The sequence below is a fragment of the Zosterops lateralis genome, assembly GCF_965231275.1.
Source record: "Zosterops lateralis genome assembly, chromosome: 3".
NCBI lineage: Eukaryota > Metazoa > Chordata > Aves > Passeriformes > Zosteropidae > Zosterops > Zosterops lateralis.
In genome coordinates this window covers 10,827,806-10,971,514 of record NC_139764.1, presented here as the reverse complement: position 1 = coordinate 10,971,514, position 143,709 = coordinate 10,827,806, and the positions used below count along the sequence as shown (strand labels likewise).

General features: G+C 42.0%; 3 protein-coding genes across 7 annotated transcripts; 1 reads left to right on the top strand and 2 right to left on the bottom strand.

Annotated features, from left to right (window-relative positions):
* Nucleotides 1-65,361: 65,361 nt before the first annotated feature.
* On the top strand, nucleotides 65,362-85,760 carry MRPS5 (mitochondrial ribosomal protein S5). The gene is made up of 11 exons (XM_083856826.1): nucleotides 65,362-65,445; nucleotides 66,669-66,806; nucleotides 72,854-72,979; nucleotides 73,355-73,588; nucleotides 75,933-75,967; nucleotides 80,954-81,044; nucleotides 81,699-81,745; nucleotides 82,089-82,146; nucleotides 82,891-82,953; nucleotides 84,088-84,224; nucleotides 85,206-85,760. The coding sequence occupies exons 1-11, from the start codon at nucleotides 65,379-65,381 to the stop codon at nucleotides 85,428-85,430; spliced, it is 1,221 nt and encodes a 406-aa protein (XP_083712952.1). The 5' UTR covers nucleotides 65,362-65,378; the 3' UTR covers nucleotides 85,431-85,760.
* Nucleotides 85,761-88,962: 3,202 nt separating this feature from the next.
* MAL (mal, T cell differentiation protein (MAL blood group)) lies at nucleotides 88,963-94,790 on the bottom strand. Its single transcript, XM_083856348.1, has 4 exons — nucleotides 94,462-94,790; nucleotides 90,644-90,811; nucleotides 89,978-90,109; nucleotides 88,963-89,755 (listed from the first exon to the last, which is right to left on the bottom strand). Exons 1-4 carry the CDS (start codon nucleotides 94,546-94,548, stop codon nucleotides 89,681-89,683), a joined length of 462 nt encoding a protein of 153 aa, XP_083712474.1. The 5' UTR covers nucleotides 94,549-94,790; the 3' UTR covers nucleotides 88,963-89,680.
* Nucleotides 94,791-99,201: 4,411 nt separating this feature from the next.
* On the bottom strand, nucleotides 99,202-141,423 carry GPCPD1 (glycerophosphocholine phosphodiesterase 1). 5 transcript variants are annotated; one of them, XM_083856227.1, is made up of 21 exons: nucleotides 134,069-134,091; nucleotides 132,755-132,840; nucleotides 129,365-129,449; nucleotides 128,367-128,460; nucleotides 122,050-122,125; nucleotides 120,204-120,245; nucleotides 118,941-119,064; nucleotides 116,399-116,642; nucleotides 115,205-115,367; nucleotides 114,981-115,113; nucleotides 114,710-114,764; nucleotides 113,012-113,104; nucleotides 111,875-111,952; nucleotides 110,986-111,025; nucleotides 110,152-110,213; nucleotides 109,230-109,295; nucleotides 108,167-108,303; nucleotides 107,265-107,400; nucleotides 106,831-106,991; nucleotides 104,018-104,118; nucleotides 100,632-100,741 (listed from the first exon to the last, which is right to left on the bottom strand). In XM_083856227.1, exons 1-20 carry the CDS (start codon nucleotides 134,071-134,073, stop codon nucleotides 104,064-104,066), a joined length of 1,935 nt encoding a protein of 644 aa, XP_083712353.1. In that variant the 5' UTR covers nucleotides 134,074-134,091; the 3' UTR covers nucleotides 100,632-100,741; nucleotides 104,018-104,063. The 5 variants fall into 5 exon arrangements, with proteins under 5 accessions (XP_083712352.1, XP_083712350.1, XP_083712351.1 ...); XM_083856226.1 differs by lacking the exons at nucleotides 104,018-104,118; nucleotides 134,069-134,091 and adding an exon at nucleotides 141,333-141,423 and having other exon boundaries at nucleotides 99,202-100,741; XM_083856224.1 differs by lacking the exons at nucleotides 104,018-104,118; nucleotides 134,069-134,091 and adding an exon at nucleotides 140,706-140,797 and having other exon boundaries at nucleotides 99,202-100,741.
* Between the last annotated feature and the right edge of the window lie 2,286 nt (nucleotides 141,424-143,709).

The following is a 143,709-nucleotide window of genomic DNA, read 5'->3' as shown; positions in this document are numbered from 1 at the left end:
TTATAATATAATATAGAATGTATTATATATATTATCATTGCGTTATATCATATTATATCATATAGAAATATCATATTATTATATCATATAGGAATAATAATATATCATATCTTAATAAAATATTGTACACAATAATATAAATATTATAAATAATACTTTATTGTATATTTATAATTCTATAAATATATAATTCTATAAATATATTGTATTATATTATATTATATTATATTATATTATATTATATTGCTTCTCCAGTACAAGCTTAGTTCACCTAAACTTACCCTCTTAAATCATTATTCACCTCTAAGCAATCCCTGTTCTTTACCAATGTGCCTCAAACCTATTTTCAACAGGTAATAAACTACAGATATATTAAAATGCTGTTTCACAGCCAGGAAAGCTGGACTGAGGGACCTTTTGTGTCCTCAGGTGCCCTTGGCCACCCCAGTTTCCAGCTCCTGTAGCTTGTCCAGGGTGGGGTCACAGATTCTCCAGCCCCTCCAAGGCCAGCTTCTACCTGCAGAACTAGGAGGTGGCAGAGTTATTTTGGGCTGGGACTGAATTCTGAGGTTCTGCCAAATGCCAGCAGCTGAGGAACAAGGCCTGGATGTGGGGAAACACCATTTTCCCTCACCCCTGACCCTGGCCATTCCAGAAGAGCCACTTGAAACTCTGAGAAATTAAAATATGCTAAATACTCTTTTGGCAGATAGAAATCTCTCTCCCAAGCAGAGATTACCTAAAGAGGGAGCTGCTCCAGGCAAATTAACATCATAGAAATAATAAACCAAGCTTAAACCTGTTTCTATTCATCTGGCAAGTGCTTTCACAATAATAATGGAAAGGGCAGCAGTATTATGTAGTAATGGCCTCCTTTCCATTGTTCTGTGCAACTGCACTTCATTAAAAGGCAACCTTTCTCCTGTCCCTAAATAGTAAACTGTGGCAGTAACTATATAAAAGCACTTCAATATTTTATAACAGCTAAGGCTGCCTGCTATCTATAATTACAGTCAATACTTAGACTGAAGAGAAATGACTTCATTTTCTTAATGTTTCATACATGGAAAAACAATCAGGCTTTTCCTGTATTTCTAATTGCATTGACTGGCTCCAGATGAGTGTTCTTTTCCAAATTATTACCAGGCCCTGGAAAAAGTAGCACTGAGGTAAAAGCTTCTCACACAACTAAAGGCTGGTCCTCGTTAGAGCAAGCCTTGATCCCAAGTCCCATTTAGTCTGGGGACTCCTGGTTCCAAATTCATAAACATTAAACCTTGATTGAACTCTGCCTGGAAATCAATGAACCTGGGATCTCCCTGTGGCCTGGTGCCAGCTGAGTGTTGTGCTGCTGGAGTTTTGGTACTGGAAAGAAAAGTAAGTGAGGGATGGAGAGAATTTTCTGGTGGATGCTGCTTGGATGAGGGGAGTTGGAACAAAGGCACTGTGAGCTCCAGCTGTAACACTTCCTTTAGTTCTGTCCCCAAAAGCCCTACCAGAAATCTAGAAAAAATATCATCATCCTCAGGCCCTTGGCAAGCAAGCCTAGTGCTTTGTTTTCCTGAAGATTCACAACCTACTAAAAGCAGCACTTGTTTTGTCACCAACTGGATGCTTTTGGCTGTGTGCTGCAGGGAAACGACATCTGCAGATGACTGTCTGCTGCTGGTGTCCCTCTCATCCCTCTCCTGAAGGCAGACAGGTACATGTCTCTGTACTTATGGTTGATTCCTTCCAGCTGATGCAGCCACATTTTGGGCTGTGGAATCCAAGGGAGTGAGGTCTGGATGTGTGTCTTTATCTTCTTTTTTTCTGTTAGAGGTGGGATTAAATGCATGAGAGACGTTTCGTGTTCAGACTCAGATGTTTATTAATTCTTACCTATAGCACAGTCTCACTATGAGGTTGTGAGTTCTAACTAACAAAGTAGAAAATGGCTCTATCTCTTTCCAAGGTCTTTTCAGCACTAATTTTCCAATTATGAAATGACACCTCAATTATTTTGACTTTTAACCCAAGAACCAACCGCCCATGGCCTATAACGTGGATTTTTCTATCCAATTACAAAACACCACCCAGACCCATGGAGAAGAAAGTGAAAAAGAAGGACTCAGCCTCTGCCCTAAATCCTCCATCTTGCTTTATATATATTACTATATTCTAAACCCTTAAACTCTAAGTTTTGCACCATGTGATATCACACACTTCTATTCAAACTCCACACCCACAATCCCAGTGCTGTCACTCAATTTTGGAAGCCTTTTCCACGGGCTCAGGTGCAATGCAGTGTTTGCTTGGGGGTCAGTGCCTGTCAGCACAGACAGTCTGAAATTCTCAGTGCCCAGGGCTCTGGAGCAAGAACTCACAGTTTGTGAAACTGTAACAGACATAAGAATTTAAAAAAATCTGAGTCCAAACACGAACTGCACCTCCCAAGCATTTAATCCCAGCTCTAACAGAAAAAAAACAAGATAAAGTACCCACAGTTGATGCCCTGACAGAGGTGGCTCTTGATCTGTGTGGGCTGTCAGGACTGCTGTGCCAACCACAGCAGCTGGGGCAGGAAACGATACCAGTGCAGAAGCTGCCTCAAAGTCACTGTGATTTGCAGAATTTCAGGTTTCATCCTGAAAGTCTTCCCACTTCCCACCTCCTCATTACACTTACTGAGTCAAAGAATCGGTTATCTGAAAAAACTCTGCGTTTCCTTTGTGGTTTGGCTTGTTGTTGCATCCAGGTTCCCTTTTTCATTCCTTACTTCTTGTAAAATGTCAAGCAAAAGTTAATTTTATCTCCATACAAGTAAGTTTCTAGGAGCCCCTTCCAGAGAAAAAGCCACGTCTGTGACTAAAATCAGCCCTTCTTCAAAATCATTACGAAATTTTGAGAAGGGGATCCAAGCAGTATTTTGAAATAGAAAAAACCTAGAATTTTCTTTCAGTTTCTTGAGAAAAAAAAAGGAAAAACAACACTTTGAGCAAGTGTTCCTTTAGTAATTTTTTTCCTTGTTCTTGGAAGTGTTTTTATACAAATGTGAAAATTAATTAGGATGCAGAATGTAGGATCTTGTTTATGTGAACATATTTGTTGAAAGGTTACGAGGGCTGAATATTGCAGTAATTGATGTGTGCTTGTATTTCAGCTTCTAGTGGATGCCATCTGCTCCTGTTAAGTTGCTCTGTTGTTTTATATCTTGTGTTGTGCTGGTTTATTTTTCTTTCTGATGGTTTTGTGATTACTGTTGTTGGGAGGGGGAGGGAGTGGGAGAGAAGGAAGCATAGAGAAGCTGGAGGAAGGATGAAATATCTGTGAAAGCACAAGCACAGGATCACTTTTGATTAATTCAGCTTGTATATGTGCTTTACATTAGGGAGCATGTGACGAGAAGGATGGATGCACCTCACCAGATTTTCAAACGTAGTTGGCTAATGCTAACAGTGACAGAGAACATCTGCTGAGCTCTTAGTGAAAAACAGGCATCTTTTTAATCCCCTGCAAAAATGGACAACATTTTCATGGCTGCAAACAGCCCAGTATGGTGTGTTAATTTAATTTTTTCCTGAGAAGGCCATGTCTGGACAGTGCCACTGCTCTGCTGGGTGTGCTGCCTGCTCGTGCTCCCCATCCCTCAGCAAGCTCTGTGTTAGTGGGTTTTCCTTTCCTCTAGGAAAAGGAAAGTTGTCTCCTTTTTTCCTTTCCTTTTCTCCCACCTAAAAAGGGGTGAAAGGAGGAGTAACCACCTGCCTGGAAGCCAGACCAAGGAGCTCCAGATCTCCCATGCCTTGGGTGTTACCTTCCCATCCTGAGGGCTCAGCTCCGTTTCTGCTCTCAAGGAATTCTTTCCTCCCAAGGCTGACCTTGTCTAGCCCAGCAGTGACCAGGCTGCCTTTGCACATGATGATCTGGATCCCATTTCCACGCTCCTCCTCTGCTGACTGATTTTAAATCCCTCCTTCCCCACCTCCCAGCCCAGCACTTTGCTGTCTGAGTGGGTTTTTCATCTCTTGGATCTCACGGATTTCCCCCTCCAGCCCTCAGGTCTTCACCAGTGAGCATTAACCCTGATTTTGGGCCATCTGCTCTGGTCTCACTGTGCCTGGGCAGCAGCAGATCTCTTGCAAAAAGTGGATTTTTGTTCCAAAGACATGAACTTCCCTCCCCGTAGGGGCCTTGGGGACAGCCAGGGCTGCTCCAGGGCTGGCCATGTGCTGAATGTGGTGCTGATCCTCTCCAAGGGGAGAGGGTGCTGTTGGGATGGTTATGATCTATTAAATGATATTACAGTAAATTTAGAAGGTTTTTTTAAAATTATGATTGTATGTTGTTTTTTGTAATTTTTAATATATTTTTATTATAGTCATATGTTGGGTTTTTAAATAAATTTTTTATATTTTTTAAGTTATGGTTGTATGTTGGTTTTTATATAATTTTTAAATTTTTTTATTATGGTTGTATGTTGGTTTTTTATAAATTTCTATAATTTTTTATTATGGTTGTATGGGGTTTTTAAATAAATTTTGAGGGTAATTTTTAGTTGGTTAATAGGGGGTTTTTGTTGATTATTTTATTGGTTGGTAAAAGATATTTTGTTTATTAAATTTATTTATTTATTGGATTGTTTATATTTTTAATGTTTTATTGGGGTTTGTGGGTTTTTTGTTATTATATTTATCATTATTATTATTTATTTTTAGAACATATTGTTGTGTTAAAGGAATTTTTTTTTATTTTTAAAATAGTTTTATGTGGGAACTTACAGATTCCTTGTTAGCTGTACTTAGAAGAAATGACAGGTTGGCTTTTTACCCTATTCCTACAAGAGGAGATATTTTCTTTTCAGATGAGAAGAAAAAAGGTTCTCAATCAAGACATTAAAATGCCATAAACGCTTGTGTACATAACAGAGCAAAACCCTACATTTTAGAGGGCTGTATATTGCTTTGGAGAGGCAGAAATTATTTGGTAGAGCTTCAAATCTCTCTCCTTTTTTATGACACTCTCTGGATATTAGAGCCCTTTTACTGCCCACACATTTGTATATTAAGAAGGTTTTTTGACTAGAAATGGGCAAAGCTTTGATAGAAAACTCAGGTGGAAAAAAATATAAATTCTACTCTCAGCAGAGCTGGTTGGGAATGTTTCAGCCTTCCTTGAGGGGTGGAAACTGCAATCAATTTTAAAAGCCAGTATTTCCCACATGATATTTCTGCTTTTCCAAAAAAACCAAAATCAAAGATAGAAAATAAGAATAAATCAATAATAACATTATTTTCTCTGGGCTTATTCACCAAACAGGATGTGCCATGATGCCTTTTCTCTGGTTAGAAGGATGTGATCTACCCTGGACAACTTCTTGGACTTCAAGAATAGAGGTTCTTTTTTTGGTTTGGTTTGGTTAAGTTTGGTTTCCTCTGGTTTTTTTTTTCCCCAAAACAGAGGAGCTGGAGGAAATGACTGAAGAGAGAAGCAACACTCCTGCCATAATTGATGCTGAGTCATTTCTCTGTTGGATGATGAGGCAGAAACTCAATTATGGCAGAAGACAGACTGTGATGAGGTTCATCTGGCAACAGAACTCTCATACTTGGAAAGCCAAGGCCCAAGCACAGATTGGGCTGGGAAATGGATTTTAAATCAGCCCTTCCCATCCCAGGTGTTCCTTGTGTCTCATTTAGAAGATTCATGTGGTAATTTACCCATGTTCCGCTCGGGGTGAAACAAAACAAATTCTCCTTCTCTGCTCCAACCCTTGGCTGGGTTGGCTCCAAAGTGTCCTGCCAAATGTGGTGTGTGCTCAGCTGCCCAGACAGCACCAGGCTGGGGGAAGATGCATTAAAATATTTAGGAATCTGTGAAAGCAGGTTGTCTCAGAAACAGAAGGAACAGAAGAATTTAGGATTAGCTGCAACTGTAAAGTTTGGAAGTAGAGATAGTTACAATGGTACAGCAAGTGAGGGCGTAAAACAATGATCTGAATATTAGGTTTGGCTAGGATAGATCTTATGGCTGCAAGAAAATATGCTTGGCAAGATACTAGAAAGTTTTAAGCTTAATGGAATATTGTTTATTTTTATTATTTTTAATTTTTTATTTTATTATTTATTTGTTTGTTTATTGGTTTTAATAATTTTAAAATATTTTTTATTGTTAACAGAAAGCCTACAAGCAAGCACTATTTGAAGCAGTGTATGTGTGCTTTTAATGGTTGGCTAGAACAATTGTCAGTGACTTGAACAGTGCTGTCTTCAGTGTTAAATTGTCCCTGTATCAGCTGGAACCACCCCTCCTGTGTCCTACAACAACTAAGGGAAAGGCTCTTGTAATTTCTTCTTGTGTTTGTTAAATAAATGGTCTTCCCAAGAGTGTTCTGGGCAGCATTTATCATACATATATATATTTTAAAAATTAAAAATATTGTCCTGCACTTAGCCCTGCCTGCTAAACGAGAAACTGATCTCCATATTTCAGCTTTCTGAAATGTTTCTTCTAGTCCTTGGGAAAAAAAATATTTAAAAAAATCAAACATTTCGATCAATGTGCAGAGTTTTAGGATTTACTTTGTGTGAGGGTTTCATTGGGCTTCAACTATGATTTCTCTGCTCAGCTTTTGCCAAATGCTCAAGCTCTTTGTTTAGTTGCTTTGACAAAAAAAAAAAAAAAAAAAAAAAAAAAAAAAAAAGTAAATGTGTATGTAATTGCTTTGCTGAATCAATACTCTGATGGCTTTAATCTTCCTTAGAGTGATCATTTTCTGTATTCCTGACCCTCAGGATACCTGAAGTACACAGGTGATGACTGCTCTACCTCATCCAAAATGCTTTTCTGGTGGAGGTGTCCCTGAGACAGGGTGGGAATAAATTCACATCTGTCCTCACGGCAGAGGGCTGGGACACACAGGAATGATGGATCAGAGCTCTTGGACGCTAACAAAACAACAAGGCCAATTTATTTAGAGTACAAATGCAGACCCAAAAAGAGCTGTACAGGAGTTCTGTCAGCTTTAGGGCGTTCACTTCTTTCTCAGATATTTATCACTCTCTCAGCAAGGAGGTAGAGATTGCACTGGATTGAAGGATTGCACTGGTTTTAAAACAAAATAACTGAAGAGTGAAACACACTGATTTTTTACTTTATCTGGGTGAGTTGGGAAAGGAAGCAGGGAAAATGCACATCTCTGAGGGTGAGTGGATGGGAGCTGTGGGGTCAACTCAATCCTTGGAGTGGGTGAAGACAGTGTGTGACGTCTGGAAAACTCCTCATCCCATGCCCTGTTGCTGACAGCTCACTCTACACAGGAGGCCTCAGGAGTGGGAGGAAATGGCAAATCTTCTAGTGGAAAGCTCCTCCTCACTCCCAGAACAGATTGAACTCATTTTGGCAACACCTGCCACAGCCAAATAAAACCCACTGGAGTAACACTACCACCAGTAGACCACGTGCCATGGCCCAGCTCTTGGGAAGCAGCCACTGTCCAGAGAAAAGGAGCTCTGTGTCCTGCAGACTTTGCTTCCTGAAGGGGCTGGCACAGCCAAAGGTGCTCCCAGGATTTAAATGTGCCTGGATGGAGGAGCTCATTCTGCTCAGCACTTGTGAAACACCCCCCCCTGGAATCTGCCCCCTCTGCAAAGCATCGTGTGCTGCCTCCCCACTCTGTCTGCCCTGCAATTAGGAGGGCTCACACCTTTACTCTGAGGGATTTTCTAGCTCTTAAAATCTCTATTGTCTGCACAAAATAAACTGTGGAGTTTGATTTCTTAAAAAAAAAAAAAAAAATTATTCGTCTAGAAATCTCCACCACTTAACTTTTTTTTTTCGTCTTGTAACTATTGGAAACACTGACATGGCCATGCTGCAATCAGCTGATTATTTCCTTTGCTTTTGAGAGAAATTATGAGCCAATTAAGCAGCCTCCCTTTTGGTCATGACATTACTGTTTTACAGCATGAGCCTCTTCCTGGTACTCAGGGTACGCTGTTTCTGGTGAAATACATTAAACTCAGAGCACATTTTTCTATCAGGCAATCTTCTAATTAGTAAAATAATTGGACAGGTGTGCTCAGTTTTCAACAGCAAAACATCCTGGTCTGAGTCACCAAGAAACAGAGATGCTACAAAAAGACATTTAGGACTTTGTGTGTTCTTTTCTTGTAACAATGATATGTGACTTTTTTTGACCTTCAAAATTCTTCTCTTCTCTCGCTTGTTTCTCCCCCAATATATCTTTTCAAAAGTCTAGCTACCACTAAAGAATTTATTTTTTTTTTAATATTTCCTTCAAAGAAAACCAAGGAAGATTTCCAGAGATATCATATTGAATTGCAATCATGTATTAATTCTCAGAGAGAAGACTTTTCTGCAAAAAATCTCTGTTGTCCGTTATTCACAATGTTTTGCGTTCCCACCTCTTGGACTGATTATCCTTTTGGCTATTCTGTGAAAAATTGAGGAAGAATTCCCTTGGACACATTGACATGCATCCCAAGCTCCAGTAGATTTATCTGTTTGGGCTTCTCTCACTTCCAGCCTGTTTAGGACATAGTTGCTTTCAGCATCTTTGAGTCTTGTTTGAAAATTAGGTTGGGTGTTGAGAGAAGCTACAGCACACTTGGTGAGGTGCTGGGTTCTCAGGTCCAGGGAGGTTTCAAGGTCTGGATTGTCAGGTCCACAAAGGTTTCAAGGTCTGGGTTATCAGGTTCAGAAAGGGTTCAAGATCTGTTTAGACAGATCCATGGCAGAGCTAATCCAGTGTTGGCAATGGTCCTGCTCCAAGGGCAAGGCAAGGCTGGAACATCAGGCCTCCTGATGTCCCTTCCAACCCAGACAAAGGGAAAAATGCTCTGTGGGAAGCTAAAGATGTATGTCAGCATCAGCCTGGTTGCTTGTTCCCTGCCCTTATCAGGAAAACAGGCTGGAAAGGGTTGGTCTTTGCCACCCTCAACATGTACAGCCCGAAAAGGTGTTTGACAACAGCTACAGGCCCAAATGCTAACTCTACCATAGACAGGTTATCAAACCTGTTTTATTTTGGAAACTATCATTCAACAGTGAATCAAAATGGTAAAAAATTCGATTTTTAGCGGGGGGTTGACAGCAGTGAAGGGTTTCTGGGTGAGACAGTTTTCCTTTTGGGTTAGGCTGAGCTCTTTTCCCTACTGTTCATCCCCAGGCTGTCCAAGCTGCACCTTCTGAGCTGTGGCTCACACAACAACATAGGCTCTGCAGCAGCCAGGAGAGACAAGGGCTGGGTGAAATCCATGGCAGTTCTGGCCAGATAAGCTTTACACATCACACATTGCTGCAATTAGGAAACAAACACAAAAACTGAACCCTGCTGAAGGAAAAGGTGCCAGAACACACACTGGTATTTTTGCCTTGCAGCTTCTCAGACTTTGTCACTAGGAGAATCACTTCTCCTTATTTTTTTTTTCTTTTTTTTTCTCCCCGATGGATTTTTTTTTCCTTTTTTTTTTTTTTTTCTAGTTGTTTGCTTGAATGGGTGGAAATCTCCGTGAAGGCTTATTTTAGATATACGTTTAGTCTCCCTGGGATACTCTTTCTATAACTCACAGATCAGCTGTAGGGCACAGGTGTGTGTGTGGGAGAATTGACAGCAGGGAAGCTCAAATCTGTAACCTCTTTTCTGACATCTTTTTTTTTTTCCCTACAGTTTATGATTGGGCATCAAGAATATTTTAAAATGTCTTAAAATAATAATATAGCCTAAGCGAGAACTGAGTAGGTGGGGATTCAATTTTTCCAATGCCAGTTACTAAAATAAAACAGATTAAGGATTTGTCAGAAAAACGTCAGCTTTTCTATGTTTCCCTCTTAGTGCATTAAAAAAAAAAATTAATGTGGATAGCAAGATTCTCTATTCAGAAACTTTAGGGAGTTGAACTAAAGCAAATGTCAAATCCTGCAGCTTGAACCCAACCACCAGCAGGACAGGCTGGGGCAAACAGAGTAGAAATAAAGGAGGTAGTTGGATGTTCTTCTGAAATGCATAAATCAGATTTTTGTCCAGTCACACATCCAACACATCTTGCAGAGTCTCCTGAAGAGCATTAACCATGTTCTCTCCTCTCACATGAGCAGGAATGCTTTGCCAGTCCAATATCCAGGTGAACAAAGGATATTTCTGCTCGTTGTCCTTTGGTCTGTCCCTGAGATCGGTTGGGTTCAGGATTGAAGCTGCCCAGGTAAATTGTGTGTGATATTAGTCCTCAGTAGGATGTGATGAGTCCTGAGGGGCCTGGTGTTATTAAAACCCCTCCATGCACCTGACTTCTGGCACTAAAAAAATTTGGGGGATTTGAATGAGCTCTATTTCAATCAGTGTAAATTAGAGAAAAACCCTATTTCTGATTTCTGAACAGTAGAAGAGGAGTGAGAATAGCAATTAATACTTTAATATCTGATGTTTGCAGAGCAGTAACATCCCTGCCACATTTTTATGCTTCATAAATTTTGTAAAGGTAGAGGGATGCCAGTATTCAGCTCCAACCTCCTGGCAAACAGAGAAAAAGTTGAAAAGCAAACCCTGCAGCTCCAGCCAGTTTTACAAAATTACAAATAAAAGCTTTCTGTAATATTAATATCTGCTGCTTCATGCCAGGAACTCAGAGGAGTTGGATCCTGGCTTGGACCAGGATGGAAAGGTAGATTTTAAGGATTATCCTTGTGTGGGGAGACACAAATGGCTGGATATCAGAGCTGGGCAAGGAAGTCAGCTCACATTCCCTGGGGGTTTGCAGGTGTACAGGACAGGACAGCCTTCCTGCAAATCAGCCGATGGCTGGAAACTCACATTGCTGCCAAGACCTGACTGTAGAGCCAGCCCTGGGAGTGTGAGTTCAAGGAAAACCCATCTGTGGGTACCAGGAGAGGTGGGGCTGTGGCAGCACCTGCTGTGCCCTACAGCTCCTGCCTCTCCCCACACTTCATACTGTCTTCAAGAAGTGGTAATAAAAAATGTTACCAAAATAGAAAACAAAACTCCTGTTTTGCCACTTTAAAGCAGAAGGAAATAATATTACTGCACCAAAGGTTGGACATTCATTTTCATACAAGCAAATACGTGTGTTGGCTGTGACACTGGATAATTCAACAGCAATAACAGATTCTTTTTTTGTGGAGAATTGATTCTCTAGGACTATTTCTGAGCAGCTGATCAGGAGCTCTGCAGCTCTATGCATAACTGGCAAGGCACAGGACTGTATGACTTCCCTGCAGGAGTTTTGTTCAGTCTGTTGCTTTTAGGAAATGCAAGAAGATCAAAAAGTGTATTTTGTCAGGGAGTTTCTGTGAGTACTTTAACACCTCCATGAGTCCAGGATTTCCATGGATTTTTTAAAATCTCTTTACCCTTTTGGGTATTATTATCATCATCATCATCATCAAATTAGCATTTCTTTTACCTTCCCTCTGTCCTTCCCTTCCAGTTTCTTTTCCATTTTCTCTCCCCCTCTGCACTAGTAAAAGGAAGAGACTAGAACACCCCTGCCTTGTGAATTCCCATCCAAAAAGTCTCCCAGTCACTATGGTTTAGCCTGATGGTTTTCCACTATCTCTATCCTGCCTTTATTTCTTATTACATGGTAAATATTTGTTGTGAGTCATTTGAGGCAGTGCAGCCAAGGGTTTCAAAAGTGACAGGTCCTACTCTGTGGTTTAGTAAGACACAAAACACATTCAGGGGCTGGGAATCTGAGACTCAGGGCCAGTAAGAGAATTCCCTTTGCATAGAGAGTTGAAAACACCATATGTTACCTCACTGTATTTGTCATCATGTTTGTTTCTCTGCTTGGGTTTTATTTTTTCCAGCAGCCAAAAAAGCTTTTAGAGGAAGGATTTAGATTAGATGATGGGGAGAAGCTCTTTGCTCAAAGGGTGGTGAGGCACTGGCACAGGTTGCCCTGAAAAGCTTTGGATTCCCTTTCCTTGGAATTGCCCAAGGCCAGGCTGGATGGGGCTTTGAGCAACCTGATGTAGTGGAATCATGGCAGGGAGTTGGAACTGGATGATCTTTAAGGTCCAACCCAGGCCATTCTCTGGCTCTATGATTCTCTGATTCTCTGGTTCTCTGGGTCTATGATTCTCTGATTCTCTGGTTCTCTGGCTCTATGATTGTCTGGTTCTCTCATTCTCTGATTCCCTGATTCCATGATTCTCTGGTTCTCTGATTCTCTGGCTTTATGATTCTATGATTCTCTGATTCTCTGGTTCTATGACTCTATAATTTCCAAGTAACTGAATTAAAAGAAAATTGTGAGCTTGTTTATATATCCATTTCAGCAAAGCATATCCCACTGCACGTGGTTTCTGTGATAAAGAAAAGCAGGGAAAACACAGCAAAGAGCAGCAGCACCAATGCACAAACCTGCATTCTGTCAGGAATGCAGGTCCAAGGTGGAGAGCTGACATTTGGAAGGGGCTTAATGGAAAAAAACTCCAGCCAGTCTGTAACCCCTGGAGCAAGTTTTATTTGCAATGGAAACAGCCTCTCCTGGCCACATTGCTGAGGGAAAACCCTCTTTGCTATGCATGACACAAAAGGGGAGCAACTGTAAAAGGGCAGGGAAAAGGGGGAAGAAAAGCAGGTGACCTGAATATCTGCTGGGAACTGAACAAAATCACAAAGAAGTTCAGCAAACCCGAGCACCACTCTCATTTTCATCAGATCCCAGTCCCTGCAAAGCATCGATGGTGCCATTAAAACTTTTACAAATCAGCCAGTTTTAAACTGTGAGGAAAGAGCCTTGTCTTTCCCAGGGTCTGCAGGTTTGCTTTTCCTTCGAAGATGAAGGGAAAGGGGCAGCTTGGTTCAAGAATTCCTCTTCCCCAAAAGGTGTAAGATTTTGGTGGGCAAATTGTCCTTAACAGCACAGTTTGCCTGCCCAGCCTCTCCCCCAGGACAGGTTTCCAGCTGATGTCTGCCTTGATTATTTCCACAGACAAAGGGATGCACATCCCTTTACTTCTGCAAACGTGTGAATGGGGGATCCTGCACCAGCAGCTGAGAAATGCCCTTAAATACTCAACATTACTCACTGTAATGAGTGAGGGGGGAAGTGTGACAGCAGGGATGAGGTGTCTTAGGTCCTTGTGCTCTCTGAGCCCAGCTTAGCAGCCCTCAGACCTCAGAGACTGGCATGCTGAGGGGTTTTATCCACCCAAACATCTCTGCTGGCAAAGTTCTCCTCTCAAACCTCTGGCAGAGATTATTTGTGAGATGGGATAATTAGAAGAGAATACTTATTTATTAATGTGACTCCGCTGGGCTTGGTCTGAACTTCTGGATGAACCAGCTGCTTCAGTGCCAGTTTTTGCACTAGAATTAATGGAAACTTAGCCCCTCTCAGCACTGGCTCCTTGCAGCCTCCAAAGGCTGAGACTCCTCTTATCCAGCTCACTGCAGGCTCATGGAAAAGGGGAAAGGTTCCAGGAGGAAGAGGGGAAAAAGGTGGGGGAAAAATCATAAGGGGATGCAACAGCTGGGAGGTTTCTTGCTCAAGGAATTACTGAGTCAAGGGTGGCTCTGCCAGGCCAGTCCATCCCCTTGGGCAATGCTGGCCAGGTTTTGGCTTCCAGCCTCCTGCTCTTCCTTGGATGCTCCAGAGATGGCTGCTACAGGCTCTATTTGCTCCTGGCTTTGTTTCTGGCAGCACAGGTGCAGTAAAAACAGGCAGAGCAATCCTATCTTCCCCTTTCTAATGAAGAGGTTCTTCTGTAGTTACCTCAGAGCTAGCTGGTTTTGGTACCAGAGGCTGTAGACTCCACCTTCTAAAATGTGAATTATTAAATAATTACCCCAAAAGAAGTTTGGTGTTGAACTGAGTGTTGCTCTTTCAATCTTGCTTTTGAAAGTTATCTCCATCATGTTGAATGTTAGAAGATGGATTATTCAGGGGCGGGATTTTTTCTTTTATTCCTCTCTCTCTGCAAGCTTTTACAAGATCTTTAACTTAAAAAAAAAAAAAATAATAGAGATCAGAAGAAAAAGGACTTTAGTTGCTTTCTGCCTCTGACCACGAAGATAGTGAATGAATAAAACTCCAAAATCTTCAGACCTAGAGGAATGGGAAAGCAACCAAATTTTTTGTAGTCCCTTAAACAAGTTCATTAGTCCTGAGCAATAAAAATGAAGAAAATCATGATTCATATTTTGTAATTGGAGAGAAAATCTTCATTGTGGGCCACGGGTGGTTGGTTATTGGGTTAAAAGTAAAAATAATTTAGGTGTCATTTCTTAATTGGACAGTTTATCCTTAAAAGGCCTTGTAGAGAGAGAGACAGAGCCATTTTTTGATTTGTTATCCAGAAGTCCTGTAGAACTCACAGCTTGTGAGATTGAACTATAGATGTGAATTAATGAACATCTGAGTCCCTCTCGAGCATTTAATCCCGACCCTGGCAAAAAAAGAAGACAAAACACAACACAGGACCATGCAGAGTGTTTTGCAGCCATGGAAACACAGCTGTTGATGGCAGAATTGTTGTATTTTGACAGCTGCTCGTGCTTTTCCCAGTTTGCCCCCAGTCTATGGCAAAGAACAGGGAGGTGCCAACTTTGGGATGTGCAATGTGGGGTGAAGTACCACCCACACCACTCAAGCAGGGCACTGAGGTTGTCACCCTCTGTCCTGTCCTAACTGAGGGCAGCAGATGAAGGAAGCTGCAAAATTTGGGCTGTCTGAAGCCCAGAGGACAAGTGGGAGCAGCTGAAGTTAAAAAAGCCCAGCTTTTCTACAAATGACCCAAGGAAGTCCAACCAGAGCAGCATTATCCATTCAAAACAACCCCGAATCTAGCTGCTGTCTGGGAGTTATTTCCACTTGCTAACATCCTTGATGGGTAGCAGGAAAATTAGCATTTCACAAGGTTAATGGTGTCTGCTGCTCCCCGAGCTGTCAATGAGTTTGCTCACTAAAAACATCTTTGGCTGCATTGCAGCAAGGTGTGTGAAGTGAACCTTAGATCTTTCTTGGACACGGGTCTGAGAGGGACAAACTAGGACAAAGCCTGACCCTAGTTCCTTCTGCAATGGCAGAAATGCCTGCTGCCCATCCCAGAGAAATCCAGCCCCACTCACTGCATGGGCCTCAGAGCAGTTTGAGGTCACAGATGGGGCCACCAAGGCCCCACATTCCCTGCTTTGTGTTCTCAAACCCACTCAGAGCAAGTAGGGAAGGAAGAGGAAATTCAGGAGCTCAAGCATCTCTTTGTCTTTATCCATCCACAGACATCTTTTGCCCAGGGTTTAAAGGAATAAAACTCAGTGAGATCTTCCTGATCACCTGGCTGCTGGGTGAGGGTTTAAAGGAATAAAACTCAGTGAGATCTTCCTGATGACACGGCTGCTGGGTGAGGCTGCAGGGTTGTAGGGGCAGCCATGGGCTGATGTTTGCAAAGAGGGGTTCCTTTTCCCTGCCACACTGAGGGATTTTGGGGCAGCAGTGCCCCAAATTTCAAAACCCATTAAGCACACAACTTTTTGCCCTCTACCTAGGGTGGGTACTGTGACCAGCCAAAGGCAAATAACATTTTACTCTGCTTTAACAAGGAGAGCAGACTAAAGTACAAAGGCCAAGCTGATGGCCAAGGCTAAGCCTGAAATTTCAAGCAGCTTGCAGATACTGCAAGTAAATACCCAAATGTTCTCCCATTGCTCATCCTTCTGTGCAATCCTGGTCATGTTTTCATCTTGCCTGGTTTCCAGAATGATGACAACATGTGGGACATTAAAGCTGAGCTTGAAAGTGGTGCACTTCAGAGGACTTTCTGGGATTTGCATAACATGAGGGGAAATCTTTGAAATGGAATTTTGCTTATTTCCATATTACAGGAGCTGTTTTCCCCAGCCTTTTAAGTGAAATTGCAGGATTTTGGTGCAAACTGTTTAATAACTTGTTGAAAGAAAAAAAAGAAGTCACCTCTTTCCTAACAGGATTTACAACAGCGTGGAGGGACGTCTTCCAAAATGTGTCATTTAGGGAAATTGGGAATCTACCCCCACCCCCTGCCACCCTCTTTTGCTTTGTTTCTGAAAAACTTCAGCACCGTGCCCACAAGGGAGTTTTGGGAGTTTTACTCTTCTCTCTGACCCTGACATTTTATTGAGATTGTGTTCACCACAAGGTGCCCTCTTCCTGACACCAAAACTGATGCAAGGTGTCCTTGTGGGTTTTTGGACACTTGAGGGAGATCACCTGAAGCTCTTGAGGCTTGAAAGTAACATTGGCAAATGAAAAAAACACTCTGGGCTTATGTAAGCCAAGAGGGTTTCTTTCTGGTTTCCTCAGGCCCAGATTTAAATTTGTATTTTAAAAGAAAAAAAAAAAAAAAAAAAAAAGAGAAGAGATTTGTGGCTTGGTGTAATTTGCAATTAATTGGATCTTCTCAAATGCCAAGTGGAGGAACAAAGGGTCAGAAAAAAGAGCTTTGTTTCATGTGTAATGACAAGAACAGTTGTGGGATAACACAGCCCTGTCCTGCTCCAAATTATTACTTACTCCTCCTTCAGCATAAATCTTCTGCAGCCTCCACCAGCAATTAATTTGGCACACTTTTAATTATACCAACTGACACATAATTAATTAGAAGAGTGTAGCTGACCCCAGCTATTGTGGGTCACAAGTTTTGGGTGTTCCTTCTGTGCACAAGGCTTGTCTGGATGGCTGGCAGCTTCTTGGTCATGCCTTTTGGTGGGAAGGCAGCACAGAGGTGCCTCACAGAGCTGGAAATGCTGCCAGGGATCACTCCAGAAAGGATGAAGGTGAATAATCAAAGGGGACATAAGAGACATTTATCTCTCTGGGCTCATAAAACACAGGAAGGAGATGAGGTGTTCTCAAAAAGGTTTTTAAATTGACCAGAAATCCGAATTTTGACTAATTACTGCTGAATTCAATGTGTAATATTCCACACACTGTATGTCTTGGGTAGTTTCCTCTGTCTGTGAAATACAAATTTCACAGCATTCCTTGTTTTGTCTCTGCTGACACAATAAAGAAGCAGGAGCATATTTATTAATTACTTTTCTATGCTTCTGGTCCTTGGTTTATGGGTCCACTACTCACTGGAGGGATTAAAAGTCTCCAGTGGGGCTTCTCTGGAAGGAAGCAGTTGAATTGATGGTAGCCTGTTTCCCAAATTATTGTCATTGTTGTTGCTTTAGTTAAAATGGAAATATTTCATGGGAAAATGTGATAGTGTTCCATCTGGCCCTGGGACTGCTGGAAAGCCAGTCACAGATTTTTGTCTGAGAAACGAGGTATTCAGAATTTTAGATATACACATGAGAGATGATTCAGCTATAGGACTCTCTCTGTGTGCTTTTAAAAACTGACATCAGTTTTTAAAAACAATTACAGATCTAGTTAATTATAAGTTAGTGATTCTTAAATGTGTCCTAACTTTCATATTATCTTGCCATTTTCCAGCTGTTTTCAAAAATATCTCTTGTGTTACAGCTGAGAAAGGCTGGCTAGTTGCAACCTCTTGACATTAAATGTATTTTGAAAAATAATGTAAAATCATTTCAGCAGCAGATTTTCACTTTCAGCTGAGCAGTGCAAAACACAGGAGTCCAGGGCTTCCAACAAGCTCTGCCAAAACACCACCAACTCCTTTCCCTCTGACCACTGCAGCCTATTGAAACGAGGAGTTGAAACCAGCAAAGAGAAAATAAAACCTTCCCAAAGAAAATGCAAAAAGGTCTAAATGGTCCCAACAGGGTTTTTTTTAAATTAAGAAGAAAAATTATCTCAAACTCACTTATGGATGGATGTGTTTTACAACTGATTCTAATCCTCACAGCAAGCCAATCTGCATTCTTGTCGAAAAGAAGGGAGGGAAGTTGATTTTTTTCCCCCACAGTTGTTGCACAGTGGTGTGTCTATCCATTGTATATAACAGATACAGGTATTTTTTATGCTCCTTCCCTGCTCATCTCTCCTGCACAGGATTGCCTGAGTAAGGTGCATGGCCAGTGCAAAAGCATCTAATTAGGTATTTATTTCTTTTTGGAGGCTGACACATACCTTAGAAGTGTTGGTTTTTAAATACCTTACCAAGCAGATTATGTGTCCAACAACAAGGAGATTTTGAAAGGATTTTTCCTTCTTGTGTAATGCCTTCGTCCACTTCACCACAAAAAAAAAAAAAAAAAGGTATTTTTTTAATGCACTGCTATAAATGTGAGGGCTTGTTGTTTTTGTTGTGTTATTCATCATTGTAAGGATTGTGGCTGAAGCAGCAGTTTTCCAGCTAATACAATGGAAATCCTGCCTGCATTTGAAAACCAACAGAGCACCTGGAGAGGGTTTGTTGAGAAGAAACAGGCACGTGGGACGAGATCTCTCAGAGCAGTGTCTGCCCAACAAGCTGCTCCATTTTGCTTTTCAGAGAACTGATGGGTGTTTGGGATCCAGGAGTCAGGGAAGTTGGGAAAAACAGGACAGAAATTCAGCCTCCAAGAGGCTCTCAAGATGGAGGGGAATGTTGTGTTGAGTTCTGCTCCAGGTCTAATCCTGCCTGGCACTGTTGTGGACACACAACACCAGTTTTCAGGGCTGTGAGAGGTGCCTCTGCCTGAAATGAGAGATTTCAGGGTGGGAATCCTTGACTTTGCTACTGGGATTCGAGTGGATGGTGACATATATACATACACAACATCCATATGGCAGGAATTAAATTGAGAGGGGAATGAGCAAAACAATTTTCCCACAAACAAGTAAATGAAGACCATGCTTTCCTCACAGCAGTGCTCAAGCTGGATGAATACTGATTCATATTTCTTGGACTGAGAAGTGCTGGGGAGGGAGGTGCCATATTCTCCGTTGCTGTTAATGTTTTATGCAATTTTTGTTTGCTTGCTTCTTTCTTTTTTCTTTAATGTCACAACTTAAGTTCTCATAAAACCACAGTGGGATTTTTAATGCTTCCCCATTAGATCATATTTTTTTGTGGCAAGCAGATTTTCTGATGAATCCCGGTCCAAAACTATTAAGAGCTCCACTAGGAGCCTTGGGCAAGTAGAAAAGACTGAGAAAAAAACAGAAGTGGTGGAGGAACATCCAAAGTCTGAGGAGTGGGAAGCAGCCAGACAGGGAAACATTCAGGTAGGGCTGTTTCCACCTATTTTTTTTTCCATGTAGATATTTGTTTTTTCATTCCTTGTCCTAAGTATTGCCCTGCTGAAGGACAGCAAGCCCAGCTTGGGCTTGCAGTGGAGTTTGTGGAGCTTGTTCCTGTGTAAATCTGTTGGGAAAGATGAGACAGGAAAAGCTTACAAATATGATTGCCTGGCAAGAAATACAGAAAATATAAAACCTGTGAGTGAAATAGAAATGAAAGCCAGCTTTGAGATGTGATCATGGCAGGCAGGAAGGTGGGGATTAGCTGGAGATGGATTAAGTGATAAACAATGGGACACCAAGGGACCCGAGGGTGTAGCCCCACCCCACCAAGTTATCAGGGAAAAGATAGATAAGAAAGTAGCCTTTAGAGTTTAGAATACAGGGTGATATGGTAATATAGCAGTTCTCATAGGCTACATGCAAAGTTTGTAGGTTTTGTATCTCGCACGGGTTAGTCACTGTAAATTGGAATATTCAACACAAAAGGAGATATAATGTATTGTAACAAGGTCCTCGGCTCTTACCTCTCCTCTCTTACCTGCCCCATTGCTCTTACCTCTCTTACCTGCCCCATCTCTCTTATCTCACTTCTCTTGCCTTGCCTCTCTTTCCTGGCCCACTTACCTTACCTCGCTTACCCCTGCCACCTCTCTTGCCTCTTACCGTCTCCCTCTCTCTCCCCCTCTCTCTTTGGGACTTCCCTTCACCCTTCAGCTGGTGGCTGGAGGCCAGGCCCTTTTTACCCAGGACCCTTGCAATAAAACCACATGTTCTCTCAAGAGTGTCTCAGGTCTGCAGAGTTCCCTCTCCCTGCCGTCCACGGATGTTCTTACATAAATCCAGTAGCAGGACTGGTGACTCACAGGCAGCCTGGCCTTTCCTGAACCCCCTGGTGCTCCAGCACACAGCAGTGACTCACAGGAGGTGCTCACAGCTTTCTGTCAGGCACTGAGCCTCACCTTGCACTCTGGCTCCTGCCATCCATCCAGCGCCCACAGAGGATTCTCTAAAGGCCCTGTCAAGCACTTGAACTTCTGCTGCAAAGAGATTTATAAATGAGCAGTGTAGCTAAATCAACCTGACATCCCTGAGTGCTCAGTGAAATGACATCCACCTGAAATCAAAGCAGCTCTGAATGGCCAATCCATGGCAAGTAAATCTGCATTTAAATGGATGAGAGCACGGCTGTGCTGCACTCTCAGCAGAGACTTAGGGTTTCATGCAGTGAGAAAGAGACTTTGCAACAGCCAGGAGACAGAGGCATCATCTTCTCCCTCAGTAACTCCAGATTGTCAGTGCAGAGACCTGTCCCCACCTTCCCCTCTCTGCCTTTATCCCTGTCTATCCAGCTGGCAAGCTTTTCTTTGACTGCAAGACAGAACAACTCATCTAGCCAAAGCCAGCATCTCCAAATTGTACCCATGATTCATTTGCTGTCTCTGTGCTTCAATCCAAAAAGGATTTGCATGAAATCCCAGAACGTGCAGTGATGTACGGACATGCTATTATGGGAGCAGCCTTCAGAGGACACAAAAACCTTTCAAACAGTGTTTGCCAGGGCAGAACAGGCTGTGAGGGAAAAGGGATCCACACCCAGAGTGTGGGTTTGCCCTTGAAACAGAGATAGGATGTGTGGGAAACACTAAAGGTAAGAAGACTTTCAGAAAGCTGAGAGAACAGGCCCTAGAAACAGAAGGAACAGAAGAATTTGGAATTAGTTGAAGTTGCAAAGCTTGAAAGTAGGAAAAGTTACAATAGTTTGAGTTTTTAGGTTTGGCCAGGATAGACCTGAAGATTGCAGAAAAATATGCCCAGCAAGATAGTAGAAGGTTTTAAGCTTAATAAGAGTATTGTGCATTATTAATAGAAAGCATACAAGAAAACCCACCCCATCCCATCCCACTTGTCCCAGGAGCCCTGGGCAGGGGGACTGGTTCAGGGACCTGGGTGACAAAGGGTATAAAAACCAGTTCTTTTCTGCTTTTCCTCTAACTCCTGTGAACATCATTCCCTGGAGTGTGTGGCTGGCTCCCAGCCCTCCCACACTTTGCTGGAAGCTCCCCATTACCATGAGGGTCACACAAGCGCCCAGACAGATGTTGCCCCCAGCCCAGGTCACTTTGCTCCTTGCAGAGAAGATATTCCCACCTGCAGCCCAGTGCTTGGCTCGATGGTCTTTGGCAGGGCACAGTGACTGGGCTGAAGGGCAGCTTGGCTAAAGTCAAGGTTGTGCACATCAGTCACTGTGGTGAAGACGAAGGAGGCAGACACATGTCACTGCAGCTCTGATGGGAAGCTGGGTATGCAGAGAGACAGCAGGGCTCAGGTCCAATCATTGAAGAGTGGCGGGGGGGGGAATAAATATGTTTCTGGAAGCTTTGTGATAAGCAGGAGATCTCCAACAGCTTCTGAGATCAATCTCCCTGGTAAATTTTGAAGACCCTCTCACTTGTGTGCTTTAGCTTTGTTTATTAAGAGAGCCAAGGTCATGCAGGGGAAGGTTTGCCCACCCAATAAAAACCAAACCAAAAACACCCAAAAAAACCCCAGCATAAAAGACATGCAGGATGACTAGATGACTCTATCTTCAGCTTTTTATTAACATTTCCAGTGACAGACCTTCAAGCACTCTCTATAAATAGCAATTAGTTAAACTTTATAGTTAACTGACATGACTCCAAACTGCATCAGACAATCAAGCCTTCAGGTAAGAGTGCAGCAGCCACGAGCATGGCAGGGATGCTTTTGAACAGAAATACTCAGCTTTCTGTAAATTATTGCCCCATTTCCTCCCAGCTGGCTGAGGGTATTGCTGCAGTGATATCAGCTAAGCCTGTGCAGATATATTTCACAAATACAGCCAACAGCAGGACAGGTAGAGCTCTCAAATGACACCATGACTGGCTTTTGGCTCTGTGTCTCCTCAAATATCTCCTGAATAAACCAGGAAAACAGCTGAAGTCATTCTCTTTCTTCACCTTGCTTTTTCCTGTCAACTAGAGATTAATAAATAATTTCTATGTGATGGTGGCTATGGGTGATAGTTGTGATGAGGCTTTGATGACAGACTGCAAAGTGAGACCATGCAAAGGGCTGTGTGAGCTGTGCTGCCACAAAACAGAGGAATGAAGAGACCTGTGGGTTTGTTGTTCACAAGCTGGGCCTGAGAAGTGCCATGGGAAACTATTCCCCATGGCCATGAGCATGGAGCAAAGCCTGAGCAGGGACCTTTGGCACCAGCACTGACGGGATCTGCTTTCCTGTTCCCAGCAGTGCTCCAGGTACAACTTCCAGGTTGGAACAGAGAAGTGGCTGGACAGGAGATCTCTTCAATGACACCTTTGATTGGAGGGCCTAAAGGAGCAGACTGGTTTAGTTTGGGGCATCTGAAGACAATTAAGGCTCATTATTTGTGCCCCCAGACCAGCTATTCAGGGCAAAGGGGAGTACATCTGCAGGGGCTAACCAGTGGCTAAATCAGTGCCTCAGCAGGACAGTGAATCACCCTGAGTCACTCATGTCTGTTCAAAGCTGACCAAAACCATGGATTTATTTTTTACAGATGATTCTGAAAGCTCTAAACTGAGGTTGTTCCAAGTGAATGTCACTGACTTCTGGTGAGATGCAACAATGGCACTGGAGTGGGAAGGGAGTTGGGAAAGAAGAAAAGGTGGTGGGTGCAGCAAGATAACTGAAATGTTTTTAACTTCTACCTGCAATACAGAGAAATTTTGAAGGGAAGGTCTGGCAGCATTGAAAATCTAGTGTTGAAAACATAAACACTTTTATTCTGGAGTTTGCACAGAACAGGATTTGTGAGGGTCTGTGGTCCAAAGCCTCTCTCAAAGCAGAGTCAGCTTCAGAAGTAACTCAGGAAAGAAAGGCATCTTGTACCCCAGCACAACCAGGTTAAGAATCTGCTGCTTGGAGTGGAGACAACCTTTTATTCATACTCCCATCAAACACGCTCTCATAGAGCACAAATTCCCGTTAATTTCAGGAGATTGGCTGGCTGCTGGCAGGACAGAGCTGGCTGCTGGCAGGACAGAGCTGCCTGCCTGCTTCCTGGGTCTTTGCAGTGCAAATGACAGGGAACTAGTTGGGTACAGAAGACAGGTGGATTTTCACAGTCAGCAAAGGGAAAAGTGAGACCCTCCTTTCTCATTTTCCTTCTTCACCATCTGCTGAGCAGTTCTTGGTCAAGAATTGAACATGTTTTGTCTGTTGAAAGCCTTTAGTATGTTCCACATATGATGTGAGGGAGGAGGGGAGGGAGCTGTGCCTTTTCACTCAGCTAATCTGTTACCTCTGGAAAAGGCCACTTTAAAACCAGCTGCCATTGGTTTGATCTGCAGTTGTTTCCCCTTAAGGAAAGGAAAACAACTTTTTTTTCCCTTTCCTTTCCTTTATCATCAGTGACAGAATCTGCACAGACCCTTTTTGATGCTCAGAACAAGGTTGAGGGCAGACCTAAATTTAACCCAACCCTTTGGCTTTCTCCTTTGGGAGAAAAGCATTCCTGATCTCAGAGGCCAGGGGTTTAATCAATGCTATGCTGAGAAAAGCAAAAAAACCCAAGAAAGACCCTTCAGGCAGAGTTGTCACCCTTGTGAGAAGGATTGACACATAATTGGAGATTATGTGCTCCATGCACTGGATGATGTGTCCCAACCCCTGTGCTCAGTGGACAGCACAGGCGAGCCTGAGCCCAGATTATTATTATTATTAGTAATAATAACAATTTTTACAGAAAAGGGAGGGGAACAATCCTAATCATGCCCTTCGACACCTCTCACCACCCTGTCCTCCCTGCTATCACTCAGCTCTGACCTATCATGCCCTCAGCAAGGATGCCAAGGCTGAAGGAGTCCTTCTGCTCATCCCCTCTCTCTTGTGCCTGTGGGTGGGCAAACAAGGCAGCAGCAGCTGCTCAGAGGCACCAGCACTGTGCTGGCAAACTCAGCATTGCAGCTGGGCAGCAGAGGCTGCTCTGCAGGGCTGCACCTTTAGCATCTGCAGGAATCCCAGGCAGTTTGAAACAGGTTTGTGCAGCCTGGTTGGGTTTGTTGTGCCCAAGGAGCTGACCCACAGCAGCCTTTGACCAAGGAGTGCTGGTTCTCACCAGATGTCAGAGGCAGCTTAGGAGAAATTCAGATTTTTTTTTTTTTATTCTTGCAGCTCACAGGTTAGGGCATCTGGACACACAATCAATATGTTTTTAGTAAAAGCCATTTATTGTTTACATTAAGCTACAGTTAAACATTTTAAGCCACTTGATCATGTGGTCATGCATCATTTGATTGGATTTCTTGCCTTGTCCACACTTCCAGCACTCACCCTTCAGGGCACCTAATTGGCTAAAAGTTCATTATCACCTTGTGCTTCTTTTGCCTAGGTTTTATATTTTTGGTAGTCAGGCTCTTCCTTCTTATTTTAGTCTTGTTTTTATCTCGGTAACCTTGATGAATTCCTGAGGGTTCTGACAAGTGGTGGTACGTCCAGGTGGTTTGATAAGAATACCTACAAACCTACAAACAGTTTGGCTGGTACACAGAATGGCCTGAGTAATGCAGAGACATTGCCACCCTTTTTTCACACTGTGCTCCTGCACAGCAGCTCTGAGGTTGTTAGAGCTGGAGGAGCTGGAGGAGAGGGCAACTCTGCTCTGCTTCTGTGTGCTCAGGATGGGAGCAGGAAGGATCCAGGGAGATCTCCAGCATCCCTGGCCTGGGTTGTAGGTGCTGCAAGCTTACCAGCCAGGTATTCCCAGCCTGCTCTGAGCAGCTGGATGTGGGCCTGGTACTTCTGGATCTGAGAGATTTCAGCCTGCTAGCAGCTGATGACTTTTTCCCAAGGAAAGAATCTCTCAAGAAAGCTTCTTCTCAAAACAATCTCAGCAAACAACTCTCCTTTCTCAAAACAATCTTTCTCCAGGTGGTGTTTTACTGTTTCTCTGGTTTAACCAATGGCATTAGAGAGGTGTTGCTCCTATTCACCAACCATGTTAAGTCTGTATGGGAACACCTTATAAAAGGTAGTAAGATTTAGATAATAAAAGCCTTTTTTCTGTGCTCTTTCCCTTCTAAAATATTTAGAGTCTTTCATCTTTCTTTCGTGTCCTACAGCAACAGCTGGATCAGGGTCTCTTGGCTCCCCTGCTGCAGCTTAACACCAGGCAGGCTTTTCCTGAAGAAAGTAGTGTGGTTACAAGCCAAGGTGTCACTGTTGGCTCAGTTTAGAAGGTGGGGCATGGGTAAATTAAAGCCTCCTGGGCAGCAGAAGCAGGAGCAGACATAGAACCCCAAATGAAGACTGAAAGAATAATGTAGGTTGGTTTTTTTTCATGTTATGCTAAAACTTCCCTTTTTCCTCCCTCCATTTTTGTATTAAGGATTTTTTTTTCCCCTACAACATCCAAAATGCCCTTTTGGAAACCACATTTTCAAACAGAACCCCACTTCTGTGGACCAGGCTGCCTCTTCCCCCCTGAGATGTCACAAGGACAGCAGAGATACTTCTGCCTGGCTGGTGTTGGGCAAACCTGCTGCACACATAGCCAAAGGTTAATTAATCCAGTGAAAACTGTGAGATTCCCCTCTGGGTTCCTCCTCTCCCCCTTTCTCCTGCTTCTGGATCCATGTGTGAGATGGAATAAGGCAGGGCCAGTGGCTCAGATGTTGCTGTTTGAGATCCTAATCGTGCCCTTGGACACCTCTCACCACACATGGCACACACACCCCCTTTTTTGGGGTGTACAAGAGTGCATTTGCAGCAAATAACCAAGTTTACTTGTCCATGCTTGTCCTTGTCCATACTTGTCCTTGTACCCACAGTGATACATGGATATGACATTCTTCAGGACCTTCCAGAACCTTTTCCTCCAGGATGGAGCTGACCACTTCTGACCAAGACACGCAGCTGTGCTGCAGGACAGGTAAAACTCTTCCACTGACCCCAAGATCTGCTCCTGAATAATCTGCAGGAATATGGCTGTTGGACACATCTCCTGGGCAGAGATCACAATTCCATCAAATAAGCTGTTAAAGCAGAAACATCTTGTTCAGCTCTAATATGACTCCTAAAATGCTGATATTACTGTCTTTCTGAGAGCTCACAGCCTCTGGTTTTGCACAAAGGAAATCTGCAAGAGATTTCTACCACAGGCTACAGCCAGCTCTAGACTAACCTCAGTTTCTTTTCAAGCTCTAATTGGCATAGAGTGGAACCAATCCATCTAGTGCAGACTTCTGGTAATGTAATTATTTAACTGAGGTCCTTTAGTCTCCCTAGACTCAAAAATGTTGCACTTCCCAAACCCTCAAATGGATAAAAAATTAGGTTATCTTTTGGGATTGTTCTGGTGTTGGCATGTCAGATTTTTCAGAGAGCTTATCTTCAGCACCAGCTCAACCTGCCACTGAAAATGAAACAGCAGGGATATTTTGTTTTCCAGTGCTTGCTCTGAAATCAGAGGTGTTCTTAATTAATTTTTTTTTTTAAATGCTCTTTTAAAAGGCTATAAAGTAATTAAAAGAATGACAGGAGACGTGGTATATTACCAGTGCCAAGTATGATTCAGACAAACTGTCACTAGAAAATGGCTCTGACAATTCAAAATCCTCCAAAATCTATTATTAAAGTTGTTTGGGCTTTTTTTTCCCTTTTTTTTTTTTCTTCTTTTTTCCCCCCACCATCAGCAAAACACAAATTACTGTGGAGGCGTCTATTGTGTTTTATTCTGTTCTCTGGCATTGGAAACTTCTTGGGTATAGGGATTGTAGCAGTGTCTCCACTCACAGAGTAGGATGATTATTGGGCAATTTCCTCCATCATGGCTGGTCTAAAGGAGTGCAAGAATCTCCCCCCTATTTTCTCTCCTATTTCTGTTTCCAGTTTGCAGAGTGATATAGTCAGGGAGTTGTTCCAGCCAGCCCAACATCTCTCAGCTCTGGTATCAGCACCCTCAGTCTGAGGCCTCATCCAGGTGAGCCTGGTAAAAGGTTGAAGTTTTTCTTTAAAAACTTTTTAAAAATGTGGTTTCCAAAGACATTTTTGATGCTGTGGGGGGAAAAAAATCTCCACAAAAATGGAGGGAGAAAAGGAAAGTTTTAGCATAACACAAAGCAAATATATATTATTCAGTCTTTTCTTCATTTGGGGGAGTGTCCTTCTTTCAAAGCTGTTCATAACCAAGCAGGTTATTCTGCTCTGCAGACCCCTCCCATAACCCTGAGCCCTGGAACTATTTTTTTCAGACTATGCCTGAAAAAACAAGTCCATTTCCATCCTTCGAACTCCTCCTACAAATTTTCTTCTTTTTTGGCTGGCATCCTACAAATAAGCTCCCACTGCTGCTCTTTCATCATGTCCCAGCTCTCTCTTCAGTGAAGTTCTTGCTAATAAACTGAAAAACAAGCAGGGATTGACAGGATGTGGTCCCTGCTCAGCTGTTCTGCAGTGGCTGGGTTTTAATTGCTCTGGGTCACTTTTTGCTTTCTATCCCCAGGCAAGAAGTCCCGGCAGTTTTAATGTAGAGTGCTTTTCTTCTGCAGGATTTGACAATCTCCTACCACAGGGACTTTATTCCTCTTCTAAATTATTTTTACTTTTAACCCAAGAACCAACCACCTGTGGCCTGCAAGGTGGATTTTTCTACCCAATTGCAAAACGCCACCCAGACCCATGGAGAAAAAGGTGAAAAAGGACTCAGCTCAGCCTCTGCCCTAAAACCTCCATCTTGCTTTATATATATTACTATTTTCTAAACCCTTAAAATGTAAGTTTTGCACCCTGTGATATCACACACTTCTATTCAAACTCCACACCCACAATCCCAGTGCTGTCACTCAATTTTGGAAGCCTTTTCCACGGGCTCAGGTCCAATGCATTGTTTGCTTGGGGGTCAGTGCCTGTGAGCACAGACAGTCTGAAACTCTCGGTGCCCAGGGTTCCTACAGCTCCCTGAGAGAGACCCAAATGTGAGACACAAAGCCCATGAGTGGAGGCCTTCAGGATTCCAGCATGATCTTTCTTTCCCAAACCCACAGTGCCTGGAAGCCAGTGTTAAATGGGAGCCCAGCTTTATGTCCTGCCAGAGCCCCTCACCACTGTGCACACAGGGACGTGGCCCTGCCACCTGTGTGTTCTCTAATTATAAACACCAACAGTGAAAGCTGCTTGCCATAGAAAAGAGCTGGTGGAAATTAACTCTTTTGACCTTTTTTTTTTTTTTTTTTTTTTTTTTTTTTTTTTTTTTTTTTTTTTTTTTTTTAATCTATCTCTGGTCACAGCAAAGTTAAAACCCAGTTTTTGACCTACTTCAGCTCTTCTGAGAGAGTGTCAAATATATAAGACCTCGGTGAGTCTCCTATTCCTACACCAAGGCACAAATCCCCCAGGTTTTGTGCCTCGTGTGTAACAGGTTGTGTTGCTAAAGGAGTACAAGGTTGTCTGAGAGACTGACTTGTCCCCATGCAAGAGGAGAAAAATCACAGATAGAGGGCAAATGTCCTTGGCAGCGATGGTGACAGTAAAGGGTGCTGACACCAGAGCCTGGGGCTGGTCTTCAAAGACAGCTGTGGGGGAGGACTAAGAAAAAAAAAAGGAAAGGCAGCTGCTGGAAAAGGGAGGAGAAAATCTGAGATGTGTGGCAGGGCCTGGGGTGCAGAGATGTCTGTCTGCTGGGGTGAGGAGGTGCAAAGTGGGAGCAGGAAAGGTCCAAAGGGACCCTGGGCCAAGCAACAGGAGATCACAGTGAGGGCTGACGTGTGTGGCCTTGTGTAGGATGAAAATGTCCATGGGGTGTGCTATTTGTACCCATGGTCTCTGTTTAGTCCTCTTGTCTCTCTTCATTTGTGGTTCACTGGAGCTCACAGTGCTTCCACCACAGCCTCAGGTTCTTCCAGCTTCTCTGCTTGGCCTGGAGAGCTCTCCTTCATCTTGCAATGTGTGGAATTGTGCTCCTTGCCCTGTCACTGCCAGCCCCAGTGAAATCCATCCAGAGCCAGGCTGTCTTTTCTGTCTAGGCAGCATTTCCCAACAGATCAAGAGTCAAGCTCACAGAGGAGCACTTGTGATTTCCCCTGGGATGAGGGCAGGATTGGAGGGAGACATTTCCTCCACTTCCATGCAGCACCACATACACACTCAGTGATCAAGGCAAAGTTGCTGTGAGCTTAAAGAGAGCACCAAGATCCTCTCTTTCCTCCTCTCACAGGACTGTGGCTTCTTTAGCAGGGCAAGGAAGGGCTTGAGAGGTCTCACCAGGAGGCCATGGTTGGAAAAACAAGAATTCTGCAAGGAGACTCCTGGCACACCCACCCTGTCCTGAAGGCACTCACCCATTTTATAGTAATTTTGTACCAAGGACAGGATTTGTGTCCTACAGGTGACAACCCAGTCAATGGTGAGATTAAAAGAGACAAATCTCAGTTAAACCCATCAGAGCAACTTGATCTCCCCTCCAAAACAATCTCCATCCCTGGGAAGGGAAAGGAGCATCAAACAATTTATTTCTCAGGAGTTAGCAGCATGTGCACTGGAAGGAATCATCTTCAGACAAGAGTTCTTGCACAGTCATGGCTGCACTGTGCTCCCCCAAGTTGCTGAAACAAACCAAAAGCTGAAAAAAAAAAACAAAACACAAACCCCCCATATTTACTGTTATTCAACAGAGTCAGCTCCAGCCCAGCAGACTCCCTGTGCACCAGCTGAAGGAGCTCCTTGGAGTGCACCACTGATTGCAAAATGCTGCCAGGGAAGCTTTGAAATGTGGCTGAGCGTTTTTGTCACAAGAACAAGGCAGGCTGAAAAGTACATCTGCACGGTGAGGGTAATGCTCCCCCAGTGGTCAAGCCGAAGTTACACACAAAAAAGAGATTATTTTCTCGGAGAAAAAAAAAAAAAAAAAAAAAAAAAAAAAAAAAAAAAAAAAAAAAATTAAAACTCCCCAAACCACCCAGGAAAGCTGAAAAAAACACAGCCAATAATTAGAAAAGCTGGTCTGGAAAGTGGTTGAGGAAACGTGGTTTTAAGGCAGGAATGAGGTGAAAGGACAGAACGTGACCTGCTGGTGAAGAACCCCAAGAGCAGTGGGACTCATTTGTGGGCAGAAATCACAAGACAGATGTTGGCAGTTCCCAGGAGGGAGGGAGTTTTATAAATACATCGAGATTGAATGTTCAGATAACTGTAGGTTTCAAAGGGGTATCAGAATTCTTTCCTTTAGTATATATAGCAAGACAGTCCAAACCCATTTCTTACTTGTGGAAAACTAGCTGATCTTTTACCTGCTTTATATTCTGACTGAAACAAGCAGGAAAATGCAATTCCTACGGTGTTCATTTAAAAGAGAGTTTCGAGAAGGCAATTTTGTAATAAGTTTAATTTTTGTTGTAACATTTCCTTTCTTAGGGAAATGCAGTGTTCCCAAGTACCACACCTTCACCCCACAATGCTTTTCTGTCAAAATAAGGCTAAATAATCTTAGTAAAAAGGAAAAACATTTGAATTTTGTGATGTAGTCTCAGAGAACCTTATCCATGCTCTCCATCTGTAAGATCTGCAGCAATAAGTAATGTCATAATGACTTTGGCATCTATTTACGTGGCAAATTTAGTAACAGCGAGCCTGCAAGATCTCTCTGTGCACTGCAGCTTCTTCTAGGAAATTGGCTCATTTGTGTTCCTCCATCTTCAGGAGAAACAGGCAGGAAATGTGGAATTTGCTGGAATTTTTCTCTCCTTTCTTCTGTACCAGAGCCCCAAGATGATAACCTCAGGCACTGAGCCAGTTTGAAGCATTTTGCAAAGCCATTGCACAAAGAAACTGGTGAAGGCAACTGAGTTTAAACACAGTTTGCCTTGTGTTTAAAAACCTTCTTGTGGAAGGGGCTAGAAACACAATGTGAATTCCTGAAGCTGTAAACCTATGTCACATCCAAGAAAGGAAAGGAATTATAAAAGATCTCTCTGAGCTGGCCTGCTCTCTGCTAGTGAAATTAGACTATAATTAGACTATGACTGCTTTTTCATTTGAAATGTCACCATTTCCATTGACTTTCCACTCATTAGTTTCATGGTGCTCTGTTGTGATGTGTTATGCCTCTTAATAACCACAAAACACAACAAATCCCCATCACCTCCTTTTACAGGGGAGACAGAGAAACTTTTTCATGTAATGAAAATTACCCAGAAAAAATACACAGTGCACATTTCTAGAGTTTAAGACTCTAGAAATCTAGTTTAATCTAGCATCTAGTTTAAGCAGGAAGATTTTCTTTCAGGGTTTAGCTTCATCTGACAACCAAGCTGGTAATATTGAACACTCCTGAAATCAAAAATTCAAGACTGGGTACCATTAGCCTAGTCAAGCACTAGTCTTGGGAATTGCTGAGAGATGTGGGAGTTTGACATCTGTATCTGTAAAATCACTGCCAATCTACAGAAGACTGAGGAGTTTGAGGCATTTTTCCCTTGCCTCTTCCTATGAGAGAGTTTGCAGCCCCACTGGTCCATCCTTCCCTGTGATTTGTCTCTCTCCTTTTCTTCCTACAATCCTTTCAGAAGGATTTCTGCTCCCCCACCTGATACTTCCTTTCCTCCCTCCTCTCCAGAGCCCTTTTCCTGCCTCAGCACTGTGATTTCTCCTTTTGCCTGATCTGGACTTGGTGCAACCCTTGCTCTGCTTGTGTGAGACTTTCCCACTCTACAGTAATTTCTTACCTTGATTATTTAACATATATTTTTTAAACTTGTAATAGATTACATTATCCCAAACTGAGCATAAAAACAAAATGCTGTTCCTCACAGGGCTGATTACCAGCCATGCTTGGCTGTCCCCAGCAGAGCAGCAGAGGGGACCTGCCTTTGTCTGCAGAAGTCTTAAAATAGCAGAGAAAGTGAAACTCCTCGTGCTGAAAAGCTGAAAATTTGCCACGTTTTCACTCCCTCTCCCCATCTGCCAAGAAGAGCTGAACAGGGGTGTTTGTGAGTGCAGCTGGAAAAAGGGTGCCTGGCTGCCATTCCTTGCTTTGCTCCCAAGTGGAGGGGCTGCAGGATGTGGGAAATGTGCAGGGCTTATCCAGCAGTGCCTCCAAGGTGGGAAACCAGCGGGAAGGAGTTGGTGTCTCCATCAGGAGAGATCTCCCACTGGAACTTGGAGATTTTTTTTTTTGCCCCTCTAACACAGAGAAGCAGTACTTGTGGTAGTTTCTGCTAAAATGAACAAGATGGTGATAATAGTAATAAAATAATAATAATAATAATAATAATAATACCAGAACAAGCCCTAAAGAGGTCGAAAGCAGTTTGCCTTGGACAATAGTCTCACTGGAATAGTGAAATTTGAGCCTTTATAAGGACACAGTGGCCTCTGTGATAAGCTGATACGGACAGACTTCTGTGTCACAACAGCAGCTTGAACTGCGGTCACATCTGAAGCAACTATGTTTGCACCACGTCTGTTAGCATCCTCAACCTCTAAAATGAAGCTTGATCGTTTGTTTAGCTTTTCTTTTTTTTTCAGTGTGCCACTGACAGGTCAGCTACCGACCCATGAGAGACAGAGTGCTTTAATACAGTGAAGCCATTCTGATTGCTGCCACAGCTCATTAATAACTCCTTGCCCTGCTATTGTGACTCCAATTTCACAGCTCCCATTTGCACTCCCTCTGCTTAATCACATCCATTTTTAGCCTGCTGATCCTAATTGGTCATTTATTACAGCTCTGTCTATTTGATGGACACTGATTTCATCTCACCACCCATGCCTCTGTCCCACTGCCTCCCTGCCATCAACTGCCAAAACTAAAATCAATGAGAATTAAGTTTGAAGCCGGCTTGAAAACATGGGCAGTGCTCTAATTGATTGACTTTAATTGTTAATTGTCTCAGCCTCCTGAAGCCAGAGGGGTGGTGGCACAGAGCTGGGCCTGGTGTGTGTAGGGGCTGTACATCTCCTACAGGACACTAGGAAATGAGGGGGAAAGGGGGAAAAGCCAGATTCTGCAATGGAAGAATGTTATGTAAACCGATTTTGAGTCCCATACCACTTCATATGAGCTTTACTCTCTGTAAATACGTGATTGATAAATGACTGTAACATGTAGGTGTGATTTGCAGGACTTGTTATGTTTTGCTTGGTTTTCAATGCTGCAAGAGCCCAAATTACTAATTAACACTAGAATTATATCCATCTATAAAACCAGCAAGGTCTAGGTGATGACTGACTTGTTACTGGTAGACTCCTGCCTGTGCCAAAAACTAGGACCCATATTGACCATTGCAATATCCAGGCTTGAAACTTAAAGGAAAATGGATGCAGCAAAAAAGGCTGTTGGATTTTCCAAATCAGAGATGGAATTCAGTTAAATTACAGCTTCAGCTCCTCGCCCTTCCTGAAGATAAACAAAAAATCAGTGCCTTCATCCCCATGCACAGAAAAATAATACCAGCTGATGGTGAGCCTGCAAGGCAGAGTGAGAATGTTGGGGAGCCAGGAGGAGGGGAACAGAGCAGACCCACAATGAAATGAGCAGGTAATATTTCTCTCCCAGCAGCATTTCCAGGACAGAGAGACTGAGCAGACTGAGAAATTGACTTCTCTGATTCCCTGACCTCTGTCAGGGCATCAGAAATCTAATATCTTCCCCTCTGTGCATCTTAAATTTTCATCTGAGCACTTTGCTGTTAGCATTTTTCCATGTTGACAGCTACATTTCTGGAACACTTCTAGCAGATACCTGAACACTTTGGAAAAACCCCCCTAGCCACACAGCTCTTAAAATATGCCCAACTTTTCTAACCAGTGGAACGGTTTGCTAATGTGGATGGGGAATTTCTTTAAAGAGCAAAGAAGGCGATAACAATAATAGGGGAAAAAAATCTTGGAATGTGCCAAGGTCAGATCGTAATGCTCTGATGAAATCTGACCCTGGATAAGACATGGAAATATCAGGTATTGTACCTGGGGCTAATCACTCTTATTGTACCTTTCCTGTAGTTCTTCCTAAGAATGGAAAAAGTGTGTCAACCTGGGTTACCTGACACTTAATTTCAGAGCATGCAGGGGAATCTGTAACTGCCTTCTTAAATGGCCTGATGTATTACTCCTGTCAAAGGAAAAATTACAGTGCACAGGGGGCATCCATGCATAGGGAAGGCTGTGCTCAGGGCTCAGGGGCTTTCAGAGCAGATATTTTTCAAATCCTCCTGGGAATGCATGTTCTGTGGGAATGTATATTCCATGGAAAGTCAATTACATTTGCTTCCCACATCTTTTGGTCCCCCCAGGAGCTGCCCTAAACTTCAGCAGTGTGGAACTTGATAGACCATGTCAGATTATACCTTTTTCTGACTTAGAGATGGGGCAACTGAGAGGGGTTTTAAAAACTTTTATTCCATTTTCAGTCTCATGTGAAGGGTGAGACAATTGTGTTATAATTCACAATCAGAAGCCAAACTATTTCTGAATTACAATACATTATAAGGGTTTCTTGGCCTATCAGCTTTTGCCACACAATGCTGTTAATGTCTTAAAGCCAATCATCTGAAATTACCCCTTGTGAGTCCTACTACAATGCACCTTTCATAGTTCTATTTCTCCAGAATAAGTAGTCTATTTGCAAAGCCATAATTTAAAACTTCTTTCCAGTTCCATTTCTTTCTCAACCATGTCTGTCCTATTCCATAAAACTTTTAAGTGAGCATTTTCTATCTCAAAGTTACATACAGGTACATACTATGAGAGCCTTCTGTCAGGCTTTAAAAATTCTCTAGAAATCCATTTCCCACAGCCCATGTCACATCCTCCAAACAAGGCAGCCCCAGTCTGCCAGCCTCAGTCACACACATGAGAAATAATTATTATCAGCCCTGGTGCCTCCAGCACAAGGTAGGCTGGTTTGGGCTCACCATGACTTGTTCTTGCTGTGGATAAAAAGCAGATTTTCTGCCAGTGGAAACCGCTGAGATGGGTTTGGGATGCCTTGCCCTTGTTGTAGTGCACCCCCATGCCCAAGATGTTTCCATATTAGGAAAAGAGTCTCAGATTTACCCCAGAACCTTTAAGGAAGATGAACCAGAAACTTTGATGCTCTTCATGCCATAATTAGCCCAGTGTCAGGGCCAAAGGAACCTGTTGGTCTCTTTAGCTGTTCCTCAAGAAATGTAGTTATTTTCTATTGGGTAGCATGCAAAAAACCCCTCCTAAATCCTTGAGTACTTAAGAGACAGCACAAAGATTCTCAGGGCATTTTCAGGGTGTCTTAGCAGACACCCTGAGGTAAGGGAGGTAAGGGACCTCCCTGCACTGTGCACGGCATTTGTTCTTTTGTTCTGTATCATTTGTTATTTTCTCTTTAATTAAAACCTTTTTGCTTTCTCAAAACACGTCCAATCAAGCTGTCTCACTAATTATTTTTAAGCCCTTTCTGGGAGGTTGCTGGACACCCTCAGAGTATGTTGAACCCTCGTGGGGCTAAAAACACATTGACCCCATGCAGAAATTCAACAGCTGGGGCAGAGTTCTTTATCCCTTCCAGCACCCATTCTCCCTGCAGGGGAATCTCTGCTGTTCATGGGCCATCCAGGCTCACTGCAGGGCTGATACAATTCCATCATCCCATTGGGAGATGCTCCACCCAGGGGGAGGAGCCCAGCATTCCTACCTGGAACAAACCTGGCATTCAGAACACCAGCACAGCCTGTTTGCACTGGATTCCCAAAGGAATGCCAGACCCATCTCAGCACCACTGGACCCTTGTACAGGATCATCTCTGCTCCAAGAGAACCACATCTGTCACTGCAGGAGGACTTGATTGGGCTGACACCAACACCCTGACCAACAGGGTGCCAGGTTGTGTTCTGACTCTGTCAGTGAGGTTTTTTTGTGGTTTTTGTTTGGTTGTTTGGTTTGTTTGGTTGGTTTGGTTTGCTTCTTTTTCAGTTGGTGTTTTGGTTTTTTTTTTGTCCTGCTACATTTGTATTTTTAATATTCTTAAGATAAAACTGTTATTCCTATTCCCTTATCTTTGCCTGAAAGCCCCTAATTGCAAAACTCTAATAATTCAGAGGGAGGGGGTGTACATTCTCCATTCCAAGGGAAGTTCCAGCTTTCCCTGGCAGACACCTGGCTTTCCAAACCAAAGCTGTGTCCACAGCCTCACTGGAGATGAGGAGGGAGAAACTGAGCTTCTCCCTTGGGTTGGGAGAAAGTGCTGGAGGAGCAGCAGCCGGAGGAGCCGGGTGACCTATGGCTGCCTCATAAACATTCCTGCACATCATTGCCTCTGTGCACACATTGGGCATGACTGCTTCCAGTGAGATGCCATCTGGAATAAAGGCAACTCCAAGCATGTATCTGAGCATTCAGACACGTTTAGGAAGCAGACAGGAGCGTGGAAGTTAACATTGGGATATTTCCCGAGCTCACATACCTAGGAGCCAAATGCTCCAGCTAAACAGATTGTGCCCTATTAAATCAAAGCAGTGCCTTGACAAAAGCTTAGCCCACAAGTTGTCATCTAGGTCATGGTTACACAACATGTGCAGTGCAGTGGCTATGGATATCATCCCTGCATTCTCTATAATAAAAGCATTAATGCCTCCCTCACCTAACCCCAGCCACATCTCAAGGAAAGAGGGATTAGTTTCATAGGAGAACAAACAGTGCAACAACATGGTAGGCTCTCTGTCTGGAGTGGTCTTTTGCCCTGGGGTGCTTCTGGGCTCACACAGGGCACCAAATGCAGATGGGGGTGCTTATCTACCTTTGAATAACAAAAAACAAACAAAAAAAACCCCCACCAAAACCAACCAACCAAACAAACAAAAAACCCCACCAAAACAAACCTCCACAAAAAACACCCTATGATAATCTATCAGCTCCTTGAAAATTGGTATGTGAATCTGCTGGTTTTGGCTGGGGTGGGCCTGTGCTTTGGATTTGTGCTGAACACAGGGCTGGTAACAACAGAGATGTTTTGTTTTGTCACAGCTGAGCAGCGCTTGCACAGAGCCAAGGCCTTGTTTTGCTTTTCATACTGGCCTTGCTGGTATGGGGAGGGGGGCTGGAGGTGCAGGTTGAGAGAAGACACAGCCAGGACAGGTGACCCCAAAGTGACCAAAGGGATATTCCAGACCATGGGACATCCTGCTCAGTGTACAAAGTGGGGGAAAGGAGGAGGAAGGGGAGCACATTTGGGATAATGGTGCTTGTCTTCCTAAGTCACCATTATGTGTGATGCGCTCCCAGAGATGGCTGAATTTCTGCCTGCCCATCCCTTGTTTTGCTTTCCTTGTGTGCACAGTTTTCCCTATTGAACTGTCTTTATCTCAACCCAGGAGTTTCCCAGCTTTTACTCTCCTGGTTGTCTCCCAGTCCTGCTGGTGGAGGAGTGAGTGAGCAGCTCAGTGGGGCTGGGCTGTTAGCTGGGGTTAAACCACAACAGTGAGCTGAAGCCAAATTCTATTCACCCAATTCTCAGGTAGACTAAAGCCCTTTTAAGTCACTATGGCAACAGAAAGGGCTTCATAATTACAGCAAATTATATTTATAGTCGCTTCAGGGAAATGTCCTCAGACCTCTCTTCTCCAGTTAATTGATGGACATTTAACTTTAAATATTGAACATCATTGCAAAAACTACAATAGATCTTCCTTCTTCGTGTACCCACAGCTGCCAACTAAGCTGACATCTAGTTATCCTATTTTCTAGACCCTTAGATATTTTCCTGTGCAGGTACATCTAAGCTTCCTGGGAACAGATTTGTTCTTTTTAGCAGATCCATCAGAGCTGCCTGGTGTTTGCAGGCAGCAAAACATTGTTGTGGTGCAAAAAATGCAAAAGTCTTCAGAGAGAAAGGCTAAAGAACACAAGCTCTTCAAGGATACCTGGCATGGCAGAGAAACATGGTGTCAGTGTATTTATCCAAATGTTTAATGTGCTTTGTGTCAAGGTATCTAAGGATTACATAAAGGGTTTTAAACAAAAGCAGTGGCCTGGGACTGTCATTTAAAGTTCCACATCTGTTCTGCTGTGAGCATTAATCATTTTTAATATAAAGCATCAGTCACAGCCAAGCCCTGCTACATAAAATATCTCTGCTTACAGCAACAATTTCTTCAATCTTAATGAAGTCTTGCACAGGAAAGCTGTTTCCCTTCTGCCCAGCCAAGAGCAGGGAGGTGGAGGTGAACTTTGGATGGCAAGCCCCAATAAATTGGATTTTTTGTATGGTCATCCTGCATGGGGCAGGGATGTGGCTGTAGCTGAAGGGATTTCAGCAATCCCCACAGATTTGGAAAGCCAGGAGAAAATTCTATGGATCCCAACACAGATACCACTTCTCCCCCTGTATATATTAATTTCCCTTTACCCTTCTGGGTCCTGTGTCCCTCATGAACACAGGGACCTGGAAAAAGGCAATTTTTCCTCCCCTTCTGAAAATGCTTGCTGATCAAAACCACACAGACCAAGGCTGGAACCAGAGAAAACAGAACATCTCTGTGCAACTGAGAATTTAAGCAAGGAGCAGCTGCCTCTCACCCTAATCCCTCCACCTTTCTCCTTTCATGTGAATAAAGCTTATTTATTCTTATCTATTACCTATTCTTATCCATTCTTTCTTGAATATTATTACAGTTGTGCCAAAGATGCAGAGCTGAAGGCTAAAATCCACTTTGTGCAGATACAGAAGAGGTGGGCCTTGCCTCAAAGAGACTGGGTCATTTTAGGTAACAGGATGCTGCCCAAGTAGAACTAGTCCAGAAGGGCTGTAATTATTGTTAAAATAAAATGTTGGAGGTTTTCTAGAGGGCATTAATATTCTGGGGGCTGAAGGGCGCAGACATGGAATCCACAAGGAGGAAGGCAATGTTTTCCTGCTTCTCCACTGCTCTTGCTTGTGGCAAAAATTGACAAAAAATTGACAACTGCTGCATCTCTATCCCTGTGTCAGGGATCTCCCAGGAGCAGTGCTGGGGAGGGGCCCTGGAATTATTTCAGTAGGAAGCCTTTTCCACCAAGATGAAAGAGGCTGATGGATCTTTACCACAATGAAATGGTGGGGGTTTTATCACAGATAATGATTGCACAGGAAAGTTCTGTCACAGGAAAGAACTTCTTTTGATCAGCCAGCTGAACTTCTTGGAAATGGCACATGGACACAAGGACTTCTCTAGAGACGTTTTTTGTCTGGTTGGTTTTTTGGTGGGTTTTTTTTTTTTTTTTGGAAAGGGCATCTCAGAATGGCACTGCTTTTATGGGGAACATTTTTTTCTCATTTCCAATTGTAACTTGACAATTCTTTCATCAGCTCTGAAGTACTGAGGCAGCTCGACTGAATGATCATTGTAGGGCCCTTCCAGCTGAAATATCTTCTCTCTTCTCTTCTCTTCTCTTCTCTTCTCTTCTCTTCTCTTCTCTTCTCTTCTCTTCTCTTCTCTTCTCTTCTCTTCTCTTCTCTTCTCTTCTCTTCTCTTCTCTCCTCTCCTCTCCTCTTCCTCTTCCTCTTCCTCTTCCTCTTCCTCTTCCTCTTCCTCTTCCTCTTCCTCTTCCTTCTCTTCTCTTTCCCTTATCTTTCCCTTATCTTCCTTTTCAGACAGGAGAAATGTGTCTGCTGCAAACACTCAGCCCTGGCTCCCAGTTAGCACCTCATCTGCAACAATGGCAATTTTTCTTTTGTGAAGAAATGGGGTTAATATGAACCTTTTTATGAGGAAAAAGTGAGCATTAAATGATTGTGGTGAGGAATGTTTGCAGCGTGGCCAGGTCTGAAATGAGCAGAGCAGTGAGGGAGTCATGGCAAGTGAGTCTCTTCCATCAGTTTGGAACAGAGAAGAGAAAGAAGAGGGAATGGGCAGCCCTGGATTATCTCTGAGCTGAAGGAGTTATTGGTTCAGGTATGATGGCCTAAATTAAAGAGATGATTCACCCCTCTTAGCTGTTTGAAAGTATCGCTTGATGCTTTTTTAGAAAAACCAGATTACCAGCTGTGCTTCACAGGGAGCTGGAAGATGAATGCTGCTGGGAGATTCATGCACCAGCTGGAATGAACTCAGTGCAGAAAGAAGAAATAAAGCCACCAGTCATGAATACTGCACAGCAAAAAGCATCACATCCCTTCAGGCATTCTCACACCTTCAATGGGCACATTTTTGTAAAGCTCACTCAGGTGGAAAAAAAATTAATTTTTTTTTTTTTTTTTGTTCTCCACCCAAAGTCACAGTGACAAACTGAATTATCACTCCTGGGGGCAGCAGGTGAGAAATCATCTTGATTCTTTTTCTGTCTTTGCTTTTGAAACCACCTGTTTCCAAACAATTGAAATCCTGTTTCCACTGGCCTGTGAAGAGCTTTAATGCTCCATTTGCCCTGAAATGTGGCCTCTCTTCCCTCTCTTCCTGTCAAAAGGAGCTGAGTGCATCTCCCCAAACTCAGCCCTTAACCACACTGCCATGGGGTAAAACACAGCTAGGAAACCTCTAGGGGAGAAAAAAAAAAAATAAAATTGCTCTTTGAACACTGGTGGATCACTCAGGTTAATTATAATGCCTTTCTGCAGTGTTTTGGAAGGTATCAGAACAGGACAAGCTGTGGCAGTGAGCTGTTTACACAGCAACACCACGGAATTGTTCAAAAAAGAAACCCATTTCCAGGCTGTTCCACAAGGAGCTGCCTGCCCCTTTATTTCGCAATTGCTTTCAATAGCAATATTTTCTCTACTAGTGAGATCAACAGGCTCATTTCTGCTGGCCCTCTTTGTGAGGATTGATGGGGTCACGAAATATTTCTGTCAATCTTCTTTCACCAAGTGTTTCACAAAGTCACATCCCTTCTTCCAGTAGTGTTTGATTTGGAGGGTGATCATTAAAAAAAAAACAAACAAAACACACACACACACAAAACCCCCACAAAAACAAACAAACAAAAAAACAACCAAAACCCAAAAAAACCACCACAAAAACCCCAAACAAAAAACAGTAAAAGTCAACCACAACCCCACTCCACACATCACCACCCCCCACCCCACCCCATCCCCTCCAAATAAAAAGAAAAATCAGGGCAAAGAGGGACTATCCAATTCTTAACTATGATCCCAGACTGACCTTAGCTAAGTGGACTGAGAGAGGAAAAAATACCCACTTGTGGGTGGGAATATAGAATATGTGTGTTAGTTTAATATAGAGAGTAAAACCGAATTGATGGCTTGTTTTAAAATTAATTACTAAATTAAATAATTAAATATAAAAATATGTAACTAATTAAATATAAATAAATATAAGAATACAATTATATAATTAAATATAAGAATATAAGAATATACTTTTCTCTCCAAATAAACTAATAAAACAGTATTTTATAAGTAGTAACTAACCAAAACTTCTGTCTCTTTACAGTATTTATAGGAAGGTCAGTGCTTTTAAAAATAAGAAAAAGTATTTTAAAAGTTTCATTTTAATTCTCGTTTTTCTTCCTTTAGTGTGTGTTAATAAATGTAGTAGAGCTCTGCAAGGCAGGATGGTTAAAAATTGACAAAGCTATTAAGTGGGTTTCTTTGTGGTTGTACCGAGAGGGGGAATTGTAGGAAATTAAAAAAGCAGAAAACTCTCATGGCAGTGCAAATGTAGGCCTAGAGTTAAAAAGATACCAGAATGAGGACATGGAACAGTAAAATTGTGGGTTTGTGCTGTGCAGAGTTAGGCCTTAGCAAGCAGAAAAATATGTTAAGCAAGATAATAGAAAAGTTTAATAATTAGACTCTGTGCTTTGATGGTAGAAGAGTATAAAAAGTTCCTGAATAAAAAAAAAATACATTTAAAAAAATGAAACAAGCACCTATTGTTAGATAAAAAGTATAGGTGTAGCTTTAATGATTGGTCTCTGCAGATGCCTGTAAGCTCTTAACAATTTGCTATTGGTTAGAAAACTTTTAAAAGGCCTTGGAACATAGAGAATTTCAGCTGCTCTTGCCACCTTTCAATTGTCTCACCCTGTACTGAGGCTGATGTTGCAACAAAGGCTCGAGGAACGTCTCCCAGCAGTCCTCTCCTGTTATTTGGAAATTAGATCCAACAATACCTGACCTCCCAACAAAGCAGGGCAAGCTGGGAACAACATATTTTTATTATTTTGGGCAGCACTGAATATATTGAAGGGATTGCACAGCATTTGTGGTTTGTGTCAGCTGGGAAAAGGGGCTGAATTCGTGCAACAAATTATTCAGAAGAAACCGTTTGCCAGACTCTCATTATGAGCTCTACAAAACAGAGGAGCTGATACATCAGATACAATTAACTTCACGTTATAAAACCCTTTTGGGAGGTAAACACTACACCCTGCCAGCCCTACTGTACTGGAAGGTTGCTCATGATTTTACAGGAACCTGTAAAAAAGGAAAATTTTTTTTTTAATCTTTAAATTTTAAAAAAATCTTTCAATTTTTTAAAAAATCTTTAATTTTTCCAAAAGCCATTCCTCCTGTGTGGATCTGCAGGGGGCAAAACCCTTTAGAACCTGGGAGATATTGTCCACCTTGTGTCTGAGGAGCAGAGCAACAGCCCAGGGCAGCGCCAGCAGAATCCAAATGTGACGTTGGAGTGTGACTAAGCATTCCTCCCAGCAGTCAGATACCGAGCTCACAAGCATTAACACTGAAAAGGGATTTTCACTTGTGTTGCAGCCAGCAGGATTTTTTTGCTGATGGCAAAGCCAGGTCAACACCTGTCTGCTTTTTGAATCAGATCCCAAATTACAAGGTCTTCACTCAGTGCAGTTAATAAATCTCTTCAGGACAAGGCACCTGCATCCTGCTCAAGGCAGCAGCCCACAATCTGTGGGGTGAAGAAAGTGCAATTGGTTCACAAAAATTGGGAAAGCAGCAAAGCAGATTCAGCTGACACCAAAATGTCCCAGGGAGTCTATGCTGTTTCACCAGATTGCTCCCAGCAGCTCAGAAAAATCTTTCTCCTGCCTTTTTTAATGCACTATGTTGGATTTTTAACGCAAATTTATATTCTTGTCAGCTTTTATTTTTCAGTCATTTCCCAGCTAAACTTCGTTGGCCAATGTGAAATGTATTTTTAACTTATAGGGAGCTCAGTTGAAAACAAAAATAGCAATGGAAATTGTTTCATTTTCTTAACAGCCAGGGAAATAAACATCAATTAGTTGCACTGCTCTGCACAGAAGCAATGGGAGAATAAAGAGAGATGAGTCCTGCAGCTGAGGGGAAAGCATTTCTTGAAGCAATTTGGAAGGTGAAGTTCATCATAAGTGCTCAGAGGCCAACGCTGTTCCTAACGAAAATATATGTTGGACTTTTCCAGAATCTATTGCCATCATTTATTCACAAGGAAGGTTTTAGTGCTTTTAAGGCAAATGCTGATTTTAGAGCAATTCCATTTAATTAACGGAACCTGAAATGATGTTTGCATTAGCAACTAGCAGAAGAGAGACTCAAATCACTGCCATCATTCCCTGAACTCTCCCAGAAAAGGACTCTTAAAAACATACCACTTCCTGAGGCAGAAAAGAAAAGAGCATTTAAAGGAAAGAAAAGCGAGAGGCGTCCTGCTGAGATAAGCATCATTCCTCCCAGACTTGCTTTCTTCTTCCTAGAGCAGAGCTCGGATGGTGACCATTAGAACAACCCAGAGTGGTGGTTTAGTTGCCCAGCCTGTTATCAGCAGGGATCAGATTTGCTTCACATCTCCACATACATTGCAAAGAGGGGAAAATGCTCTATAAAACACTGCTTATAACTGCTGGTAATACACAGCCATCATTTTGTGCTGCCAGGGCAGGGCTGGCTCAAGGAATAGCTGAGATTTTGGCTCTGATGTACCTGCTCCCAACAGTCTTAGGGAAAAGAAGGTTCCAAAAGGCATCACTGCGTTCTCTCAAATGTCACAAAGTGCCCAACTTCTGACATTCCGTATTGGAGGGCCAAGCTAAAATAAAGAGGAGGTCGGGGTGCATCTCCAAGCTCTAATGTGACTTAGAAATACTGCCCGTCGTTATGAAGCACCCGGTTCATGCAGCTTTTACAAATGCAAATGTGTAAATGATCACAGGAGCAAAAAGACCACGCAATTGTCAATTCACACCAAGTAAAGGTGAGGTAGGAAACAGCCTCCTTGTATTGGGCAGTTGAATAAGCAACTGGGGTTTTCATTTTTCTTGGGTGTTAGACCCTTGGTCACTGAGAATTTTACTTCTTTTCTCCCAGAGTTGGGATTAAATGCTCAGGACAGTGTTTCATGTTCGGACTCAGATGTTCGTTGATTCTTATCTCTATTACAGTCTAACAAACGTGAGTTCTACAGCACTTCCAGCTAACAAATCAAAAATAAAGCTGTATCTCTCTCTCTACAAGACCTTCAAACTGTCCAATATGAAATGACACCTCAATTAGTTTGACTTTTAACCCAATAACCAACCACCTGTGGCCCGCAAGGTGGATTTTTCTACCCAATTACAAAACCCCACCCAGACCCATGGAGAAGAAGGTGAAAAAGAAGGACTCAGTCTGTGCCCTAAATCCTCCATCTTGCTTTATATATATCACTATATTCTAAACCCTTAAACTCTAAGTTTTGCACCCTGTGATATCACACACTTCTATTCAAACTCCACACCCACAATCCCAGTGCTGTCACTCAATTTTGGAAGCCTTTTCCATGAGCTCAGGTGAAATGCAATGTTTGCTTGGGGGTCAGTGCCTGTCAGCACAGAAAGTCTGAAATTCTCAGTGCCCAGGGTTCCAACATAAATTCACTGTGATACTTTTAAGCAGAGATAAGAGAGAGCAGGGCCATGGAAACTTGGTGACTTACAAGGAGATGCCTGGTGGTGGCAGCTGTTTCCTGGGCCTCCTCCTCTCAAGATGGCTCAGCTAAATTTAATTTAAGTACAAGCCTGTGCAGGTGGGACAGTGGCTGGTGAGCTACTGGGTGCCCCACGAACCTCACAGTTTCCCTTGCAGGGTTTGAAGTCCAGACTTCGGCTCCACAGTATTTGTAATTCACTGTGAGGAGTCTCTATCCACGTCTGCTTCCACCTGCCCATCAGGTTTGTGCCCTGCTGCAATTAAAATGGAAGTTTTAGCAGTTCAAACAGGCTTTCCAGCCATTCCCAACCTGTCCTAGGGGAAATAACCAAGGGAGATGGGATTTGTATGGATTTTTTTTTTTTTGCCAGGATAAATTGTGGCTCAATAAAATGCATAACAGGAAAAAGCATTAAAGGAAAATGTTTGCCACTGTAAAAATCAAGTACCCATGATTTAGCAGGTAACAGATTTAATGCTGCCTGTGTGAACTTTATTGTACTCTCCCCCACCCCACAAGAGTGGTGGATTGCAATGTCATAAACTGCTTTTTTTCTACAGTGCTTATGTCTCTCTTATGGAGGAAATTTGATTTTCTAACTGCATAATATTTAACTATAATATATTGTTAATGTGAATTCCTCCTAAGCAGCCTGGATGGCAGATGCTGAGAATTTGAAAGTGGCTGTGTAATGTTATTTGGGATGCTTGAACTGCAAAGGTTTGTGTGCTGCTTAATTTTCTCCGCATTTAGCAGAACACAGTAAGAAGTATTTGCAGTACAGAATGTTATTAAAAGAGAGAGAGAACTAATTCTAGACTGGGGTCTGTTAATCAGTGCCTTCAGGAAGGGAATCTGCAAGGTGTCTTGGTTTGAAAAGACAGGTGTCTGCCAGGGAAAGCTGGAACTTCCCTTGGAATGGAGAATGTAAACTTCCTCCCTCCAAATTATTGTAATTTTGCGGTTAAGAGAATTTCAGGTAAAGATATGGGAATAGGAACAACAGTTCTTTACTAGGAATATTAAAAGATATAAATGTAGTAGTAAAAAACCAAGCAAACAAAAATGAAAAAAATCCTAGAAACCCTGACAGAGTCAGAACACGACCTGACACCCTGTTGGTCAGGGTGTTGGTGTCAGTCCAAATAAATCCTCCTGCAGTGACAGATGTGGTTCTCTTGGAGCAGAGATGATCCTGTAGAAGGGTCCAGTGGTGCTGAGATAGGTCTGCCATTCCTTTGGAAATCCAGTGCAAACAGGCTGTGCTGGTGTTCTGAACGCCAGGTTTGATCCAGGTAGGAATGCTGGGCCCCTCCCCCTGGGTGGAGCATCTCCCAGTGGGATGATGGAATTGTATCAGCCCTGCAGTGAGCCTGGATGGCCCATGGACAGCAGATGTCCCCTGGAGGGAGGATGGGTCCTGGAAGGGATAAAGAACCCTGCCCCAGCCGTTTTAACAGCTGAGCCATTGACAGAAGACACCCACCCCTTCCCCAGAGTTATGAGATAAAGAAAAAACACCTCTTCAACCAGTTTCAACAGATGGGAATAGAAAACATCTTGCGAGACACAAGGGGTAGCCAAAGCATGGCACTGCCTCAGGGTATTCCATGCATATTTCACCCAGGGCATGCTGCAGGATGGGTGCCCACCAGAGAGGAGGAACCGGCAGCTGCTCTCATCTCTTGCTCCAAGCCCTGGGAGCACCCTTGTCCCCAAGCCACCAGCACTGGGGCCTTGGAGAGGTGGGGATGTCAAGGTCGATGTACTGAAGCACTGAGGAAAGTTGAAGGGGAAATTTAAAGTAAAGAGGAAATAGGAACTGTTTGAGGGATACTAAATCTGCAGTTAAAGAATGGCAGCAGAGGCAGCCACAGTCACGAATCTCTCTTTGGACTGGCCCAAACCACTTAAATCCAAAGCTGCCCCTCCGCATGGGGTGCACTATAAATACCCATTACTTGCCTTTAAAATGAAAGAACAGGAACTGGTGGTGATCCATTTGCAAAGGCAAAGAATCCTGTTTGGCTCTGTGGAAAAAAAGCAGCTGGGAAATGCAGAGGAAGGGAAGCTGGTGCTGTTGTCAATCCCTGCTGTGTGCCTTCCAGCCAGCACTGTGAAGTTCCAGCCTGGGATTGCCTCGTCACAGCACTGCCAGAGTAGGCCAGGTCTAAGGAGGGCAAATCCTTCAGGTCCCACTTCTAACTGGAGCTGTTTGATGTTAAACTGAAAAGAAAAAAAAGAAAAATCTGCGTTGAAAGGAAGATCAAATGACCCCACTACCCTTTCTGCCAGAGGAGGCAGTGCTGTGGAATATTTTTAGGGCTTTTTGAAATTTAATGGTTTGCACTTCATGATTTTCTGTGGAGAAGAGAGTGAAATGGGGGGAGAAAAAAACCTTCCTTAGGCTTTCATTCCCTTGTGTCATAGCAAGCCTCTTCCCATCCTTTGCATCACAGAGCACAGAATAATGTAGGTTGGCTCGGAAAAGTTCAAGTCTGACTCTCTGCTCCGAGCAGGTCCAATTACATGGGTTTGCTCAGGGCCATGTTCAGCTGAGGGTTCAGTATCTGCAAGGAGGGCAATCCCACAGTCACTCTGCTCCCTGTTACAGCACATATTGGGAAAAAATCCAGTGCCCTATTAAATTGAGAGTCACAGAAAAAAAAAGATTTTCAACCACAGCATTTTCCCATAAAGTTATTGAATCCATATTTTCTCCCATGATGTCAGGATATTAAAAAAATAATAAATCAAGAAATAATAGCAGATGCAATAAAATATTCCAAAATGAAGTGCAAAACATTTTCACTGGTTTTTTTTTTTTTTTTTTTTTTTTTTTTTTTTTTTTTTTTTTCTCTGTCAGAACCACACAGTTCTCACAAGGGTTTTTTTTCCCAGCCTTGACAGAAAGGCATGTTCTTAGGGTTTGTTTCTTGGTCTCAATCTTTCCAGTCAGCTCTGACTAGAACTTTGGATAATGTCACTTTGTGATGGGGTCCTGGCATAGAGCCCAGAGCCATCCTCACTTGGGCTCTGGAATGAGAGCTGGTGATGATGTGTTTGATTCTTTAACCCCTGCACTGGCTCCTCTGCCATTGGAAGGTCTCTAATCCAAATCAGTGCTCTGGGAATCCCAGGACTTGGGGATTGCTCCATGCACTGTGGTTTTCTTTGTTTTGGCAGGCACACTTTTCTGTGCAGTCCTGCTGTTTGCAGCTTAGTGTGTTCCTCTGGCATTGCTCTCTTCTTCCATTGTTACACACTTGGATTTTAGGGGTGGATGAAGTTTCCTGTTTGCTCTCATTGTTTCCAGGTCTTTCAAAGGGTCTTGGTATTGATTAAAAGATGGGTAAAGTACTTCTGATGCCTTAAGCTTTAGCTTCCATATTTTCAGATTCTTTGTTGCTTAGCCTCATATTAGGTCTTAATAAGCTCTTTTTACAGAGCAGGGAAACAAAACAAATCCTTTTCCTGCTGAACACCAAGGACAACTTTCAGCCCCAAAAGCACAAACAAGGGTGGCTGAAGGGAGGAACAAGAAGGATGGAACCTCACAACCTGAAGATGGAATTGGACAATTCAACCCCAAGATGCAAATGGACCAAAACTTATAAAAATGTGAGACCTTGTGACCATTCGTCCATTTTTGTGACCATTTTGGGTCCACCCTGGGTGTAGCCCAGGTCAGGCCCTGTCCTGCCCAAGGTGTATCCTGGAGGCCTTTCAATAAATCCCTACTTTATTCTCTGGCTCTGTCCAGTCTCTGTTCCGGGTCAGCATTTCCAAGGCATCATTTCAAAGGCTTCTGAAAGACCTGAGGGCAGGTTTTAAGCACTCATCTCTCATCAGCACTGGTGGAGTTCTGTGGTGAAACCACCACTGTGGCACATCTGAGCCCCTTTGTGCAGAGAGCTCCTCAGAGGCTGAGGGGAAGGAAGGAAGGAAAATTCCTCACCTGGGCATTTTGCAGGTTGTCCCTGTATGGAAATGGTTTTATTTTTTGATCACAGGAAGAGCAAATCACAGTGTCAAGGACTCTGTCAGGGATGTAAGCCTGCACAAAGATTCCCTTATGCAAGGCAGAAGTATAAATACCACATAAATACCATATAAATACCATCACAAAAGCACCACCATATAAACTGTATATCTCCTCATTTATCTCCCCCTAATTTGGCAAGATTTAATACAATTTAATTGCATTAAATATTATTAAATAGCATTATTTAATAATGTTTAATACAATTTAATACAGCTGGAGGAACCCACAGGAAGGGCAGCCTGAGAACTGCTTTTAGAGGCAGGGCAATCTACCAGCCCTCTGCATTCAAAACTTCTGAGCCTTGCCCCTGAAAGCTGGGTTATTTAAATCCTTACAGGGATAGAGAGTCCTTCTGTTCTGCCTCCTGGCACTCATTTCACAGTTTCAAGCCTTTTCACTCCATTTCATTAAAGAAGAAGGAAAAGGAGGAGAAGGAGAAAGTGAAGGAGAAGAAGTGAGAAGGAGAACAGCACAATGTGAGATTCTGATCCTGCACAGAATGGATTTATTTCTGCAGGTGAATATGTGTGCATGCCTGTATGTAAACATGCACATAGATAAACAAATAGAGACATATCTGCACATAAATATAGGTACATAAATATATATTTATATTAACAAATAAATGTAGGTAGGCATAAAGAAAAAAAAATATATATACACACATACAATTCAATTCCAAGAACAACTGCCTTTTTTTAAAGCTGCTCTGTGGAAACTGCTCCTGTACAATTCCAGCACCTGATTTTCTAAGCACAGATGTCTGCTTTATAGATGAAGGAGCTGGCTCGACCACAAGTTTTGTCCTGGAGCTGAGCATAAACCTACTTTTCCCAAGTTGCCTCCCAGGGCATTTTCCTGCTACTCAGCTCTGCCTCCTGGTGTGCTCATGCTCTGACTTGAATGAACAAAATGATACCAGCATTCCTCCAGGTGGGAAATAGCCATGCTGAGGGCTATCAGCCCCAGGGCCTCTTTTCTTGGGAAAGCAGATGTTTTCCCATCTTTTCTCCTTCATGGCGTTGGCATTTGGTCAGGACACAGCCATTCCTGTGTACAAGTGTAGCAGAAATATCATTCACATCTTTCACTCATGTGGATTTTTCTACCAACATAAAAAGAACGCATCACTCAATGTCTTTACCATTTATTATTGGCCTTTGGAGTTGTTGGGGGTTTTTTCCTAATACATGAAAAATAAGTGATCTGTTCATCGTGAGTTGGTCTTTAATGGCTTTCAGAATTTGTCAGACAAATCTCTGGAGAGAAAAAGCTCACAAGTGCCAGGTTCAGCTGTTCATGCCATTGGTAACCAAGGAAGCTGGAGGTCATCTTCTATTAAACATTTGTGTGGCGCCATAAATGGGAAGAGCACAAAGCAGCAGAAGTCCAGAGGATCTCTAGGAATAAAGGTCATGCAGTAAATTATTAACACAATTTACACCTGAGGTGTAAATTCTCCTCAGGGGCTGAATGGGCAGAGGCAGTGGAGAGCACACAGGACTGTGGCAAAACTCAGGGCGAGGCTGTGCAAAAAGGGAGGATGAAGCTGACTTTAATTTCTGTTTCTCTTTCCATTCTTCCTCACTCACAAGACATGGCTGTCCAGGGTTTCCTGTGGAGACACAGAAGATTAGAAACAACAGATCCCAAGTCTCCTGATAGCACCCATGATACTGTGTGACTGTGTTGCTTTTTATCTTCTTTTCTGTCAGAGTTGAGATTAAATGCTCGAAAGACATTATTTCATGTTCGGACTCAGATGTTCATTAAATTTTTTCCATGTTACAGTCTCACAAGCCGTGAATTCTAGCTAACAAAATAATAATAATAAAAAAGGCTCTTATCACTTTATTTACAAGGCCTTTTAAGAACAAACTGTCCAATTATGAAATGACACCTCAATTATTTTGACTTTTAACCCAAGAACCAACCACCCGTGGTCTACTATATTCTAACACCTTGAACTCTAAGTGTTCCACCCTGTGATATCACACCCTTCTATTCAAACTCCAGCCCCACAATCCCAGTGCTGTCACTCAATTTTGGAAGCCTTTTCCACGGGCTCAGGTCCAATGCAGTGTTTGCTTGGGAGTCAGTGCCTGTCAGCACAGACAGTCTGAAATTCTCAGTGTCCAGGGTTCCAACATGACTGTTCCTTTTACAACCCAACCCAGACCTCAGTTGGCTTCAGCAACCAAGGGAGAAGTCACACCCCTGGTGTTCCAGCCCCAGTGTGCACCCAGCAGTCCTCAGAGTCCCACCTGCTGCCAGCTCCCAGGAATGATCTGTGTTCCATTCTGGGTGGCACAGCTGCTCTCTTGACTTGCTGCGCGTCTGCCATTCCCTGAGCTGTGCCCTGCTGCTTCTTCTGGCACTTCCACATATGTGCTCCCTTACAGGAAACTGTCAAGTTCCTCTTGCAAACCCCTTCAGGCCTGGAATGTTTCACTTACTTGGACAAGACAGCTCTCCTCTTATTAAAAAATAAAAAAAACCCAAACCCAAGAGAGCCAGAGACAGTTAAATTCGTGCATGAACCCAGCTGCCCTGCAGGAATTTGTGTGATGATTCCACAGACTGTCACTAGCCAGCTCCTCTCTGCTTGGTGGTGTCTGTTCCATACCTGAGGAAAAATTCCTATGAGTCATAGGCAGAGCAAAGGAAAGAAGACTTCTGCACCAGGCATGAGGGATGAGAACAACTTGTTGTTCCCGTGTGAAGCTGGTGATGTGCTCTTTGTCACCTCAGCAGTGCCATGGAAATCCAGGTCCTGGGCTAGTACAGGTTGGTGTCTCAAGGGACATTCCAGACTTCCCTGGTTTTTCTCTGTGTTGTGGCCTGCTGTAGGAACAGTGCAAGAGGAATAACTCCCAGATGAGGTGAAGAAGTCCCAGCATCACTTCCGAGGTGTTTGTTGTGAACTTTGGAGCCCTGCACTGTGCTGGCTTACACTGCACTAGGGGGTGCACAGCCCCTCTGCCTGTCCTGGGCTCTTCTTCTCTCCACAGGACTTATTAGGGACACAGTCTCTTCCTTAATCTCCTTTCAGGTCATAATGTTAGATCTGCCCTGACAGAGATTTGGCTGGCCTCAGTTTTTTTTTTTTTGCTGGTTTGGGTTTTTTCCTCCAATCCTTTTTTTTTTTTTTTTTTTTTTTTTTTAGACAAGCAAAATCATGTTATTATGAAGGAAAACTGTGCCCAGAAGGCAAAATGCTTCAATAAGAGAAAAAAGAGAGAGAAAAATACTGTTCTCTTTAGCCTGGCAGTAGCCAGGAAGAGCTGCAAGTCTCCTGGGAGGTCTCGTTGCTGAAGATCAAAGAGGCTCAAAGAAGAATTGCCTGGTTTGGAAAAAAATCTCCAGAAAGCTCTTAGCTCCATCCACAAGCCCCTTTCCATCCAGCAACTCAGCCAGTTAAATATCTTGTGAGCCTCCCTCAAAGCAGTGATCTAAAAACTGCAGAGTGTGAAGTGGGATTTGATGCTCCCATGTCTATTCACAAATACTTTTGTGCCCTGAGTTGGAATTCCGAGGGAGGGACAAAAGCATCCAGGGAAAAAAGACTGGGAGCATCCAGAGTGTTTAGAGCTGTAGCAACTTGAGCAAAGAATATCAAGCAGAACAGCCCCATAACCAGAATGTTCATCAAGAGAAGGAGTGAACAGACGCAACCCCTACTGCTGAGGAGTTAGGAAAGCTTCCCCCAGGACACAGGTGCTTCTTTTTTTTTTTTTTTTTTTTTTGCATAATTCTGCAATAAAAGCTCTCTTTCCCCCAGGCATTAGTGGCAGATGACAAGCCATAAGCGTGATTGCACAGCTAAGATATTGCTCTTGCTGCAGCTAATGGTTTCTTTTCTCGGTAAATGATACAGGCAAGAGGGTTTGCACTTGGTCCTTCAAGTAATCTGAAAATTGGAAAAGATGGAAGCGTTTCCCGAGCTCAAAATAGAGTGATGTATTCACAAATTATATTCAGAACATACTTTATTCTGAATGAGGCAACAAATAGAAGGCAGACCAAGCACCCACCAGCCTGATCAAGTGCTCAGCAGAAAGTGCTTCTGGCTGTATTTGTGATGCACAGCAGTCCCTACGTCGCTGCAGTCAAAATATTTGACTTTGTTTATGGATGTCAAAAGCATCGCTGAAATTTATCTTTCCCAAGTGACTGTGCTTCTTCCCAGCAAAGATAAACAAACTCTCCTTGCAGTGTTCTCAGAGATCTGAGTGCTCCAGGTTGTCTCAACTCATAAAGTCACTTGGAGGCAGCAGGAGGCTCCTGGGGCAGGTTCTCAGGGAAATTCTGTCAGGATGCTGCCCTTCCTCACCTGACAGCCACACCCCCAGGTGAGATGCAGCTCACTGCAGGCTGTGCCTGGCTAGGAGGCACCACTCTTGGCTTGGAGATCTGCTGAGCTGACCCCAGCACAGACAGGAGACAGCTGGGCTCTCCCAGGTGTTATAAATGCATATTATAAAGTTGGCTTTTTGTAAATATTAAAATGAATATTATATGTATAATTGTACTGTATTATGTTTTATTCATAGAGTTTAGGAAAGTGATTAATGTATTTTCTGATCGTGACATAGTGTTAATAGTAAAAGACTAGGTTTTTTTCTCTTTGTAATATCTAAACTGACCAAACCAGAAGATACACAGAGAGAAGATCCTTTTAAATTCCTGAATTTGGTTAGATTGAGACATCGGTGAAACAAAGGCTACAGGAGGGAGTTCATTGATCTTCTGGTATCAGAAAAGCTACCTGGTGCCAATGAGGACTTTTATCTAGTAAAATGTTAATTTAGCAAAACGAGGCAAGTTTTGAAGGAAGGGGGACCAAAACCCAAAAGGACATCAGGACTCAAAAGAATGTTTGAAAGGATGCATATGTAAAAGGTTAATCCTTAAAAGCAAGGATTTTGAAGAAGTGAGTGTGCTGCTGGCTGGCCTTATGCCAAGCAGCCTCAGCTGAGATACTTTTGCTTTTCTGTCTCCCAATTGTCTATTTTTATTTTTTTATTAAACTTACAAATTTTTCTAAGAGAGTGGAACTCGTTTTTAACACAGGGAAGGGGTGCCACAGGCTGCTGTCTTCCTTGCACCCTGAGTAATCAATTGGTCCTTTGCTAATTACAGGTCAGCTGTGGGCTGGGGAGCTGTGTCTGAACTGGGGAATTCCTCATGGAGGGGATGCTGGAGAGAATCCCAGGGAAAGCCTGAGGTGGTTCCAGGTCTGAGAGCTGGGAAGTGAAAACGAGGGGTTGCTTTTATTTAACCTACCCTGGAAATTGCCTTCTCTGTCACCAGGAGAACTGGGCTTTGCAGCCTGCCCAGGCAGCTACACACTGATGGTGAGCATAAATATTTAACATTTCATATTAATGAAACAGACTCATGTGCCCTAAAGATAATAGTTGGCGAGCTGTCACTCGAGGTGTGAACAGCTGCATTTTCCCTTGCAGCAATCTTCCTCAGTGAGAAGAGTGAGAGCATTAAAGTTCACCCAGAAAGCCTTTCAGTAGCTCATTAGACACAGCTGTGTATTCTGTGTAGCATTAAAGCAATTCACTCAGTAATTAACTAAATAAGACATTTTAACTAATATTGCTTTCCTCATGAGAGTGGTTTTCATCCATCTCAATCCCAGCTGATAGCGTGGCAGGGGAGGATCAAATTCCACACAGGATGGGGGCAAGTTGCCTGTCTCTGCATGGCCCTGGCAGACTTTTCCATCTGAGCATCTCAGGTCTTCCTGCAAATCAAGGAATTGCTCTGGACTTGCCACCCTTCTCACTCCTGTCTCCTCCCAAACAGCAATCTTGTGATTTCTCCACATTTTGCTCTTCCCTTTTGAACTTCCGTGTCCACAGGCACCAAATAGTTTCTCACTTTGTGCTGCTCCTGCTTCTCTCTTCATCAAGGGCCCTTTGCAGCCCTATGGGTTGACCCTTGTTCCAGAGTGGCTCTTCCAGGTACCTTTATCTGCAGAGCATCAGAGCAATCATTTCACTTCTGTTGTTCATAAATATGATATTGTTTTGATAGGGTTATGATATTGATATGGTGTAATTTTGTTTTTCCTAACAATTAGTATAACATATGGCATCCACTGAAAAAATCAATTTAATGCACCAGAATGTCCAACATTCCTAAAGATGCATGGGACACTCCCTAAATTTAAAATGGACACACACCCCAGCCTCAAGACAAAAAGAAAGAACTCAGTACAATAACTGCAATAATGATAGAATAACTCAAGACAGAACTGAGTATAATAATATGAATATAGTTTTTAGCAGCTTCTCTGCATGTTGCTTTGTAACAAGAGAATGGAAGTTAAATTGGCATAAATCTTGTTTTGGAATACTTTGGCCTTGTCCTGGAGTCATTCAGAAAGTTTTGTTTTGGTAATATCCACCAGCGATGCATGATGTTTGTAAGGGAGATGGAAAACTCCTGAACCAGTCCTGGAACCTCTTTGCCTTGTTGGTACAATGCAGCCTGCAAAGCTCAGTGTGAGACAGAGAGCAGAGAATGAGAATGAAAGGATGAGAAACTTGCCTCATCTTCTGAGCATTTAGTGGAAATTCGCTGCCAGGCTTCCCTCCCTGGGCTGGGGAATGGTGTCGGTGGTGAGCTGTAATGGGATCCCACAAGAGGTCCCCATTGTCACTGCAGAGAGTGCTGCTGGGCAGGAATGTGGGGGAATGCTGCCCATTATCTGCTCAGGCAGCACCAGGCTGGCACAGAGGCACCAGGGAGACTCTGAGTCAAAGTCTGACACCCACAAATAACGGGGCATTCACAGGATTTTAACCAGCAGCCTTCTTCTGCTACATAGTTTATTTAATTGGGAAGTTGTCAACAGGGAGCAGTTACACTGGACGTGTCAATAAACATATTTTTTCCTTTTTCTTGTATGGTCCCCAAGGTATTATTTTTCCCTCTTGCTCAGTGGTGCTGTGTAACTATGGAAACCTCCAAACTCTCTCCACTCAAGTTTGCAGGGGGCAGGGGGAAGCAGGGGCTGAGAAAATGGAGAAGACATGTTATTTCTTTGGCAGGTTTCTTACAACCCCTAAATCCCACAAAAACTATTCTCTTAGGGGGAAGGTATTTATCTTGTTATATGCAATCTAATGGCAATTTGAACATGGACAAATTTTCCATCTCGGTCTTTATGTCCTGGATTTTTCCACTCATCTGGCTGAGCTCGGGATTCAATTGCCTGGATGCTGCCCAAGTCATCATCCACACTGGAAAGAAACAGAGGGAAGAGAATCAGGAAAGCCATGGAGAATTGTAGGGGCTCTTACAGCCTCAGTGGTGGGGAAAGGAAAGGAAAGGAAAGGAAAGGAAAGGAAAGGAAAGGAAAGGAAAGGAAAGGAAAGGAAAGGAAAGGAAAGGAAAGGAAAGGAAAGGAAAGGAAAGGAAAGGAAAGGAAAGGAAAGGAAAGGAAAGGAAAGGAAAGGAAAGGAAAGGAAAGGAAAGGAAAGGAAAAAGATTTAGCCTATTGTGCCAATAGTATTCCATAGAGTGTGTTCTGGAGCAGAGCACCCCAAACACTAAAAATAATCCCTTTCAACTGTTTACAAGTGCTCAAGCAGCATTCTATTTTAAAAAACTAGAAGTATTAGTAAGTAATGAGTAAGAATTAGCAGTACTTTAAAAATTATTCACTGCATGTAATTTAAGTTTCATTGCTTTATTGGGGGTGGTGGGCAGGAGGCAGGGAGAAGCTACTGTAAGTAGTTATTTTAAATAAATAAATCAATAAAATAACTATAAACACTGGCAAAATGCAGTAAGTGAAGTTGGAGTTCCAGTGAAATTACTCAACATGGAAATTAAACTTCCTCCTTAGGAGACCACTCTTCTTTGGGCTTCCAAAAATCCTTGGTTTAATTTATTTTTTCCCTGTTTTAATTTTTTTTCCCAAGGCACAGTACAAATAAGAGGTTTTTGCCTTGTTCTTTGCCTCTTTTATGGGCAGGAGGACATTAGCCTCCTCAAGGATGTGTTCCTGTGGGCATCCTTCCAGGTGTGTGTTGCTAGTGCAGCTGCCTGGACATCACTGTCCACTCCAGGGCCAGACATCAGCCTGACCTTTGGGCCCTCACCAGTGGCTTGGGTTGTTCACAGGTCAGGATCTGGCATAGGAATGCTGAGGAGCAGAGCAGGACTCGACTCCAGGAAATTCTAGTGTCTCACGTTGCTTTGGTTTCCTTTTCCTTCAGCATGTTTTCTCAGGCTTCTGCTGAGATCTCCATTTGTTGATGAAATATTTCAACAGCTTCTTCAGAAGGATGCCAAGCAAGCAGAAAATCAAAGTATGCATTATGCATGGGAAGATACTAGTTCCCAATTTCTGTACAATTGCTTAGATCAAATCTTGATAAGATGTGCCTGTGAAGTTGTTCCACTGATTCCCAGTCAGCCTGTAATTGCCTGGAGATCTCAGCCTGTGAAAACACATCATAGCACCAGCCAGGGTCTCTCCAGGGGTAGCCTCGTGGGGTGGGCAAACCAGCACTGGAGATAAAAAGTGGAAAACACAGATAAGTAGGGAGCAATAAAAAGAAGGAGGAACATCTCAACGGGCTGTGTTAGGAATAACACAGCTTTCTATCCCTGCTGGGAATCTTTCCCTGACTGTTTCAGGTGCCTCATGGAAGCCTGTTCTCACCAGCCTCCCCTCCCAGAGCCACCTGCCAGGCTTTTTGACAGCCCTCACTGAATAATTTGTGTTGATAAGCACCTTTTAAAGGTCATCTAGTCCAATACCCCTGCAATTAGCAGGGACATCTTCAACTAGACATCTTCAGTATGCTGAGAGCCCCATCCAACCTGACCTGGAATGTTTTCAGAGCTGGGGCACCTCTCTAGGCAACCTGTTCCAGCATTTTATCATCCTCATTATAAAAACCTATATCTTACACTTGGCCTAAATATACTTTCTTTTGGTTTTAAACCATTTTTCCCCGTTCTATTGCAAGAGGCTCCACTAAAAAAAAGTTTGCCCCTGTCTTTTAAGTGTTGAAAGGCCACAATAAAGTCTCCCTGGGGCTTGTTCCCTGCTCCAGGCTGAAAAACCCCAGCTCTCCCAGCTTTCCTCATGGGCAGAGCAGCTTTTCACATCCCCTTGGACAGTGTGCTCATGCTTACCTACCACAGCCAGGAGACAAGAGGCTGAGATTCCCCTCAGAGTGCTGGGATGGCTGAGGCAGACACTTCAGACCTGTCTGACAAGCTTTTCTGCCTTTAGTTGTTCCATGTTTCAGCTGTTTCAGACCCTGCCCTGGCCCAGGTCACCTCCACCAGTTCATAGGATTGGCAAACAGGGAGTTCCTTTTTTTTTTTTTTTTCTTTTTTTTTTTTCTTTTTTTTTTCTTTAGTGTTGCATTACTTTTAAATTGCTTTAATCTCAGATTTGTCAGGAAGAAAAAAAAAAATCTCATCACCTCTTTTCTAGAGATGTAGTTTAAAGAGGAGATGACAGTATGCTTTAATTTTCTTTTAAGTCCTCTCAAGCAAAATGAACATTCATTTTGTGCCTGAAAGCATCATTTTCTGAGCCATAACTTCTCATCCCTGTTATCCACAAGGTACCCTTTGGCTTCCTGACATTCTCTAGAGATGTCCCAGTCCCTGGCAAAAATGTCACTTCTATTAGGACTGATTTCTACGGACCTTGAGTGACTTCTGGGCAAATACTGGGCTCCTTCTCAGGAAGACAAGGTTCTCTTTGGTGCTGGGAGAGAAGAATTCTCCCAGAACCAGCTCTGAGCACTCCAGCCTCTTAATTTTGTGCTGCTACTGTGGGCAACTGAGATTGGACTTTTTACTCAGTGTTTCACTGTCTTTGCTGTCTCATGAATAAGCCTTTGATGCACAAATCGAGGTGGGTGTTGCTCAGACAAGTCATGCAGATGGGAAGTAAGAGAATGTGAGGAGCAGGACAGCCCTGGACAGCAGTCCAAGGATGGTGAACTCTGTGACAGGAACATCCTTGCCACCAGCACAGCAAAGAGGCAAACCCAAGAAAGCAGAACTCTTTAAATTACTTTTTCCTGCCAATCTGAGTCACCTGAGTTCCCAGGACTCACTGCTACAGCTTGTTTAGCAACCTTAAAATATGCAAGAGAATGTTGTCCTGAGGGTGCTGTAGTCGTTGCACAAAACGAGATCCTGCAGGTCAATAAATAACCAGTTATCCTGGCAGATACCACAGAGGGAAAAGCTCCTTATGGAGTGGACAAACACATTCCATGACAAACACTGCTCTTCCTTCTCTCGATACAATGTTTCCAGAGAAGGAAAACCAAGACCTCGCACAGAAAAAGCAGAAATTCCAAGATTTTAGAATTTTCCAAAATTAGACCCTGTAGGTTGAGTGCTGGTGGTGAATGCCTTGGTCCTGTACAGAGTTTCTGGTTTCCTTTGTGGTCACTGGGATCTTTCAGATAATGTGTGTGAGACAGGTGGAGTGTGGATTATTCCTGCCAGCAGTGGGATGGAGAACACACAAATAATGTGAAAAGCAGATCAGTTGCTTTTTTCACTACTCCTGTGTGTCTGGCTGCTGCCACACAGAAACCAACTACCTGCCTTTGGTGCCAGGTAACAATAATATTTAGATCTCAGAGGAAATGTGTGGCAGAGCAGAATGTTATCCTGGATGGGAGGAATCTCTGAGCAGCCTCTGGGCCTGCAGATCCTGCTTTGTTTATTGGTCTGGATAACTGATTGACTGTTTTTCTGACTGCACAGCCCTCAAAACAGGTTAACTGTTATGAGTGAACCCCGGGCACTGAGAATTTCAGACTGTCTGTGCTCACAGGCACTGACCCCCAAGCAAACAGTCCATTTCACCTGAGCCCGTGGAAAAGGCTTCCAAAATTGAGTGACAGCACTGGGATTGTGGGTGTGGAGTTTGAATAGAAGTGTGTTGATATCACAGGGTGCAAAACTGAGAGTTGAAGGGTTTAGAATATAGTAATATATACAAAGCAAGATGGAGGTTTCAGGGCAGAGGCTGAGTCCTTCTTTTTCACCTTCTTCTCCATGGGTCTGAGTGGTGTTTTGTAATTGGGTAGAAAAATCCACATTGAGGGCCACGGGTGGTTGGTTATTGGTTAAAAGTCAAAATAATTGAGGTGTCATTTCATAATTGGACAGTTTATCCTTAAAAGGCCATGTAGAGATAGAGACAGAGCCATTTTTCACTTTGTTAGCGAGAATTCACAGCTTGTGAGACTGTACTATAGGTAAGAACTAATAAACATCTGAGTCTGTACGTGAAACACCTTCTCTTGAGCATTTAATCCCATCTCTGACAAAAAGAAGATAAAAAAGCAACAATTCCCAGCACAAAGAGCAGTTGCAAGCCCCAAGCTGACCAGCTGTGTGTCAAAAATGAAGGAGTAATCAGGCAGACCAACCAGCAAGTCCTTTAGGTATGAACATTGGTATCACTTTTTCATTGGAAAGAGATAGCAAGTGTTTCACCAATGGTGCCACATCACAGTTCTGGAATTCTGGAAACTTGGATTTGGGGATTTTAATATACAGTAATACATGTGGGACAAGATGGAGGATTTTGGGTGTTGTCTAAGTCCTTCTTCTTCTTCTTCTTTACCTTCTTCTTCACCTTCTTCTTCACCTCCATAAAACTGCTATGCCTAATTAATAAGAAAAGTCAAGTACCCAGAACTCTTGAGAAAACAAGGGATCAGACAAATGTGAGACAAACGGACCGAAAAAAAGAGGGTCAGAGACAGAGGGGAGGAGAATATTATATTCATAATAATTCATATTTATATTCATATTAAAATGAATGCTATATATATAACATACTGACCAGGGCAGGCATGTTTCTGACCACAAATCAATCAATGAGCAGGTGTATTATTAAACACCCACTGAAGATCTCAAATCCCTGAAAGCTGCCTGCTGTCAGCAGTTGCACAGCACCTCTGGATGAGCAAAGATTTGTATTGTCTTTGCCACTCTCCTTGGCACCTGATCTTTGGTCCCAGAGATGCACTCTTGTAGCAGCACGACACAAACAGGCAGGAACTTCCCATTTGCAAAGGGAATTTTGATTTTCCTGCCATAAAAGAAGAGAGATGGTGTGTCAGCCACTGCTGCCTGGCTGAGGAGAAGCAGGTTTTTTGGCAGAAATCCTAAAAGCACTTTGGTACTGCACTCTGGCAAGGTGCACCCTCGTGGCCTTGGTCTGGCATCTTTCATGACACCTCATTGGAACAGGATTCTCTTTCATCAGCCCCCAAGATGTACAAAAGCAAACTCCAGGTTTCCATGGAGAATCTATTCTGCTTTCTCCTTGCATGCCTGAAGTTCCTACCAAGGAGGAGCCCAAGCAGTGGGATGCATTTGTTTGATATTGCTTTTACAAGGGGAAAATGTGACTTTAAAACATTAGCGATTTACAAGCAATGAGTCAGGCAAAAAGAAACACCCCAGTGTTTTATGTTATAAGTTGTTAAAAATTATCAGTCTTGCAGATCCAAATTAACTAGACTGAAACTTGGCTATTATTCAGAGACAGGGAAAACCCTAATCAAAATCACATCTCCCCTGGAATTTTTGTCTGCTGGCATTAGAGAGGACAATTCTTCCTTTATTGCCCAAAGTTTAATAAAAAGACAATAGGAGACAGAAATAAATGAATGTATGGTCCATGATCAGCCTGCACTGTGCCCCTCCCAGTGGCAGCAGCAACCTTCACAAATCCATGGATAATCCTGATCCAAATCAGTTTCCAGATATGATGGATTTTTTTTTTCTGTGCCCTGAGACAGCAAAGAAATAGCTGTTAGTATCACTTTGCTGAAACTATTCCAGTGCAGGACAGCCCTGATATGTGTCTCACAGAAGCACAGTGGGATAATAAATGCAGGTTTTGCTCCAAGAGGCTTTAGACCCTTTTAGAAAGTCTTTCCTTAAAATGTAGCTCCATTTTTTAGAGGGAGTGGGAAGAAAATAAGTGCAGTAACCCTCAAGAAGGAGGAAATTCACCCTCTTTGAGTTTAATCTTTAAACTGAACTCCAGGAAGCAGCTTTCAGGACTGTACATTACTTTTTCTCCATCTTTTTAAAATCTGTGCAGTATTCTGAGAGGCTGGTTAGTGTACAAAGCAATTCTCCACTGGCACAAGACAAGAAAAGTCCCAGTACCTTCAGTACCTTCATAAACTTTCTATAAATTATGATTATTGAGCTCAACAAAATAGTAATCTTTATTTGTGCACTTTTAGTGTAAAAGCTATGTGTTAGGGACAACACTGGAGCTAATTTTGGATAAGAAAACAAATTTGGGGACTAGAAAGGTATTAAAACTACAAAGAAACTTAAGGAACAGAAGGACTTAACAACAGCAGGAACACAGCAAGGATTTTATTCTAAGAGACATTAGGAATTTAAGGAGTAACATGGCTACTGACTACTTTATACAAAGTACAGCCAAAATGTAATCGATAATCAATACAAGTTTTTTTTGTAGTTAGGTAGAAGAATCCACATTGTGGGCCACGGGTGGTTGGTTATTGGGTTAAAAATAAAAATAATTTAGTGTAATTTCATACAAGGTACATTTCATAACAAGTTACAGTCATTTCCCTGCCTGGGTAAGAAATTTGTACAAGGCAAATCCCTTCTCTTTGGTAAACGATGCGCAGAAAGTGGCATTTCCATCACATCCCCCAGTGCATAAACATAAAAGAGGGTTTAATTCTCTACATGACACAATTACTTCCAAAAGGAAGGGCTGGAAATAAATAGCTCAGTGAACACGGCTGCAGGAATTTACGAGGGACTAATTGGTTTTATCCTCAGTGACATTATCAGGGTCAAGTCCTGACACATGAGATATCTTTAACCCCGTGAAAACGGGGATATTTAAAGTGCCAGAAGATAAGATAAAAAACCCTGCTCAAAAGATTATGTCTTGCATCAATTTTCTGCCAGCAGCTAGCCTGCCAGAACACTACAGGAAATTCTTCTTATTCTTCTTTATAAACTTTATATATATATATATATATATATATGTGTGTGTGTGTGTGTGTGTGTATGTATGTATAAATATATAATATATATGTGTATATGTATATATATTTTTTTAAAAAAATTTATATATAAATGTATATATTTATATATGCATATTTATATGTAACTATATAAATATATAAATATATAAATATATAAATATATAAATATATATATATAAATTCTTCTTTCTGGGTGTATTTTTGATTTTTGCCCCATAAGGTACAAAGCAATCATTGTGTTGCCTGTTGAAGGTTCTGATGCCAATGAGGCAATTTGTTATTACTGTAAGTCTTTAACACTGAAACATACAGTGCAACAGGAAGGAGATTGGTAATGCAGTGTACAAACATGCCTGCATTGCAGAAGATGGTGTTTAGACCAACAACACATTAAATATATATATTTTTTATTTTATTTTATTTTATTTATATATAAAATTTAAAATTTTATATATGTAAATACTTATATTTTATTTTATATATGTAGATAGATAGATAGATAGATTTAAAAATTAACATTAAAAAAAATAATAAAAAAAAATTTAAAACTCCAAAAACTTAGACATGGTGGTAGTGGTAGCTGATATAGTTATGAGTGAATTGTCTGTTTAACCAGGATAACATCCAGTGAAACATATAGTGAGGACCCTGCTATTGATGTGCCAATTATTAGCACCTGCTGTCTAAAGAAAATATGGACCAAGGCCCAAACTAGAAATAATAATTTTTTAAAATAGCATTTATCAAATATTAAGATAAATGCTATAACATTAAAATAACTTTATTTCTACTATTAACAAAAACTTAAACATGGTAATAGTAGTAGCTAATATAGTTATAAGTAAACGGTTTAGTCAAGATAAATCCCAGTGAACATAAATAATAAAACCCTACTATTGATATGCTATCAGCATCTACTGTCTGCAGACAGTATAGATCACTAAAAGTGATAATAAAACCACAACCAAAACCCACACACACTCTAAAAAAGTAGACCCAAGGAAGGTCCATGCTAAACAGTTCTTAAAAAAAAAATATATATATATATATATATCTCCATAATAGCCTATAAATATACAACAAGCTAATATAATAGAAAAAGAATTTAAAGAATTTCCCTAAGATAGTAAGTGTGCTCTTGACTAAATACCACTCAAACCCTCAACACTGCCCTAATGCCAGAATTTATTCCAGGTATCAGTGTGAAAAACGAGGTTTTACTTTGTTTAATTTTTAAAAGTTTAATAAAAAGATAATAGGAGATAAAGTAAAGGCTTAAAACAGCTGGGTGTTTGGCATTTAGCTAAGAGTGCTCTTACTATCTTTGGACACATTCTTTAAATACTTTTTCTATTACATTAACTTGTATATTTATGGACTATTATAGACTATTTATAGACTATATTCATACTTTTCTAGGAGACAATTTTTATATTCTAGTAATTGTTTAGCATGGTTACTCTGTGGGTTTGCTTCTTTAAAGCACGGGTGTCCCTTGGCTGCGGTTTTAGTCTGTTTCAATTTTTTATTATTTTACATATATATTAATATATATCTATTTTTGATATATAATTTATTTTATTTTTTTTAATCACTTTTGATTTGGGCTTTGGTTTATACTTCCTTTAGACGGCAGATGCTGACACTTTTGGCATACCAGTAGCAGGGTCTCTATCATATATTTACTGGGCATTATCTCGAATAAACAGACAGTTCATGCATAATTATGGTAGCTACTGCTGTATTTAATAGCAGAAATAAAAGTAAAGTCATTTTAGCATTATAGATACATAGCATTTATTTTAATATTTGCGAAAAGCCAACGTTATAACGCGTTTGTAACACCGCGGAATGAAGCATTGACAACTTTAAAGGCGTAGCTCCAACTGTGACACACCAAGAAAAGAAGTACTTTTAAAAGTCCTTTAAAAAAAGTATTTTAAAAGCAGTACTTTGAAAAGAGTCTCTTCTAAAAGGAGACCCCGGAGCCCGCAGAGCCGAACCCGCGGAGGCTCCGCACCCCGGGCCGGGCCCCGCCATGGCGGGCACTGGGGACCTGCGGGGCCTTTCCCTCTGCGGCTGTCCCCGCCTGCCCGTGGGGCTGGTAGCGGCGCGGGAAGCAGCCGGGGCGAGGGGAAAGTGTCAGCAAAGGCTTTGCTAAAGCAGCATCCGCCGGGTTTAGCTTTGGGATTTATCCACGGCCGTTCTCCAGCTCGCTGCGCTTCGCCGTCAGGCAGCGCCCGGGCCGCCCCGCCGGGTACGGTGGCCGGGAAGGGGCGGCGGGCCCGTCATGGCGGCGGCGGTGGTGGCGGCGGGCCGGGTTTGTGCCCGCGGGGCGCTCCGGGCGGCCTGGAGAGGTGACGGGGCGGCGCCGGGGAACGGGGGAGCCTCTGCGGGGAGGGCAGCGATCACCGGCCCGGGGGGAGGCGACGGGGTTCACTACAGGGCAGGGGGAGCGCGCTGAGGGCGCGTCCCTGTGCACATCCGTGTGGATGTCCGTATATCCCTGTACACATCTGTATCCATGTCCAGACGTGCCTGTGCCCTGTGCAGTGTCCCTGCTGCCTTCCCATGGGTGTGAGGTGTGAGAACAGCCCCCGGTGCCTCCCCCATCCCGGGTTTTACCGTAGGGATCACTGGGGGATCAGGGAAGTTGAGGTGTTGCAGACTTTCCTCATCCTCACATGTGCCTTTGGAAACCTGGATAAATCACCCATCAGAGGAGCTTCTCTGCCTTAAGATGATAGAGATGATGGAGACAATATAAATATTAAATTTATAATTTAAGATTATAAAGCCATGGTTTGCTTTATAATTCAAGTTATTATTTTCTTTCTACCTTTCTCCTCATCGTGAACATTTTTATTCAATAGGAATCCAAGGGGGGGTTTTTTCTCTCTTAATTTTTCCTTTAATTTTCTGATTTTTAATCCTCTTCAGTCACTTTTCAGAACTCAGATGTATTATTTTTCCCCCCATTATTTTCCCAGTACATACAACTGTATTATTTATTTTCCCTCAAGGGTGAAAGTATACTTGGAAAGAAGGGAAAACACCTTTATTTTCACAGTCCTCTAGAAACTTTCTTGTCTTTCTTTCTTAAAGTAGTTAATGAATTTCAGGTTTCTGTTCATCCTCAGGGCGATCTGTAATGAGGTGATGCCAGACTCTGATTAAAGCCTGAACATTAAGAGGGGCTTGAGAACAGGCTGGTGGAGTTTCTGTAGTGGAGGGAAACATTTTCACAGTTTAGTCACAAGAATATCCTTTAAAAAACTGAACCATTTCTTGCAAGTAAACTAGGAAAAAGAAAAGGCTGCAGCTTCTTACTATAACTTCTTAACTAACTTACTTCTTAATAATTTATTAAAATCCCTCTAATGTGCTTGAAGACTTCTTGTCTCCTTCTCTCGGTGACATTTTCTGTTGCAGTGTTTTCCCTCCCACATTCTGCTTTGCACTTCCAGACAAAAGGCTCAAGTCTGATTCCCTTTGAAGATCACTTGTGAAATTCCCAGAAAACACGGTTTTAAGGAAGGAAAAGTGCTGTCTCTAAACACCTGTGTGTCTTTGCTCCCAGGGTTTGCTCCTGTGGCAGTGGAAGGGAGCTGCAGCTCCTACTCCAGCCTGGCATGGGCTTTCCAGACACGCTGCTCCCTCTCTGCCCCCTGGACTGGCACAGTGGAGCAGTGCAGGAAAAGCAGTTTCTTCAATACAGGTGAGGCTTGAGCTGGATAAAAATTGTTAACTGTAACAAACAGGAGAGGAGGAGGAAATAATGTTCTGGAGAAATACGGTCATGAAGGAAAATCTGTGTATACTGAGGTTTTTTGTGTCTGCTGGGGTTACAGTGGCAGTGCAGGTGTTGACAAAATCAGTTTGTCATCTTTTAACAGCAGACAAGGGTTTGTTTTATGTCACAGTGGATCTGTCATTGGCTGGGAGGAGGAAGCAGCCTCTCCTCTTCCCCTTTTTTCTCCTCTTTTCCCTCCTTCCTAGGCCTTTATTGAGAGTATAAATTGTGTGTTTGTCTCCTAAATTATTTTTGAGCCCTAAGGCACAATGTGCTGTTCAAGCTGGTGATGCCTCAAAAGTGAAATTACTGAAATGAAAGAAGATGTCACACAAAAACTGCCTTTGACAATCCTGCAGATTGTCTGGTGCAGTGTTCCCCTCCAGTCCTGAAAGGAATTTCACCCATGCTTTCCATAACTGTTTAAATTCACAGTCAGGACTGTGAACTGACATAACTGAGGAGGGTTTTTTTACCTGCTTTGTGGTTCCTTATCCTGTCCTGTAGGGGAAGAGAAGAAATGGTAAGGATACAATCTCTGGCAGAGATAACTGCAGCAATTAGAGAGAAAATTGATTGTTTATAATCCGTAGAATTTAAGAGCTCTGCAGAATCAGGCTGTCAGAACTGGTGCTCTCTTCCTATTCTCAACATCTGGGTGACAGAATACAGAATTCTCCTTCAAACAAAGAAATTTGTTTTCTTTACCTCTGCTAAAGAAAAGGCCTTAAACATTCAGCCTGCTCATCTTACCCAGTAAATTTTGACCATTGACTGATTCCAAATACTTGAGGGTGGAGAGGTCTCCAAAGATTTGGGAAAGGCTGCAGTGTGAGCTGCAGACTGTGCATGGAAAAGGCTTTCTAAGGATGCCACCTGCAGGAGAAACTCGTTTAGGCAAGCAGCAGCAAGATAAGAATGTGTAAGAAGCCACCCTCTGTTGTTATTTTGTTTATCTGAAATTAAACCTGTAGCACCACAAGTGATTGCAGTGTGATTAGGATTTGTAGGTGAGGTTATTTCCTTAATTAGGCTTGTGTTCATACTCACAAGCTGTGGATGAGCTCTGTTTTACCAGGAGCTTTTCCAGGTGTCTGCTTAAATGACTGAATTAAAAATATTTGCTGGGATGGCATCCTTGTTGTTCAGTAAAATTTTATATATTTAGGTAAACTACCTAAAACTGTTGACTCTATTTAATAAGATGGAAAAATGAAAATGTACCTCCTTTATGTATTAAGCAGAGACAGCAGCCATGAGATTCAGAAGACTCAGGATTTTGTATTTCAAAGCATTTTGTATTTTCAAATTATTCTAAGAGCACTCTCTCTTACAGAAATAAAAAGCAAAACCTTCAGAATTCAGATGAAGTGGGTACAAGCAGTACAAATCACTCAGTATAAATCACTGCAGTTGCTTCAGAAGTGGCAGCATTTAAAATGCAGATATGACCATTTTGTGTGGAATAGTTGTCAAGTGAAATGTCAGCCAAATGACAAGGCTTTGTGACTGGGAAAGGTGACTGGAGTTTTCTCTCTTGTTAGTGAATGTTTAATTATCTTCCATCATTCCTTGGGTAATATTACTGTGCTCTTGTTGGTAGGGTCATCTATACCTTCAACAGAACTGTTATTTTTAATAGTTTGACTGGTGTAAATAGGATGGATTCATTTAAATGGGAGGAATTGCAATTCTCTCTGATCCTTACCCAGATACTTCTCTCCTGCAACTCTGACACAAAAACATATACAGAGGTTTATTCTTGTCCTGTGATGTAGTTCAGTGAGTTTTTAATGAAATAATGTGAAATTATCTTCTTTTTCCAGGCTTATTTTTTCCCCTTTCCACCCTCCTGACCATAGGGTTTTGTTGTCTTATGTGAGTTTTCTTTGGGCTAAAATGTTCATTTTGACAGCCCAATTTAAATGGATTTAAATTATTTTTAGATTAATTTAAATAAATTACAGAGCTGCCTCTTGTCATTATCAGTAGTACCATAAGAGGAGTTTTGATGTTTCAGCATTAAGGATGTAAAGTTACATCTGTACAACTGCTTTTTTAATTTATTTTTTCCTTTTACAAAGGAGTTATCTGTATGTCGAAAAATAGTTGGTTAATTGCTTTTAGTCAAAAGAAAGGGGACTGAATGCTTTATAGTTAATTGTACCTGGAAAGGCATTCTGGTGAGTTTTAAGTTGATTTGGGTATTTTTACAGTATTTTTGATGGTTTTACTGTATTACTTTTCAAAGGCATTTAGCCTCTGATTTTCATTTTGTTCTGAGGAACTGAACCAAGCCAAAGGTGTTTGTTTAATTTGCAAACCTCACTGAAATTTCTCTTCTCCATTTCCATCTGGTGACACTGAGGCATGATAGTTACTATAAATAAAAAAAAAAAATGAAAGCTTTAATAATCAAAGCAACCTTCAAAAAATAATAGCACTTACAACAACACATACCAGCTACATTTAAGGTCCTTGGTTTTTCATAAAATGTTATAAAGGAAAAATTAAATAGAATTTCTCAGATGCTGGGACTGTAGCTGGATTTATTCAGGGTTTGAATTGAGGCTGGCAATCAACTTGACAATCCCACATCTACAACTTCTGCTGACATTGTGCCAAATTGTCAGCTTTAGAAAATGGGAAATTCTGATCTGAGCTTTAGAAAATATGTATTTCTGATCTGAGTGCACTGTGGAAATTGCTCAAGGTTTGGAGGTAAGAGGAGTTATTCCCTGTGGCAGTGCAGCAGTGTGAATGCATCTTCTAGAGTGTTTTCCAAGTCTGGGATTTTGTTGTGTTACCAGTTTGCAAGTTTTGTTTCTGGATTTTGATGAAAATGCCCCAAACTTTCTCACTTGATCTTGGGGGAAGAAAAAATTAGACTACAGATATCTTCTTTTTCTGCCAACAAATTTGCAGACCCACCTATTCAAAAATTGTATTCCATCCACATAATTGGACCTGTTGAAATTTTAAACAATTTTAATAACACTGAGGTGAACACACTGATTTTGATGAGTGTGCCATGGAATCCCACATGTTAAAAGTAATCCCTCTGGTCTTAGTGTGCCATTGTTCCATTTTTCTCTCATTGCCAAATCTCTTTGGAGAAGGAATGGGGTTGAAATATCATACCTTGTAAAGTTTCATCTGTTAATAAAAGAGTGTAATCCAGGCTGAATTTTGAATGTGAGTGCTTGAAAAGACCTTTCTGAGTTCCTTAAGGGTAATACAGCTCCACAAGTGTGGTGGTGTTAATGGACAGCGGAAAGAAGCAAGTTAATTAAAACAGGTTCTTTAGTCTTTTAATTATGTCAATATTAATGTCTGTACCTCTGCTGCTGTGCTGCCATGAGCCAAACCTTAGGGAGAGGTTACTTGTGTCTGAAAGAAGTGAGCCTACTTAGCTGTTTTACAGAATTGATTCTTTTTTCTCCTTTTACTCCCTTCAGTGTTTCAACTTGCTGCTCTTTGTCTTTCTCTGTATGCTCAGCAAGCTGTGAACTCATCTTGCAGGAGACAAAGAAATCTGATTTTAATCTCAGTTAATGAGTATCTAGGATACTGATTTTTGATGGGGCTTTCAATACTTGTGGTTTGAGGTGTGGCCTAATATTCACCTGATAAATACCTGTCTCTGTTGCTGATATTCAGGGATAATAGAAAAAGACACGACCCCAGATCCTTTCCAGAATATTGCAAATACCTTTTGTATAGATTAAGTGAAGTGGAGTGATGTCACACAGACTTACTGTTGGAGGTTGTTAGTGATCAGCTTGAGTAAAGCATGCTTGAGTGGATAGTGGATCTTTTTCTAGTCAATAAAATAAAATAAAATAAAATCTTACAGATGACACTTTCCCCCCCACTCAGTAGTTCTGTGATTTTGGGTAACTGACTAAAAATTGTGTAGTGGCTTTTCTATCTGCTGCTATTTTAGCTCTTGAGGAATGCATGTTATTTTACAAAGACAAAATAAATTAAGCCCATAAATCTCAAAGATACTGCATATCTGCTGTAGTGCCTTCATTGCAGAATATCCCTACAAGTGTGGAAGCAGAATTCAGGACATTTCTCCTGCCTGTGTGTGTGCTCACTGATCACCTTGGTGCTTTGCTGCCGAGTCAGATTGACCTTTCTCACCCACAGATGTTTTATTTTCTCTCGTGGTGTGTTGTGTGTGTCTGTCATCAGCAATGTCCCCATCATTGTAATCTTTCCTGCTGACAGCCCATCCCTTTCACATCCCATTCTTGTCACTTCCTCTTAAAGTCAGCGTGGTACCTCCATCCTATAAAGAACTCGGCAGCCTGCAGGCTTCTGATGTGTTCCATTAAATGCAGCTGCTTTCCAGACACATGATGGGATTATTATGGACTGATGAGATGAGCTGCACTTTGGGACCAAATGTAGTGTTTTCATCTGGCTCTCGTTTTGTCAGAATTTGTGCAGTGCTTGAGGCCAAAGCTTGATTTGACCTGACCTGTTCTTCATGGATCTGTTGGCATTGAATGTTCTCCTTCGGTGCAGGACAATGTCTTTGCTCTATGCCCTTTGCTCTTTTCCTATACTGGAATTAAAGTGAGCTGTGTGTATATTTGGAGTGCAGCTCAAAGTGTAGATTTTTTAAATTTTTTTTGGCATCTATTACCAGCTCCAGGGCTGCTCCTTTCTTTTAACTGCTTGTTGCTGCCCCTCTGTAGCTGTGATGACCCTTTGTGATGTCACCCGAACTGCAGATCCAGCTTAAAAATAGCCTTGCAAAGAAAAATGGAAGTACCTTTATTGTGATTCCATGTTTCCAGGCTAGTAGGATTATAATTTTTTAATTGCTAGTTACTCAGTGTTTTTTGAATAAGCTGAGGAGCTTAACAGGATTGATGATCAGCCTTCCAATTAATGAACAGCCCCAGAGTTGACTTAGCATGAATTTACTGAAAAACTCATTACCTACTTAACTTTGCTTTTTTTATTTTTCCCCTGAAAAAAATTGAAGTAAGAACAATTGTTGTTGTTGTTGGTTTTGGTGGGGGCTATTTTGTTTTTGAGTTTTTTTCCCCCACATATTTAGCTCCCAGCTACATTCATTGGTGTGTTATAATCAGCTGGAAGGTTTTCAGTGGCTGACAGTTTGGTTTTAAGGCAGAGGGATGCTGGGCTGCATTAGGAATTGTGTCATTTTAGGGACAATCATGACATGCAGAATGACACAGTATCAAGTTTTCAGAAGGCTTCTCTTTATTATGGCCCCATGCTGTCTTCTGTATAGTTTTTACAAACCCTGAGGATAACTTCTAACTGATTAACAGCTTTCTTGTTAATTATTCTATTTGTTAGTAAAAGACATTTTACTTGTCTATCAAATCTATCCTTGGATTGTTTACATGTTTTCTTTACTGATTCTCGTGGGACAAATCCCTTGTTATTACAGATGTGTTTATTTTTCACCTTCAGAACAGATTATTGTGTTAAAGGAACTTCTCATTTTTAAACAGCTTCATATGGGAACTTACTTTTTGTGTTTTGTGGCTTTTAAAGCAGGATATTTTTAGGGGTGATTCAAGTTGACTGTCATTGATCAATGTCCTTGGATAAGTGCTTCAAGGTATTGCTGCTCTGAGTCCCTAATGAATGATTTTCTTTTTGTGACCTGGAAATTAATATTGTACTGGTGACTTGTTAGGAATATTTGTCTTTAAATCCACTTTAAAAAAACTTGTAAAAACCCTGCACTTGGCTGTGTGCCTCTCTCAATGCAGGAATCAGGAGCAGAGGCACCAAATCCATATGCACAGGGTAGGAAATTACTTTCTTGGCAGGGCAGTAATGCTACAATTTAAATTCCAGCAAAGCGAAGATCAAGCAGGTTTCAAATTTGGGGTTATTTTTTGTTCAGCTTCAGTTTCCAGTGTAAGCTGTACTTGAATATAACTAAAGGAAGTTGGTTTTCTTTTTTTCTATTTCAGTGACAGCTGATCAGCTCTGGAAAGGAGCTTTGGCAGAGTCTGGCGTGGGAGTAAAGAAAGGAAGAGGAAAGAAAAGGAAGAAAAAGTTAAGGAAGAATCTCAATAGAGGCCAGGAGATTGGTGAAGGTAGATTCACAAATACAAAGCTGAAGACATGTCTTGATATATTTCTTGCTTTCACAAGTGGACAAATTTCTTTTCCTGTCTGTGATGTCAGAACTGCTAGAGATATTTTTGTCTTTAAACAAAAAAAAGTCTTGATCCAATTATTTTATATACATATAATTTTTATCTATATAATAATATATATATAGTTTTTAAAATTTATACATATATAATTTTATTTATATAATGTTGGTTTTGCTTTTTCAGATATAAATTCTGCATCATAGAATACATGTAAAATATGTGAAAATTTTCCATTTTGTTGCATTTTTCCTGAGTGCAGAGTTGCAGTCCTAACAAGGAGCAAAACATAATTTTTCCTCTGTTGTTTTTAAGGACGTTCTGGTTTCCTCTGGCCTGGTCTCAATGCTCCTGTGCTGCAAACTGGGAAAGTGCAGGAAGTTTCCCAGCGAAAAAAAGAAGAACGAGAGAGAATTCAGACTGAAATCATTCAGCAGAGAGATACATTGGAGAGGAGAAAGAAAATAAAAATCAAGAGAGAGGGAGGATGGAGTGGAAAGAGTTGGGGAGGGATCCTTCTGGATCCTCCTGACCCTGGTCCTAATGGAGGTAAAAAAACCAATTTTCTCCTTCTTCTCCCTCAGCCTTTCTCAGGGGGCTTGGAGAAAGGGAGATCCAGACTTATTTCTGTGATTGAAAATTTGGTTTGTGTTTTGTTCAGAAAGTACAGCAGGTTCTGCTAACAGCAGTGAAATTTGTTAAAACTCTGCTGAATTTCCTGTAGCTGTCAGACTGTTCTGTTACATTATAGACTCTGATTTTATGTGGAATTACAGAATAATATGTTATTTTACAGGAGTCTTGAAGGATAGAAACGTTTTTCTCTGTCCAGCATCAATTGTCTTGAGTATGAAATACAGTCATTCTTACAGGATCCTGTGGGATAAATCAATCTTTTTTAAAATTCTAGTTGAAATAATGAAATGAGGTTAAAGATTATGTAGTTTGAATGTAGCTTTTGGAAGAGGCTGCAATAAATAATTATCATAATAGCTATAAAAGTTATTTTTTTATTTCCTAAGTAGTTCAGTCTAGTGAAACTAGAGCTCTTATATGTACAGCAGAGAGGTGACTTTTTTAAAGTGCTGTTATTTAGACTATTTATTTATCTTTATTTGTACTAGAGATTCTAGAGTAGCTTTAACATTTAGAAGCCTAATCTTTTTTAACTAATTAAACATGAAAAAGCCTTGTCAGCTCCTGTTGGGCTGAGTTTTTACTGTGAAACTTTGGTTATTGACATCTTTCTGTACATGTTTATAGTGAGAGGAGCTAAGAAACACAGGTGGTATTTTCCAGCACTGTTTGCATTTCATTTTGTTACCCTAAGAGCAAATATTCCCTGGAAGGCAGGGGTGTGACAATGGACTTGGCTGACTGTCACTGCATCTGTCAGTGTGAAAATGGGAGATTTGAGGGAATAATTGTTCCAATTTCCCCCTAAATCAGTGGTGGAGCGTGGAGCAAGTGGAGAAAGTTCCATGGTTCCACACTCTGAACAAAAGACTGTGTGGAGTTTATAACTAAAACTTTTAGTTTTGAACTAAAAGAAGTGGCAGCTGTTGTAAACAGTGTTTATGCATTTGTGAGCTTTACCTTCTGGTGTTTTCCTTGGGGTTTTTTTGCTTTTGGCTGGTACTACTAATGAGGATTACTTGCATTAAAGTTGGCTGTGTGGAGCCTGTTCTAGTCAGATCAAGTCCTGCCAAAAAGAGGAAAGGGCACTGCAATCAAAATGAGAGAGTGAAGCTGTCAGCTTGTGTGAGAAATGTGTTGGAGAAAAAGCAGTTTCTGGTTAGCATGCACTGATTTCCTTTAAATCTGCTAAAAATGTCAGGGATCTTCAGGGCCCCCACAGTTCTTTCAGCATCTTTTTTGTTCTGAGGATTAATGATTTTGCAGGGGAATTGGGATATTCACTGCATGCAAAGCAATGTCAAGGTGATGGGAAGAACAGACCTGAAGCTGCCAAACCCAGTGAATCCTTTTGGCCTGAGACTGGATTCCCTGGTGTCACTTACTGTGCCAGCTAGGAGGAGGGAAAGGACAGTATTTTTCACTTAAAAATCAAATTATTTCTCTCCCAAGTGTTTCTTTAGCAACTGAAGAGCCTCAGAGGGAGCCGGCTGGGATTCACATCCTTAGTGTGAGCTGGGAATCTGCTTGGTGCAGACTGCCAGATCTCTAAACTGCTCAGAAACATGTTTATAAACATCTCGGAGGTTGTGTGTAAACAATAATCCAATGTTTGGTGCAGGACTGAGGCCCCAGTTCTACACCATTACACACTTTTAATCTTTCCTCCAGTAACTACACCAAATGAAGGTTTTCTATGTTATACTGAAATGGGTAAGCTGGAAAAGCAAGAGGTTGTAAGGACTATGGCTATCTGAAGTCTTTATGTATTGTTTTGCTTCATGCTCCCCCTCCCCTTTCTGGATTTTCACAAAAGTGTGGATTAAAAACCACTTGCAGTTTCATAGAATCAAGGACTAGGTTGAGTTGGAAGAGACTTTTTACAGGTCATCTAGTCCAACCCCCAAATTTCTTTGAATCCTTGTTCATTGTATGGTAAAAGCTTCAGAGTATTGTGAAAAATACTGGTTAATACTTTAGTCATAATGGAAGTGACCCATCTGGGGGTTTTAATGATTTGCAGCTTTTACTCTGCAGAGATGAAATTTGAGGTTTATTTGCAGCTTTAGAGCAGTATTTAGGGAAGAAGGCAGCTTTTACTGCTGCTTCAGATTATTATCTTACCTTTTCTACTCCGTGCTGAGACTGCTTTATAAATTACAGCTCCAGAGAAGTTGTGCCCTCCTTAATTTGTGGGGGGGTGTGCTGACAGACAAGTCCCACAGGGAAATCTCACACCCTGCTTTTCTCCCAACAGAAACCTATGAAGATTTTGAAACAAGAGTCATCGAGGTAAGCATTGCAAACCTTTCCAGGGACTTTGAAGAATTATCACTGCTTCATATTGACCTTGCAATTATTTAATAAGTCTTTGCTAAGTCAGTATTATAGGAATAGGAATTTGTCTGGTTTTCTGTTTCTGTATGACACCTTCAGGCACAACCTGTGAGAAAGTGGATTACTTTGTCACTTCAGTGGAGAGAGAAGGGCTGTGGGAAACAATTTCCTGACAAAATAGCCTGATTCACAGCAGCTCCTTGGCTGGAAGTTAAAAGAATAATCAGGCGAGTCAGGAGCTGAGCTGCCTGACAGCTCCACTGCAGAAAAGCATTTGAGGCTCCTCTCCTCTCCTGATAAACGTGCAAATTCCTTGTCCTTGATTGTCTTCCTGCTTTTTGCTGAGATGACCATCAGTTGGAATTCTGTCCAGAGGCTTGAGTGTTTCCTAGAGAAACCCAAATCTTTGCTTGTGGCAGTGGGATTTATTATCTCCTGAGACATGAAAAACAGTGATGCTGTATTGTAATCTCAAAAGTCATGAATTGGTTTCTATATATATATTTTTTTAATCCTGCAGAGAGGAAAGATATAAACTGGTTTAGATATCTGCTGTGAAAAGGATAAAAAAGCAATGGATATAAATAAAAAACAAGGTAAATTTAGACCTAAAGAATGACTTGCAAATGGGAATTTGAATACTAGAATGGATTTGGTGTATATGCAATGTCTGTCTTTGGAGCTTTTTAAAAACAGGTTAAATAATCTGTCAGAAGGGATGGGGAGCCAAAATCTGTGATTTGTTCACCCATTTTCTTATCTCAGTGGGGTTTTGGAGTGGATTGGGCCACACCATGGGCTTTGATACAGCAAAGGCAGTTTGGAGCACTTGGCCTGAGTCTATGTTTGAAGGCCATCTGTAAAAACTGACTTTCGCAGGAACTGTTCATCACAGAAGTGATTTTTCTTCCCAAGCCCTGCAGCTGGCAGTGCCTGAACTGCAGAGCAGAGTGTTGTTGTGCTGCTGTGCCCTGTCACAGCTGACTCTCCCTTTGGATGCTGCAGGAGGGGACTCTGCCGTTCCGTGCTGGCAGAATTATTTACAAACAGCAAAGCTGAGGGGCTCTGCACTGGTTCCATGTGCCACAGAAATCTCTCTCAAGGCTGGGTTATATTTGAGTAATAAAAAAGCTTTCCAGAAGCAGGCTGGGGCTCTGCTGCTGCATGAGATTGCCACAGATGAGAACTGAGAAATTGGAATGCTTTTGCAGAAAAAATAGCAGCAAAAATTCTTTGTTCCAAATCAGCAGCGAGCTGAAGATAATTGAGTCTTACAATTTCCTGATAACAAGCATGAGTTTTGAAATAAATAGATCATTTTAGCATTCCTGGCTTAAATAGGTGAGAGACATGCTGCTATTTCTGGATGTGTTTTCCATTATCTTTTCCTTCACAACAGTACAGGAGATGAAAATGATGTTTGCTGGGAAGTTGTGATTAAAATAATGTTTGCTGGGAGGTTGTGCTTCACAGCAAGAACCTCAGAGCCATTTTTAAAGGGCTGCCTGATGAACAATAATAGGCCCTTTCTGTTGTGATTATGCCACTGAAAAGGCTTTGCTGAAAAAAAAGAGAGAAATTGCTTATTAAACTGTTTTCTTATAATGTAGAAACAGAAAAGCTGTAATTTGATTTCTCCTGGCTGAAAAATAGAGTGTAGACAAGCTCAGATTTTCATGTCAGCTAGAACTGAAGTTGTCATAGAGAACTTGGGTTAACTGTTTCTTACTTTCCCTGCTAGCCTAAGGCACATTTTCTGTTCTGCTCTTATGTTAGAGATAAGAACAACCTCTTTAAATAGAACTGATGGTAATGCTTAACTGGTGTCTAACAAAATATAATCACAGTGCTCATTAAAATCCATTATTATTTTCACTGGAAAATAATATTTTCATGTGTCATCATCTCTCAGATGAATTTTTCTTTTATTTTTATCCAAATTGAACATGCTAACATAGCAAAAAATAAAAAATAGCCTACATGACATCCTGTGCTGTAACAGTAATTGCCTTGTAGTGCAATTAAAATTGGAAAGTGAGACCTTGTGTTCAGCAGGGCCTGAAGGCGCAGAACATGAGCTTAGTGATGGGGAACTTTCTAAAGGAGAAGATAAAATTATAAATAATGCCCTTTGCAAAAGACACATCTTAAAAGGGTTTTATCCAACAGTGAAATTGCCTCCTGCCAGTTGTGAAAACTGTGATTTTCACTTACTGATTTGTTTGTGCTTTTTTTGTTCCCATTGCCTGTTTCTGGGGAAGGCAACTTGAAGAATTTTGTGACCCACTTTAGGAGGGTCAGAGTAACCTTTGCAGTGTCAGAACAGCTCTGATTTTGGGTATGGTACTATCATACCCAATGTTTTAAATAAATGTTAAATATTAAATATTTAAATAATGTTTTAAATAAACGAAAACACTCAGAGGTTTGTGTGTCCAACTCCAACCCTGTCAGAAGTGCTTTTCTTTCAGCACTGCACCCTGCTCTCATTTTATCTCATGAAGAGATAAAATTTGGAGAAGTACTGGGAGAAGTATTGGATTTTGACCCTTCTTCTAGCCAAGTGCAACAGCTGAAGGCGTCATAACCTTTAGCAGCCTGTCTTTGAGTGTAACTTATTCCCACATTGTCAATTCTCCTCTTAATAAATGTTTGAAGTGGTTTCATTTTGGTTTGGAGGTGCTGCTCTTCCCTCAGTTCTAGGAAGAAAGCTGAGTTTTCAGAATTTCACCACTGGATGGTGGATACGAGGAGGCAATTTAATTAATTTGAGCAGTTAATTTGAGGTACGCTGTAATTTAGGTTGAGCATGTGTTGCATCTGCTTTCAGAATTTCAAAACCAGTTTAATTTGAGTGGCAAGCTGCTAAAGGAGTGGTTGTGCCTTGGTTTCAGTCACTTTTCAGAGGCTGTGCTGGTTTAAGAGTGGCACAGAAGCTCCTTGAGTGTGTCTTTATTGCCACATCCTGGAAAGGGAGAGGAATAATCCATGAGTGGTTTTCTACAAACATCACATCCTTTATTTTTGACATGCTGGCTCTATTTTTGTCCAGGTACCTACTGAGATTGGCAACAGAAGATAAAAGTGTGTGCAAAGCAAAAATAGTATTCTCTTGATACTCCTGGGGAGATGACTATGCCTCACTCTCTTTTCTTCCATTATTATTTTGCATTTTCTTTAAATAGCCCTTTTCCACAGGCACTTTCATCTTATGGGGTGTGGTTTTCGTAGCTTGTTCTTGTCAGCAGTGAGTTTGAAGAAAGAAAAATAGCTTGAAATAAGCAATTGGCAAGGCTGGTATTTCTTCCAAGTGCTCTCTAGAGTGTATGGGCATTAATTAAATATTATGTGAATTAATTCAGTATTATTCAAATTAATTCAATATTATTAAATACTGAGTTAACCAGAAGCTTTATTTTAATGAAAGCAAGGTGAAATTTTGGAAACCCTGACCATAATCTGTACCTAGTGAAGGCACTAGAATTTTGAGGGGGGGTTGTTGGTTTTGGGTTGCTTTTTTTTGTTGTTGTTTGGATTTCTTATGGTGAATTTTAGTAAGAATTTTTAAATCACAACCAAGTATTTTCTAATAATCTGCTTTCAGATGTGTCGCACTATAACCTGAGTAGCTGAAGAATTACATGTAGGGAAAAGGATTTTTATTTTATACTTCATATGTAATTTATGTATTACATACAGCATATAAACTCTGTCTGTATTTAAATCAACATTTAGTTCAATATGTAAACAAAAGCGAGGGAACTAGGATAGATGGACAGAGGATCTCAGATTGTTGTCCCAAAATTGGGTTCTCTCAGTGTGCAAGAGGCCAATGCACACACAGTTGAGCTGTGTGATTTATTTATAGTTCTGCTCCAACAGGGCTGCTGTGGGTAAAGCTGGCACACTGAAAGCCAAAAATACAAACTTATTTATGCAGTTTGATTATTTACAGTTCTGCATCATGAATCTACATCACTGCTTGGCTGTCTCACCTGAATTTAAGGGTGCAGCACACCCCAAATTCCTGTGTGGTGTTAGGGGTAGCCTCAGCCTCAGAGGTGTGGTTTTCACTCCAAAATGAGCCAAGTGCCCCAAAGGACAAAATCTGAAGTATTTCTAAACCCCAGCAGTCCAAAGCTGGTTTGGACTGACATGTAACCAGTCTGCTCCCCTTATCTGATCATTTTAGTGACCTTTTGGGATATTCTGCATTCCCTGGGTCAAGTTGTCCCTCCCTGTTCCCACAACAGGCTCTCCCTCCCGCCTTACATCTGTCCCTTGTCCACTCTGGGATATGTTAGACCCTCTAAGGTGAGGGGCTGTAAAGCAGTGACTTCTATAGAATCATGGAATATTCTGACCTTCCCCTCTCTTGAATGGAATCTCTGCAATGGCCCTGCCCTCTGCAGCAGGCAGGTAGATTTCAATCCTATATTTTAATTCATGTAAGGTAACACCAGACTTTGAGCAATTTCTGAGAGTGCTTCTAAAGGAGGTTAAAATATGAGGGGGGCACTTCAATATTGGTGTCACTTTCTCAATATTGGTGTCACTTCCTCAATATTAGTATTATTTCCATTTTTTCCCATCTTTTTTTCTCAGACTCACACATAAAGCTGGCAGCATCAGAGCATTATCTGTTGTGCAGCTGAACACAACATTTTACTTTCATGAAAGTGCACTGAGGTAACTTTTTCCTCAGAGTGTGGATTTTTAACAAACTCTGTGTATTTAATGCCTTGAAGGCTGTGTCCCACTGGAGATGCAGTGACAAAGACAGTGCAGATATTTCAAGTATATCCTACAGCCCTCTAACACCTATTTTTGGCAAACCTGACTCTTTAAAAATATATTAAAAAAAAAAAAAAGGAAAAACAAAACCCAACCCGTATGGACTATTTTCAATAATAAGCAGCTCTGTGCTGTGTTTTTCTTCAGGTGAGAAATGTGTTTTGCATGAAGGCCAAGGAAGGCAGGAAGAAATCAGTGCGTGCTTTGGTGGCTGTTGGTAATGGCAAAGGGGCTGCAGGTAAATAAATTTATTGTCTGTACAAGGTAACATCTGCTGGTATTTTGTGGGAGCTTTAAAAGGTTCATGGTCACGCAGAGTGTTTTGCTGGACTTTGCTGATGTGAAAGATTCAAGGCCTCCTGTGTGTTCCTCCAGCTGAATTTTGCTCACACTTGAGAGTGGAGGAAAATTTATAAAGAGGGGAAAAAAACTCTGAATAAACTCTTCTTGCCTCTTCTTTGGAAAGCTTCTTCATGGAACATGTTATCACTGTAATCCAGATGTCCTAAATGATGGAACTGAAGTTCTCCCAGGCTTTTTTTCTTCATTCCCTTCTTTATTTTTAAACAGGGTGGACTGTTTCTTTTGTCTGAAGCAGTCACCACTCCTCATTTGTTTGAAACAAAGTTTGGTCAAACACACAAAAACAGCTTAAGCCTGAATGTTTTTTTGCTTTGACCACAAGCAGTTGACATCCAGCTGTTGGATGTCCGTAACTCCTAAACTGTTTGTGATTTTTCTCTGAACCACTTCTGAGTATGATCTGTGCAGTGGAAATTGAAATGCTGAATGTGACTGTGAAGTTCTTTGTTTTTTTTCCCCCACTTCTTTTGCTGAAGATCATCTGCATCATCTGTGTCCCAGCAATAAAATGCTTCTCTCTGTCTTGCAGGTTTTGCCATAGGGAAGGCAGGTGACAGGACAAATGCTTTAAGGAAGGTATATTGGATGATTTTTTTTTTTTTTTTTTTGCTTGATGACAATTACAATTAATTCATACCTACTCTCATTATTTCTTAATAATCAGTATAATTTGTAGTCTTTGCAAAGAAATAAGTGTATGTGTTTGTCTGTCTTGATAATCGTGGAATGATTTAGGTTAAAAAAGCCCTTTAAGAGGATCCTTTGAGATGATTTTCATGGAGTTTAGATGTGGCAAATCTGTTCTCCTAAGTTGTTTTTTTCTCTCTTTTTTTTTTTTAAATCTAATTAACTGAATAATGGTAAATTGCAAATGCTTAAGAATTCAAGGAGAAAAATGTTTTCTGCTCTTATTCTCTAGGCAAAGAACAAAGCAATAAGCTCCTTACACTTCATAGACCTGTATCAGAACCACACAAGTGAGTATTATTATTCCAATATGAGCACTGAATATGCCAGCAAGGACTGGTTGCAGCTACTTGCAAAGCATAAAAAAATAAATAAAGTTTTCCTGATCTGATGCATTGGATTACAATTCTTGACATCCTGGTCTAGTTGAAGCTTTCCCTGCTCTTTGTGGAGGGGTTGGACCTTTAAAAGGTCCCTTCCAGCCCAAACAGTTCCATAATTCTGTGCTTAAAATTTGGATATTTAATGCAGAGCATTTCAGGCTCTTAACAGCAAGGTTAGATATGTTTTTCTTTGCACTGAACTCTTGTGCCTTTGCCCTTTCTGTGTCAGAGGAGGTGATTCCCTGGGACTCTTTCCATGTGTCAGCCTGATGTTTCCTGGGAGTTTTATGTTAGTGCTCTGTATGCAAAATCCAAGAGTGCTGATGCCTATGGGGAAATCTTACGTCAGAAACTAGATTAATAAAAAAAATATTTTAAAAATGCAATTAAATTGTATTATGGGAGCTCAGTTCAAAGCTTACTGAGGCTCACTGGAGGCACACCTACCTGTTTTTCAATAGTAATATAGTGTTCACAGGTATTTCAACTTTCATAATCTATTCCAGCAATTTACCTAGACTAATCCTCCTCTTTAAAGAGGTCAGGGGAGAGGAAAACCAACTTTACAGTTCAGAAAAAGAAAGGTTCTAGCTAAAGCTTTTCTAGAAAGAATAATTCATCTGTAATGCCTTTTTTTCCTCCTCTCTCTAGTTTACCATGACATTTCTGTGAAATTTAAAAGGACAAAAATCCGCATGAAGAAACAAAACAAAGGTAATTAAAGGAGTTTAAATTTTGAAGTTTTAATAATTATTACTGGTATTACTATATTGACTATTGACTGGTGTTACTATTACTAGTATTATAACTGGTATTTATTTGATGAACTTGAACCTATGTAGTGTCTAGTCTACCATGTTTTAAATGTTGAAAATGATCATTTTTCTTTATGAATATTTACTGTTGCTGACATGGCTTTGCTGTTGCAAGTTGGGATTTGTCCCTTTTACGACTGTGGGAGCTCTCTGATTCTTCCTAAGTGTAATTCCTTCAGTTGTGAATTACCAGGGTGTGGACCCTGCTCCTGCTCCAGCCTCTGCTGGGTTTGTGCAGAGCTGTAAATTCTTACAGCCCTCCCACTCCAGGTCTCCCTTTCTTTACAGCCTTGGTGGTTGTAAAGTCAGTTTGATCTTCCTGGAAGTGGCACCTGAGGCTCGTCAGTTAGGGGTGTGGTTTTTTTCTTTTCCTTGTCTCTTAGGGTTTTTTTTCAGATCTGTGTCTGTATGCTTTGTTTCTGGTTTCCCCTTTCTCCCTCAGTTTCCTGACTGACAAGGTCTGCAGTCAGATAACCTCACCAGAAGGAACATTCTGGCCCTTTCCTGCAGCTTTCCAGCCATTTGGTCCCCAGGATGAATTTCTTTTCTGTGTCCTTTACCCAGCAGCAACAAGACTATCCTGCAGTTCTTAAAGATCATTAGAGCTAAGCCATGTGAACCAAACCTTTCTGGAGCAAAAGCAGACTCTTAAAAAAAATAACTCCTCCATTAAAAACTGGCAAGTCTAAGAAACCATTTGCAATTAATGCCAGTGCAGTACAGTCATGCATTGGAGCTGACAAAATCTCCATCTCTGTGGTGGAGATGGATGCAGAGACACACAAACCTGTGTTTGTTTGTGGATTTTGAAATGTGTTTATACCTCCTTCATTCTGCCACTAAAATTATGACAAAATTTAACTCATTCCAATTGCTGAGCAAGGAAAAGGGAAGTGATGCCTGAAGCCATTTTTAACTTCTAATGTGTTCTAACAAAAATAACAAAGAAGAGCTCTCAGTGCTCTCTTCTGAGTAAGTTGTGTGCTTAAAAATAATCCCACAATGCTCATTTATGTGTTTCTTTTTCCCCCAGGGTATGGTCTGCACTGCCACCGAGCCATTATCACCATGTGCAGGTTAATTGGAATTAAGGACATGTATGCCAAGGTCACTGGATCTAAAAACTTGATTAACATCACCAGGGCTCTCTTCAGAGGCTTGACCCTCCAGGTGGGTGCACTCCCAGTCCCCCTCAGCTGTGGGGAGAGAAGGGGGTGGGTATTGTTATAATTTGTGGGCAAACAGTTCCTATTCCAGGCTTCAAATGGAGTCATGTTACAAACAGCAACAAAATCAGCAACAGGGAGAATTCCTAAGCGGTTTTATGGAGTTGTGCAGTCAGGAGCAGCTGTCACCTGTAAACATCTTACTCTGTAAAATCTGAGTGTTACCAAAACACCTTGTAGGCAAGGGAGAGGTGCAGTTAAAAATAATGTTACATTTGTATCTTTATGTCAGCTGATGCCACAGGCACTTCGCTGTTGTCAAAGCAAAATTTAAATCCACACAAAGACAGGAAAATGTTTCTGCATGGTGCTAACATGCCAAAATGAGCAGGATGTGTCTTTCCAGAAGTTCCTCTGGGATGACATTGCAGGGCTAATTAGTCTCTCTGAGGTCTGGCTAATCTGAATTTTTACCCAGCAAGATAAGCCTGACAAGTAATTTCATATACACAGCTGTCGTTGTAGGACACGAAAGAAAGATGAAAGACTCCAAATATTTCAGAAGGCAAAGAGCATAGAAAAAAAGTTTTATTGCTTAATTCTTACTACCTTTTATAAGGTGTTCCCATACAGACTTAACATGGTTGGTGAATAGGAGCGACACCTCTCTAATGCCATTGGTTAAACCAGAGAAACAGCAAAACACCACCTGGAGAAAGATTGCTTTGAGAAAGGAGAGTTATTTGCCGAGATTGTTTTGAGAAGAAGCTTTCTTGAGAGATTCTTTCCTTGGGAAAAAGTTAGCAGCTGCTAGCAGGCTAAAGTCTTTCAGACCCAGAAATATCAGCCCCACAGATAAGCGTTTATTAGGAAATTACTTTTGGGGTTTTTTCCCCCTGCCCCACATCCCATGTAGCTTTTGCCCTGAAGTGAAGCCACGCTGTGCATCACTGCTTTGGTTTTGTTTTCCCTGTGCTATTCCCAGGAGACTCACCAGCAGCTGGCAGACCAGAAGAGTCTCTACGTGGTGGAATTTCGGGAGGAGCAGGGCCCTCTGCCCATCGTGGTGGCCCTGCCCCAGGGCAGGGTCAGGGAGGAGCCCGAGCCTGAGCCTGACGTTCCAGACACAAAGCTGGAGTGGAGGGAGGTGAAGGAAGCCCAGGGAATGCTGAAATCCCCCTGGGCAAGTGTCAGGAGGGCAGCGTGCTGACAGCTCCTGTGATCCAGCTCCAAGCCTGCCCCAGCACAGGGTGGCTGGGCTTGAGGTTATGGGGAGGGCAGCACGAGCTCTCCTGTGCCATCCATGTACTGCTGCCATCCAGGAGCACTGTCTGCTTCCCCAGAATTCCCCTGAGCACTGTCCCAGTGGGAATGTTCAGATGGGAGCACTCAGTGGATGTCTTTGGCTCCAAGCATGCGTTTAGTCCATTCCAGAGGATGGTTTGCAACAAAGAGTTCCCACATTTCTTTCACAAGCTCTTGGGAAACTGTTGAAAATACAAGATTGTGAAAGCAATAAAGAATCACCAGAGTGGGTTTAGTTTGGGTTTGTTTGGGTCCTTTTATTTATTTTTTGGGGTTTTTGGCAAAATGCTGGTGCGTGGGAGATGCTGAAGCAAGCAGCAGCAGTGGGAGTTGATGTGTGCACCCTCTGCACCTTCTGCCTCACTGCTGAGGCTCAGGGGTTAAATTCTGTGCCTGTCATGGCATTTCCCCAAATGCCACAAGATGCTTGGGCCACCTCTTTTGTTTATGTGGGAGAAAACACCTTAGAAATCCTTCAAGACCAGCCTTGGGAATTTACATTTAGAGTTGTGATGTTAAAGACATTGAGGAGCAATGTGTTACACTGATTTCAATGCAGGTTTCTAAACACAGCAGTTGTGTATATGCAGACAGGCAGGGTGAATTTAATTGAGTTTTATCTCACACTTGCAATGAAAATTCTAATTCCAAGGCCATGCCTGCTCAGCAGTGGGATGAAGGGTTTTTTTTTCCTATTTTCCAGCTCAAAATATACCTTCAGTAGGGGTTGCTAGCTGTTCAGGTTGCAAAGTTTCTTTAATACAGCACATCAAGCTGCTGCTGGGGAATGTGTGCTGGCACTCAGCTGGCATCTCTGGGCTTAGGTCCCTACATAAAATTAATCTTTTGTGGCTTTACTGTTCCCACAGGAACAGTATTAACTCTTCCTGTGGGAACAGTTTTATTACCAACAACAGCAGTAATATTAACAGTATTTGTTCATATTAACATGGGGGTTTGTGTAGATGTTTTACCCAGCACACAGATTGCTCATTGCTCACAGACAGGCTATAAAATGAGGAATTCCTGCATTTTCCATGGAGCTGCCCAGAATTTTCTATTAAAAATCAAATTCTTCTCCTGCAATCCAGGAGAAGATGGAAGTTCTCCTCACTCATTGCATTGCTGGAGGCAAGGTATTCAACATGCAAATATTTGAAGAACAGTTAACATGGTGGTTAAACCACTTAGTTAAGCAAGAGCAACCGAGATTACAATCTGTGCAGAGTTAATGAATATGTCTGCAATCTTGTTTTTAATAGGAACTGAGGCTTTGTCTGCCTTCCAGTGCACAGATTGGTTTAACTGGCATGTAATTGCTGCTCTCTAGAGCAGCTGCCTGCAGCCTTCCTTGTCCTGCTGAGGAAGCTGGAGAAGAGCACAGATGAGAATTCCACTTAAACAACCAGATGAAAGCTGGTGGTGGCTGCACAATAGGCCCAATGTTTCAGCAGTGTGAATGGGACTTGTAAATGCTCTGGGAAAAAAAAAAACCAAAACAATCCAACTCATTTGTGGCTTTTTAAAATGGGCAGCTCCATCCAGTTCCATCTGCAGGGGCATCCCAGCAATGGAGGAATACCATTCTGGGGGGATCTGGGAATTCCTGACCACAGGGATGGAGCAGCCCCACATTTTGGGCCAGGCTGGGAGCAGCTCTGCAGGCAGGTCTGTGTTCAACACTCTGCAAGGGCCAGCATCCCCACATCTCGAGGAGCCCTGGCAGTGTCCCACTGACCCCGTGGAAGTGTCCCCAAGGGAAAAGGCTTTGCAGTGTCCATTGTGCCCAATGTTTCCAGCAGAGCCACAGCAAATCCTCAGCTCATTGCTGCCTTCAGGCTTTCTAGGGGGGAGAGATGTGCTGCACACTGGGCTGTAGATCCTGGGAGATGCTCTGGGCAGCATCTTTCCCTTCAGGAAGGGTTGGAGCTGTGCCATTTCCCAGGGAATGTCAGTCTTCAGGGCTGTGTTGAGGTGACAGGGAAGCTGGGCATGGTGAACCTCTGGTGGCATTTTCTCTTTCCATCGTGCAGGGAAGGTGCAGATTGCTGCAGTTCAGCAGCCACCCCTCCCTGCATCCCTGTGTCACTGTCCTGTGCCGGGGCCCTGTGCCAAGCAGGGACATCCCTTCACCCTCAGCTCATGGAGTTGAACTTGGGCTCACACCAGGAGGAGAACAGAGTTCCAGTTCCATTCCCTGGGAGTCTATTCCTGACCCCAGGAGGGGATCAGAGTCCCAGCTCCATTCCCTGGGAGTTCATTCCTGCCCCTCTGCTGGGGGTCCCTTCCCTGTGCCCAGCTCAGCCCAGGTGACACCAGGTGACTCCCAGGTGGCCCTGAGCCCATGGATGCTCCCATGGCAGCAGTACCTGGCTGGTTTTTCCCCAGTGCTGGCTTCCAGCAAGGCTGGGCTGATGCTGTGAGGGAGGCACTCAGCAAACAGCCTGGGTGGGGACAGAAGGACACAGAGAGGGACTGGTGCAGACTGGTGTGAACTGGTGTGGGGTGTGCAAGGGGAAAGCAAAGGGCAAAGCAAGGCAGAAAGAATGAGACTGGGGCCTGCCAAGCTGTGGCTGTAAATGTGATGGCCACAAGGAACAGGGATGTGAGGGGACAGGCAGCACTGGTTGGGTGCAGGAGAAACAGAGACAGCTCATCCCAAGGCCCAGGGCAGGGCTGCAGAAACCTGCCTTTGTCAACACATGCCAGCAGAAAGGCATTTTTGTGTTCACTGTCACATTCAGACCTGGGCAGCAACACCCCCACACACACCCCATGGTGATGGGATGAGGAAATTACTTTCAACTAGTCTCAACAGGTGGATGTTGAACTTCAGAGCCTTGTGCCATTGTCCAAAGTGGCTTTGAGTTCCCTCCCTGCTCTGAAAAGGGATTTTCTCTTTTCCACCTCTGTTGTAACCAGTTCCCTGTTGTCACAGTAACACAAGCGAAACGAGTCAGGCTGGTTTTCAGTGAGGAAAAAAGAAAAACATCACAAACGTTTTCCTTAGTTAGCAATTATAAACCTTCAAACCAAACCCATGGTCACAGGTCAAAAGTTTGCCTGGATATGAAGCAACAGAGGAGCCTCCAAGTCAACTTTTATTTCCTTCTTGTCCTTCTTTCCTCCTTGTTGTTATCCAGGAACTTTAGACTTAAAATGGAAGCATTTTTTGCTCCACAAGCTGGAAGAGATAATTTGACAGCACAGGTTTTTAGGCACCTCTAACTTGTTGAAAACATCTCTTCCTGTGTCTTAACCCCATTTCAGTTAATTCATTGTCATGGTTTAACCCTAGATAGCAACTGAGCTCCACACAGGCACTCACTCCACCCCTGTGGTGCCACTGCCCTGCCAGGGTGCAGAGCTCCTGGGGCTGTGCCTCGGTGCAGCAAAGGGAAAAAGAGCAGCAAAAATCACAAAAACCATTCTCAAAATCACAGCAAACCCATCTTTATTAGTGACACCGTGAGAGAGCAGCCATTCACCAAAAGCAGGAGTTGATTCTGATCACCCCAAGAATTCTCCTCCAGCCTTGCTGGGCCCCTTCCAGCTTGTGCTTTGTGGGGGGATCAAAGGCAGAGGTAATTCCTGGCGTGCCTCAGAATTCAGCAGCACCCCTCAGGAGCTGCAGTGATCCACATTGCTCCTGAGCTGAGTTAAATATTGTCCCCATTGCTCAGGGCAAGTCAGAGAAGGCATTTTCAGAAACTGCATGGAAATACTCATTTGTACAGCAGTTTTAGGGGGGGAAATAGACTTAAATGGGCACGCAGCAATTAAAATGACACAGTTTCACACTTGTGCTTCTTGGTGCTTGTTGTTTGCTTTTCCCTTGATACCACCAACAACCCTGGACACATAGAACTGTAGTCCAGGGATATTTTAGCCCTTTGAACCCAACTATAGTATGTTTTTTAAAACTGTATGGCTTTTTTTTTTTTTTTTTTTTTTTTTTCCCCAGCATCAAACTCGACCTAGCCTGTAAGATACTGAAGAGAAACAGATCATGTGAGGATATTCCTTTCTCTGGCAGGCTCCTTGTCCTCATCACCAAGACCCCACATAAAAAGCTGCTTTGTTTATAGGCTACACATTTAAAAAACCAACCCCAAACCCAGCCTGAAGGCGGCAGTTGTCGTTCTTGGGTTATTCTCAGGATGATTTCCACCTCAGGAGTGAGAACACCTTGTGGATCACATAAAGCAGGGTGGCCACGAATGCAAACACCTGGGATGGAAAAAACACAGCAACCAGTCAATTTTGGTGCCACTCCAGCACTGAGCACACACTTAGTGACATGCCACATGTCTGGGGACACCCCTGCACAGGTGTGACTGCCATGGTTTCTCTCCTGCCCTCCCCAAATTGTTGGTGCAAATCAGGATTTGCTCTTGAGGCCAGTGCAGAGCCACGTGCTGCTGTTCCCTTGCCCTGCTGGCAGGCACTCACCACGGCAGCAATGTTCTCCCTGTACTCCTGGGGCAGCAGTAGGGACACCTGGCCAAGACTGTAGGTCGTGTAGGCTTCCAGCACGGCAGCGCTGAGATAGAACAGCGCTGCTACTTCTTGGCAGATGAGATCCTAGGGAACAAGGATCACACAGTCACCTCCTGCTGGAATTCTGGAGGATTTGGGGGTTTATTATACGGTAATGTGTGTGGGGCAAGATGGAAAATTTGGGGCCTTGTCTGAGTTCTTCACCTTCTTCTTCATGGGTTTGGGCAGTTTTCTGTAACTGGTTGATGGAGTCCGCATTGCAGACTTCAAGCAGTCAGTTATTGGGTTTAAAGTGAAAATAATTTAGGTGGCATTTCATAATTGGACAGATTGCCCTTGAAAAGACCTGGTAGAGGTAGAGAGGTGCTCCATTTTACATCATTTCTCTAACCTGCTGGTTAGTGCTCATGGCTCGTGAGTCTGTAAATAGGTAAGAAATAATAAATATCCAAGCCCAAACATGTTTCCTCAGTATTAATCCCAACCTCGGGACAGAAAAAGAAGCCAGAACCGTCAAGACCTCCCAGGGGGTGACACTGCCCATAGAACCACCCCTAGGCTTCAGTCTGGGGTGCAGCAGCAGCCCCCACAGCCCTGGGCTCTGTCACAGGCACGTACCAAGGTGACCCAGCTGCCGCCGCCGCCGTGAGCCCCGCAGAAGTAGAGGCACAGCAGGGAGAAGGACATGACGAAGCAGAACACGGAGACAAACATCACCCAGCCCTGCAGCATGGGGATTGGGACCTTCGAAGATGCCACCAGGATCCACACAAGGCCCCCAGTGATCTGCAAGTCAAAATAGGGAAACAGGGTGAGTGTGGGATAAAATGAGTTTATTTTATCCAGAGCAGAAGGCAAAAGCCACGCACGCCTCTGGCACTGCACATGGCAACAGCCCACGAGTTCTTCTCAGCCTCCACTTGGAACTGGGCATTTAGCTGGGATCATCTGCCACTGATCCTGACCCCAAAAAGCTCCTCACTGTTGCCTCCTGATACCCCTGTCAGTCACACCCTCCCTACACCCCTGTGCTCAAGAGGCTGGTGCAGGCCCTGCTGAGGGCTGGTTTCAGGAACAGGGAGGATGATTTAGGACAGCTGTGTTTGCTTCACACCCAGCCTGTAGATCCCTGCCAGGAGCAGTGTGAAACCCTGCTCACCTCCACACACAGAGAACAGGCTGAGGAGAGGTTTGACTCTCTGGGGAGGGGAAATGAGCCTGAGGCTCCCAGCTCCTGCCCAGGAAAGGAAACTTGTATTGCTGCTCCAGCTCTTTGGGTCTTCCTTCACTGGCTACACCAGAGCTGCTGGTGTGGGAGCAGGTGAAACCACCTCAGCCAGCCTTGGGAGCTTGCCATGGGTTTTCTGGTGGCACACAGGGACAGCTGTGTCCAGGCTCCATCCCTTCACCAGCAGACTCCTGCGCAAGAGGATGGGAGCATGATGCTCAGTGTTGTGGAATGTCTGGAGTGCAAGTGGTGCCTTTGCACAGTTCTCAGTAGCTTTTCTGTGCCAAAAATCAGCCCAATTTTTTCTTGGACCTGTGCAAAGTTTAGTCTGTGCAACATGCAGTGATAAGGAGCTCCACAGCTGAACCCACATCGTGCTCTCGCGGGGACTTATCCCTCACCACCAGGCGGTTTGGGATTCAGGCAAATGTCCAAAGCTAGGAGAGCCTTGCTGGCTCCAAGGTCATCCTGATCCTTGTATGGCCAATATATCCCAGTGTCAGCTCCCACTCATTTCCATTTCCTTCCAGGTGTTTTGCAAGTGGAAAGGAAGTTTCTGATTTATGATAACTCAGAAAATGTTACATCATTTGTGTCACCCCCACAGTCGTAGGCACGTTCGATGGTGCCATTATGCAAATTGACACATTCCATCAATTATGAGGTCGAGATCCTGAGTGAAAATGGGTTTTCCAAAGTGCTGCTGTTCTGGTCCCTCTTGTAACAACCAAAGGCTGACATCTGAACACTAATCCAGTCCTTTTAATCACTCATGTGCTGACAAAATGAGTCTGTTGCAGCTAAAAATCCTGGCGGGGGTGGGGGGAGCTATGGCTGCTCCATTAAAATCAAGCAGAGATTATGGTGAGATATGAGGTTGGGGAAAGGAGCACCACAGCTCACTTCCTACCACTCACCATCTCCCCTTCCTGTAGGCTGTGGTTACTCACCCAGAAAAGTTTGTTCGACGTGGTTTGATTATTGACTTTGGTTTTATAGTAAAGACTCATAAAAAGCAAGGAAAGACTTAGAGGCTTTCAATAACTCACAGCAGGATGTTGACAGCAGTCTATGAAAAAAATTTGTCCTTTAAATAGCTTTTACAAAGCAAACATACCTACTTCAGCTTGTTTCAGCTGTTTCACATAGATCTGGGTGTCCATACGTGCAAAAAGTTCTTAAAATTAAATAGATTACAAGGATTAAACTGAGCCTCACAGATTAAAAATAGTAGCTCTTCATCAGCCCAGGCAAATGTGGCAATCATCTGAGCTGCAGGTAGGATCTTCTGAAAATTTCACAACTGTCTTAGCATTTAAAATGCCAATTTTATTTTGTTTTGTTTTGTTACCATCTTGGTAGGCAACCTGAAATTCCACTGAGAAATGAGAAACTCTTTTTATCCCTGTGAATGCTGTGATTCAGGGCAGCCACCTCCTTTGTACACAGCAGAGGTCACACAGCTGCACAGCCCAGAGTCTTCCTGGAGATGGAGAAATCCAGTCATGCAGCATTCCTCCTTCCTGGGTGGCTCCTGGAAGTGTTCCTTCAGGATGCACATTTCCAGATCTCACCCAAACCAAAGGACAGGGTGCTCATTTCAGCCCTGCCAAGTTCCCTGGAGACAGAGATTACAAACACTTCAAGGGGAATAAACTGGCTGAGGCCACCAGCAGGCTCAGCACCAGGTTAACACAACTCAGTGGCAACTCAGAGGATGTTTGGGCAGCCAAAACCTCCACAGGCTCTCAACATCCTCTGTGGGAAATAAAAAAAAAGCAGAAAACTCATAGCAGTGAAGATGTAAGCCTAGAGGTAAAAAGATACCAGAATGAGGATTTGGAACAATAAGAGTGTGGGTTTGTGCTGTGCAGTTAGGCCTTAGCAAGTAGAAAAATATGTTAAGCAGGATAAGAGAAAAGTTTAATAACGAGGCTCTGTGCTTTGTTTAGAGTATAAAAAATTCCTGAGTAGCAAAAAAATATGAAACAAGCACCTATTGTTAGATATAAGGTATAGGTGTAATTTTAATGATTGGTTTATGCAGATGCCTGTAAGCTCTTACCAATTTGCTATAGACAGCCTTATAACACAGAGAATTCTGGCTGCTGTTGGCAAGACCTGAGCTGTTGCCATCTTTCAGTTGTCTCACCCTGTACTGAGGCTGATGTCGTAATAAAAGCTCGAGGAACATCTCGTCATTTAGAAATGTTAATATCCAACAATCCTCCTTCACATAGCTGCAGGACAGCTGGACCTGGCTCTCAGGCAGAGACCAGCTTCTGCTGAAGCAAAGCCTTTCTCTGCATCCTCTTTGCTACATTTTTCTCACCAGGAGAAGGAAGAAAACGCTGGAAATCCCAGGGGTGTGGACCAAGCCGGGTGACAGGAAAGGATTTGGTGCCAGATGACAAAGCTGAAGTTTTTAGCATGAAATAATCTGAATGCCATCCTTCAACACTCAGCCAGAGCTTTCAATGCTGGACCAAAGCACTCAAAACTCGGGAAAAAAGCCTCCCAAGCTCTTGTGAGGAGAGCACTTCTCGTGAGTGGGGTGGAGGACACCAGGAAAAGCTTCAAGTTGAGACTTTGTATCCTACAACCTATGCTCAGAGCAAATGCTTTTAACCATACGTGCCAATCCATTAGGATTATGACCTCCCCGTGGTTACAATGTGGAAAGAATTACGAGGTGTTTGCTCACCCTTTGCTCCCCCGCACGCCCCGGAGCAGCAGCCCCGCACCTGCGGCTGGGGACGCGGCGATGGAGCGGCACAGCCCCGGCCGGCCGGGCTCTGCTGCTGCCAGCAATTCCCTCAGCCGGCCCTCATCCCCTCTCCAAGGCAGCAGCTCACCCTCTGCCTGTGCTGTCCGCCAAAATCACCTCCCTGCTAATTAACCGGCTCCATTTGGCCACCTACTTTAAACCCACCGGCAGCCCAGCCGGGTTTTCAGCAGGAAATTACGATGTTTTCCAAAGGCAGCCCGAAAAATCCCACTGCAGACTAAAGGAGAGGTTCGCAGCCTCACAGCCCGTGCTTTTCTCCGAGGATGAGCTGCCCCCAGCCCCTCGTGGCTCAGGGAGCTGCCGTGGGTCCTGAGCCGTGAGTTTGGGGACAGGTGTCACCCTGAGACACCTGCAGCATAACCCGCGCTGAGCGCCCGAGCAGCAGCCACGGCCCTCCCCAGGGGAAAGGTGAGCACTCACGATTTCAGGGATGAAGAGCACATCTGGGAAGGTGGTCAGGACGGCCAGGCCGCTGGGCAAAGTGCTGGTGGAAGTTGAGGAGGACATCGTAAGCCTCTGGCAGGGAGATTTTGGGCCGCTCTGCTCCTCAGCGCTGAACGCAGCCTCCTCACCTCTCCCTCTCTCTCTTCCTCCTTTCCTCCCCTCCCTGCTCTCGTTTCCTCCTCCTTTTCTCCCCTTCCCGTTCTGCTTTCTTTCCTCCCTGCTTCCTGCTGACAGGTGAGGACAGCTGTGAGTGGCACAGGTGTGGCCAAACCCTGTGACCCGCGGTCACATGGAGCTGTTCGGGAGATGCCGGGGCAGCCCCGGGGCGGTGGCAGCAGGGCCCGCCTGTCCCCTGAGCGGGCAGGGCAGGGCCCAGTGACACCGGGGTGACAGCTGAGGGCACCAGGGGATACCTGTGCCCATCCACACCCCCTTTTTGCACAGTGAGCCAGCACACCCGAGGTGGTCACAGGCAGAGGACACCAGGATGTGACATGGGGCAAACAGTGCCCGCAGACACCCAGGGATGAGGTGTCAAATCAAACTGCAGGGCAAACCGCCTCCGTCAGCTCAGGAGGAGATTGGAAATGCCAAGGGAACACAAATGACCTGAAACGATGAGACTTCCCAAGCAGTTTCACTTCAATTTTTTCCTTTTTGTCTGTAGTCCATGGGAGTAACTAATTCTTCTTTATATGGATTCTTCAAATCTTCTTCATTTACTCCTTGTTAACACACTTGGGCACACAGCAAAAACCACAGAACTCCAGAAACTGAGGCCAAAAAGTGCAAAGAAAGGACTTTCTTTGAGAAAGGAAGATTGTAAAAAGTGTTCCTTGGAGAAAGCAGTGAGGAGGATGAGTGGAGGAGGTTACAACATCAGAAAAATCGGGCAGATGTTTCTAATAAGCAGATTAAGTGAGGGGCAGGGTTGCACGGCAGAGCAAGCACAGAACCACAGTGCTGGTGGGGCAGTGAAGGGATGGGATGGATCTTGAGCTCTATTATTTCCAGTCTATCAAAACAAAAACATTTAAGTAGATAATACTATCTTTTTTTTCTGGAGGCTTTTTCTCACTTCAGTGCAGAGTCCCTGCTGACCTTCATGACTTTTTCAAAGGTGGGAGAGGTTTTGCTGCATCCACCTGATTTCCCACTTCTCCAGTGAGATTCTATTTGCCCTGAAGTGACACAGCTACACACAATGGATGAGAATTTGGCTATGACTCAGACCTAGAAACCAGTTAGCAAAGAGTGAGAGCTGCAGACACAGACACAGCTCCAGAGGGGTCTCACTGTCTCTGGAAGGACAGAGATGAAGCTCTCCTGCTCCTGGGACCACATAACTGCTGTGAGGAACAAGAAACTGCATTGTGAGGGGCAGGGGCACTGGTGCTGCTCCATTTGGAAGGGCTGAGAGAGCTTTAAAGAATCCCTTCTTTGTCTTATTAACAATTTTTTAGTGCTGGATTAAAAAGCAAGCGTTTAGCAGAACACTGGGTTCAGTGGTGAAGAACCAGCTTGGCCAAACTCTCCTAAATGAGGCCCCTCATGAGGGTGCTCCTCCTGACTGAAATATTAATTTCATTAATTAATGAACATCAATGGGAATGTGGAAGAACCTGCTAGGGAAGCGAGAACCCAAAGTTTTGAGCAGAAACTAAAGAGTTGGTAACACCGGCCTCAAACATGTTCTGCTGAGGACAACACAGAATCTAAAAGGTGCAGGACTATCAACCTCTTCATACTACAAAAGATCACTCCCAGTTTTCCCAGCATTATCTCCTTTAGATGCACCAAGATCCTTCCCTTGAGGGGGGAACACCCCTCAGGGACACCTCTGGAGGCTGGGTGAGAGACTTGCCCACGGTCAGTGCCATGGGTAACATCAATCTCCATTTGATAGTTATTAAGCTAGCTGTATTATTGGTGCAATATATAGAGCACTGTATTAGCTTCACTGTGTAGTAAATAATTCTGATCAGATTGTCGTTTTTTCATTTTTTAAATCTTTTTCCATGTTCTTCTAATCACCATCATTGTCGATTTAAACAAAGCAGTCATTTATTCTTCCTTGTCCTTGTCAGGTGCTGAAAGAAAAGGACATGACAGGGTTCCCTAGGGAGGTATAAACCACCAAGAGCTTTCTATTCTGGAAATGGTTTCTGTGAAAGACATCCCTGGACATATACACAGTTTTGGAGCTGGTATCCAAATACAATATCCAAAATCCAGAAAGTGGATGAGGATGCCTGTGTTTGCTAAGGAAAGCACCTCACCCCATCGTTGGTGGTGCAGGAGATGCTGCCCCGGGGAGGCACAAAGCAGCAACAGCTCTTTGGAGAGAACTTCTATGTTAGAGCAGTCCCTGGTGGATGTGTTCAACACTGGAGGCAGCATCCAAGTTTTGGTGCAGGGCTCCAGGAGGGAGTGGACTGCTCCCACACAGGAGCATGAAAGAAAAGAAGTTCTGGCCTTTACCTCCCCTGGGGAGCCTCTTATCTGCACCACGAACAGTGGGGAGAGCTGCTTGCCATCCAAAAAATAAATGTATTTCTTTTTGCCCCAGCACATTTTTCGAGTAGTGTCCAAACACTTCTGACTTCCAGTCTGCCCTTTGGGCTTCTGAGGCAGTGTGAACAGTACATTTAATTGTCTAGCAAGTACACAGGGGTATAAGGTGGAGTTCTGAATGCCGACAGTGGGAAGGTAAAAGCCAACATCTTTTATGTCCTGGCACCTTTAGTGGGAGCAGTTAGTGGAGGGCTTCAGGTTTGGACCCTGAGGAAGGGAAAGTGAATCACCTCAGTGCAGTTTATAGGTTACAAAAGAAAGGTGTAGTCCAGCACTTGATCTTTCTTCCAGGACTTTCTCTGTGGGAGCAGCTGCTGGAGATTTTTAATTCTGGACACGGATTCTGTGAGAGAAATCTGAGGGCACACACTGAAAAGAAAGAGCAAAGAGCTGCATGCGGTGCAGTTTACAGGCTGTGAGACGAAGAGGAAGGCCAGGGCTAGCATTTTTTTTCTAAGAACTGTATGGAAGCAGTTGCTGGCTGTTTAAAGCTTTGAAGCTGGGCTCTGGCATATTGATATGATGGATGCAGCTGAGAAGGAAAGTGCCAAACTCCAAAATGTGGGGTGTGAGACAAATGTGGAGCCAGCAAGAGTTTCCTCAGCTGGCAGCTGTCGTGACCAAGACTTTTGCTGCATGTTCACAGTTAAGGGACAAGATCTACGTGACTGAAAATAAGTGAAGGCCCAGTTATTTGGAGGAATTTTGGAGGTGGCATCCAAACTTCCTAGGTGGAAAGTGCCACTGCATATTTTAACACACCAGCTCTGTCATGCCCAGCCCCATCCACACATGGATATATAAAAATACACAAGGCCAGGCATAATTTCCACAGCCAATGGCTGTCCCTCCAAGGTGGCTGTAGAGCTCATTTAGTACATGGTTGAGTTCTGTCCATCCCAGATGTCTTCCAGGGCAGTGGAGCCGGTGTGCTGTTGGCTGGAGCAGTCCATACTCACTGCCCATGGTAGGGGGAGTGTCATTCAGCAACCAGTAAATACTGTAAATACTGTGGATGTAGAGCCCAGGCTTTGGGTGGGCCAAAAGGAAATGTTCCAAAATCAAGAGAGAAATTCTGTCTCCCCTACTCCAGCCACACAGCTCTGGATTAAAATTCTGTAGGTGTCCCGTGGCTGGAGTAAAGCCATCTCTGCCCTGGCCCACGCTGCTCTCCAACAAGCACTCCAAAGCAGGAGGAGGCAGTTCCCCCCTGCCAGATCCCAAATTCCTGCTCTTTGCTTCCCTCTATCCCATCTGCAATTCCAGTGCCTGTGGCACAACAGCTGCTCAGCTGGGCCAAGCTGTGAGCTCAGCTCCAAGAACTGGCACAGCAGAAGAGCTGGTGAAGCCCCTCAGGTTTGGAGGAAGTTGCTGACACAACTTACTCAGTAAAAAGGGAGTCAGCAAGAAAACACTGACACACGCTGTGTGTCAAAACTGTCCTGTAAAATCATCACAGTGCAGTGGGTGGATTTATTTCCACCTCCACTCCTCTCAAACAGAACAGGCAAGTGCTGGTCCCTGAGCATTGAAGGCTGCAAAATAAGATTTTCAGGGTGCCTATTATGGATTATTCTGAGAGGGTGCTTCCCACAGCACAGCTCTGAAACCCACTTTGGACAGAACATCTCTGTGGGTGTGCTGCCCAGCTTTCACAAGCAGTGACACAAACTCTGCCAGGAGTTGAGTATCAGTTGGCAAAGCCCTCAAGACCTGGCAAGAGATCCCACAGAGCAAACAAATGAGGGGGAAAAAAAAGAAAAAAAGTTTAAGGATTAATCACATAGGTGAGGAATGTATCAAGTAACAGCCACAGGTCCCTGATGCCAAGATTCTGGTTCAGTGCCCCCTCCCCTTCTCAAAAACACAGCTCACACACTTGCAGTTTTGTTTAGGGTTGTTTTGCGGTTTTGTTTGTTTTTGTTTTTGTTTTTTTTTTTTTTTTTTAATAAAAGAAGGCTTCCAGATAACTAATCACTGTTGTGCTGTTTGTGCAGGACAAACAAACTTTAAATACTAAAATGCACAAGTCAGAACAAGCTGTTTCAAACTGCTCAGCAGTGCAGGCTCAAGCACTTATTTGCAATGGCTTTACTCTTTGTACAATTGGTTCTATATGTAGCAATGACTGAATATAAAGAATATAGTACATACTATTGTTTTCATTGTCAATTTACAAGAGAAAAAAAATAAATATTTTCCATTCTTATTATACATTAACACTTCAGTAGAAAGTTACAGCTGTTGTGTTGGCATGACCTGCAACAGAAGGAGAGGAGGAGGAGAAGGGACATGCATACTTATCTATTAAGAACTCTAAACTATGACTTTGTAATAAATTACAGAGGATAGATACCAGCCAACAGAATACTGATTATCTAATTTCAGTACATTTGTGATTTTTGCTCCATGGTAAAAGCCGAAAATCTTGCAAAATACAAAAGCCAGCAGCTTGCATTATGTAAGTAAGACAAACCACGTGTGGTGTAGCCTCTTCTCCAAATGTTTGTGAATATCAGGCTCGTGGTTTCTCAGGCAAAGGAGATTAAGTTGTTGAGCTGGTCCTTGCACCCTTCACACATAACTAGCACCATAAAGATGCAAGGACCTCAGCAAACACCTAAATTTCATGCTTAATAGATAAAGCATGCATTTTTGTAGAGTTTGTGCAGGGTAGATACTCTGTTCATTAAGGTTACTGTGTAAGAAGATTCTCCACCACTGAAGATGTTACTGTAATTCTGTTAAGATTATTAGCAACATTTTTAAAAGTTGAGCAGGCCTGTGTGGGATTAAAGAAAAGCCTGTGCTCATGGTTCCCCCCTGATTGCTGTGCACTGTACCACTGAACTGAGAGCTGAGGAAACAAAGGCAGCAGCCTGAATGTCCAATGAAGTGGGGGAAAATGAGCTGCAGTTTGCTAAAACAAATAATAAATATTTTTAAATGGCACAAAGCTTTGTACAGGAGGATCTACCAGTGCAAATACATATACATGAGGTACCAATTCGTTCAGATCTTTTTATAGGCCAGGTCTATTTATATGTATCATAAAATCACTCTTAATTTCCTGCTGTCAGATAAATGCTACAGCTTGTCAGCCTGTAAATAAAATCAAAATCAAACCAAATTTTTAGCATATTCAATATCAGATTATTGTACTTTCTCTAGAATTTAGTTTCTGAGCTTTCACTACTGAGACTGTTTAATTAATTTTTGGTTTTTTTAAAAAAAAAGCCCTAGTGATAATTTTCTTTTTCAAGATTTGAGATTATTTGAGGAAAAAGTTAAAACTGTGTATTTAAATTGGAACAGTAACTATAACTGGCTAAATATTTTAACATTGTTTGAAATTTTACTAAGAACTGCTAGGAAGGAGGAACACAGTTATTGCTATTTGAAGACTTAAAATTAAAACAAACCAACCTGAAAGCATAGACAGAACTATTCCAATGGTGAAAATTCTATAGATACAAAACAGCATTCTGCCTAAAATTAGTTCTTTTGCATCTCAACAGTCTTCAAGTTATCTATAGCTTTCTCATCCAGGTAACTTTGATGGCATTTGAAGTGGCCAACTGAGGGGGACACACAGCTTTTCAACTCTGGCAGTTCGTTCTTGAGGCGTTCCAGCTGCTCCACCTGGAAGATATTTGGTTGCTCAGGATTTGAGTCGTATATCCTGGATAAAAGAGGAAAGAAAAAACCACTGATCAGTCTAAACTAGCAGTCCACAGAAATGCACACCAGATGAAGCACCTGGGATTTTTTTCCTTTAACAGAGCAAAATTAGGTCCCAAAGACAGTTTGTTTGGGGTTAGTACCCTAATTTTGCTGATCATCTCACAACATAAAATGGTATTCCCTTTACACAGACTAGTTAGTGTTTCAGTGGATATACCAAAAACCTGCTCACTTCATCTCCTGAAAAATGTGATTTTACAGGTGACACAAAGCAGTGAAACAAGAGCAGAGTTCTAGGCTTCAAAGTTCAAAGAAATAAGAAATTTCAGAGCCCTGAGATTATCTTAACAAACTGTGATATACTGCTTGCACATAACACTTACTGTTTCAAGAAGTATTTCACCTCCCCCCAGTTCAGAACTTTTTCTTATTTAAATTACCATAAAAATTGACCTCTCTCTACACCTAATGCAAATTTTCTCTTTACCATGAAAATCTGATCTCTCTACACCTAATGCAAATTAACCATCCACACTACTTTCAACAGTCTATCCCCTCTTCACTTTCTTCTTTCCACACATGTAAACAAAGCTGCAGGATTTGAGATGTCAGCATCACGCCAGATTGTCCAAACCACATTTTGAGTGACAGTGTAAGCACTGAGCACAACTCAAACACTATTCTGATGTAATTCATTACAAAGAAAAAGCACTGGTGCTCCTGTAACCTAACACTGGTACAGCACCTATTGTAACAAGGATATACCTTGATTTCCCAACACTAATTTGTATTATCAGCATGTTCAGATCCAAAATTTGAAGCCTGGCACCTAGCTGCTCTCACTTTTAGCTGTTGCACACACACAGTTCCAGGTATTGCAGGTCTCCAGGTTTATCTCCTTCAAATGAAAATTTCTGCAAGAAATTACCATGACCTCTGGTCTTTAAGAATGTTCATACTTCTCTTACAATTCCTTCAAGAGAGTTGTTTGTTTTATTTCATCATCCTTTGTCTCTCACAATTCTCAAGTTATGCTCAAAAGGAACCAATGCCACTAACAAAAGAATGTAGTGCTGCTGTGAGAGAGTGCAAGGTGCCCTTTAACCTGACAAGACAACTTGTGAACTGCTGGTGACACCAAAAACAACATGCAGCTCAAAGATGGGTGCAATAATGGGACTCAAGTGAAGAAACACTTCCACAGAAATATTGATATGGATCACAGTCAGGTCAAGGACAAGTTCTGTGAAGAAACTCCATGAAGTGAGGATAGATGCTGTCCAGTTTGATGAAATTCAGAGGGCATAGCATTTAAATTACTTGCACAGCACTTAAAAATCCAACACAGGCCCTAAGATATGACCCAAATTTGCCCAGTGGAAGCTTTGTGTGAAATAACAGCTCTACCTTCCTTCCTGTGCTTTCTTCAGCTGACACCTTATGAATTTCCCTGTGAATTCCAGACAAAACACTGAAACTTGAGGATAGTTTCTATATAAAACACACATTAGGAACTAAGAATCTCCAGCCCTTCTCATCATTTAGACACTGGAACAGCAAAAGCTTAGTTCTTCTAAGCCCCTTGTTCCTAGGACATGGCTAAGCCTGTTTCTAAGCAACTTCTGGCAAGTGAGATTGTGGATGAATTCAACCCTCCAAGCTCCTTTCAAGCTGCCCACTAGAGCCAGTCCACTCCAATGTGTGTATAGTTTCTTTTAAACCAAAGGCAGAGAAGACAACTCAAAGCAAAACTTCAGAATTTCTTGACCCTACTTTTTGTTTGGGTCGACAAAAGTACACCACCAACAGAGCTCCAGTACTTCTCTAATTATTCCCAACATCACTGTAAAGATAAGGAATAAACTCTCATCTCCCTATCCTCCATTCCACAACAGGACAATTATTTGGAAGCAGCTATGCACCAAAGTTTCTCCATTAATAAGCAAGCCTTGCAGAAGGCTGAGAAGTCCTTTAAACATTACTTTTTAAAGTAAGAACCTTCTACAAAAGACTTGCATGGCATTGCAGGGCTCTGCAGTGGGTGTGAAACGGATGTGTCTGGCTCCCGAAAGGTGCTTTGCAACCTCTGAAAACATATACAAGAGGCAGCAGCACTGAAATACTGTTTTCATGCTCGTGTTTTTGATAAAATCTTTGCACTTTTCTTATTTACAAAACAGGGAAGGCTTAGACTTGTCATTGCATAACATCTTAATTCAACCACTGAGTAGATTATAAACCAACTCACACTACACTTCCTCCACATATCCATGCTGTTATTTAGTAACATGCAGTTTCAGGCAAACAGGGCAGCCCAGATTTCAGCAGTCTTCTGCTTTTGAGAAGTGTTTAAAATGCTTTTGTTTCCGTTGCCAGCTGAATTTGTGAAAACGTTGGGAAGGTACCAATACCAGTCAAGCACAGCTTTTGCCTGCAAATGCAACATGCAGCCTAAGGAACTGTGGTGTTTGGACAAAGCTCTCAGCATCCATGTTTGGGAAATACTGATTTAGTATTTTTATGCAGTTTTGTGTATTGCTCAACAAATAAAAAATTCAGATCATGTAAAGTGCATGAGAAAGATGATGCAAGTGTAAGCTAGCACCTACCCCTCTCCACATTGGTATTTAATACACAGCCAGCAGGTGTAAAAACATGAGGCTGCATTTACTGAGTTAAGGATATTCAAACACAGAAATATTTTCTGGACTGTTTACAAAGCCTATCCAGGAGAAAAACACCAGATCAATCACTTCAGAAATCCTGCTTTCAAAATCAACATTTTAACCAAGCCAGAGAATTTAACAAGAGGTTGAAATTTCTTCTCTTATTAAAATCTAAACAGGAGACTAATAAAGCATCTTAAGGATGAGATTTCTGTGCAGACAGAAGATATGTAGAGTCATGCACATGAAGTACTTTCCTGTGTAAGAGCCCAAATAAAAGTCTGAAGGCAGATGTGGCACCTTTCTGTAGAGGCTGCCCTTTTAATTGAAATAATTTAGTTAAATACTGAGATGAATGGTATTGAAGATAGGAAAATAGGAGAATACCATCCCAGCATCCCAGGACATCTGTTTGGATCAATGATTTGGGTGTATGTAATAACCTGCAGCCCAAGTGGAGAAAGGCCTGGATAGGGGAAGGGAATGCACTTGTGTTCTTTCCTCTGCCCCACTGAGATCAGCCTTTTCATATTTTTGGCATTTGTAAGCTTCCCAGATGTAGTCTTGCAGTTTTTTCTCCATGCAAAGCAAAGCCAGACCCCCCCTACCTGCATTTTTTTTTGCCCAGTGCTTGGTATCACCAACTTTTGGCATTCAGGACACAGTTTTTCTGCCATCTTCACAAGTGGCTACAGTGTTTTGGTCAATTCTACATGGATGGTGAATAAAGTTTGGAAAAAAAGAGCTTACAGGAATAATCTCCATGCACACAGTTCATAATCTCAGAAATTAACCATGGCACACGGTAACTCAGTGCCACATACAGGCAACCTAAAATTCACCGAAATTCCTCTATTCACTTCCTAGATTATTTAGGTAATTAGCACTTAACATGGTATAAGTAAAGGTCTAGTAAACAGCAACACAATATACCATATTTGATAGGTATCTGGACTTGGCCATAAATCCAGAGAAAAAAAATTCGCAGAAACGAGAGAAGAAGCACCACCTCAGTTCAGCCCTGGAAATATTCTGGAATTTGAAGACCCAACAATAGCATGAACTGGCTTTACACTGGAACAGATTACTGCAGTCCCTGCTTATTTCTAGACCTTGGAACAGTCATGTACATGTCTCCCTCTCTCTCGTTCTGCTTTTTAACTTAAGTTTTAAATTTATTTATTTCTAAACTTCAAACAGCACAGAATATGGATACGGACACCATACCTATTTAAATTTTTAATAACAACTTCAAGTCTCAAATGATCTGAAATTCTCTGATCACTCTTTACCAAGCAGCTCCAGCTGTGAGCGGAAATGTTTGCTGCCAGGTTTTACATTTCTACATTCCAGGTTTTGCAGGTACCACCTTGCATTTCAAAATGTCCACCTTGAGACATCTGATGTAACTTTCACAAAGTGTCATATCACTAACATGTATTAAGATTGAATTTAATTTTATTCACACAATCAGTAACTAAGGGACACTGCAAAGGGACATTCCATTGTTTGTTTTGGCCTACAGGAAAAAAAAAAAGGAGAAATTACGTTTATAAATTACACTTGACAAGCCTGCAATAACAGCTTTGGAGTTAATACTAATTTTGGGGTTCCTTTCCAAAAAATGGGAAGAAGGTGAAGTCGAAGTGACAGAGGGGAGAGGAGGCAGCGAGAGGAGAGATGAACACTATTAAGAACCCAGACGATCTAAAGAGGGAAGGAAAGTTGAGAAATTGCTGTTCAGTTACTCCACAAGGAAATTCAGCCTTCCAACAAAATGGCTGGTTATCAAAAAGTGAGGTAAAAGGTGTTCTACTGTGCTATCACAACTTAAAACACACCAAACAGTACAATAGGACACATAAGGTGACATGGAGCTGACTTGCAGCCTCGACATAAATGCCACAACATTCAAGTAGTGTGGAGTATCTAAAGCAATAAAAGCAACATGAAGTCAGAAATGAGGCTGTCACCTGTTTCACTGTTTTACCACAGTAGCAAATATCCCCTGCACAAGGAGTAATTAACAACTCTGGAAGACTTGATTAGCAGACATGAGATGAAGAGACATTTCACCAACACTTTACGCAGCAGTGTTTGATTGAAACACCTCACCAATAACAGATCCCTTTAACTTATGCATACCACAGAATAAATCTTATTACCCTGTGCTTGCACATTTTGTAGTTAGAGGATTGTTTCACCTGCAGAAATATTTTTCATTGAGTGAAGGAGGGTCCCAATCCTGAGCTGTGGCAGCAAACAGGACTTAGGTGTCCATGTCTCCTGTCTGAAGCTGATTCACAGTGTAAAAACCTAATTATTCCTTTTTAAACTGCCAGTGAATAGGAGCCATTCTCCTTGTACAGCACAAGAAGTGACACCCCTGGCAAACCTGAGAAGCAATGAAGCCACCACCCTGAAAGGACTCTCAGCTGTCAACAACAGATTGAAGAGAGTTAACTTTTTTTTACACTGAGAGCCTAGAGCAAATATATTTGATTTCTCACCCCTAGATATGATTAAATTGACTCTCAGTTTTCACTTTATAAAACAGAGCCTTTGACAATTATTGATCCCCCTTCCTTTGCTTTTTTTTTTTTTTGGGGGGGGGGTTGGTTTGGGTTTTTTTCAGGTAAAACAATATACAAAGCAAGACCCCTGCTAAAGCCTTCTGTAATTTCAAACTTCGGTTACACTTAATGCTTTCCCAATTACTTTCTTATCTATCAGAAATTTTAGTTTAATAAAGGTTTTCAAATTAAACTTCATCTCACAATGATGAATTTCTCATCTTCAAAGGCAAAAGAGCTAAAACTTTGGGTTTTTGTAAGCAACCAAATAAAACAACAACACTTTTGTTTCAATATTTAACACAGTATTCTGAGGTCTCTACCTGAATTCTTGGATGTAACAGTTGCTTCCTGAAATGAAAAATTTGGCAGTTGGCCCTGGAGTCACTCCAAGCTAATAGGAAAATTTCCTTTTAATAGGAAAAAACGCAAATTCACAGCTTTGAAGCACAACAGAATGTTGTGTTAACTATTTCCACAGCTTAATGTGGAATGCTGAAACTTTCAGTCAAACAACTAAATAACATTTTCTTCACTGTATCATGTACATAACTTAAAAATTACTATTGTGAATATCAGTAGCACTTTAAATGTGTATGTCATACTCTAGTTCTTTAAAGAATCAAATTAAATTTATGTTAATCTCAAGAAAAACCAAAGTTATTTTGCTTCATATCTACAGCTGAAAGAGTGGGAACTGATCTGGGTTTATGGAGTCCTTGTACCTTCTGTACCCAGTCAACCAAGGAGCACCATGAAATTTCACCAGAATCAATTTACCACAGTTTCTAAGCCTGATGAACTATGGTGAACTATGATTATTATTTGAAAAAGCCACAACTAATTACCTGTCATATATTAACCCATGAACACCATATTCTTTCAACTTCTTCCTGTTATCTGGGTCATTTGCATCATCACCCCATGAAAAAATAACCAGGCCTTTGGATATGGCCCGTGTAATAAAGGCTGGATTCCTCAGCAGGTCTTCAGAGTGCACATTAATGCCCTGAAAAACAAAAGACTTCAATTAAAATCCACGTTTCTGAAACACTTACAGCAGCTTTTTTCATCTTTTGACACTGGCATCTCCTTACCATTTCATCCATAATAATAAAAAATTGTTCAGTACAATTGGGGAGTTTATTTATAGCGCTACTTTTAAAAGACTGTCTTAAAAAAACATTTGAAACAATGGACTTCTTTTGGCAGTTACCCAATAAAATGACAGATTTCAAACAGGCAGTAAAATATTAGTTTGATTTTTAACCTGTCAGCTTACCAGCAAGTTTTCAAACTGTGCAAAGTTAATGGCAATCGGAGTTGTGCGAGATCTGAGATCCATAAGCTCTGGATAGAGCTGAGATTCCCCTTGGGTGAGAAATAACACAGGATACTTGTTTTGCTTATGCCGGATCCTGTCAGGGAAAAAAGTCCACAAGTAGCAAATGAAAAAATAAAAGTGAAAAAATAAAAATTGGATCTCAATGTTTTTGAGGGGAATTCCTCTCTTTCCTGAATGTTCTTCTAGTTCCTAGCTGGTGCAAGGAGATGTTTAACATCAAACTGTGTGACAAACTGCTCAAATGACTCCTTTTGCCATTACAGGAGATTATTTATTCCACAGAGGTTAAGGAAAGACAGACTTGATGTTGAACTCTGCCCCACATCCTCAAAATGTTCATATATAATCCCTGAAGGCCATTTAATTCTGTAATTTTCTTCTCAAAAGCACAGATTCATGGTGATCATTTAGATCCATGATCCAGACATGGTTAATATAGAACCCCTAACCTTACTAAAGCATTTTTCAAGCTGGATGCTGTAACAAGATGAGTTGTTCCTAATTAGGCTTGCACATTCCTCAAGTATGACTGAAAAGACTTTGGGATACCAGAAGAAGCCTTAACCTTTTTTTGTTGTGCTAAGAAAGAGTAAAGAATCCAGAAAGGCACTTGACAAAAATATCCACTGTGACTTTGTTCTCCTATGCTATTCTTGGCTCACTTCAGATAGCAAAGTGGTCTTGTTTCAGTTCCCAACTATTTTGGCACCCAAATTTTATGTTTAAGCAAAACATCTGTTATTTATTTCCCGGTGTTTATTTTTAAATACAAAGTAAATTTTACCAAATAAAAATCAATTTCAAAACCAAAGTACATTATTTCTCTCTTCTTAACTTACATTGTGCAAATATCTGCATGAAAAGAAGAAAACACAATTCTTCTTTCTCCAGCATTTATCAAAACAGTTTTCAGAATGATATCTAGAAAAAGGTTCATATCAAAATAAGCTGACAAGTTGCCATCCCATTGTCCATCCTAGGAAAAAAAAGCACAAGTTGGAGTCACTTAAATGAATGCTTATTAAAATAATTTTAACCAGCAATGGTCTCACAGTCAACCTGAGAAAACAGAGAATTCAGCTGGCCAGTCTGAACACAGACTCAATCCTTCAGTCTGTTAAATGTTGGTTAAGCTGGGCAAAGGGAGAATTCAGCTGGCCAGTCTGAACACAGAATCAATCCTTCAGTCTGTTAAATGCTGGTCACAGCTCTCCAGGACTGACAGCCTGAGGGGTGCAGCTGAATTCTCACAGCAACAGAATCCACTGCGAAATTCTGTCTACCCATGCAGGGAATGCATTCCTAGGAAGAGTATTAGAGCTTCAAAACCACAAAGGAATTCCCTGAAGCCCAAGAATTATATCAGTTACTCTCTGCTGTTATTTCTAGCACATGACTCCCACCTACCATTCTCCTTAGCTTCTTTCCCCCACTCCAGGCTTCCAACCCCAGTCCTTCCAACCATTTCCTCCTGCACTGAGTGCTGCACAATCCAGCTGAATCTGCAGCCCTGCTGCTGCCTAGAAGGAAGCAGCTGCTTGCATTGCTGCACCATGCTGTGGCTGCTCCTGCAACTGAGCCAGGAGAGGCTGAGTTGCATTTTCCTGCCTGCCCTGTTGTGATCTGTTGACTTTAAAAAGACTTTCCTATCAAAAGCAGTCTGAGCTGCATTATGAACTCAATCCTATAAATATTTTTTTATCATTTCAAGAGTAAGTTTGTTCATTTGTTGGAGTGGTGCTACTATACCCCCAGTTAAGGAATAAGGCATTATTTTAAAGAAAAGGCACAAAACCGTACAAAAACTATGCCTTTGCAGCTCATAAATTGTCACATCAAATGACAAGCTTTAGCCATGAGAATATCAAAGAATCAAAGTAAAACATATATATGTTTACTCACCCTTTGTTGAGAGATCCATTTTACTTCTATGTTGAAACCAACATCTTTAGAAACAGACTCCAGGACCTGAAAAAAAAAATGTACTATGAAGAGACCCCACAATAAAGGAGGACAACAAGGTAATTGTTGGGAGAATACATTGGAATTTAATGCTAATGGTGTCTAACAGTAGAATTAAAACCTCTAAGTGTTTAACATTTTATACAACACACATATACACCCTTTTCTACTCAAATTTAAACTAATGAATACATAAAAGTGGATAAAATCTTAAAGTCAAGATTTTGACAAGGCACACGTGAGTCAATTCACCTTTGTATGTGTAAGAAATGCCCCATTTGTACTCTTAAAGAAAAAATGGTTTTTCCTTCTCCAAAAAGCTCTTTTGAATGCAAAAAGCATCTTAAGTATGAAATCCAGGAGCTTGCCATTATGATGATGAAAGTTCTTTCATGTGAAATTCTTGTAAAGAATTATTTGCAAGGTGATTTCAAAAGATGGAGCTAAACCAGTCCTAAATGGAAACACTGGAAATTCAGTCAACATTTCTGAGTGTCGGCTTTGAGAAATGGCCAAGCCACTGTGAGGCACTGCCAAAGGCCAGGTGGGGTTTCTTTCAAAATTAAAAAAAAAAAAAAACTGTCAATGCATTAACAGGCAATGTCCAGATGTTAACTAGCTGTAAAACTGAGAGCACCCTGAGCTTGGGCTCCTGAATTCAGCAGCTTGAAACACACAACACAGACTGGTACCTGTAAGCAATGAAAACCCTCCAGTATCCAGCAATAAACCCCCTGTTCTCAGTTCCAGCACTGATATCAGAGGCCTAAACCCGAAAGTCAGTATCCCTTGCTATGTGTGCAAAGCTGAAAGTAAACCACAGGTTTTTCCCCAATCATCTTGCTCCATATTCATCACTTACTCTTTGCAGTGAAGGAAATGGCTGCATCTCAAAAGCAGAGTTCTCTTCCTCTTTAAAAGATGCTGGAAAGAAATATGAAATATTGAATTAAAACAAACAAGCATAATCCCACCAACGACAGCAAGAAAAGATGGGCTCAAAATTGCAAGGCCTTTAGGAGTGAACAATGAAATCAGGTCTCCCTTTTGATCACCTCCACCTTTTCCTCTAACACTGACATACTCCCATGATGGCGTTGGCAATTCTTGGTTTGGAATGTAAAACCTTGCCACAACATGTATCAGAATGGCTTCTCCTATCTCCCATCCCTCACCACTTCACTCGGTGAATTATATCCACAATAAGCCTTGGCTATCCAGCCTTATCTGTTTTGGTTTTTTTTATTTTATTTTATTTTAGCTTTTCTGATACAGGTAGGACGTGTGAGATAATTTGCTGTCCCTACAAAGAGGATAATTAAGGCAAACAATTTACAGCACTAATAAGACATCCTACAGCAGTTACCAAAGTTTTTGTCAGCAATTCTGAAGAGCTGAAGACACAGTTGGAGAAGCATAAGATGGAAATATTAGTGGCAATTTTGTTGTGATTATTCAGGAATATTTATTGATCTATATATTTCCTTCTACCCTTCTGTCCCTCTTCCCAAGGGAGTAAGTTCTGTTCAGATATTTCCTTCCCAGTAAAGAACTCTACAGCATGCACAAAATTAACTGGATAAGCATTTAGAAACGTTCAGGACAAATGTGATCACAACAAGCAACTGCAACCACAAAATTTCTGTAATTACATGGCAATAAATCAATCCCAACACTCCTCCAAACTAGTACATACCATTGTGATCTTTTACTTTCAGGGCCGTCACGTGAGCCAGCTGAAGAGCATAAGAGCAACATTAACACTCTGCCCACATCTTCCTACATGTAAAATGTAACTAATTTTGCTTTAAAATTTTAAAGCAAAAAACTTTAGTTTAAACTATTTTGCTTAAATTGTTTTAAAGTTTAAAAGTCTATCATAGACACAGTTTCAGTAGCTTGTAAAAGAATAAAAGACATACTAGTACACATCACGATTTTCTTTCAAAGTTTGTTTTAAGGATTTCAAGAAAAGCTCAAAATTCAGAAATCATTTTAAGGGTAAACCCAATACAAAACTGTAATGCAATATCAGGATGTGAAGAAGTCTGAACATTAATCCCTCATCTGTGATTCAATCCAGTGCAGAGGGCTGACCTGTTTTACATTACAGTCACACATACTGAGCTAGAATGAGGCCAGACACAGCCAACTCCCTTGCTCCATTCAAATGCTCTCTCCACAAAAAGGAGCAGACCAAGTAATTTGAAGTAAAAAGAATCATATGGTTGTTGGACCAGCTAGATGGTTTTCTTGACTGAGGGCAGGTATTTCAGCAGGATCTTCAGTAGCCCACTCTACTGACTTTTTTTATTTGGAAGGTAGAGCAGATCAACATTGTTGAATGTCCATTTAACATTCAAAAATTACATACCATATTTCTAGAGGATAAAAGTAATCACACTTATCCAAGTTGTAAAAAGAGTGCAAAAGTATTTTTCTTGGAATTACCTAATTGTTTTGTTTGTACAAATTTTAAAACTGTGCTCTCCCAAACTATCTATAGTTACTCCCAAAACCTCCAGACTTCATACACCATTTGAAATTCTTCACACAGCATATTGTACTAGCCAAGGTAACCATACCTTTAATAACTGCAGCTGATCAAATGTGAGTTCTTTGACTGCAATCTCAAACAGTTCCAAAGGCTCTGTATCCAGTTTCTTTGAAGAGAACCAACACATAATTAAGCATCACTGAAAACACCAAAAAAGCCTACATATTTTTATATAGTAGCATTAAAGGCAATTAATGTTTCCTATTTTATTGATAAATATACAAGTGATATCTTGATTAAGATGCTCAGTTTTCACATGACAACACAGGCACTTAAAGGCATAAAACAGGTGTCAATTCGAAAAAAACCCAGTGTTTGCTCTTTCAGAGGCTTTAAAGTTCTTTCTTCTCAAGATGTTAGCATAATTATTCTGTAAAAACTTGACTGGTAATGTAGTCAGGAAAGATGTTTGCAAGTAAAGTAATGCAGTAAAAGATATTCCAAGGCAGTTCAGTTTACTGCTCTTTATCCAATGTCTTAGAAACTAATCTGGCCTCCTTTTCCTGGGGAAAAATTCACACAGAGACCACTCCCAAAATAAAGATCTGGTGTCAAAAAGAATCTGTCCATCTCTCCTTCTCACTAAGAAATTTTTACTGAGCCAGACAATACTGAGTGAAGATACACTGAATATTCATTGCCCCCAGTCCTATTTCCATTTCCACAGCTGTTCAAAACCAGGCTTCTTATCAAGTGCAACACTGCAGTGGGTGTGGGAGCTTGAAGACACAAGACTCAGTGCCAAGAAGACAGAGCAATGGTGTCTGCAATCTCTCTCTGGATTCACTGCCAGAACCAGGAGGCGAGATAGCCAGAACAGGACAGAATGCAAACATTCAGGCCTGAGCATATATTCAGCCCCATAGGCACCACTGAATACAGCAGAGTTGTCTGCTTTTTTTTCCTTCCAAATCTTAAGTCAGAAAGAAGCTAAACAGTAACTACAATGTAGCCTTGAAGAGTGCCAAACCAGGCATCTGAAATGCTGCTGCTACAGCATCAAAAGGAAAAAACTCTACTGCCCTGCTCTATGCACAAAGGAATGCTGCATATTTATTCCCATTCCATCCCTTGAGTCCCCTGAATTATTTCTGAGAGAGCTTGACATTTTACATTTCTAGAATGAGCATATTTATATATAAAATGCAGACATTATCTTCTTTACCTTTTTCATGGCCATGCAACATGTCAGATCATGGTATACTATAGGCACATGATCCTTGGACAGATGTACATCAAATTCCACATATGCTGCTCCCTAGAGAAAATTGAAAAACACACAGAACAAAACAAAAGCCCTTTAACTACTTATGTACAAGGACCACAGAACTGCATGCAAGTATTGTCAAGTTTTCACAGCTCCTGGAAATCAAGCAGAAGTTGAATACGACTGGCTGTTAACACTTAAATCATGCTCAGCAATGGGTTATTAATGATGAAAAAATTATATGACAAATTATCTTAATTACCACAATACAGACATATATATCTATATCTATCTTGTTTCATTTTCTAAACCCTCCAGTCAGATTCAAGTCTTGTGAGCCTAATTACCGAGAAAGACTAAGATGGTATTTTTAAACACAAATGTTTTAAACACAGATGACTTTGAGGCATTTTCCTCCCTCCTTCCCACCACCCCACCAAGAGACTGCCAAGGCTTTAGGGAGATATTCCATACAGGAACAAACTGCTGAAGTGAGTACTGTAACTAGTGAGTAACTAGTGAGTAACACAGTAGCAGTGTGTTCTAACCTCTGCAAGAGCAGAAATAGCTGCATTCAGCATTCCCCTGCCCTTTTCAGCTGCAAGAGATTTTCTGCTAGGCTTTAAAAAATGAAGAAAGATCCAAAAGCTCTAAGTACAGTCTTTTGGAAAAGAGAGAGGAGCCAGCAAGAAAGAGAAACACAGTAACAGGTTTGGGATTTTTACTTATATTGGCTGTCTGCAAATCATTCCTTTGAAGCCCTCTAAGAATACCATTTATCAATTATCACTCTGACACCCACTTTTTCAATCAGCAGAGAGAAAATAGGGCATGTGGGTTTTTTCAGCCCTTTTCTCAGCAGAAATATTTTCAGAGTGGTGGCTTTCAGCCTTTTCAATCTGCAAAGGGATGAAAGCACTTCTCTGATGATGCTGCTGATGACTCGAGAGCAAATTTCTGCCTCAAGGCATATTTCTTGTAAGCACTTTAAAAGCTGTCTATAAACCTGTAGTGTTCACTCAAGGATTAAGAACTACTGTTCAAAACAAGAACTTAGTAGCTACAGCTTTATTCAGTGATCAAGATTACTGGAAGGAATAAAAGTGACCACCTCCATCACAGAATTTAGGCACACAGAACTATTATTATCTCCCAAACTGGAAGTTCTGTCTTAGGATTTCAAGTCTTCACTGCACCAAGCACCAAAACAAGGATTGGTTTATTCTACCACCAAAACAAGGATTGGTTTATTCCACTAGCTCAGCTCCCAAGTGACATTTTCACACAGCAAGTTTCAGTACACAGCAGACCCAGAGCAAGACCTTTGCCACGTGAGAGGATGATGACAGATCCCAGCAATGCCAAAACTGTGTTCATTTGTTCAAATTGTCTGTACAGGGTTGAGATTAGAATTCTCCCTGTATTAGAATATCACCATAATATACTAAATGGAAGTTTTGATTTTTTTAAGGGACTTGAGAATGAGAATCTAATCTACTATTAACTTCCCACATGTCAGGCAATTTCCACAGTGATTTTATCTAAATTACATCAGTGCAATTACCATTCACTGTACTGAATGAAGCAAATTAAGCATACAAGCCGGCCTAGTTTGCACTAGACAGGTGCTGTGTGCATGAAAATATGTGTACATACATGACTAGCTGCACTCCTCAGGGATGCAATGGTGTTCTCTTGAACTTTAGCAAGTCTGAAACAAGACACAGGAAAAAGGCTTTGTTAGATGCAGAACAGCACAGAATTGAAACAACAGAAATACAGATCAGAAGTTTTTCTTTTAGAGAATACCCACAACTTGATACTGAAGTAAATGTCTGTGGGTTGCAGCTTTTTAAACTGTCCCTTTCCTCAACTGATGTCAGTGACACAAACCGACTTCCCCAGTTTGAAATGCAAACAAACTCACTTAGCTGTTGTTGTGGAATTCCCTGCTCCCCTGTGCCCAACATCCAGGGTTGTTCTTGGTTTCCAGTATTTAGCATATGAAGCCTTCATATCACAAGTGTATCCCTGGATGGGTTTGATAATGATGTAGTCCACTGCAAGAAAAACAGCAAAGCTTCACATGTCAGGAAACAGCAGCTGGCTTTGAGGAAAGTTATCTGCATCTGTTGCTGGCATCAACTGTACCTCTAACTTTTCCAATTGTCTTCCTTGGATTTCTGCTCATAATAGCAAGTGTAAGAACTCCAGCACTCTTTCCCAGTTCTGCAATTGTGGATGACAGGAGGCAGGCAGAGCCTACGTGCCCTGGGAGCACGTCATCTTGTACTACCTTCTCACCTAAATCTTCCTAAAAACAGAACAAACAAAAACCCAAAACCCCTGCTGTTAGATGGGAGTGAGAACTCTAAACAAACTCTTCTGGCTTGCTCCTCAGGCCACAAGGTTTCTTGTATGTTACACAAAACACTAATTTCAGTTGAAATTGTTTAATGTAACAGTGAGTGACGAATTACTACCAGGAAAATGAAAAATTTGTCAAGAATCTACAGCACTCACATTTTTCTTTGACACCCCTTACATTTGATAAGCTTTTCACATCAAAATAGCATGCATGGAATAGTCTGCTTTCCAAAATGCCCAAGTTCTGTTTAGAACAAAAATTAACTGGAGTAATATTTATGCCTAAAATGCTACAAAACCTGGTATGCATTTGCAGAGAAGAACTAATACACAGAATGTGCACTTGACCATAGTCAAGTTCAGGAACTATGTAGACACTTTACAATTATGACTGTAAGTGATGTTAAAGGCATTTTCAGACCAAACAGAGAATGCTTAAAAAACTTTATTCTGTGTAAGTTGCTTTAAAAAAACCCCAAAACTTCAAATATTAAGATCTTTCTGGGGAAAAAAATAGTGCAAAATATCAGACACTGTAGTGAGAATCCAGTTTTAATCTGCACAAGTTAGTTCAGAGATATCTCTTTTGCTTTTAAGATAAAAATTTAGATTCCATAATTGTGATATAACCAGTTTATATATACATTGTCCAGGTTGAAGCAGGAGAAGCGGAACTTAGCTCTGACAAAGGATTAATGTCAAGCCAACCTTGGTATCAAAGCATGCAATACTGCACACACACAGATTCAAGTCTAATTTGTACTGACTTCTAAACAAGCAGAACTGAAAAACTTCTTGTGCAACATCAAGAAGGCTCACAAAAACCTTTCTACAAATGGGCTGGGAGTCAGTAGTCTCATACTTCTGTCAACAAATCCAAAAGATCAAGAACATCAGGCAGAAGCTCTCTTTCACAACAATCGACTCGAGCTCCAAAAGGCAGGCTGGAGCTGTTTCTTAGGGGTAAAAGTGACATACCTCAAAAAAATCAAATATTAACTCCAAGTTATCAGGCTCCATGGTCTGTATTGTGTACTCTATCCATCTGTCTGGCTGCAGGGCATAGCCACAGTCTGGCTGAGAGTGCCGACACTTGTAGTCGTTGTCGCTGATGATGGAGAACTCCACCGTGTTTGCCATCTTCTGAGGGACAGTGGGGGAGGTCCTCTCTTGGCCCTCCTCATCATCATCCTTCTCGAGGCCTTCCAGGGTCAGCTTTACTCTGCTCAGCCAGAAACACAAAATAAAATGGTTAAATCACTGCAGTGTCTTTGGGAGGAATAAAGATTTGGGTAGAAGCTTGAGCAGAAGCTGATATGATACAAGAATTCTTCTCAACTCCACCACTCACAGAACAGCACAGGGTCAAGAGTTTACAACCATTGTCTAAATCCTATTTTAGTCAGATTTCAGTGCTCAAGTCACTGCTGAAAGTTGAACCTGGATGAATATGAAAACTCTACTGGTGGTCTGAGAAGCAGCACTCCTCCAGACTGGGCTGCCAAACAGACAGCCTTCCTGTACAGACTGACAGCCATAATGCCAACAGGCTAAGGAAAAGCCCTGAAAACAGCAGTCATCATCAAGATCAAAACCTGAACACTGGTGGCTGCTGATGTCTCTCTGAAAAGCCAGATAAGTATACAAGTAATATAGGCTGAAGTAATTAAGTCCATTGAAAAATCCTAAATGAACATTTAAACTGAATGGATTTGTGAAAAATCCTGGACTAAGAAGCATAAGCCTCTCTATAAGACACAGAGTTCTTTATCATACAAAGCAAACCTTCCAGACAAAATGAGTTATGCCAGTGATGTAAGTGTACATGAGTAAACCAAATCCCTTCCAGCAGATGGGATACAGGATTACCACTTATAAATGCCAAGTCACCAGTAAAACTGAAGTCATATCTTGAAGAAATAATTACAATCATAGAAGTCTATTACACCAAGTCCACAATAAAATATATCCTCATAAAAAAAGAAAAGAAGTCACAACACAAGTACTCCAGAAACTTGAAAAATGACACTTCCACAGTGAGTGACAGTCACAGAAACTACTGGACAGATCCAATACTTTAGGACAGAGTATTTAGTGAGTGCATCTAGCTTATCAAGTTTTATTTCAACCATTTAATTTAGGCAAGAAGCTGGCTTCAGAAATTGCTCTCTCTACCTGCTATAACATGCAAGGAAAAAAAGGCAAAGCTGTAGACAACACAGTATAAATATTAAATCTCACTGAAGAACATTATATTAAATAAACCTTCACCTCATCAGCTAATCTGCAATTGGTAGGAGGGGGAATCAAATCAAAACTGGAAAAAAATAAATAAATCAAGTATAACAGATCCATGGAATGGTTTGGGTTGGAAGGAATCTTAAAGATCATCTAGTTCTAACCCCTCTACCACAGCCAGGGACACTCACTCGACCAGGTTCCTCCAAGCTTCATTCAACTTTGCCTTGAACTACCCAGGATTCAGCACCTACAACTCGGGATAACCTGTGCCAGCTCCTCACCACCCACACACCAAAGAATGTCTTCCTCATTTCTAATCTAACCCCGTTCTCTTTCAGTCTAAAACAGTTCTCCCTTGTCCTGTCCCTCCAGGCCCTTGTCCGAAGTCCCTCTTCAGCCCTCTTTAGGGACTGCTACAAAGGTCTCCCCCAGAGTCTTCTCTTCCCTAAGCTGAAGAGCACAGAATTTCTCCTCCTGTGTCCACAGCACAAGTGTTCCAGCCCTCTGAGCACCTTCTGTTCTCCTCTGGACTCACTGTAACAGCTTCATGTACTTCTTATGGATCCTGCTGCAGTCCAGGGCTGCAAGTGTCCAATGCTGGGTCACACTGAGCTTCTCATCACCAACATTCCAAGGCCCTTCTCCTCAGGGCTGCTCTCAATCCATTCTCCACCCAGCCTGGACTTGGGATTGTTCCAACTCAAGTGCAGGACCTTGGACTTGGCCTTGCTGAACTTGGTGAGATCTGAAGCTCCCTCTGGATGGCAGCCCTTCCCTCCAGTGTGACTGCACCTCTCAGGCTGGTGTCACCAGCAAACTCCTGAAGGGACACTCCATCCTGTTCTCCATGTCACCAACCCCTAAGGGACACCCCTCATCCCTGGTTTTCACTTGGACATCAAGCTGCTGACCACAACACCCAGAGCAACCACCCAGCCAAATCCTTATCCACCGTGGGCAACAGTGCAGTCTCTAAACACCAGGGCTGAGATACCCATTTCTGACAATTAAGTTAATTGGAGTTATAATAATACCTGCTTTTTAAAGCACCTCTGCAGAGAAAAGCACCAAACTGATTTAAGTAAGAATCTAAGAACACTACAGTTCCAGCCAAAGAGCAAGAAACACCGAGACATGTATGGAGTACTTTAACACTTGGAAATTGGGCTATTAGCAACCCAAAATGAATTTAAAGGCTACATTAATTAAGTTAAAAAATATTACTAGTATTGACAATAAACATGAGATAAATTGCATACTGAGATGAGCAGGCTCTTACCTAAACCTTGATGTTTTAAATTTCTTCTTAGATATCAGTACAGGGGGTTTTTCAGAATAATGCAGACGTAGCCTGATTTCTGTCTGACATGTCAGCCACCCAGCATCCACAGTTTTAACACCATCTATTCAAAAGCCAAACAGAAAAGACATTTCAGTGACTTATTTCAGGCAGATCTATGCAGTTCATCTTCCAGATAATTCTCCTTACCAGCCTTGGCCTACAGTAATGCAAGAGGTTGGGTGCAGCCTTTCCCCAGTGTTTGTGAACTACCCCAAACAGCCAAAGGATACTGCAGCTGTCTGCTGGCTTTTAAGGGGATTAAACAGGAGCAATGATCATGTGTAAAATGTCTGCAGGACAGCACTGAGTAACATCCCCTTGTCCTGGGATGTCTCAACACATGGAATAATACTGACAGGAGCTCTGAAGGTTCATGAGCAATTAGAGGCTCCCTGTTTCTGATAAAAGAGTGTCCACTAGCTCATCACAATCAGTGTCAGTAAAGCAGTGCAAGTCTGCAGGACAGGGTACAGCAACAGTTTTGATAAAAAGTATGGGGAATCCTCACCCTGAACAGCAAAACAAGGAAAGCCTACAAGCAGGAGGACCAGAAACACAAGGTGCTGAAGCAAACCCCAGTTTTGAGGAGTTCCTAAAGAGGCAAAGCCATCCTTTTATGAGGATATGAGGGGGAAATAGAAAAGTCTGAAGACAAGATTTATGAGGTATGATAAAGGGCTCCTTTCAATGTCAGAGGACTGAACATGAAGGGAGAGGTGGGTCAGAACTGTTGGACGTGAGACATTTGTGTAGACACAAGAACATGACGTGTGGGCTCACAAGAACCTTTTGGCAGCTGCATCTCTTAACTGAACAGGCAGAGTGGGTACATTCAGTGTGAGTGATGATTTTTCCAGGCATGAGGAGTTCTTCTAAGGCTAGGTATTAAGAGAAACCTCCATCTCTTCTGTATTTTCAAAAAATGCAAGCTCATGATTTAAAGTTCCCAAATTTCAACCTTTAACACCAGAGTGACAACACTTCCATTCTGCCTAGCAGCCTTCTATTAACATTAGAAGGGGTAACAGCCTGAGTGTGAATTCACAAATGCTGGATACAAAAACAACTGTAAAAGCAGAGGAAACTATCATAGGCAATTCTTCTCAAAACCTAAAATCTCAAACATTTTTCAGTTACAAGACTTAACCTTGTTTAAATTAAATTTGTGGTAAAGAATAAAGGTTAATGTATCTCACTTACTACAGATTCCAAAGTCTCCATCGTCGACAGTAATTTCATTTTCTAGAATTGAAAGGAATGGAAAAGAATGGAAAAAAGTAATTAGTATTCATATATAAAAATCACTGCCAAGTTAAATTAATTCTACTTTTCCACTTCACTTCTATAAAGTGTATCTAAAAAAAGGTAGGAAAACTGAAACCGACAAAGCAGCATGTTTTCTGCAACCTTCTATAAAGATTGGTCTCAAATTACGATTTTTCTCAGTTTCTGCATGAAAAAAAAACAACCAACAACATAATACCACATTTCACTTCAAGTAATCTGAACTGAGAGTGAAAAGATTGCACATTTTTCTGGCTTGCTGCAGTACTTTGCTGATAACTACATCCCACTAGTATCTAAGATGCTTTACTTGTCAAAGTAGTGTCAAGGATATTAAATTTTCTTGCAAACAGACAAGAAAGTTGTCCTGCTGCACATTTTAAACTTCTAAATTGAGTTAGTCACAATTAAAATGCTTATTCTGCCCACATGACAGAAACCAACCTAGCACAAAATATTGAAAACACTCACTTTACACTTACTTTTATCCTTACTCTTTCCAGTGCTTTAAGAACTGAAATCTTAAGGCACTGAGTAAATTCACCAGCACTAACAGAACTGCCATAATCTAAACAAACCATGCATTTCTCAAAACATAAAACTTCATGTAATTTTGCCTCTACAATGGTTAAACATTTTTCTTTTCCCTAAGAATCGTTTGGCTCCTAATCTGATTTCTTAATAACCACAGGCAACAATTTAGGATCAAAATGACCCAGTGCTAACACACTGTGTTTGCTGCATTTTCTTAAAAACGGCTTGTGAAGAATTGAGTACTACTTGGGGAAAAAAAAAATCCCAATTGTTTGGAATGAGGTAATCTAAATTTAGAGATAAAAGTCTAGGCCCTAGCAGAGGATAGACTGCTTCTCTTATCAGTTACTGACAAATACAGAAATAATTTCTTACAGGAACAGAAACACTACTAATTCAACTGAAATTCAAAAGAAAATAAAGTAAAGGGAGAACGGAACGTGATCATGGCACTATTAATGACTAACAAACAGTTTCTTTGATACCACCTTCTTTCTAAAAGACATCTTTTAATCAGAAAGCTTCTTAACAAATGTAAACTTCTATGTGTGGAGAAAATAATATTTTTCATGTGCTAGAAAAAGACAGTGCATAAAACATGCCATAGCAGCATAAGAGATCTAAACTACAAGCTACATTCAAAGGTTATTTCAGTCACTCTTAAACCCCAGACTTTTTCCCCTGCTTTCAGAAAAGCATTAGTAACTTATATGCAAGTCTGCATGCCATCCTTTCTTTCAGCAAAATTGCTGGGTAAATAGGTCCATTCATGTTTCTATTTCCATTAATCCATTTATTTAAAGAAGCCTAATTAAACATTTTTGGTTTAAATTTTTACTAATTAAGTAGTACTTAAATAAAAACAGCAGTGACTTCACACCCTCCCCCCCGCTTTTCTTTAAAAAAGATAATATGGATCCTTAGTCTCAAACAATTAAACTTACAGAAAATTATGACAATTTTAAATTAATAAAAAAACCCCAACCCACATAATCTTAAGGATGACAGCAAATAATTTCACATCCACTTCATTTTGAAGCCACTTTATATATATACACATATATTTTGAGAGTAAGGCCCATGTTGTGCAAAGAACAAGTCTATACCTCCCACACATTAATAAATTTAAAGTATTTTAAAGCTATAGCTATCAATCCCTCTAAACCAGTGTGCAGCATATCAGCAATCTTATGCATATGCCTCAAACAGATGCAGTTGATGCCCATACCTAAAGGGGTAATTGATCGTGGTTGTAGATGAGTCTCCCACGTGTGAACTATGACTTCGCAGGGACCATCGATAGTCTGTAATTTAAAAGTTAAATGTCTGCAATAATGTCTTTTGTTAGAGCTGACTTTGTAACCCATGAAGCTGGTTGGGATGGTTGTGAACTAAACTTAAGAGATTTTAGGAAGTAACAGGAGAAGAAGAAAGAGAGGGGAACAGAGAGAGAGAGAGAGACTGAAGGAGAAAGAAAGAAAACAGATGAGGCTTCTTACCCCTGCAACTGCTGATGACTCTGTTTGATGTGTTGTGAATACATGACAAAACTTGTGACAGTCTGACAGGCAGAGAAGTTACATGGAATCATTAAACCTTTACTGCTAACAGATACTCTGCTGGACTACTTTAGTTTCCTTCTGACACACAAAAAAAATCCTCAACTCATTAAGAGTGTTCACTTTGTTCTCAAGATACAGCAACAGTTTATGAAAAACATACCCCACGTATCTAATTCCAAAGAGCACTCAGCATCTACTCATGCACATAGCAGTTGCAGGGGTGGGTTCTTCTTCAAAATTTGCCTTACTAAATTCAAGGACTATAAAACACAGTTATTTTAGTTGTGGTACTGGAAAGCAAGTTATTTACCAGCTAATTGAAACATAAATAATTGTGTGATTGAATCAGCCAGCAATGAAGGGCCTGCAGTCTATTCCAGCTGGACCAGGATAAATTAGATTCTTTCATTGGAAAGAAATATTGTCCACTAAAAGAATACATTTGTTGAAAAAAATAGTCAAGACTCAGATAACCAGAGCAGTAACACAATCACTTCTTTCAGAACAATTTAACTCTGAAATAGCTTTCAAGGTAAAAGCTTTTAGGTAACCACAACTTAACAACAGAGAGAAGGTGCCTGATTCCCAGTTCAGTCACCCTGAGAAGTTTCACCTAGCATGGCGCAGTTGTTACTATCAGATAGATGTCAAATAGCTGTAATTTGTCATTTGGATGTTTTGGGGCCTAAGTAATGCTAACTTCCAAGAAAATTTGCTACTATTGCCAAAGACATGGAAACTTCAAGGCCAGCTGGTCCCTTAATTCAGGTTCTTCTTTAAACAGATTTCAGATCCACAGGGACATCCAGACAAGCTTCAAATTCAGTGGTGTAATTACTCAGGCCCATAATGCTTTGTTCCATTACAGCTCACTCAAGAAATTCTTTCAATGCAGATGGGATTTCTTGACACACACTGACCACATTTAATCTCCCATGCCCTTGGGTGAGTTAACAGCAAACACCAAACATTCAGCAAGTGCTCAGTAGAACAGGTTTGCTCTGCGGGTTTCAGATAAAGCAATGCTCCTAACCAGTTCAGAGGCATCCACACGTAAAGGTCAAGTCAAAATAAAACACATATGCTTAGTTATGTTTCAAAGACAGAGGGCATGTAAAATATAAACAAAATTATATGATTGCTTTCAGTTTATTCCTGTTATGGGGCAGTTTTAGTTCCCAACTTCTCACTGCTGCCACAATGGCCACACTTAGGATTTCTAGAGAAGTAAATAATGAGAAGTTTCTTTCCCCTTCTTTCACAGCACAGTGGCATTTGCCTGTTTCTAAAGCTGCAAACCGTATTTGTCAGCAGGGAGGCTGCCATTGACTCCCACCATGCAGGCATGCAAGATCTCTGACAGCAGCTCCCAAAAGTGCAGCTTTAGTTTGTGAACCTGGACAATGGAAATCTTCCTAACATGGATTAAGCTGTTTCCTTCAGAAGATAAGAAAAAGTTTTTCCTTGTAAACACCCCCCCAACACATTGTATGAGAACACCAATTTATTTCTTACACTACTGTAACTGTCCATTCTAAATTTAGGTTCTAAAGTGATGAATGAATTTGAATAACATCATCCCAACAATAAGGGCACCATGCTGGATACACTTAGCACCATTTCCTCTCCTGAAGGGAATACAATGGACTGATTGTGCATTTTATCCCAGGAACCCTCAACACTTTCCATACTAAGAAGAGCCAAGCAAAGCTACCTGGAAAAAAAGGGCAATTGATTAGAGAACAGGCACAGACATCACTAAGAACCCTCTCCATTCCTACTCAGACCATCTCTGAGCTTATAAGCATTTAAAAAACGTTTTCATTATATGTAACAGAAGCCAATGTTACAATGAGGTCAAAATAGCAATGTCATTTCTGTGGCATATACTGACCACATCTGAAAATCGGCCCAGCTGAGCAGCAGAACTGAATGATGTGTCATCAATATTAATAATATGGTAATGTTGCCTAAAAGCAGAGTCTCCAGAGGACAGTCTTAAAAGGGCATCTATTCAAAAGTCACATCAAACATCTCATGGGCAGTACACTGAGGTAAGTGGCACTGTGGATCCTCTTCCACTAATACAGACACTTTCATTTGTTTTAAAAGCCAACACAAACATTACATTGCTTGATATTGATTAGCTGAACATCTAATGCAATTTTAAAGCTTTTAAAGGACATTCAAGAACTTTCTTTCTTCTTCCATGATGAGAAGCTGGGGCCTCCCTCCCCAGCAGTCATTAGACACTTTTGAAATGAAGGGTCAAATTCTAGCAGAATGGTTCAGAGGTTAAAGCAGCTGCACCATCTGCATCAAGTGCCTTGAGTACCCAGCACAATTAAATAATGAAAACACTTCTGTAGATGTTTAGGAGATCAGTTACAAGATTCCTGCTTTAAGGCAACAAAATAGAGTAGGCATTAGAAGGGGGGGGAAAACCCAACCCAAATCTTAAAAACACCACACAAACACATTTATCCAAGTGCACTTCACTAATTAAAACTATCTTCCAAGAATAATAATCTACTTCAATAATATGAAACAGCTAAATTAGACTTAATTGCTAAAGCTGCATTTCTGACCCAAATCTCTCTGGATTTCTGTGCCATGTAGAAGACAATAATTAAGCACTAAACTGAATAATTAAAGCCATTCAGCCATCATATCCAACTTGCAAGGCAGCAGCACATAAAAGTCACCTGGCAGGAAATGCTGAGCTCAGCAGAGATTTTATAGCTCTAGAATTTCCAATAATAGTTTCACATACAATCTGCCATCTCAGTAGATAATAATGCTTTCGTTACTATCACAATAACCATGGGCTCTTAATCCACAAAAAGCTTTTCTAAGGCATTAATTACTGAGTCTAGGTCTAAGTTTCACCTTTATTACTATAGTCCAGGCACTAAATGGATTTATTTACTCGTATTTTTAAAAAAGTAAATTTAACTCTCATTTGAAACCTCTGTAATTAAGCAGAAAGTGTGGAAAATGTCCTCCAAACCAGCTTTTAAAGCCCTGCCATATGCACAGATAGCTTAGTTATTTCACACTTGCCTTGAAGTAACCCTGAACTTGCATGCTTATTTTCAATTTTAAAAGTAAATACAGAACAGCTGAACAGAATAAGGTGTGTGTGTTCCTTACTGAGGTTTTCAAATATGCATCATGCAAACCATGCATGTAAAATTATTCTTCTAAAACTTAAGGACATACAGAAGACAAATCCCAGCCAAGGGAGTTTTGGTGTGCCTCACACAAACCCCCTTATAACCCACCACGACCAGAAAGTGAGTGTAGAATAAAACCCAGGGAGATCCTCACAGGGAGCTCACTGCTACCAGACAGAACAACCTCGAGCTTATGTCTTATTTCATCCAACTGTGTATATTTATTTTTCTTTTTAAATGCAAAAGATCAAAATGTTTGCAACACGGTAGAATCTCTTGATATGCAGGAGCCAAGACCTGACACCAATTTTATAGTAAAATGTTCTTTGCATGTATATTTGCATTCATGCAAAAATTCTGTGAATTTCAATATATTGAGTATGTTTAAAAAACACTGCTCTATTTACATAACCACAATTATGTTAACACCAGTATGCTTCATTACAAACAAGACTTTCCATTACATCACACCTTCCCTTCAAGTAAAAAAAAAATTAAGATCAAATTATGATCTTCTCAAAGGGAGAAAAAGACTTTTTTTTTTTTTTATATAAAATGTCGGTTATTCTATTCTAGCCTGTATTCTATTCTATTCTAGCCTGTAGCACTACTATGGGTAGTCTAGGAATTACCACTTCTCTTACATGTGTAAATACATATTACCCCATCTTTGCCACCACGTCCAATTCAAGCATCTTCACATAAGGGAACACTAACTTCAGGTGGATCTGTCACCAGCATGATTTACTAATTATGTGAGGTCAAATTCATCCACTCAGACTTGAACATATGGTTAGGATTACGCTGTTATTTTACTGTAGAAAAAATTAAGTGTCAGAAATCATATATTGTCAGCTTGCCAAATTTAGGAGATTAATCAAATGTAATGGCTAATTAAAAAATCTGAAATAAAAATATGCAGAATAATTTAACTTTAAAATATATTTTCCTTAATGCTAAAGTTCCCCATGTACTATCTCACTTGCAGTATATGTTATTCCTGTTACTGTATATGATATTCCTGTTATTTTTTCCTTGTTCAAGAGGTTTACAAAAAGAGGAAGAAAAGAAGATTGTACCTGGGTTTTTTCTTCAAAATACTTCATTTTCTAAGAAATCAAATCCTGTGCATTTAACAGGTACAAGGCAGACACCACTAAGCTGATAACCCTGTTAACCCCAGGAATTCACTGACTTTGTTTTGTAGGGTGGTTTCCTTTTTTCCTGCTCTTTATGCTGGTATTGCATAAAATTCATACTTACCTTAGCAGACTCTGCATCACAGGGTGCATCAAGTGTGCACGATACAGAGCACCTACTCAAAGAAACACACTCACCAACACACAGGGTAAACTTTTGCAAATGGTAAAACAGAAATTGATTTCTCTGCTGTCTATGGCTCAGCCTCTGCTCACTAACTCTGCTTGTTCAAGTGTGCTATTGCTTATATTTAAACTTAAGGGCATCTGCAAAAAAAAGCTTTTTTTTTTTTTTTTTTTTTTTTTGGCATTAAAAAAATATAAGAGTCCCATCAGAGGTGCTGAGCTTTTAGAATTAATCTACTTTTTGCCTCAGTTTGACCTCAGCAAAAGAAATCTATTATTGGCCTTCCCTTCTTTTGCCTCACAGTACCAATTTAAATACCAGTTTCTGACTGGACTATTTTCACATGCTGTAATGGAAAAACCAGAACCGTGTTTCATTTGAAATTAGTGTTCTTCACTGAAATGATACCCCCATCAAATGTGGGGGTTTTTAGTGAAGAAAAAAAAAAGGCTGACAAAAAACTTACATGCCCTTGACAGCAATTTGAAATTTTTTAAAAGATATTGATGAGATGATTCTGTAACTCCTTTGCACATTTAGCTACAGCCTTCATAATCCCAGTTTCAATGAGGAACTAAAGCCCAGGGTGACTAGCTACAGGATATTAATAGAATAACAAAGACAGCAAAGGTAGCATTAAATTTCTTAAGGTTATTACAAAAAACAGTTCAAGAGTAGCTGCTTTATCTTCCTAACTTGGCCCAGCTTTTTCCTGGATGCAGGCTCATCCCATCTGCCCTAGTGCAATGTTTAGAAACCTGCACACTGCCACATACATTGAACTCTAATTTATGTAACTTCAAGTCATGTGCGGTAAAAGCACATCTGTCTCTGACACTTGGGTGGATTTTTTCCCTCCAAGTTGTGCAAATATCTACATACAAACATATAGAAAACAATGGGATGCCTCATCCCTTGTTTCACCTTTTCACTTCAAAGAGATTAACTTAGGTTAATTATGCAGCACAAAATCTGGTTAATACTTCTCATGCTTCACAAAAATAAATTGGCAGTGATTTTAAAAACGTTCAAAATCTTAATGCACCTCCTACACTAACCATTCTTCTCCTACTATCACTAGAGATATCACATACTACTGCATTCCTTCCATGGATCACTTGAGATCCATGCCCTGCCCAAGTCCATATTCAATTCTAATTATGAGAACTTCACCGTATTATTAAAGCTTTATAATAATGTCAGGGATTTCTTTACTACTGAAATTTTTAGAATACTAACACTGGTGGGAAAAAAAAAAAAAAGAAGAAGAGGATATAATAGAAGTTAATAGCATATGGTCATGTATTTCCAGAGGTGAACTGTGAGTATTTCCACAAATGTTCTAGTGTTTCACATGTTGCAATTCAAGACTTAGCTCTAAAAAACCTCACGCTTAACTCAGGAAATCCTTTTTTTATTTCAAGTATGAGATTTTTTTACTAGGGATGAGCCAACTTAAAAGTAGAAAAGGTTGTACATACCTTAGGTTCTAGAAAGTATCCTTTAAAATACCGATATTGAACAGGAACTCCTCTAGGAAGCTCTACAGTAGCTTGCCATACTTTCTCACAGACACTGTGAAGGAAAAAAAAAAAAAAAAAAAAAAAAGTTTCAAAATACAGCCTGACAGCCACCTCAGATACATCTGTAAGTAATATTCTTACTAAAATAAAGCCTAGTGTATTGTCGCAAGGAAAGTTATTACAAAGTACCTCAGCCAAACAGGATTTACAGAACTGAAACTGAACTTTTTGATGGACAGATCTGAAGTGCTCAAAGAGAGCGAGAATTCTCCTCCCATTGAACAGATGGAGAAAACATGGTGAAGTGACTCAGAGACTCATCCAAGATCACACAGCAAGTCACTGACAGAATTACAAACACAGCCTGCAAGCCCTGTGTTCTCCTGCATCACAGAGCTGCCATAAGCTGGCACCATTTTAAGGAAATACTAAATTCTTCCACTGCATTTAAACTTATTTTATGTACACTCATGCTTATATACACATCCCCACCCCTTATGAATTTGAATGCAACTCTCAGTTTAAATAATCTCCTCCCCATCACTTTCTAGCACAGTAATAACCTGCTCATAGTCTTTTCTTTCTTTTTATCCTACACATCTCCTATACCCTGCCATGGGACTGAGAATTGCCCCAAAGCAGTTTCTTACTTCAAATATCTACAGCTGAACTACTGAAATGTCAGCACAACAGCAGAAGTATCATCTGTAGCTAGGAAAGCACACCCAAGTTTCATATTTTCTTAAACATATCCCTAAGCATTCAAAGCACTCAAGGGCAACACAAGAAATTCTAGAGTTCTGACAGTACATGCAGCTCAAGAGTTTACAGACTCAAAAGTCAGAATAAATTTGTTGCTCCAGAACTCCAGCTACTTCAAATGGAACAATTAAAAAAATCAAAAAAGAAGGAAAAAAAAATCCCCCAAAGAAAACCCCAAATCCCAAGCAACTTACACAGCCTCGGTGTGCAGGACCACCGCAAGCTGGGGATTCCAATTTCCCAAAGCACTGCAGCTCCCACATATTGCAAAAACCTCTCCTAAAAAATCCAAACAGAAAAAAAAAACCCACAATCATCATTACTCCAGGCTAGATGGCATTAAAAAGTACAGCAACAGTCAAACTTCCATTTATTTTAAATATACACAGCAGAATCACTCATCTGAAACCCCTCCTGTCCAGAAAGGAATCTTACCTCACCCAAAATCCCAAGTACATTTTCCTTACCCTCCCAAGCACCTGAGAGAGGGACTACTGACAACCCCAGCCCTTAAAAGGGTTGGTTTCCAAACCATTCTTAAGGAATAATGATCAAAATATCTCTGGGAATGTAGCGGGGAAATATTCCCAGTAAAATGTTTCATCTCAAGATAAACGTGGTTATTTTCCTAGATACTCTGTATTTTTTAATGTATGTGCATATTCTCTCAAATTCATACCAACAATTTAGAAAGCACAGACAAACAGGAAGTTGCTAGCATTATTCCCAAGGCAACAGACCAAATTAATTTGATTCTCAAGAGAAATAAAGTTAAGTATATTTCATTTTGGGATATCCCAAAGTGACCATTGCAACTTACCTTTTTTTTTTTTAATATAAAACCTTTATGTATCTGACTGTAAGGACAACAATGATAAATCCTAACGGAATGAACAAATCAGTATTTTGCTCTTACAGGGTTTCAACAAGACTTTTAGACATAATAAAAGCTGAATGAGAAAATATGGAGTCTTAGAGTACAGTTAGGCACCACAAAAGAAGGATACAAGCATCTCTGACTTACATCCTGTTTTCAAAGTGAGTAGTGGGGGGGACACAATAATCCCAAGATACCAGTGCAAAAGCTGTGTGCAGCAAGTGTACACGACCTTTTCCTAAGGCACATATCATAGATGACACTTCCAAGACCACAGTTACAGTTTTGAGGATGTCCCTACGTCTCTAAAATTGTGTCCTTTTTCTCCAGTAAAACTAACAAGGGATACCACCAGGCCTGTTTATAAAAGAATCCCTCTACAGACCCAGGGGATGGAAAAAGTCTTCAGTAGACAGAAAGTAAGACAATTTTTCACTGAAAGCAATTTACTGAAATAATTTCAGATAACACCTTGAACTTCAGTCTTTAAAAAAAAAATCTTCTGTTGCAATTTATTAAAAAAAAGAAGCCTGAGCTTTCTGGATTATACAAATACAGACAAAAATCTGCATTATGTTATATCTAGTATGCAACTGTCTACACCAGATGCTTTCCCCTTTCCACCCTATCCTGAGGCACGTGATGATTTGTTTCTGCAGGGAGGAGATAAAGCAGAGAGAGAAGACCACCTGAACACCACACAGGTAGAATTTCTGAGTGGAGATATTAAAAAGAAGCTAAAAATTCTTTTAACATCCCTTTAAAACAGCAGTACTTAAATACATCTTCGTGTACACACAGCCAACCTTTGAAGGGCCATTTAATTATACTCCTCTTAACAGGTGCCAGCTGGACTAGTTCTCTGGGCTCCTATTTTAAACCAACTGTGAACATCCAGTCACCACCTCTCACTCAGTAAGGCACCACACACAAAAGGCAATGCCTGAATAGGATGTGCAGCTACCCCTAAACTCCCTTTAACAACTACCCTGAGGCTGAATTAGGGTTTGTAAAACACTGCCTCAATTATCTCAGAAAAGCCAAAGTGAAATGCACGACAAACTCCTTTTCCATGAGCAATTCTGAGCAGAGTGGGGTTTGGGTTGGGTTTGTGTTTCTAGCTCAGGATCCTCAGCTTCTCCCCTCTCCTTGTCATGGAACTCAAGGCTGCTCCTGGCAAAGCTCCTTCACTCCAAAAAAGGTTAATCCAAGCCTTCTGCCCCAATCAAAGCTTGCAACAGCCTCATGATCCGACAATAATACCACAAAACCCAGCAATACCAATATTGTCATAAGGAGAAGCACCCTTTTGTGTCACCTATTTATGCTGTAAGTCTCTCCAGATCATTCTTTGTGAACAGCCACTGGGGCAGCATCTAGCTCTCACTAATCCTCCTTTTCATTGCAGATATTATTAGTACAAGAAGTTATACATCCAAAGTCAGCTTTGCCAGTGCCATCACAGCTGTGGAAACAACAGTGGAAGCAGCATAGAGAGAGCACAGCTTGCAATACTCCATGGTACAGCTACACCAGTCTGGAGCTAAGGTCAATTTACTCTAAAGTTCTAAAATTTTATCCAGAATGCCATAAAAAACTCTACTCCTTGCTAACAGCTTTATGTTGACATTTGAGTATCAGTTTTCAGTTCCCAAATGCCAAATCACGAGGAGAAATCACAGGAGAGGTCTAACACAGGGCAGATGTCAAAACCTGTCAAATGTTTGTATCATTTTCTTCCCCACCAACTACAGGAAACACTTCTGCCATCTGGTACTGGCCTGGCACAGGAATTTTGCCAATCTGCTCCCACATTCATCTGCTTCTGTCAGGCAACCATCAATTACTTTTTTGGTGTAACTTCTGTGCTTCTGTGATTTTTGGCTGGGGTAGAGTTAATTTTCTTCACAACAGCTAGCAGGGGCTGTGTTTTGAATTTGTCCTGGGAGCAGTGCTGATAACAGAGGGATATTTCAGTTCCTTCTGGCAGTGCTCACAGCATCAAGGCTACTTCTGTTCTCTCCCCACCAGAGAGGGGCACACAAGGAACTGGGAAGGAACATGGCTGGGAGCAGTTCTGTGGACCTCAGTTACCAGCTGGGGTTAAACCACAACTCCTGAAGATGCAGGCCAATGGAATATGCACAATTTATCAACACCAGATCTTCATGTTCTACCTGATGTGATACCTTGTGTGCCTCATTTGGATTAGAGAAATTATTTTACACTTTTTTTTCTGCATAGACAGAATACTGAATTAAGCTGCATATTCTTTCTGTCTGTAACTTCTGATAGAGATCACATGTTTGAGAACTTTCATCTGAGGGATGCAGAGAGAATAAAAAACAGAACAAACACATCAATGAGTGCCTAAATATCATGGTCCAGAATACAAATGCTTGTTTCCAGGGAATAAAAAGATATTGCAGAGAGAAGATCTTAAACCAATCCTAACCATTTCTGTCAGCATTAAAATCTTTAGCAGATCATGAAATTTTTGCTGGAGAAAAAGGTTAAATTTATTTCCCAACTCTCGTTTTCAAATTCATAGATGAAATGTCTTAATATATTCTACAATGATTTATCATGTTTATACTTAAATTGACATGATCTTCCATCTCTGAGGAAAACAAACAAGACAAACTTTGAACACTCTATTAAGTTTTCTCCTACATCAACCAAAAAGGAGAAAGAATGATTTGAGTACCTGGTGCTGATAAACCTCTGACATTAAAAGTGACTTGACAAGAGGTCATTTCTGCAGAACTTTTGTCTTGGGATAGTTGAAATCTCCTATAGTGGGAGAAAAAAAAGACATTAATTTGAGGAACAATTGCTACATTTGTTGCTGTTTTAAGTAAAACAGAAATCTCACCCCTGACAGGGAAGCAAGCACTTGTGATATTACTGTTTGAGTGAGCAGCAGAAGCAGAAAGCTCTTTAAAAGCAGCTGCAGCCAGAAAACAGCATTCAGCTGCAACACTGCCACAAGAAAAAGACTCCTTCATCAAACACCACATGCAAGTGTCAGCATCCTGCAGCATTTATCAATCTTCAGCTGAGATTTTTTCCAAACTCTCTTTTTGACTAATTTTGCTTCCAAGGCAGCCCTTGGGAGGTTTTAAGAGATATAAGATTATGACCCTTGGCAAACAGTAACTCCTGTCTCATCTGTGCTGTTCTTCAGCAACCTCTACAAAGCACAAGAAAGTTTTCAAAGTGGAGCACAACCACCTTGAAGAAAAAGGGGAATAAACCACAATAGATGACATCCCTCTGCTGTCACTTGTCCAGCCCTGCAGGCTCTGCTCCCCGACTTCCAGGATTTCACAGGAAGAACCAGGAGCAGCTGGAAGCACCAGGCAGTCTTTGATCCAAAGGAGCACAGCAGGGAGGGACTGCCTTTAGCCAGGACAGCAGCTGTCAGACTGACTCTGCCCCAATTTTCTCCTCAATACACAACACCTTGACTGAGTGCAAACTGGCAGAACCCCACTCTCACCATTACAGCAGAAACACCATTGATGCATCACATCCTTTTATATTATTTACAAAAGCAGCAAGCATAGGAAAGTCCAGTATGGATGTTGTTAAACTGTCATCACCCAAGTATGTCCATCTGGACATGGGCTAATAAATAATTATACTAATTATATACAGAATAAATGGTTTCAATTAATCCAGTTCTTTACATCAGTGTCGGGAGCTTTTTTTTTTTTTTCCTTATTGTTTGGGTTTGTTTTTTTTTTTAACCAAGGAAGTAGAATGTTACTATTGCTATTTTTGAACAAGACAAATAGCACTTTATTTCAGCACAGTCTTGGTCAGCAGTTTTTTTATAACAAACTCAGGAAGAACTAACAACACTGAAGAAAAATTTGCCAATTTTCATTACTACTACTACTGCTACAAGGCGAAAGCCCTTGCCTTCAAAGGGCACAGGACAGTTAAATATGCCTTGAAAGCAAAAGATAGTCAGATACCAAACAGGAGGGGGAAAAGAAGCTCATCATCATCAAACCTCATTCCTTGTGGGCACTTAGAATGTAACTGCAGCTATTGAACCTGCAGAATTGTTTCTTCTGGATCCTCTCCTCCTCTTCCTCTCAATTATAACTCTCCTCCTCTATTCCTATTGTAACTGCAACTGCCTTTACTCTACATTCCTTTTTCTCCTCCCTTATTTTCTCTCTCCATGTCCAGGAAGATGACTTTTCAGTACTAAAATGAGAGAAAAAAACCCAGAAATATAAAGGTTTCTGGTGACATATTCCAATTCTGCACTTGTCTTTCACAAATTCTATCATTCTGCAGATGATGAAATCCCAGACTACTGAAGCTAGAAATAAGCAGAGCTGATAAACAGGAATTCCATGCAGGGCACGGCCTTTAGGAACTTTCTCACGTGTGTGTCATTAGTCACTGTATGTGTTAAGTGACACATTCTAACACTTGTTTTTAGCAGTTATTTATAGACAGGAAAGCACAGCACCTTTCAGTGCTGAAACTAAGACTGGACTCACGAAACTGGTCTAATATGACAAAAAAAATCTCAGTATAACATAGAGAATATAAATTACCAGTGTGCATTTATGATGACAGAGTAGTCAGGGGCTTGGCTGTGTTCACCAAATGTTCCTGCTTGAGCTGCCTTTAACTGAAAGGCCACAGGAGCCAAAGGGGAAATGCAGTAGGCAAAAATGCCTTGCAAAACTCTCCAAAGCAGGAAGGTAAAAGCTGACGTGTGCACTCTGTTCCCCAAAGCAAGAATATGCTTTTGGCTTGCCAAAAATAAAAACAACAAAAAAACACCAAACCACAAAAAAAAAAAAAAAAAAAAAAAAAAAAAAAAAAAAAAAAAAAAAAAAAAAAAACAAAAAACCACAAAAACAAAAAACCTCAAGCTGTTTCCAAAGCAAATGCAACAACTCAAAATTAAGCTTCACCAAAACCAGCATGTGTCCTACTGCAAATCAGCTAACTACCCAACTGCTCCTAGAGAATCAACCAAACTCCTCTTAAATAAAGCTTTCAGCCAATCTTTTAAAATTCTGCGTTCCTACTTGCAAGACAGGTGTGAGCTTTTCTAAACTGCCTAGGGAAATAATTTTACTTTTCTATATAGCAGTAGCCAGTTGTAAGGAGATTTTGATAAACTGACCATGCAAAATTGCCAAAATTCTACCCAAAATGCATTTTATCTCAAAAACCTACTCAACCTACCCAAGGAATGTATATGAAGAAAAGAAAAATTCCACTTCACAATGCTAAGGCATGTTTTTTTCTAGCAGAACTGCAGGTACAGGTATTGCACTTATATTTAGGGTCAAAGTACCAGCCCTCATTCTGAAAAAATATCTTTGCTAGCAGAGCACTGAATGCCAACACACAGCAAGGAAAAAACAGGTTTGCTTTTTGTTAAGGAATCAAGCCTATGTGGTATATTATAATGCACTTATAAAAGCAGGCTGTGCTTTCAAGGCATGATACAAAACCATTTTATTTTGGGGGGAAGAAGAAAAAAAAAAAACAGCCTAAGTTTAGCTGTCTAGTTACTGATGGTTCCTGAAAAGAGACAGTAATTTAATTCCCAAAGGGGAATGGCAAGCTTTAACAATCAAATCCTCTGACCTCTAAGTGTCAGGCATCCCTGAAATGGGATGTTCCTTCCTTCAGATTTTCAGCACTGCTGAACCAAAGAAGCTGGCAAAGAATTAGCAAAATCCCCTTTTGCTCCCCACTCCTGTAATGATGGATTTTTAGGAGAATGCAAAGAATCCTCAGCTCAGAGGGGTCATGTCATAACAGCTATGGGGAATGGAAGTAAATTGTAACAGTTATTTTAAAAATGATGAGCACTTCCTGATCAGCAAGTATTAATAAAAACCATTGAGCAGATTTACAAACTAGAAATCCTTGTGCAACAACCCTTTTTAAACAACCTCTGAGTCCAAAAGTAACAAATCTGAATTTACTGAGTCCCAAAGTAATAAATCTGAATTCACATCTACTTCAGCAACAGCCATCCAGATGCCAACCTGGGTGAAAAACAATTGCTCCTCTTCCTATATAACACTTCCTCCCTCTTTTTGGTCAGCTTTTACAGACCACAACCACGTGAAAAAAAGCAGTGGACACTTGAATCAGTTTTCCTCACAGGAAAGACAGATCACACAGCACTTCACTAAAAAAAAAAACCCAAACCAAATCAAACAAAAAAACTAGACCCACAAAACCCCCCCAAAAAAATCAAAAAACAAAACAAAACAAAACAACAACAACAAAAAAAACAACAAAAAACCAGCAACACCCAACATGAACAGGAAGAAAAGAACAGGAAATCCCAACTCTCCCCTGCCTGATTCTAAAAGAGAACTAATAGAAAATGCAGGTAAGAAAGAAAAGATGACATAACACAATCAACTATTAAAAATGAGGTAATAAAGGTCATGGTGGATGGGAAAGAAACAAAATATTTTTTGATTGTAGTTAAAAATATACCAGGACAGGGACTTCATTAATTCAAATCTTGAAGTTCATTTGAACCTTTGGGCTTACAGATCTGGTGATACACTAAAACCCCTCTGTTTTAGTGGATTATTCTGCCCTGCCCTTAATTTCCCCAACCTTTCCAGTATGATTTCAGAGGTGCTGGCTGCTTGCTGTACCATATCTTATGTGTTTTTTCAGGATTAGCTAAATACACAGCAGGTAATCTGAGGCAATCCTGGGATATAACAGCCTATCTGACAAACTCTGAACAAATTCCAGAGCCATAAAAATTCATAGCAGCCATGAAGCCAAATTACCTGCTCCCTATTGAATAAAACTGATATTTTTAATAGCAACTTGGACAGATCTGAGGCTCTGATTCTAGTGGTCCAAGGGCAGGCTTGAAGTACAACTGCATTTTTTCTTAATTGTGGAGGCTTATAAGCCTGAAGGCCTCAAACTTTGTTGCATGGACAGAGAGCTTTCAAAATTAGGCAGGGAACAGCAACTATCTTGACAGATCTGAATGAAAAGCTGATTTTGTCAACTCCAAGTTGACTGTAAGGGCTGCAGAATGGCTGCTTACACTTAGCACATCCATTAATGATAATCAGAATTTGGCAACATGCTGGTAAGAAAGCCAAAAAGTATCAGACTGACACCAAAGTGTCACACTTCTTCTCTCCCCACAAAAAGCCACCAAACTCTATCTAATAAAGAGATAGAAAGCTAAAAGAAAAGAGATGAAAAAAGTAATTTTTGCTAATGGTAAAAAATTCTGATGCAAAGCTATCAACTCAAAACTCTCTTGGGTAACATTACATTTAAAAATGACAGGATAATACACAGCACAGATTTTTCCAATGAGATGAAAAATACAGCTTACAAAGTATCTTTTTTTTTTTTTTAATGGGATTTTTAAAGGTTATTAGACAACTAAAATGGAACAGCTAAGTACACAGGTGCCACAAAATTCCTGAAATGCATTTCAGTGCTTTCAAACACCTGATTTTTAGTGTAAGATTACTTCTGCCTGCTCTGTTACTGAATTTGCCTAGTTAGGTTGCACTGGGTCTGGCTGAGATGGAGTTAATTTTCCCTACAACAGCCCTGACAGTGCTGTGCTTTGTGCTGGCAGCTACAAAGGTGTGGATAACACAGCAGAGTTTTCCCTGCTGTCTCTCCAACATTCCTCACTATCACCAGGAGGCTGCGGGTGGGCAACAGCCTGGGAGGAGACACAGCCAGGGCAGGTGACCCAAAATGACCAAAGGGACATTCCTTAGCAGATGGCATCTGCTCAGAAATTGACAGATTAAATATATATATATATATATATATATAATGAAATAAAAAGCTAAAAGAAAGAAAGGTATTTGATATTTAAGACATTTGTCTTCCACAGCAACCCCTACACATAATGAAACTCTGCTTCCCTAAATAGAGAATAAAATCTTCTGTTTCCCCTTGCTTCTGCAGAAATTCTTTTTGCATTATTAAACTGCCTCTACCTTGACCCCTGAGGCTTTTTCCACCTTTCTCCCCCTGAGGAGAGGAGTGACAGAGCTGCCTGATGGGCAACTGGCAGCAGCCAAGGTCAACCCACCAGCACCATCTATGCACAAACAGGATCTTTCATAATGCCAGCGCACATTTCATCACAGGTCGTGGTGCACAGTCCTGAAAGTGCACAATCCAAAAAGCAATCATGCTCGATTATTTCAAAATATCTCCCCATTTCTTGCATATAAAGATAAAATCAGCGAGGACTAGAAGGCAGGAGTATTTTTGCTTTTTGAGCTGACGTTTTCCGCCTTAAGGGAAGAGACTCCCAAGATGTGTGAACACCAAGGAGAGCCCAGCTCCAGGCTGAAGCAGGGGAAAGGTGCCACAGTCCCAGCCAAGGCGTTTGCCAGCTGGGAGGACACGCTGGCAGCTCTGGGGCTGACACAGAGCACCCCTTGCAGCCTCCCTCATGAGCCATGAATGTGAGCACAGCCCAGCACTGCTGGAGAAGGTACCGTGCTCAGATTTTACCTCCTTAAAAGGTACACACAGCAATAGAAAACCCACCGTGCATCAGATCTGCTGCTGTGCTGAACAAAGAGATGTGAGCCCAAGACACAGGCTGTGATATTCCAAAGATAACATGTCACATCTGGTTAATCTCGTGGTATGATCAATCAACAGATTTTGTTGCTTGTGGTTGGTTCCTGAGGTATCAGATATTACAGAATACATCTAATGCAACAAATTAGACATGCAAGAAAATTATGTAACAGTGGTTGACGACACCTGGGTTTTAGAACAGCGTCAGAGGATATATTTGTAAGGGCATTCCCTCTAACAACTGGGAGAGAATTAATTTTAGAAACAGCATTACAGCATCAACTCCTTGATATTCAATCAAACAACGACAGGGTTCTTCCTGCCCCCTCCTTTCCCCCCCTGCTGCACCTTGACTGCAGGAGCAAGGACGAGCAGAAAGTCAGCAGGTCTCTCCTCCTGCATTGCAGTGCTAATACTGGACAGCAAACAAACTTGTACAGAAGATCTGGACATCCCGTTCTGATTCAAAGGCTGAAATATTACCAACAGGCTTGTGCTGACATTTAGAAAGCAGCAAAGCCCAAGTGATTCCACTGAAATTACATCACGTTAATATCTTGAGGATTATATTTTCTGTATCAATTTAGCTCCCCATGCGTGGGGCCAAGACAGGCGTGGTAATCAAACACAAGACCCCTCTCTCACTCACAATATATCTGCTCTGTTTTAAGTAAAAGTTAATTGTTTTCAGCATTTGGCAAATACCTGTCCGTGAGACAGACTCCTCTGCCTCAGCTATGCCAAAGCAGTTCTGCAAAGTTTTTGAAACAGGAAACAGCTGGGGCACAGTTTGTGAGTGAAACAGAGCAGCGTGATTCCTCTTTCCTGAAACGTTGTTTATTATCAACGTAAGGCTGACAAGATCTTAGGCAGGGAGTAATTTCGCTCTCTGTGATCGCACTAACATTCCTCACTTAGGAATGACTTGGACAAATAAAAGGTATAATGTTCCCCACAGCTCTCAACAAATCACTTTTTAACGGGTTTCCAAAGCCTGAATCCATTCTGTTGAGGGGCTACGTGCTTTGCTGAAAGATTAATTACGTGGCAGCTTAGGCTACCAGTGTCTATCCAACACCAACAGCCTTCTCCTATTTTTTCACATCTTACACAGTTATTTCACAGGAAGCAGTGCTAGAACAGAAATATATATGAGAAAACAATTCTACTTATCAACTATTTCACCCTGCCATTAACATTTAAAACATGCTGAAGGCTAACCTCCATCTAACATTCTGAAGGCTAATCTCCATCTAACACTGCATGCTCTGATAAATTAAAACACTAACGCTAACAAGACAAGCTATTAACTTAAAAGGAAAAAGAGAAAAACGGAAAACTGAATCCGTGCCTGGTTAGGGTGCAGGTAACAGATCAACTTTTAAAGTTCACCTTAAACCCGAGCCGCCTAGCTAGCGCCTATGCGATCAGTAACACCAAACCGCGAGCCGGCAGCATCACCGCCGTGTTCCTCCATCCAGCGCCGAGCCAAGACAAAGAACAGCGCAGCGCACACTCCCGGCAGAGGCGGCGGGGCCCGGAGCGAGGGTTCCCCGGTGCCCCGCACGGCGCCGCCCGCAGCAGAGCCCGGCGGGGGCGGCGCGCCACGTCCCCAGGCCCGCCCCGGCCCGCCGCTTGCATAATGCGGCACCGCGGGACCGCCCCGGGCCAGGGCTCCGGGCAGCGACGTAAACAAACAGAGCGGCCGGCCCGCAGCCCCCCGAGCCCGCGGCGCCGGCGGGGACAGGCGGGGACCGGCCGGGAGGGCGATGTGCCCGCAGCGCCCCCAGCGCGGCACCCCCGGGCAGCACCGCGGCCGCCCCCGGAGCCGCGCTCTTCCTGCCCCGCAGGGAACCCGAGCGTGACGCGACCTGAGGGAGGTCCCCGGAGGACGCGCTCCTCCACCACATCCTCTCAGACAAAGCACCGCCGCCCGCTCCTGCGGGGACGCGGCGCCGCTCCCTCAGCGCTCCCTCCGCACAGGGCTCCAACAGCCCCTGTTCAGAAGCACCAACCGTCCCCTCCGCCACCGCCACACGCGGCGCCGACTGACTGACCTGTGTGAGCGGAGCGTGGCTCCGGCCCCGGCCGGCGCTGTGCGGGGCTGCGGACGGTGCAGCCCGGGCTCGGCCCCTCCTGCCGCCGCCGCCGCCCGGGGCCGCCCGACGGGGGTGGGGAGGGGAGGGGGCGGCGCGGCCCCAACCGGTTCCAGCCGCCCCCCGCCGGCCACGTGAGCGCGCCCGCGGCCCCGCCGTGGCCAATGGGAGCGCGGGAAGGGCCGGGGGGCGGGCCCGTTCCTCGAGAGCGGCGGGGCCGGGGCGGGGCTGCGGGAGCCGCGGGGAGCAAAGGGGAGCGGGGGCAGCCGCGGGTGGGCTCCCAAGGGCACCGGGGCTTTGGGGGCGGCTTATGGCCGCCCGCGCACGGCGGGGGAGCTCTGCCCTACCCGCCTCTTCCGCGGGCCAAGCACCAAGCACCCCGCGCCATTGCCCCGGTATCTTCCTCAGAGAGCGCGGCGCTGCTCCCCCAGCGCTCTCCCGACAACGCAGCGCGACCCAACCCCCTCCAGCCCCCAAGACCTCCTCAGGAGCGCGCACCGACCGCTCCTTGCCGCCGCCACCGCCACTACCCACCCCTACCGGACTCCCGCTGGCCCCGCGCCCCCTCGCCTGCTGGCGTGCACTGACCTGGCCGAGCGCTGCAGCCAGCTGCCCAGCCCTTGGTGCGGGGCTGTGAGCGGCGCTGCCCGGGCTCCTCTTGGCCTGCCCGGGGCCGCTGACAGCGCGGGGGAGAGGCGGGGGCAGGGGCGGCGTGGCGGCGGCCGGATCCAGCAGCCCCCGGAGCGCGCCGGGGAGGGGGCGCCCACGTGACGCGCCCGGCTGACGCGTCGCTCCGCGGGCCCGATCCCGCCCCCTCTCCCGCCCCAGCCAATCAGAGCCGGGCGGGAGGGGCGCGCGCCGTTCCCTTGAAAAGGCTCGGCGCTGAGGGCGGAGGGAGCGTTTAGGGGAGCGCGGTCCCACAGGGGCCCGGGGGTGAGGGGATGGCTCTTGTGAGAACAAGATAATGGCTTTGCTGAGGCGGGCTAGGCTCCTGCTGTCATCCTCACGCTCTTTAAGGTCACCCTCACCTCAGTCCATGCCCTCCGTACCCAGGCTGGGAGTGTAAGGGCTGCCCTAAGGATAAGGAGCTCTGTTTCCTTATGCTTTTGAGCTGGCTGTAAGCCTATGGCCCCGAGGGCACGATGCTTTTGGTTTCTTTATGTTTTGTGGTATAAGGGGGCAGGAGCTATGCCTTTATTCAGGGGCTTTGCCCTCCCTTGTTTTGACGGTGGCCATTTGTCCCTGTGTGCCTCCCTGAGGCCAGGCCCGTGTGGGTGTCCCAGCCCTGCCTTTAGGCTTCAGCCCCTGTCCCCACTGAAATTCAGGGTGACAGGAGCCAGCGTGCTCCCCTGCTCCCGACACATCCCGGGCTTCCCGGGGGCACCCCCTGCTCTTGGGCAGGCTCTGTCTCTTTCTCTGCCCACGCCTGGTTGCCCCCACCCTCGGCCACACGAACTAAAGGCCTGTCGTTCACGCTACACCAAAACCACACCTGCATGGTGATGGTGCCAAGGCAAAACAAAGTGGGAATGCCCACGCCGCACCTTTGAAGCTGCAGGCAGAATATAAGTGTGATATTTACGTTTGTTTCCGGATAGATGTTGTGTGGAGACCTCAGGGAGTCTTCTTTTGCTGCTCTAAAAGGTGTTGCTGCATTTGGGGCCACAACCTCGCGGCCTCCCTGAGACCAGATTTTATGACAATAAGGGTGGCCCGCTGGAACTCACCCAACAACGTGTTAGCAGATAAAGAGAAACTGCTTTTCTCTGTGTTTTTGTGTTGTAGCTGAGCTATGGATAATTTCACCTCACTCTGTGCAGAGAAACAATTTATCCTGTCTTGTGTTGGGAGTTAGCGCTGTTACAGGAATGCTGTAACATGTTGTTGTCCCTCAACCTGCCATTTAAATAGAGGACTATTTTCCATTTATTCATGCCCCGCAGATCTAGCTGCGTTTATATGTAATTTGTGACATTCCACTGGGTGTTGTGGGGAAAATTAATGTTAAGATTTGATGCTGTATATCAGAAAAGTGTGTAATGCATCTAAACTGCTGAGGTCTCTCTGTTGCAAGCAACAAAGAAAGAAAGGTAGGGGGAATGGAAATTATAAGGAAATTATAGCTAAAAACAACCTATTTTTAAGTGAAAAAGATAAGAGGAATTCCTCTGGGTAAGGAGGAGGGAGTGTTGGTGGAAAGTGCTTGTTGGGAAGTGATTCCCTTGTTAAACACAGGTGTGAAGTATTCTAGTTAGAAACCCTCGGTATTTAGGAAAACATTAGGAGCCATCACTTTTCCAGGTGTTTTCATTACTGAGTGAACAAAGAGAATAAAGAAACTTTAGAGAACAGTATTTAGAAAAGCAATTGTCTACTTGTTTTCTCTTCCCTGCTTTTAAGATTTATTAGTTCAAGGAATTTGTTGTAAAGCAAGGATAGAATTGAATGCTTTCAAACATGGTTTGGTGTGTTAAATTTTTCAAAAGTTTGATGTCATGCCAGGCATATTATAAAATTGTACCATTAATTTTTTGTTAAAAACTAGAAATGTAACACTTGAGCTCATTCAACCCTGGTGTTAATTAAAAAAAAAAAAAAAAAAAAAAAAAACAACAACAACAACAAAAAACCCCCACTTTATTTTGTCAAACTAATATTTAATTTCTTTCCATAATTCACTGCAGCTAAAAGTTACAATTTAGGCCCTGAATGGATTCAAGAAATACTCATGTGTTCATTTTATTAAAGATCAGCGTGGAGCAAGTAGGAAAAGGGTAGGATGGAAAATACTGTTTTATGTTGACTGACTTAACCTGAAGAAAAGTCTACGTTTAATTAAGCTTGCCAGCACACTTTCTTTTTTTCCTCCCTAAGGAGTTGCTTCAATATGGCCGGGTCAGATAAGCTCAGACTTTGCCATGATGCAGCAAACAAGTCTCAGCTACTCTTTAAGAGCCCATAAAAC

Excerpts from the sequence above, each read along its gene's own strand:
- MRPS5 (XM_083856826.1), top strand. The coding sequence starts at position 65,379 with ATGGCGGCGGCGGTGGTGGCGGCGGGCCGGGTTTGTGCCCGCGGGGCG. Across the intron at positions 65,446-66,668 it reads GCTCCGGGCGGCCTGGAGAG|GGTTTGCTCCTGTGGCAGTG; the intron begins GTGACGGGGCGG and ends CTTTGCTCCCAG. Across the intron at positions 81,045-81,698 it reads TAATGGCAAAGGGGCTGCAG|GTTTTGCCATAGGGAAGGCA; the intron begins GTAAATAAATTT and ends TCTGTCTTGCAG.
- MAL (XM_083856348.1), bottom strand. The coding sequence starts at position 94,548 with ATGTCCTCCTCAACTTCCACCAGCACTTTGCCCAGCGGCCTGGCCGTC. Across the intron at positions 90,812-94,461 it reads TGCTCTTCATCCCTGAAATC|ATCACTGGGGGCCTTGTGTG; the intron begins GTGAGTGCTCAC and ends TTTGACTTGCAG. Across the intron at positions 89,756-89,977 it reads GGGAGAACATTGCTGCCGTG|GTGTTTGCATTCGTGGCCAC; the intron begins GTGAGTGCCTGC and ends TTTCCATCCCAG.
- GPCPD1 (XM_083856223.1), bottom strand. Across the intron at positions 122,126-128,366 it reads GATACTTTCTAGAACCTAAG|ACTATCGATGGTCCCTGCGA; the intron begins GTATGTACAACC and ends TTTAAATTACAG. Across the intron at positions 111,026-111,874 it reads ATCAGCTGCAGTTATTAAAG|CTGGCTCACGTGACGGCCCT; the intron begins GTATGGTTACCT and ends TATGCTCTTCAG.